Source organism: Barbatula barbatula (genome assembly GCF_947034865.1).
Source record: "Barbatula barbatula genome assembly, chromosome: 11".
NCBI lineage: Eukaryota > Metazoa > Chordata > Actinopteri > Cypriniformes > Nemacheilidae > Barbatula > Barbatula barbatula.
Genome location: NC_136774.1, coordinates 15,015,143 through 15,133,024, shown reverse-complemented (window position 1 = coordinate 15,133,024; position 117,882 = coordinate 15,015,143). Strand labels below are relative to the sequence as shown.

Genomic DNA, 117,882 nt, shown 5'->3' with positions numbered 1-117,882 from the left:
ACCAATATGAACATTCTCTTATTTTGCACAGCATCAGTGGCTGAGTGTGTTATGCTCCAATGTGTTACACAATACACAGGTTACTTTCAATCCAGCATTGGGTCATAAAAGGAACAAACGCGGTTGCTGGGTTAAAATAACTAGGAAAATGTTTATACTTGATGGGTTAAAACAACCCAGCATTGTGAGCTACTCATGTGTACTCCATGGGTTGAGTCTGTCTCACGTTCATTTCCCCATGAAGGAGCGTACCTGTATCTCTCTGAAGTGCTTATCTTTTAATAAGCAGTGCTGCATGCTCTTAATCTTCTGCCATCGTCTTCTCATTCAGACGGCACAAAGACGGATCGTCTTCAGGAAAATACAAGAGCACAATCATACACATTTATAAAGAAGTTAAATAATAAAGCTCTAACATTGGTTATAGCTGATAAAGAGAAGCCTTAATAGAATGAATGAGACCCGTAAAGTTAAGAGTCCCTGGGTGATCACCGTTTTCCAATTAGACTGAATTCAAGTTAATTACAATTTCATTTCAGCTTAATTTAATGAGTTTTAAATGGAGTTAATGAGCAGTGCGGAAGCATCGGCAGAGCAAGCTTCCATCAGAAGATGATTGTGAATGTAAAGTTAGGAACACTTACAATTACGACCCGACAGTAGGGTATCTGCTGGAGCTTTTGCACATTCCCACATCTGATTTTTAATAACAATGGATTAGAATGGATTCAAACATGGTACAGTGTGTTAAAATGAACCGAGAGTATCACAATCTTCACACAAATTATTAGCCGAGCCCAAAATATTTAATAAACAGACATGCAAGGGCTGAGAAATGTTTAGAGCTGTTCATAATGAACACCTCGAACACAAGAAGCAATATCTACACAAAGACAGTAACAAATGTTTTCCAGCATGCAAATAACAGAGAAGTAATTGTTACCCTTACACACATAAACACATGTTAGAGAAGAAGAAATAAATATTTCTCTTTCAAAACCAGTTTAAACAAAACTGCTTCATTCTGAGAAGATCTGTTATTTCTGAGGGTTGCAGACCACTACAGCTCACTACATCAGTTCAAAAAGATGATGATTGATACTTGAATGAAATTAGACCACTCGTCTTCTGAAGTGCTTAATAGATGTATGTTAATTAATGTTAAAATGGTAATGGGAAGAAGACGTGAATGTATTGAAAGCTAGCAACATCAGTGATGTGTAAATAACAGATGATTTAGACCAAAAAGTGTTTAATATTTCTTATAGCAGATTTGTGACATCTAAAGTGAAATAGATGACAGGTTGGACTGAAAATAATCCTCTGGTGCCAATTCTAATTTTGAAACTCATCTCTCATTTTCAATTTCACCAAAATGAATGTGTGTGTGAAACTTAAGCTATACTTGTTAGAGCCAAATTTCTTACAATATGTTAAAACATAGTTGAGTCAAGCTTTTTTCACTTTTGGCAAAATTTATTTTTTAAAAAGATCTCAAGAGAGTTATCCGTGCTTTCTGCTTATACTTTTACAAACTAATTACAATATATGGAAACTTGCACACACAAACACACACACACACACACAAACACACACACTAATAGCGATTGAGAAAAAGTGAATTTGGACTATATTGGAACTGCTTGAAGTTGATTGTAAAATCAATTTGGCCTGTACAAAGAATCAACTTTACTCCATTAACCTTAAATTTAATTACCTGCCTATGTCTGTGATTATAAACAATTGTTAATTGTGTAATTATTGTCAAAAACAATGAATATGGAAATATGCATTGATGTTCTGGAATTTGTGCATAACTGTTCACGGTCTATGTCTGAAGGTTACATCGAGACTGTATAGTGCCATCTAACGGTCACATATCAGAAAACATCTGTTAACGATGTTTTTATATAATAGAATAGAATAGAATAGAATATAACTTACTCTTTCCGATTCTAAATCAATTTACTTGGTGAATAAAACATTTGCATATATCGAAACCTTTTTTTATAATTTATTATACAGGCTTTGTGGATAAAAAAACCTCCCACTTTTAAATGCAGGGTGAGAGACAGAGATACATCACACACACATTACAGCATTGTAAATAGACGTTTTGTCACCTAACCTAACGATGCTGTCAGGGTATGCTTTTTATAGCCTTCAATATAATACCTCCCTTTGCGGAGCTATGCTGGAATGTGTGTGTGTGAGTATCTGTGAGATATGATGAGAACTGACACCGCAGGTCAGAAATTTGTATCAGCTGAATCAAAAATGTCCTGAGTCCTTGAAAGACATGTTTAACCATTCCCCTCAGTTGTTTACAGGCCACACAAGCAGATCTGGACAGACGTGCCTGCCACCACTGCAGTGAAAATGTATCCTAGAGGTGCTGCTGAATGGTTTCTACAGAGCTGAGGGCTGAAAACGCTGGGGGCCAACGAATGGATTGAATGCAGTGAGGCAAAAAACTGTGCTGACACCCAACATCTACTGAAACTGCAGCCTCTGAAAGACAAAGTGTGTGTAGAATAATCTACAGCACTTCATCATTTATAATCACCTTCACAACAGTCAAAGACGTGCACAGAAAAGATTGAAACACTGGGAAATTAACATCCTGCAGTTTATCTTTTGCATGAAAAATCTGGTATCACTTTGTTTCCTCTCCTTTTTACTGTTTTATCGTCTTTCAGAGTAATGTTTGAGGTTAAACTCTCAGAATTTGAGAATCTGAATATCCAGACATCATCTTTAAAGGGAGGATGTAACAGTGTTGCAACAGTCATGCACTCGGACTTATTTACAATGCTAAACATGGTGGCTTCTCATCCTTTTTTGTCAACTTGTCAAAAATCGAGTTGGATGTATGACGTAGTATTTCTGTGCTCTATACACTCCCCCAGCGTTCGTATAGGTTTCAGAAAGTTTTTCAAACATGAAAATCCGTTAGATTTTCAAAAATGATCGTTCTGTACAATTTATAAGCTTTTGTGCCCGTGGGGACCTCAATTTTGGTCCCCACAGTGACACGAGTCCCCATGAGTTGGGGTGCATTCAGGTTTAGGTCGCCACTAACATTTAAAAACCAAGTACACACACACACACACACACACACACACACACATGTCTGGTTTATTCTCTCTGTCGGGACAGTCCATAGGTGTTATGATTTTTATACTGTGCAAACTCTATATTTTACCCCACCCCAAAGATCATCTAAACTTGTATCATTTTTAGATTTAATTTTTTTTATTCTGTACGGTTTATAAGCATATTTGCCACATTTTGGTCCCCAGGGTGACACGGGTATTCAGGTGTAGGTCCCCACCGGGAAATAAAAACAAGGCCACACATACACACAGGCATATGCACATATTTGTAGGGAAAAATATCTGCACTTGGAAACGTGTGTGTGAATCAGTTCTTAGCTTAATTGTTGTTGTTTGTCTTTGTGGCAGGCTTTCTAAAAAGAAATTCCATTGAATAGAGATTTTGTTATGAAGTATGGACAGAACCAAAGCGCAGGCACTAAAGTGAAACACTAAAGGAAAGCTAACAGGAGGATGGCACGAGGCAGGTGAGGGGAATGAAACACTAAGGCAAAGATGGACCAGGGCTGGTGACAAGACTAACACTAATGGGCCGCTAACAGGGAAACAAGGGGGCGGGGCTAAAGGACGCGACACCGGAGTGGGACTGACATGATCATGACAGATTTGGTACCTGATAACAGGGGCGCAACTACACAGTGTTAGGGGGGTATGCAGAAACAGTTTTGGCGCCCCCCCTATATAAAAAAGTGTGCCGGACATCATCATGTATGGGCTTGAAATAATAAAGGTTTATTTTAAAAGTATATCAGACAGCTACTGTAAGCCTACCATAATTATATGGTGGACACAAATATATAAAAATGTATTCATGGAAATTTCTCTGCCATTTCTTTCTTTTTGCCGTATCTAAAACGTACCGATCCGTACCAAAACGTGACACAAGTGTATCGTATCGAACCGAACCCTGAATTTTGTGAACCATTACACCCCTACCTTTTCCATATTAATAATATTAAGAAATTAATCTGTTGGTATCAAGTATGAAGTTGGTATCAAGCTCCCTCTACACTTCCCTACCTAACTTTGCTGTTAAATATAGCAGCCTAAATTCAATTTTTAAATCAGCCTAGGGATGGCATCAGATAAGACAACTATTATGCAGTAAGGTTGTGCTGCTGTTGAAATTACATTAACATTTGGGATTTTAAAAAGTACAAATATGACACACACACATACATATAGAAAAGTAATTACAGGGTCACATCTCTCTCTGTTTAAAGGTCTGTGCTGATATATATACATACACACATACAGTGTACATACATATAGCACAGATCTTTAAAGAAGGAGAAATGTGGCACTTGCAGCTTCCATGTCACCCAGCAGATGTAAAGTAGCCTGTATGTCTGACAGCACAGCTGAGCTAACATGAAGCTAGTGGTAAAATAAAATCCATGATAAACCAGCCTTATTGCATAAGGAATGTTTTCCAGCTTCTAGTCATTTATTGTGCATGCTACCTTATATTTACCAGTTCTTATTTTACTTTAATAAAATTGAGATATGTCATGCATGGCATTGGTAGAATAGGGTTTAACCAAAATATAAATGTAGATATCAGCAGCAACATTATTTTGCATTAAGTTAGCAAACACTTGCCAATCAATATTTATATTTGCAAGCCTCCAAGTTTGGTAGCAAATCTATTCGTGATTCCGACGGTCGGTTGCTCAGCAAGCTCGCTAGCTAACGTTAGTCTGTTTACATGAATATTGTATTTGCAAGAATAGACGTCACATTTTGAATCCTACCTGTTGCCTTTCACCATCCACGTATTTAGCTGCTGTCGCATCCCTTGACAGGCCATATCATTTTTCCATCTTTCTTTTTCTATTTTTAGCCCCCGACAGCTTTTTTGATTTATCCATCTTTTTCAAATTCAAATTTCAACGACAACTCACCAACGTTACTGCGTCCTTAACGTAACTCACGGCGCCCCGCCCACTCGCGATATTACCTTTCTATGTCTAAATAAATTATATGATGGAATCTTATGAGGGCACCGGTGCCGCCTAGCCTGTTAGTCATCTTAAATGTATATAACTTTTTATATATACAATAACTTATATAAATTTTAGAAAAATTTATATAACTTTTATTATTTCACATTTATTAAACCATCGCGTTGGCGCCCCCCATGGTGCGGCGCCCCTATGCGCCGCATATAGCGCATACCCACTTTTTGCGCCACTGCCTGATAAGGTACCATAACTAATCTCTAGTTATGTTTATGTCTTGAAAATGTATTTGGCTGTTAATGTTGAATTAATATCTATCATCATATTTACCTGAATGTTAACAGACCTATAAATACACGTCCAGACGTTTTTTTATTGACTTGTTCTAGCCGCTTTTGAAAGAAACATTGTGTCTCTGCAATTACACTACATTGCCACTAGATGCCAGCATAAAATTGGAGCATTACCTAATAAATCAATCGGCCCTTGCTGAAACCTTGAGAAGTCCAGTCAGTCGACGACTTCACATTCACAGAGGCAACATCTTGGGTTGGCGAATAGGGTTGCCACCTTCAATACAGAAAAATAAGGAGATAAGGGACGCTTGCCGCAGCGGGGGACACCCCTCGGGGCCATGATGACCACAGTCCCGATGGCGTGCCAGTGGTGGTATATCATAAGTTAAAACATGTTTTCATAAAAATATTAAGATTGATACCAATGGACATTATAATAAGACATCTGCTATTGAAATCAGTGTGTGAACAGAGCTCATGTCTCTCACTATCACAACTTAAGTGGTCATATTGAATACACAGCTATGACAATAATAAACATAGACCACAAAAAATAAGCTTTTATAGGAACTTGTGAGATGTCAACCATATTTTATTAAACTTATTAAGTTAACAGATCCATAACTTTGTAATTATAAATTAAACAAATGCTTTGATACTCAAAAACGTATATTGGAACAAAATATATATAGCGCAGAAGACTTGGATCTTCCATAAACATAATAACATCAGTGGACCAGAAGCAGTAGTGTCCAGTTTTGGAGCATGTCAGGCCTACTTACTAATTCTATAGTATTGAATGATGCAATTATTTGAATTGGTTAAGCATAACAAATAGCCTAGTTGTTTATCTTATTCACATAGGTACCATATTTTGATAAAATATGTATTAAATATCTCTCTCTTATATCTTATTAAAGTAATGCTTATGTGTCTGACTGTACAACTTAACTTTAATAAACAAATCATACCCTAACATGATTAATGTACATTATTAACATTATTTCTTAATAGGCAGCATATGAAATAATCAATCCAAAAATGTAGGTGATAAAAAAACATGACACTATCTGCCTCAGTAGATGATGGAGGTATGAAGAAATGTGAGACGGTGCTCTGATTTCGGTGAGGCCACCGTGAGCCACAGATAACACTCGCCGACACATTGTGCAATGGGCTTGATATTCATTGCCGCTGACACTTTCCAGCCAAGTATTCGATTCCTCCCACTCTCGTCTGTATTTTTGCATCCGCTTTCGTTTCAGCTGTGAAACTTTCAGAGCCGGACGTGCTTGGTGTACCTGGACCCGCCTCTGCCATCGTCTCAAGTGGATTCTCTGTTGCCAAAAGAACCGGCGCGGCGGCGTCCCGCCCTCCTCTGACTCTGATTGGCCGTGATTTACCAACAAACCAACGATGGCAGCGAGTATTACCCAATCAGGGGCAGAATAGGACGTGTCTTCACACAATGCGGGTGCGGTGATTTGCATAGGATGCTGCATAATGTGACCAATGTAAAATACGGATACGGGACGATTCCGTATTTCACGGGACGGGTGGCAACCCTATTGGCGAAGGTACTTCGTAAGGAAAATACTACAGAGACTTCCATGTCCTGACTAATAATCTTAAACAAACCTTTCACAAATACAAGTCAGTTTATATTTGACCACAATGCTTATCTCAGTAGAAAAGTCATATATTCACATTAAACTGACCTAAAAAAACACTCCTTCAGTCATATGAAGGGGCATTTTTATTTTTGCCCCAACTTCCGAATTGCATGCACAGGCAGTCAAGGATGCATATGTGCCTTTCCTTTTACATACGTGCCAAATGAAGGCATTCAGTAGACAGGATGTGACAAAAAAAAAACGTTTCCTCTGTGGACTGTGAGGTAGAATATTATGCCCCATTAAACTGAGGAGAAAATAAATTGTATTCCTCAAAATTATAAACGCCTGACTGTATTGGTGCATTAAAAGTTAATTTTATCAAGTATAGGCTACATTTGATACTTTTAAGTAAAAAAAAATGTTCTGGGTCATCACCTCAATGCCACATTTAATCTGACACACACCTACAATTCATTCAATAGTCTTTAAGGGATAGTTCACCCAAAAATGAAAATTCTGTCATCATTTACTCACCATCAGTGTTCCAAACCTGTATATGGTTTTTGTTGTGTTGAATACAAAGGAAAATATTTCAGAACAAAGAAAATGTTACAGATTTGGAATCTAAGTAAATTATAACAGAATTTTCATTTTAGCGTGAACTATCCCTTTAACGTTGTATGTCACTTCTGATTTTACTTGATTGTTCAATGTGCTGTTTACACCGATGTACAATCAACATTCGTGAAGTGAGAAAGAGAGAGATTCTGTTCATTGTATTTTGTTCATTCATCTAGCTTAGATACTTTTTGTTTTATAGCCAGCCATGACGGATCATAATACTTATATATTATTTTAATATAATTTTTCTAGTCTTTACTTTACCACTTACTCTACACATGCGAAAGTGTGTAATACTAATAGAGTTATAATGAATAATAATGAGTCATAATAAGTAGGCATACTTAGTAGGCATAGTAGTGCTTCTTCTAGAACTTAAGAGAGAGCGAGCAGGACAGACAGAGACTTTAAGGCACAAGGGGCAGGACCACCTTACGTCAATGCCCAACCCCCTCACCCTCTGAAGACACACATACTTAACACACACATTTACACTCTCTCACTCTGGCTCTCCGTCCCTCTGTCCAGACAGCTGCTCCAGACCTCCCCTTCCATTCAAACCAACTTCAAGCCACACTTCTGAGTGTGTGAGCCAGCATTTCATCCAGAGCCTGCTGTACATTTCTAGGAGCCTCTTAGTTTGTAAAACATCGGAGGAACAGACCAGTTACCATGACAAGGGTCATACTGCTGCTGCTGGTCGCCCTGACGGGGCCATTCTGTACCTTCACCCGCGCAAGTAAGTCAACATAGAAAGTGTGCTTTATCACACTTTTGTTTTATACTTTGTTAATCCTTTTTTGTTATTTCATTAATGCAATATAATTTTACACTCAGTTTATCCTCACTAAATGAGGTACAAACTCTTTTACTTCACTCTTTGTAGTTTGTGAACATGTACAGCACAACATAACACTTTTATACAAGTTTCTGAACAAAGGTGGGAGGTGGATTCGTCCTTATGGTGTGTGGTTTTGGCTTTGAATCTGAGTATATACAAAGGAAATTTATTTCTGTGTAATTTGAAGAAATACAACATTGTCATCTGTATAGCCATGTTTTTTCCATAGATTAGTTTTATGTTGGTCATACTTATGTCAGAGAGAAGATATTTGTGAGGTTTCAGTATTTTCAGACTATGATGAAAGTTACCTAGACATGTTAGCATGCTAATACAGTGATTCTCTCATTTGAACGCTGGTCTGGGAAAATGATGTAATGGTGCACTTATTCCGGTAAGCGAGCACATATTTCTGTCCCTCAATTTTGAGTTTCAATTTTGGTGTTGTTTATTGCCATGATTGAAACTGTACATATAAAACACCAAAGCATTTGTAAAAAAAATGTTTTTAATGTAAACTAAAGAAAATATTAAGGATGAACAGCACTAATAACATACAAAGAAACATAAAAGCAACTCCCTCATTCACTCTGGGCAGGGTTACACCACGTGTATTAATAGAGCAAACTCTATATTTAAGGGCACCAACATGAGCATTCAGTACACAGGCTGGTTACATCAGAGAGCAGAGCAGACTGAGGAGAGACGCCCGGCCCTCACACGCTTATTTTGTGCTGTTTTTCTCCCTCACCCCCGTCTACTTGTAACCATCTTTGGCGGGGTATCAAGCCCTTTAGAGGTGGGCTGTAGGGTATGTGTGTTATTTTTAAACTGCAGCGTCTCTGATTCATTGCCCAGTGTCGGTTACAGCCCTCTAAACCGTTACATTGAACCATTCAGCAAGTTTGAAACTTGAAAACTGAAAAGCTCAGTCCTCCGGCAATCAGAGGAGTGGCATGGGCGCACACTCTTCCTCTCCAGACTTCGTCTCTCCACTTCTGTCTCTCATTCTTTTTCCTGCTGGTATTTGTCTCCCTCTCTTCCCACTTTCCCAGCCCCGAAGTGCCACTCCCTGTTCTAAAAGTGAGCCTCCATCTGTTTTGTGTCTTACATAAACTTTTCATTTTAACACTTATATACCTGCATCGTACATCAAATTGCTATGTTTGCATGATTCTGTTTGTTATGTGTTGTGAAATGTGCTCTGAAGACGATATTGGCAAACTGATATGTGAGACATTGAGGTATAGGATGTACTGGTTGTTAATTTAGCTGCATGAACCATGAGCCACCCGAAGGCCTTAAATGCAACCACAGACTCGGCCAATTCACAGAGCTGATCTGAATCATCTCCATTTACCTCACAGTAAATTTGTTTTGATTTGTACTGAAAGTGTTGAGCATGAATTAACATCCTTCATTTGCAAATAAATATTCTTTCATTACTTACTATCCATCTTGTCATTTCAAACCTGTATGATTTTCTTTCTTCTGCAGAACACAAAAGAAGATATTTGGAAAAATGTTGGAAACAAAAAAAACGTTGGTCCCCATTGACTTGCATTGGTTTTGTGTCCATACAAAAGAAGTCAACGGGTACCAACGGTTTTTGGTTTCCAAATATTTTCAAAATATCTTCTTTTGTGTTTTGCAGAGGAAAGAAAATAACACAGGTTTAAAATGACAACAGGGTGAGTAAACGATGACAGAATTTTCATTTTGAAGGTAAACTATTACTTGATCAGACGGCATTTAGAATTGTTTGGAACTGTGGACCTCTGGTCTCTGGAGATACAGACTCCTCCAAGTCTGGAACCTTGTGCATTGTACTCAGATTAGGTTGTGTGTGTTAGTCTGTGATACGTGTCCCTAAAGATTGTGAGTGCAAAAGCATGTGGGTGCTGTTCTAGTGATAAGAGTGATTTTCCACTTGCTCTGTCCTCCGCTGCCCACACATAACATGCCATGTAACATGTATGTGTGTGTGTGTGTGTGTGTGTGTGTGTGTGTGTGTGTGTGTGTGTGCGAGGGAGTGAATCTGACTTTATGAGATGTTCTAATCTTCTCTCTTTTTTCCCCATTACTAAAACATTCCAGCACCACACTCCCTCACAACACACAAACAAAAGCATTGCTGAAGTAGTAGATTGCGATAATGATGAATTTGAGTGACGGGGGTCTCAGTTTGTGTAGCCCTGGAAAAGGTGTTTTGGACCTTTTTAAAGTGAGTCTAATACTGAAGCGAAACTTATTTTCACTTCTACATTTGTCTTTCCATTTGCTTTTCCCCGTTTTTCCGTTTTTCTCAGAGAAAAGCTCCAGGCTTGGTCATAGATATAAATTTGATCATCTGATGTGTGGATTTTCATGGATAACCAGAGGAGAATTTTATTGCTCAAAGGCTGCTCTGTTGTCCAGGAGACTTATATTCTTTATTAGTTATGGATCATTTAAAATAACAGTTCAACCAAAAATGAAAATACCATCTTTGTTTACTCATCGCCTGAATTGTTCCATATCTGTATGAATATCTTTGTTCTGATGAACACAGAGAAAGATGTTTGAAAGAATGCTTGTAACCAAACAGTTCTTGGACCCCATTGACTACCATAGCAGGAAAAATGACAATTGTAGTCAAAAGCGCCCCAGAACTGTTTGCTTTCCTACATTCTTCAAAATATCTTCTTTTGTGTGCAACAGCACAAGAAGAAATGTATAAAACAATTTGACCTACAATTTGATGGTAGTCAACATCCTTCCAAATATCTTTCTCTGTGATCATCAGAACAAAGACAACTTGTGTGTGAGTAAATGAAGACTTTTACGATCACTGAAGATTTTTATGTCCAGATTTTAATGTCTTTGCTGATCCAAGCAGAGATGTTGCTAAGATATTGCCCAACGATATTGGAGATTTACAATTGACGTCATTTGTTATGTTGTGTGTCACACCTGCTAGTTTTTCATTCATCCCATACAAACAGAAAGCAACCCTACCATACAGTTACAGATCTGCCCATGCACACACCCTTAAAGTGTGAGAAAAGTGTCGCCTTATTGTGCTCCTCCCATCACATCACATCACATCACATCAATCTCTCTCTCTCTCTCTCTCTCTCTCTCTCTCTCTCTCTCTGTGTGCGGTTGGAGGGGAAGAGAGCCATACTTAGAACTAATTGTTGGGGTCTCAAACATAATGAGTTGATTGTTTGCAGCAGTCAACAAGAACATTAATAGAAACACACACTCTCTCTCACACACAGGACATTCTGATCTCTGACCCCACCTCAGCCTTACATATGTTTGTTAGTTTCTTGACAGTCTTTTTGCTCAGTTTTCCTGTGTGAATGGTCTGAATTCTGTGCGACAGAAAGGATGCTCTTTCCTTGCAATACAACTACAGTTTGGCCTATACTTGTGCATTTGTCCAAGATGATTTCTGGTGCATTTAGGTTTTACAACAGTACATGCTACAGTTAAATAATATAATCCTTACCTAAAAGGTTTGAGCATGTGTTTGGATATTGTGCTTATTCGGGAAATCAAGTTACCTTGGCTATAATTTAAGATTAAAATACCCAACCGGATGAAAATCTTGAATTGAATCCTACTCTTTTCTATAAATGCATGACTCACATAGTAGTCAGCCTCAGATAAAATCTACATTCCTAAATTGTAGAAATAAAAAGGTTTTATAACAAACTGTAATTCAACATTCAGCCTTAGCATGATGTTGTGTGTATGATGTGCTGAGTTTAATCTGGTTTACTTGGGCTCAGTTTGATATTAAAATGTCTAGTTCAGTAGCTGAGGTGATGTTATTGTAAAGGGCGGTTCCTCTAAGATCGCCAAGAGAAAGACTGTCATATGGAGTCCATCTGGTTATAAGCTGACACATAGCACAGGTCTGAGATCAGCTTTTTTTGTGACTTTAAAGGTTGCTGAGGTCTTTGTGACTCTTGAGTGATGCAGAAAGATCCAAGATCAGTGCCTGAGGAAACAAGCCAGTTTTGCCCATTTTAAGAGGGAGAATTTTGTACAGTGCTTCACTGCCTATTGAGCAATGCTGACTCCACCCAGGAAGTGAGACAATTAGTCTAATAGAGGGAATGACGAAGAAAGGAAGTGACCTCATTAGTGGGGCGCTGAGAACTTAGGGTGGGAATTTCAGGAGGGTGGTTGGAAGACTCTTTACATAAATGTCTAAGTGCATGTTAGTTGGGCTGATAGAGAGGCTGGAATGTTCTCCCTATTAATGACAGGCCATGAGAACGTACTGGCTTACCCAACTGAAACCAAGACACAGAGCAAGCAGTGTTTCTGGAATTTCAGAGTTTTCATCCAAATCTGTACTCTTTTATTTTCCGATTTCTCCAAGTCCTTCCTTTAGTAAGTAAACCTAAAAAAATTAAGTCTTAGATTTTTAGGTTAAACAAATTGCCTTCCTTCTCTTTCCTAATTATGTTTATATCAATATAATTAATTAATTTTTGGTTTGATTGTATATAGATTTTATGTGATTTGTGATGTGAAACTGTTTATCTAAAACAAATAAATTCATTAACCAAAGGTACACGGACCCGGTCACCATTCACTTCCATTACTTGAAAAAACTAACAATGCCAACATTCTTTAACAAATGTCATCTCGTTTTGCATGGAAGAAAGTACATTATTCTGGTTTAAAACAACTTTTACAGATGAACAGAATCGTAATTTTTGTATTTGTTATATCTTTGTGCCAGGTACTATAGTGGTGCCCACAGCCTCTCATCTGGATAAACCAGCAGTAACTGAAACAAACCAGCCTTCTGTCACAGAAAAAGAAGAGCAACCAGCTCCACAATCCACAGCAGCACCTCTCCCTGACACTACAGAGGTGCCCGTCAAAGTGACAGATGCACCAGTGGTTTCCACTGAATCACAAGTACCAGCAGAGACGCCAACAGAAAAACAAATCCAAACATATACAACGGCAGAATCTGAAACTGAAAAGCCATTCAACATCACTGCCATCGATGAAGAAGGAACAAAATCAGAGGAATTGAATCAAACTAAAACAGAGGCAGAAACGCCAAAGAATGGGGTCTTGATAGATGAGGAAGGTTAGATTCATTATATCTTTATAGACAAAGAAAACTTCTAGTGTTACAAATCGATTACAAAAATATGATATGTCATACAAAGAGCAAAAGTACAATAGGTGCTAATACAAAGTTACTAAATAATATCTCTTCTCTCTAGCTATGGGCACCGGACAGTTGGCGGGGATTGTAATCGGTGCATTGATCGCAGTGATCGTTGTCATTGCTGTGATCATCTTGGTGGTCAGGAGAATGGGCCAGTACTCGTAAGTAGTTGTTGTAAAGTTATTTTTTATTGGTAAGCATGACACTTGTTTGTGGTACATTAGGGCTGTACTCTCTGTATGACATGGGTAAAATAAATGTTGCATGTTAACAGTACATGATTTTCTATGTTGTAGGACGGCAAAGAAACGAAAGCCTCAAAAACAACAGGGCATCTTGATTTCTGTAAAATTCTTATTTCATAATCCTTATTAATAAAAGTAATCAAATCGCTTATTTTTAATCACAAAAAAAGGAATGCGTTACAGCATGATAAAGCTATGTTGTCTCTCTAAGTTATTATACTCTTGTTCTCTCAACTGTTGAATATACATTTAAGAGAAAATTATGTATATGTATAAGATGAGATGTATATGTATATGAAACAGTATATGATACAGTATATCATTCTCTGGGACCCTTTTTGATTAAGAATGGAGAGACAACATAGTGCTGCATGCTAGATCTCTGTTACTAATGAAGTGTCTCCCAACAAGCAAACAAAAATACATAAATAAATAACCCATTTAATTCATATTACCTTTAAATTGGTAGACAAACTATTTAAAGGTAAGGTGTGTACTTTTTTAAATGTTACAATATTGTATAATTCCAGCTTAATATGCAAAGGCTATTTTAACCCTCTGGAAGTCTTGATTTTCTCATAGGCTACATAAAAAAATATTGGAATGGTATTTTATTTTATAATAATACAACGATTTATATTTTAATAAAATTATATTCAATAGAAAAATATATCATAATTATTGCATACATATGATTTAAAACCATTAAATTCCCTGAACATCTGAAATATTAAAGTAAAAATAGATTTAATACAAAATATAGCTACATTGTACACTCCAAGTATGAGTGTGTACCTATACAAGGAGCCACCAGAGGGTTAAGCTATTTGATTTCCCCCCCAACATGTGTAAGTATGGAGCCCCAAATAAAGCATTAATTTGATTAGTTTGACTGAGCATCCAACATTGAGTTACAAGTGATAGGTCATTCAAAATGAAAATTCTGTCATCATTTATTCACTCTCTTGTCATTTCAAACCTGTAGGCCTATGCCTTTCTTTCTACCACAGAACACAAAAGAAGATACTTTGAAAAATGTTGTTAACTGGACCCCATTCACTTGCATTGTTTTTTTGTGAATGGACTCCAGTGCTGGTCGGTAACCAACTTTGTTCAAAATATCTTCTTTGTGGTCTGCGGAAGAAAGTCATAAAGGTTTGAAATGACACAAGGGTGAGTAAATGATGACAAAAGCTTCATTTTTGGGTGAACTATCACTTTAAGAGTGGGGATATCTGTGTAATGGACAGTGGAAATAAGGGGTATGCTCCAAACTGTATGAAATTAATAATTTCTCCATCATTTGAAAATCTGTTCGGCCTGTTTGTGGTTTAGAAATTCTACACCACTCCCTTACGCATAACGTAAAATGGAATCAAATTTAGTTTTAATATAATGACACATATTGTTGATAATTATCTGTTGTCTTGCGTCTGTTACATGGATAAAAACAACCTTGTGTCGATTGATAATATGTTTTCAATTTTGTCCACAGTCCCTGAAAAGAAAGTCGGCACTAAAGCAAGAGAAGAAGAAGAGATTCTGGTTGTGATGTTCAAAAGCAATAGCTTCTCTCTAATCATCGAGGACTATACGGGCAGCACGAGAGAGTTCCCATCCTCTTTTATTCAGAAGGTTGCCCTCCACAACCTTTCCACAACCTCCTCATTTAACCCCATTTATCTTGCCTAAAACTCCCTAATTTACATAGTTTAGCCTATTTTTACCCCAACACTGGGAGGCCACAAGAATTCAGATGATCTCATTTTGAAAATGCATATTAATGTTGTTAAGAGAATGCATGTGGCACTGTGAACTTGGGAAGGGTGTAAACAAACAACAAACAGTTGAACTGTTTTTATAATACCAATGCGTGTATATATCATACAAAGAAACTGCACATATCTTTACCTTTATCAAAATAATTGAGTATGAAAACACAGAAATAAAGACATGAACCAGGACATGATTTAGATAATTTTATATATTTTCTTGCAAAGGTGTCCTCGGAGTATGAAGCATTATGTACAGTTTGTCGTAAGCAGATACTAAGGACATGTTCTATTCCTGGTCATTGTATGTGTCATTTTCTGGTTTAGCATCCTCAACAATGTTGCCTAAAACTGTAATACATACAGTACATACATATTTTTGAAATATTTGTTTAGGGTAGCAACATGTTAGAGCTCTCATAAGGTTTAGATTGGTTATTTGAAGTGTATTGATACAGAGTGACTTGACTGTGTTAATCATAAATGTCACTCCAAATGTGACATCACTCATAACATGTGTTTCCTCCACACTATTTTAAAATGTAAATTGCCTTTGCATCAAAAAGCTTCCAACATCTCGCATCATATAGTTGTTCGCATTTCTTTGTGCCATTGTTTGGATTTCGTTGTTTACGTTGAGGTTTAATGTGTTTGTTACTGATATTCTAGAGCATGGCTATATCATGAGCTTTTCTTTAAGAGATCAGGAATAAGTGCACTGAATAAAGAAAAGTATTAGAAAGGGCTTTAGACACTGCAACTGTTTGCTACGATTATAATCTGTCCCGTTTTCACTTCAGTGTCTTTTTACAACATACTGTTTGTCTGGGTGTGGGGCATTTTTTGTTGTTGTTGTTATTGTTCATTCTGTTTGAATAAAATTGTTTAAATATATTTTGCATTTCCATTGTGTTGTTGTGCCACAGTGGTTTGGAGATAACATCGACAACTCAACATTCCATGTTTTCACACACCCCCTCATTCTTCCACACAAACATAAATCCCAGACATTGTCTTTCCTAATCCATTAGCATATAAAGATAGTGAAAAACAAATTGGAGATATAATCAAGACAAGAGATAAGGAGAATCAAGCTCTCAAAGCCTCTAACTTGAAAGCCCTAAGCAGGTAAATAATGATGCAGGACATTTAGCCTCGGTCTCACAGACAAGTGAATTTTGAGCTGTCTTAACTGGAAATAACTTGCCCTGACATATGTCAGTGCCATTATTTTGTATCAACTGATAACATCAGTAATGTTTTTTCATAAAATCTAATTAAATAACTAAGGCATAGTCCTATGAAACCGGGCCGTAGTGTTCACTCTTACGTAAGTGTGTGTGTTTGTGTGGAAGTGCATATGGGTAGGTGTTTGAATGTGGTTTTAGGCAGTAGCCCAGCCACCCTCTCTCTCTAGTTGTGAACAATGGACTCTTTTAGTGGGAGACCCTCTCTGACGTCCTGCTTGGAGCCTGAGCTCTGTAACACAAGTGTGAGTAAGTGTGAGTGTGTGTTTGTGATACAATTGATCCGGTACATTCCTAATGAGAGGGACACTTCCTGACCAGCACAGGTCTACAGGCAAACTTGCATGTACACTCATGTGAACCCACCAGAATATACGCTAAAATAAAACCTAATATTGTCTGGATAAGACATACACTGAAATGCAAGTATACATGCCTTGTAAAGAAATAAAAGTGCTAAGTCATAAAAGTACTTCAAATAATTTAGACTAAACACATGAACAAATGCAAATAACACAAACTAGATGGGACACAAAGGCCGTTTAGGGAAACTCTTGATGTTAGCAACAGACTTTTTCTATCAATAACAAGTTTATACCAATCTTTTTGCCCCTGGGCAATCAAACCCGTGACTTTTGTGTGGGTAGCACCATGCGCCACCCATTGAGTTACCCACGCACTTGTAAGATGTAACCCCCGTCTGCATGTGTACCAGAAAAATGTGAGAGTAGGCCTGTACAAGTGTTTAGGAGAGGAAAGTTAATATAGCCAGACGGCAGCCTCATGTTTTCTTCTGACACACATACAGAGTCTCCCAGCTTTCTGGTTACTCCCCATGCCCCTTGAATCACTTGCTCGTGTTGCCCACTTGGTTGACATATTTTTGTGGAGGGTGTGTATGCACTACCAGCGAGAGACTGGACTGATGTGATTTGCTGAGGATTAAACACTCTGCTTGACTCAAACAACATGTAGTATATTCATTTATCATGTGCATTTTATTTGAACTCATTAAATCAATCTCCAACTCATACTCTCGTCTCCTGTTCAGGTTTAGCAAACTCATTCCTCTGTAACTTAAAACTAAAAGAGAGCAAGTTTAGAACTTGTGAGTCATAAATCTGTCTTTGAGGGATGTCAGTTGACATCTTTAATAATTTAATAATACTACTAAGACAATGAGAGTAAAACACTTGGTTTTGTTGCCTGATTGCATGAAAAGATGCATGCAACTCACAAGTGCCACCTCTATAGTTTTAGTTCTCAGATTTGTCATGATACCAAAGTCTGTAACAAAATGCAGACATTTAGATATAAACCAAACTATGCCATCAACATTTTTTTTAGCTCCATACTCTTACTACGTCTTAAAGGTCCAGTGTATATAATTTAGCGGCATTGCGGTGAGGTAGCAAATTGCAACCAACGGTTCACTCCACCCCTCAGGTCACATAGGACACATATTTACAATCAAGATGACTACTCATAAAGATACTAATGATTAGGAAATGTTAATAAACATTTATAATTGATCAATAGTTTCCACTTTAAATTGAGTGCTGCAAAAACATGAAAAAATAACTGCTTAATGATTTGCTAAAATGTAAAAATAGTAGAAGTTTACACAACAAACAAAGAACGAATATATGATCTTTACAGACAGTGACTTTGAATTAATGAATACGTTAAATTAACTGTTTGTGAAGTTATAATTACCAAGCAAGTTTTTAACAACATTTCCAAATGTTCTAAAATATTTTTTCAGTACATAAGTGCATATAAAATAAACTTGTAATAATTTCTGTTAAAATCTTTTTTTTAAAGTGCATGATCAAATGAATTGAACGTTTCATGACATTTGTAAGCATTCCAATTTACATTAAATAATGATCCATTAACCACTAGATAATGCTTAGTAAAACTACATTAGTAAACATTAACAAGCACATTATCTCATATTTCTAGCTATGTGAACATAATTAACTAATGATCTGTTACACATTATATAAGGTTTATTAATGATTTATTAATGAAAGTTATAGTGTTACCGAAGAGAAGCTTCACGACACTGAATAAATCTTTTTTGTGAGGAAACAGTTGTTCCTTTAAGGAATCGACTGCCTGTCCATTGATGTTCAACATGTTTCACACAAAACAATACTTTGGTTGTGAACGGTATGAAGATTTTACTGTGATAACATTTTACTTTTTTAAGAGAAGACAGAGTAGCTAACGTTGTGACAGGCAGGACTCACTTAAGGCATTATCATAGATTAAATATTAATATTGACCAATATTTATAATTCTCAAACAATTCACACTTACATGCAAGGGTCAAAATGTTACAGACTTGACCCTTTCTCAAACACACACACACATTTTAATGCTCATTTGTGTGTGCTTGAAAGTTAGTTTCCCTGCTGAAAAGACCAGTTTAGACCAGTGCAAATTTCAGGTAGGTTTATAAAAGCAGATTTTAATGCTGGGGTCAAGCAATGCTTGTCTTTTTTTTAAAGCATCTAAATTGAAGCATTTGCATTCAAAGGTGTATTTGCATACACATTAGTGAAAGCCAACTTTCAAGATCGGATTATGTTAAAGAAATGTGTGGTTTAGAATTAAAGAAATCACGGCAGTTTAGTCATTTGACTGAAGATAGACTAACCACATATTCCGCTGATCCAGAGAGATGTGACAACACATGATCTCACTCATTAGCATACAAGAGGCACATGGATGGCACATGTTGGCGCCTCACTCTCGTACAAACACACACATTGTAATCTGAAAGAATGTTCAGTATGATGGTGAAATTGTGAGGGCAGATGAGCAGCTGAATAAATAAATACGAGAGAGTATGTGAAGATTAATGTACAGTATAATGTGACAGCTATATAATGGGTGATTGTTGGAAAGAACAGAGGTCTGCTGATAACAGGTCACCAATGTATACATCCCATTGACACCCATGTTCCCAATCGCCCCTGTATTTTCACAACATACATTACAAACAAACGGTCCCACACATCTTTACTCAGAAATGTCACGGTTTCCTACAGACACAGCAATACACACTCAAGCCTACTTCGCAACAACACACATCAAAAGCCAGAGGTAGATAGCGAAACACAGAGACATCTGGTGGTCCTATGTAATAACTACAGGAATGTGTATTTCCAGATTTTGGACGGATAAAGATGTACGCTAATATTGATATTTCTAAAATTATACAAATTATGGATTCAAATATAATATTATATTCCACACGCACATAAACGCTGCCAATAAAGCACATTTTTGTAGCCTTGTTTCTAATTAAGTTATGTTGCATTTCTTAACATTATGATGTAAATGTGGTTTAAATTGCGTTTTAAATGAATCGAGTCTGTAATCTATTGTGAACAAAGCGTGCTTAAATACAACAGCAAATTGCGGAAACGACTAGTTTGTCATGCACTCGATAAGATTTTAGATAAATAGTAAATGCAAATTTTCGGGGCTACCATACAGGTGCATGAAATCTCGCACATGCGCTGTGTCGTCAACAAGCGACTGCAGCAACAACAGTGCTGCGCGTGCCCACCACACTAGAGCAACGAGGCGTCACAACAAAGCTGGTAAGCAATGTACAGGCGATTTAATTCAGGCACCTCAGGGCATAACGTTACCAGATCAACATAATGTTGCATGACCTGGCTTTCCAAACCGCTACTATCTATGTCTTATGTATTTGCTTTTCTTTTATGGTTTTATATTTTATTTATGACAGCTTAAAACACAGCAATGTGCAGTTACAGTATTTAACGTTACGCCACAAACGACTGTTAAAGATCTGTAACATAAAACGCGTTTCACTGATCGTGACCTTCTTGTCTGCGTCCGGCAGCAGCGTCAAACGGGGTTTGTCTTATTTAAAGGAGCTGTCAGACATCCGCAACATTTGCACTCTGCACAGACAAATGATCCTATCTTTTCAATTTTAGGCTTAAAGAGTATACCCAAAACCCGCTTCAAACTATTAAATCTACTCGCTGATTTCATATATTTGTGCATATTAAATGTACCGTTGCATGTGTGTATGCATTTGTTTAAATAGGCCTCTGTGATATTAAAAACGCTCACTGTTAATCGATGCATATAACGGGGCGCATTACGTTGTTTCTTCAGCATCGCATCCAAAAGCTCTGTTCTCTGCGTCTGGTGCCCATGATCTTAATAATTTGTCTATTTCCTCCATTAAAACGTCATGTGACGTGTGATATGAAATTAAGTAATATTAGGTTAGGTTTTCTGATCCCACAATTCTACAGGTTGACATGTGCTACACAATAATGAATGAAACCTATGGAAATTAAATAATGAAACCTCAACAGGTTACTTCCTGTATGTTTATCTTATGAATGTTTTCCCAGCATTGATAGAGCTAATGTCATTCAGTAGGGGGGTTTTGTAACATGGGGTGAGTCATAACACCAGTTAACCTTTTGAGGAGAATTTGCTGTCATGTATCTTACCACCACTATCCCCACAATGTAGTTTATTTTGCTGCCTAAAATTTGAAAGTTAAAATAAACATTTTAATGCATACCCTATATATTGATCTTGGTGGATGGTAAAGTGCATAGCTCTCAGGTGTGCGACTATTAAGCCCTCAATGTATTTTTAGTAGCCAAATGTAACATATTATGCCATATTTAATAAAGCAAAATTAACTTATATAATGTCACAGAGTATATAAACTGTCAGGAATGGGGAGGAGAGAACCCAATTGCAGGCAGCGGTATGTGTAATAGACATTTAAATAATAATCCCAGATGGGAAAACAGGAACTCAAAACATGGATCAAACATAAAACGTGCCACGAGGGGCAAAACAAAGTCCAAAACAGAACACAGGAATAATCCAACAGAAAGACCAGCGACCATCAACAAGGCAAAATGTAAACTGGAATAACACAAAGACTCTTAACACAATGCGACAGGACAGGACAGAGAACAAGGCATAAAATAGGGACCAAATCAAGAAGGGAACAGGTGCAGGGCATGAAATAATTAACAGTCAATAGTGATTGGGCGGGGACAAAGGCGAGACCGGAGAGAGCGCATGGCATGCCAAAACAAACAATGCCATGTCTCTCTCACACTAAACACGTGGGTCTATCATGATCCTGCCACAAGACTAAGAAAACATGATCAAAAAGAGGCAAAATCATGACATATACAGTATATATATATAGTTATATATTCATGAGTACAGCCACACTCCTGAGATCATAATTATCCTAATTCATGATATAATGATATCATAATTCAAAAAGTTTATTCAGTGGATAGAAGCATGTGACAGAGAGGGTCAGAACATTGCTTTCTTACTGAACCAACAAAGACGGTAAGAAATGGGACAGTGCATGAGCCTACATTTGTCACAACTATAAGAATGACTTACGCATTCATACGCATCTTACAGTTTTTTTTCAGAATTTGAGCAGCACTCTTTGAACTTAACTATTATTTAACACAGTTAGGGGTCTTCCCACATCTCTATATGGTCTTCTCTATTTTATGAATGAATGCTGATTTATCTTTTCGTAAGAATATTGGTACTGGTACAAACTTGTAAAAATAAACAATGTAATATTACTGTATCTGTTTATTACTTTTCTATCAATCAACAGGGCGTCTCACCTAAACATAAAGCAAGAATCATCAGACCAGGACATTTTAACAGAGATGTGGAGATCAAAAGACAGTAAGTATATTCAGAATTGTTTACATTTTTAACATTGTACAAGAATGTCTGATTATAAATGCATATGTAAATACAAAATAAGGTTCAAGCATAAAAACAATAAATGTAATACTGATTTAAATTGTTGTTGTTAACATTTTTTTACGTTTTCTCTTTAATTTAATTGCATTTTTGTTTTGTGTTTCTTTGCAAAAAAATAAATATCATAAATTTTCCCTGATTTACAGAAGATACTCACTAAAAATTAATTCAGTGTAACAATCTTGTCAGGCATATTTACAACAAAAATCTATTTATGACAATATTAAAATAACTTTATGACAATATTTAAATCAATTTATGACATATTAAAAGACTATTACTTTCACCCCAAATGCTAATTATTTGTACAAAAAATTATTTAATTAATTTTTTACTAATTTAAAGCACAATAAAATGTAATTTGCTCCCTTATTCCTTTATATATTTTATTATGTAAAAGTCATAATAAGCACATAAATATTGTTTTTCACTGAATGACAATGTAACATAATTTATCCGAATTTTCACATGTTATTCTCTGAAAACCTTTTACATTTACATTTGACATTTACATTTATTGTGCTTTCTATTACATAAAATCATATTTGCACATTTCTTCTGATGGGGATATTTTAAAGTCTCTAACCCATAAACATATATACATACAGTATTTATGTACATACATATTTAGGAATCAAAGTTATGTTATTTTACAATAAACTACGATTTTTAAACACTTCTTTATTGCATTTAAGAATTGCATGTTAAAAGTATTGTGTGTCACGTTTATGTTTTAGTTTTGGTAGAGGAGAGACCAAGTATGTCATCAGCCGATTTTCTCCAGCAACCTGAGCTTCAACACACACATCCTGACGAAGGAGTAGTTTGCAGTGTTATGGAGCAAGAGGAAGAAATGATAGTTGAAGGTATAGAGGAAGAAACAGATGAGAACATGGATTGTAAAGACAAACAGAATGTCCAGTCTATCCAGAGCACCAGCCTACCTGTATCTCAAAGCCTAGCTAATCAAAGTCAAGCAAGTGCTACTGAGTATGCGACAAATAAAAAAAAAATATACAACCCTGTTGTTAAACTCCAGGCTTCCTGTGAATTTCCCTGTCCTCGCTGTGAGAGATGGTTTACAAGTAGTCAAGCCCTAGAACATCACATGCAAACACATGCTCACACACAGCACTTTAAATGCAGTCGCTGTAGAAGGACATTCAGTACGCTATTTAGTCGTCGGAGGCATGAGAAAAGACACGAAAACCGAAACAGAAAGCCGGATCATTGCTCAAACACCACCTACGCTGTCAGTCAGAACACTGTCCATTTGTCTAAAAGAGACAAGGTATTACCAAACCCAGATCCAGTGAAGTGCACTAAATCTGATGGTAAACAGAAGGGTGTCTCTAATAAAAACAATGATGCTAAAGCCTCACACATCTGCAAGTATTGCAAAAAAGCTTTTAGGACTCATACGAGTCTAAGGAGACATCAACGCAGGATCCATGAGCGCCAACTTCTTCCTAAAAGAACGTGTAAGAACGTCATAATCACACAAGAATCTGAGGGAGAAAAGATTGTTGAACCGGCACAGGACTCTCAAACTACAAGTCCACAGTGTATGGAGAACACCAGTCAGGAAACAGAGTACATTGTTGACATCTCTAGCAACATTTCTGAGAATCTCAGCTTCTACATAGATGGCAAAATTGTCTCGACAAGTGCTGTAAGTAACTGTGGAATGATTCAGATGACCTCTGAGGGCTCTGTGATTGGGTTAAATGCTGTCATCATTAGTCCTCCTCAGATCTCACAGACTCTTAACTTAGAAGCTAATACTTGCACCTTTGACCTGTCCGGTCAATCCTCCACCAAACGGAGAACTTCCACCCCACCTTTACTCCCACAAATAAAAACAGAATTGGAATCTGATTCCATCTTAACCGCCTCATCATCTTCCCTGTCTTTGTCACTGACCTCTACATCAGGAACTGCGCTGGTTGCAACTCATCTGCCCCAGTCTACTGAGACCATTGTCTTCCACGGGGAAAGAACTGTCTATCTGTCTCCCAAACTCAAGCAGCTCCTCCAGAATCAAGATGGCAAACCAGCACTTGCTCTAATTGCCGATGGCCAGAAGCTGGGCACTGCATTATCTCTAACTGTTTTACCTCCAACAACTAAATTTAAGAGACGAACAACTTCCCCTCCCAGCTCCCCACAACAAAGCACTGATTTGAGTGTAGAAAGTGTCACTCCAGATCTTGACTCTGCAGAAACCGAGGATTTAAAGTTGGAGAACCATACATCTACGGGGTTGAATTTCCCATGCAATGATGGAGTTGGACATTTGAACCTGACCACAAAGAACTCTGATGCACTTAATATGCAACACGTTTTGCCACTAGACTACTCTGTATCAATAACTGGTGGAAACTCTTGTAATCAACAGCCATTGGACCTCTCCAACTCAATGAGCAACGCGGCCTTAGCAGAGTCCATTTTAGACTTAAGTGTTAGTGGAAAGAGCTTAGATTGTGACTCAGAAGGAGTCTACCTCACTCAACCTGCTTTTAGGAAAAGTAAACCAAATTCTGTCATGCTTCAGAAGGTTCTAATGAGTGAGTGTAGTGGTGTAGATATTCCCTCTGTTGACGTTCCTGCTACCGCAGATATCTTCGATACTCCTGACATAACAAATTTTGCAGTCATGGCACTGCCTGATTCAGGTCCGCCAAACCCTGAAAAACTTGTGTTTGAGTTTACTCTTCCATCACTTGATTCAACAACGTCTTTACTTGCTCCGGTCAATATCCATACAGCTGCTCAAATCCCTCCACCTCGAGTGCTATCATCTTCCTCTCCACCTTTTGTATCGTTTCTACCTACTCATACAGTGGAGCCCAATCAAGTTCAAACCCTTTGCTCCACTCTCTTGGTATCTGACACTGTGTCACCCACAAACACTGTGGAAGATTGCATTGCTAATCCTGTACATTTCACACAAGGTGATTTGAAAGTGACAATCCCTGACTGGGTGAGCTCTGCTCCTGGAGACGTGACCCACACCCTTATACCTGCAGCTCCTTCACTGAATTTACAAGGCCCTCATTGGGTCTCAGATCCAGCTTTATGTGAACTAGCCCAAAGAACATTGGTAGTAGACTCTGTGTTAGCTTCTGATGAGCAGATGTTTCCTACCTCTCTGCCTGTTAACCAAACAGACAACACTCCCTTGACCTTTCCCCCGAACACTGTTGTGATTGAATATACTCTTGCACTGCAATCTACTGAAAACATTCTGCCGTCCCTTCCAGCTAATTATCTTCAGTGTGTCTCTGACAATATATCTGCAGATACAACAATACAGCAAGAGCCTCAACCACAGCCTCCCAGTCTTGAAAACTCCACTCCATTGCGAATCACGCAGTCAACACCAACAGAGCAGTCATCAACATCTACAGATGGCGCACAAACTCTTACTGCTTCCATCAGTGCTGTGAAAGAAGAGAGCAAAGAAGAAGGGATGCTTAACGCAGTCAGCCCTGCCAATGCTTATATTGATACTTCTGACTACTCTGAACAGGACAACAAAGTTGAAGATGAATTATCTCCCTTGCATTCTTTTTGCAAGAACTTCATGTGCAATGTTTGCGAGCAGCCCTTTCAGTCTATGAAGAGTCTCAGTCAACATGTAAGTGAGCACTCCAAGGAGTGGCCTTATAAATGTGAATTTTGTGTGCAGTTGTTTGACAGTGACACAGGTTTGCTGGAGCACCGTTCCAGTTATCACAGCATTGGTAAATTCTACATCTGCAAAACGTGTTCTAAGGAATTCGCTTTCCTCTGCAACTTGGAGCAGCATCAGCAAGATCTTCATCCTGGTCAGGAGTGCTCACACACTGAGGTTGTGCATGGCAAACTAAGACCTGAAAATCATAACAATCCCAAATCTGACATCCATGCAGACCTTCCCCTCAGTAAGGGAAAACGAGAGTCTGACAACACAACCTCAAAAGCAGAGGTGGGTGACTTGGGCTCGAACTCTACCGAAGAGCTGTATACCACACTTAAAATCATGGCATCTGGAGGGGTCAGGCCAAAAGGCCCAGATGTACGACTAGGCATTAATCAACGTTACCCAAGTTTCAAACCGCCTCCGTTCCCGTACCACAACCGGACACCAACTGGGACAACAGCGGCGTCTGCTACGAACTTCACCACCCACAACATCCCTCAGACCTTCAGCACAGCCATTCGGTGCACAAAGTGCGGCAAGAGCTTTGACAACATGCCTGAACTGCACAAGCACATATTAGCATGTGCTAACGCTAGCGACAGAAAGCGCTACACTCCTAAGAAGAACCCCATACCACTAAAGCAGTTTGCGAAAGCGCAAAACGGAGTGTTATCACCTGCAAAGATGGTAAATAGTAGACAGAATTTTACAAAGAAGCTTACCTTCCATGAATCACCAGTCAAAATGATTATCTTGAATAAGAAGAAATCTCAACTGATGCAAAGGGGCAGACCTGCAGGGGGAAGAAAGACCTTTGCTCAAGATGACCTGGGGTTTTATGCATGTCCTCACTGCAGTAGAGAGTTCACGTATAACGCCAGCTTAAAGAAACATGTGGCTTTTAGCTGCCCAATGAGACCTGCCATTGGAAAGTCAAAGAAAAGAAACCTCTGCATCGTTTCAGCCCAAGAGAACAACAGAAGCCTTCGCAGACAGATAGCAAATCCACATGGATCAAACCACCGTCCAAAAATTATTACAAAGAGTCAAATCAACAAGCCAAACACATCAGTCGACACCACTCAGAATATCAGACTTAAAAGATCAACTGTTCTGTCGACATCTGTTGTTCAAGCTAGTAAAAAGGGCAGCTTTATACCGCAGATAGTCCTCTCCTCTTCTGCTCAGGTTAACTCTCAGGAAGCGGCGGTTCGGGTACATGTTTTAGGGAATAAAGTGGAGCAGAAAGTGGAGGATGTAAAGATACAGCCCAGAAGAGAGGAGTGTTTGTCTCTGAGGTTGAGGGAGAGAGCAGGAGGACCTGTTACTCGTAGTGTGCAGCAGTCCACCACCACAACAGCAATCCTTAAACACTCGGACAGTCACAACATCATCATGCGTCCTGTGGTTTTACAAGTCAAGAAATAAAAATTGTGAAATGAACAGAAAATATTGATGTCAGCTATTGTCAAGTGACTGGAAATTGTTTAAAGTTCTATGTGTTTAGGGTTGAAAGACTTAAATTTTAATTCACGTAATTTTTTTATGACTCAACACCTCAAATACAGCAAACTATAGGATCTTCAGTCAAACAATATGAACGTGATCATCTGACCAAGTAGTCTTGTCTAAATATTTTTGCTGTCTGGAACATTTAGTTGTACTGATGTAAAGGGTGCTCATCCCCATATATCTGGATATTTTTTATGCTTCAGAATTTAGTTCCTATACCCTTCTCTACCACACATGCTGTAGTTTTCAACTACCCACGAAAACCTTCATAACATAGCTGTAGGATTGAAACCTTCCATTTTTCTCCATTTCAGTTTTGTCAGAAATTATTGGTTACCCTTCATCTCTTTGTGTGGGCTTTGCAAATATTTAACCAATAAAAAGAGATCATCAACTTTGACAACACAGTGTTTAATTCATAAAAGTGGTGTTTCTTATTTCCTGTAAAGTGGCAGTTTTGGAGGTTCAAGCTTTCAGTCCAACAGCAGCGATAAGCAGGTTTTCGAAAAATACTGTTTAAAGTTAGAGAATCAAGCAGCCCTGTGTTAACGGATTACAAAAAAAGGGTTTTACATTGCTGGGAGAGTGTTGGTCTCTTGCACCTTATACTGTGCATCAAGAACTTAAAGGAATAGTTCCTCTTCAAAAATAAAATACTGTCTTAATTTACTCACCCAGTTGTCATTTTAAACCTGTGTGATTTTCTTCTGCAAAACAAAAAAGAAGATATTTTGAAAAATGTTGGTAACCAAAAACCATTGGTCCCATTGACTTCTATTATACGGACCAAACTAAATTCTATTACCAACATTTTTCAAAATATATTTTATGTACTGAGAAGAAAAAAGCAATACAGGTTTGAAATGACAAGAAATTATTTGTAAATAATTTATAAATGATGACAGAATTTAAATTTGAAGGATTTCTCTTTAAAACTAGGGTTAAAGGGATTCTTCACCCAAAAATGAGAAGTCATCATTTACTCACTCTCGAGTTGTTCCAAATCTGTAAAAATGTCTTTGTTCTGATGAAAACAGAGAAAGATATTCAAAAGAATGCTTATAACCAGACAGATTTTGTCCCCCCATTGACTCCAAGAGTAGGAAAAACTACTATATATTTTTTTTGTTCTGTTGAACACAAAAGAAGACATTTTGAAGAATATAGGAAAGCAAACAGGGCACTTTTGACCACCATTGGTAGTCCATGGTGTGCAACATCTGTCTGGTTATACGCATTCTTCCTAATATCTTTCTCTGTGTTCATCAAAACAAAGACATTTATACCGATTTGGAACAACTCGAGAGTGAGTAAATGATGACAGAATATTACATAAAATACAGTATCCCTTTCAAACTAAACTCTTCAGGAGGGTGGCCCTACAGGAGCGGATTTTATAGCCCTTCTGTAGATCATATTCATCTGTGTCTGATTCACTGCAATAAAATGTATGTATTACTACTAATTATTCATTAATGTAAGTAGTCAGTGTTTAGGGGAAGACAGGTGTGTCTTATTTGCTGAAGTTTATGGTTATCACTGTATTGAAATTGGCTTTTGTGGGTGATGTGTTTTATTTGTTATATAGCATGCCAGAGGTATAATGTATGAATGATAGTGTGAGTGTTGTTGTATCACACTCTGCAATATAGCAGAAAGAAGGCAAGGCACAGAATATGCAGTATACTGAAAACATCTGTGCTCAAATGGCAGGGTTTATGTATGTTCTGTTCACAAAGAATATTTAATTGTTCAAACTTCTCTTTGTCTTTTCTGTCTTTCTTGTGTTTTATTACATTAGCTTCATGATCAACAAAATGATGTTGGACTGATCGGGGGAAGGTGTGAAAACAATATTTAAAATATTATGTTTCTGGTGTGACCCACAGCTGCTGAAAAAAGGGGAGACCGGGTATAACACTTTTTTCTTCAGCATCTGTATCTCACATAGTTTTCAAGCTGGAGGGCTCAAACATTTATACAAAGTACCCACATCTGTTTACAACAAAAGACACCTATTGAAATATCTGCAAGAATAACACATAACTTATAAGGTTATGTCAAATTCATGGGCTATGTTGTAACATACTGGGGTAATTTGTAACAGTTGGTCAAAAGAAGAAAAAGACCACACCATGCAGTATGCTTCACAAACATGTTTATTAAAACACTCCAAAAGAAGAACCCAAAACAATGTCTTTCTTTGAGACCGAACATAACTCAGTTCTGCATAGAGCACATTTACTCACACTTCCTTTGGCTTTGAGTTGGGAATGGGCTCCATACAGACAACACAGATGTTTTCGTCATCTGAGCTCTCTGAATCCTCAACCTTGGCTTTCTACATTTTCTTGGTAGGCTTTCTCTGCTCTTTCTTTTTACCAGCCTTTAGTCTTTCCTAAGATGCTCTTTCTTACATTGTAACACGTTTTAAAGATGCGTTACAACTCACCACTGTCAGCCATGGTTTAGCTAGTTGCAATATATAGCATAATGGTTAGAAATTAGCAAGTGAAAATACATTAAATTTAGCCTGAGAAACTATAATTTAATCTAATTTCATTTAAGCTACTTTGTCAGCAATAGTTTAAGCACTTAACAAAATATAGTTTGGTTGAAAAATACATTCTTACATCAAAACCATTTTCTCTCTTTAAAATGTGTTTATTGGTATTTCCAGCCTTGATAACTACCGGAGGAGATGGGTGCACACTGAAATGATCACATGTCTCATTTCTTATCCCTGAGAGGTGGAACTGGTGGCGTTACAACTCTCCCCATGTCAAAACCATACCCGGTTTCCCCTACTACAGTGCCTCTCGTCTTCACGTGGTTACATTTGGTTTGCCATTGCAAGGAGGATCAGCTGTCTTTCTTGTCTCGGGTATCTTACATTGCATTTTCCTGTCAGGTCGCATCTACCATCCACAAAGCCTATGGGACGTTCAAGCAACAACTCTGGGCAAAATGCTGCTTTGATGTAATTGTGACAATGACTGCTTACTATCAGTAAACTCTAGGCGTGAGCTCCAATCAAAACATTCCTATGCCCTATGTGTTCTCTGAAATGTAGACCCTTTTAAAAGGGCATGTTTCTTTTTGTATTTAATATGAAACCATAAATAGACTAAATATAGAAGTATAACATTCAAAGTATTGTATTAGTATGAGCATAATGCGGAGATTTAAAAGTGTGTATACAACACACTGCCACAGCATCGTCTACTTGCTAGAAGCGTTTGCATTGTATTTACAAGCGTTACCCAGCAGATGTCCTCAGTGTACAATGTTTCGAGGGTTTTGACAATCTCGTTTCAACCCATCACTACTTACCAAACTGAATACAGTGCTTTGCGCCTGAAGTATGGGGGTGGGCAAGGTAATGTTGTGCACAACATGAGGCTTATTAATTAAAATAATATTATACTGTGAGGGATGCAGCTTAGTTTAGATAGATATAGATATATAGAAACTACACTTTTTCAAGAAAAAACTCTAAATATCAGAACTTGGCATACGGAGAGAAAACAGCAATACAATTTTTTTATTCAGGTGTTAAACTAAACATGAGAATTTATATTTCCGATTTAATCAGATTTTACAGGCCTGAACAGCTTAAAGTGGTTTCAGATCCAGAATGCGCAAATATGTCTGTGTACTGGGAAATGGTTCAACAAAAGACAATACGATGTTCAACATTTCCAATGTTAAGTTGCGTCTGTATAGCTCTCCAGACTATATTCATAAACGCTGTTGGAAAATGGTGTGCTGATGCAATACTTATAATATCCACTAAGTTGCAGCGTTGGCGCACTGCATGACCTCACACAGAGAAATTTACATCAAGTCAACGTCGCCCGTTACATCACTTGGGTCTACTAGTTTTTATTGTTTGACGATGTTGCGATTGCTTTAACTAATTCAAAACATTACGTTGTCGTCACATGAAAATATTTCGTTAAAATAATATGGTAACAATTGTTACCTAAATACTCATTCAGATACGATGTATAATGTATGGACAAAGAAATGAGGATCACACCATAAAGGTTCCGCCCTCTAAGCATTTCGAGTAAGCTGATTGGCAAAGAAAGGGGTTGATAGACGTATTGAGTCGAAATTGGGCGCGATGCCAATAGTTCTTAAGGACGAAACGACATTTAAGTGCATCTCTTTATGTACGCGTCAAGTCATTTCTGTGAAATAGATCGAATGAATATCTTCAGCATTCATTTAACACGGCGAATTGTTTACTTATATTTAAAGGTATCGTTTAGTTTCACGTTTAAATAGATAATATTTTAAATGGGTAAAAAAAGCAGCAGTCTGTCTGGGAATTCATCAAATCACATCCTATAGTACTAATACATTTCTCAGTTTCTCTTGCCGTAAACAAAGCCAAAGGGGGTCACTTGCCATGGTATGTTGTTCTCTGCCAATGGTATTGCATCACTGACTCGTCACATGCAGTGCAGCTAAACAATTTTATACAGAAACACATCATGTGTTAAAATGTTGCTTTGAGGCATGGTTGTATATTGACTCGAAATTCTATACTTTATATCCGACATCTGCCTTTCTAAGAACACAATCGACTGTGTTTTGTTGTTATGATGTTGCCACGACAGTAAGAAACCGTCAGTTGAGTTACACAAAGGATGCGCATGCGGGCGCTCTCATCACCACCTCCCCTTGCGCATAAACTCTCTTTCTGAAGGGTGCATGTGGGGGGGGGTCGCTGAACCATTTTTCGACCGCTTCAACGCGTAGCGTGAGCGAGACAGAGGCGTTGGTATCCAAACTAAACCAAACCAAACCTCACCGCGCCCGGTATGAACCGGTTCGGGAGCACTGCGCGCCCTCGTAGACTCCCTCCCCTTTTCTCTTGCTGCAATTCCTGCCACGCGCACACACAAAAAAAAACGCAGCCGGGCACGAGCACGCGCCCAAACGTCACCCCTCCCCCTCTTCCTCCTTCCCCACATTTACAATTGGCTTCTGCAGACCTCTCGAGCCTCCTCTAGTTCTCTCATCGGATTGGCTCCAACAGCTGCCGCGATGAGGACCCTGGTCGGTTATTGGTCGATGTGAGGACGAGTCCTTCCTTCCCATTGGTCCCTGCGAGCCATGCATAAGCGCGAGGGAAATAGTTGTAAACGCGAAGCGCGTGCTGGAAAAGCCGAGGCGTTGGATTGAGAGCGGCGCGAGCAACGGAGACCAGCAGAGGCATCACTCGTCAGAACATCCAGCCTCTCATCCGCCTTTTTTTTTTATCTGGTTACGGTTTTCCGTGTTATCGTTAAAGTCTGAATAGCGGTGAGAGTTAAAAGTCGAGCTCATTAGTGAGGCTTCTGATCTCCCGTGTTGGGGGCAGTTACTATTGCCCCTCGGCGGGGGACCTCGGTATTATCATTTGGGTTGTCTGGGAGGCAAAACCGTAGCCTCTCACCGCGTGTTAGCGAAATTTTTATCTTCGGTGTCTTCAGTCGGATTTTTTTTGAGAGACCTTAGATCTGGTTAGACTGGACCTTTAAAAAGGTGTAACGCTGCTTCAGCTCTTTGTGTGGCTTTAGTTTCGTGTCCTCGTCGCAGCGACCCTAAGTGTAGCACTTCTAGCTCCACAACATGTGCTCCCGGGTGTGGTTTGTCACAGACCGGCGAATCAGCCAGGAATACCCGCAGGTTCAGATCCTGCGAGCCTTGAAGGAGCGCTGCGTCGAGGACGATGTCGAATTCCGCTATCTTCTGATGGATGAGATCGTTCTGACCATCACGGACGGACAGCTCGGTAAATACCAAACACATACGTTCATTAACATGCATACAGATATGTATCACACACACACATATATATCCCCTATTTAACTAACGTTATATGTTTTCTTCCTTCGTCTGGGGTTTTCTAACAGTTTTATTTGTTAAATATCTGATCAGCGTGGTTACTTTGGGCGCTTGCATTGAGCGGATGTGCATCACTGTTGTGTTTGTGTATTTATACGTGTGGGTGACCACCTTACCCACTTTAAGCCATTCCAACAAACACAATCGTTTTTATTCTTTATCGTTGTATAATACAACATATCTGTCCTTAATGCATTACATGGCGGTTTATTGTTGCAGCACATGCGCGCGAAAGGCTGAACAGTCACGAGTGTGCGGGATCGAGCGCGTTCATTATCAACATAAAGCATAGAGAGGGCAGATGGCGCGACGCTCACAAAGAGCAGCTATTCAGCTGTTTATACTTTCACCGGCGATTGTTAAGTGAACATTTCTGTCCGTTTTTGTTTTTATTCTCCTAGTCTATGAGGTTTATTAAAAATAATTAATTAAATTCGTGGTGACGCATTCGCGCGAGACTCCACAAAGGGCTTTAATCGAAATAACCAATTTGTCACGTGCTAACCTCCTCTGAAACACCAGTATCGTCAGAATAGGTTTATTTGATCATGTTTAGGACGAACACTGATGTAATACTGTCACGATCCCGTTGAAGATTGTCGAACGAACTTGATGTTTATGCTCCAATGTGCTCTCATTTAAATACGGGGCCTTGTAGTCATGGATTCATTAATGTTAACAATTAAAACACCGTTTTACCTGAGAAAGTCTGCATGATTACATCAATATCAAGTAACAAACAATGCCAACTTTAAAAATGTGTATGCAAATTCAGATTTGGGAAGGTTCTTAAGAAATTTTGACATTGGGGTGGGTGGGGCAGTTTTGGATCTTGTCTTGGGGGTACAGCCTTTTATTTGGGGAGAGGTGAAGGGGGACAGATGGTGAGCGGGACACTGCATTTCACATGGGCCTGAGGTAAAGGGAGTGGCTATGCACCAGTGCATTTCTGCTTTGAATCAGCAGCTTTAAGTTAAGCCATGTCATGTCTCCAACGTGTTGGACAAGTAGTCCAACTTGAGAACCAGAACAGACAAGATAAGCAAAGGCACACAGATGCACGTTCCTTCAACTGGTCAGCAAAGCCAGACCTAAAGGTTAATGCACAGACTGGTACAATTTACATCTATATGCACGGTAATTTAAAAAGGATAAATGTGCCTGCCACAATTTTGAAATATAATAGTAAAATATTCGATACAGTACACAAATTAAAAAATGTAATGGAAAGGTAGACTGCTGTGTGAAGAACATGAATGACGGCATCACAACTGCAGCAGGTTGTGTGTGAGATCTGCTTGCCTGTATCCAATTAGATGGTGGACAGTAAGTCAGCCCTGGGATTTAACCCCCCCTCCTGAGATCCTAACATTCTGCTGAGTTACTTCATCAATATGAGACACCGAGTGGGTTCAGCACATAGTCATGACATGAGGAGAGAAGTTCTCGCAACACTGCGTTAAGATCCACTCAAGATTTTCATAGACCGTTTGCGTCAGTAAAACACTGTTATTTTGCCTTTGTCATGATTTATTTACAATTCAAACACATTTAATTGTAGACGTGTTGTCAAGTGATGCAATAGAGTACTTTGGGTTGTACCATGTACGGTGTGTGTTTCACCACACACAGGAATCAAATCATCAAGCAATGTTTAGTGTTACTTTTTGACATCTAGCCTAGTGTCCATTCCGCTAAATGATGAGAAATGTAACACCAATTTACCGTCTCACACGTGCACAAATTGCAAACGAGTTTAAAAAAATGAAAGTGCAAATGTCTGCATTCAACTGACCGTTTATGGTATAGTAATGTTTGGACGGTCGTAAATTAAAGAAAATAGAGCTTTGTATGGTGATTACATGCCATTACCTTTCCTTATCTGATGGAATGGGTATAATTCACTTGTTAGGCTGAAGATAATACGACTCCTGTGCTGCTACTGATTCTCTGTTTAATTGACACCACTGTGATTTGTGATAAGTGATAATCTAAGCGTTTGCTGCACAGTGCTGAGCCTAGATCAGAACATTTTACAAGCCTGCAGATAAAAAACACGGGATAGGAGCCAAACACTGCAGTGTGAGTTAATGGGGTTTATTTACCTCATGTTTGATTTGTCTAGTTTGCTACTTGTATCTAAAACCTCAACGTTACAGAATACATCAAAAGTAGGTTTAATCGCATTTAACACAGGACAATAGGTTACCCTAAAGATCTAGCTGGTGTACACGTGTGACGGTCACGTTTCTTAAAACGAAACAGCTGCAGCAGAATTGACACGAAGGAAGTGAGGAAGATGGACTGCATGTGTAGTATTTGTTCTGAGGCTGTAGGTTCATTTACTTGCTTCAGGCAAGTTCAAGCTGAAAATATTCAATGGTTTATTTATTTTTTGCGGTTTTCATGGACTTCAAACGATTGAAATCAAACAAGAATGCACTCTGACACATGCACGTGTGTTAGTAATAAGAGCAGTTTTCAGGCCTGTTCTGTGTACTGTAGTGAATGTATGTATGTCTGTCATTTCCTCAGGAAATCGGTTAGACCTGATTGAATGTCAGACAGTTGGCCCTCAGTCTTATATGAAGCCGTGTACTATTTCCTTAGATTGGAACAATAATAATAATGTTAAACTGTTACCCTTGACTGTAAAAATCATCACTTGAGAGAACATTCGTGTTAACTACAGATTTTGACAGAGTAATTAGTTTACTCATTTCTTTGTAATATTTATGTGAAAAGAGGCTGCTTTGTACAGTGTTAAAAGGACAGTTCACCCAAAAAAAGAAATTTCATCATTTACTCACCCTCATGTCATCCCAAACTTGTATGACTTTCTTCCTTCGGCAGAACACAAAAAAATATATTTTGAAGAACGTTGGTAATGCAACAACTTGGGGCCACATTGACTTATCTTTTGTTTTATTTAATAAAGGTTTCTTGTAGCTCAGTGGTAAGAGCATTGTGTTAACAACTCAAGGCTGTAGCTTCGATCCGAGGGGATTGCAGGTACCTATGTAAAATGTATAGGATAATGCTATGTAAGTCGCTTTGGATAAAAGTGTCTGCCAAATGCTTAAATGTAAAGATACATAAAAAACGGTAAACCATCCCTTTAAGTTCCACAGAAGGTAGCGTCTATGAACAGCTGTGGTCTCTAAATGGTTGGCAACATAAATTATTGTTGTACCCTTTTAGGCAGAATACAATACATTTAGCGCATTTAAAACTATGGTAATTTTAAAATAACATGTAAAATGCTTTAATGTTGTGCTGCGTTAACTGCATGTATTGGAAGCCGCTTCTGGCTTTTCATTTAAAGCTTTCTTTTTGATCCATGAGAGGAAGAGGCAGTGCTGATGAAGCAGTTGCTAGTGAAGATGCTGAGTCGTGGTTTGTGTGTTTTGCTCCATCCTAAGATGGCGGAGAAATAGAGAGAGAGGGAGAGATACATGAGATTCTGTGACGCGTTTTTGTTTTGTCTCTTGTTCTCATGTCTTCTCCCTCTTGCACTTCCTGTTATCTCTTGCCATTCCTTTAAAAATAAAAAAACACGTGCGTCACGTTATGCAATCACCTCGGAAATCCTCTCAATTTCTTCTGTTGTTTGTTCCATTTAAACAAATTTGCTTGCTTATTTACATGTATAAGATAATATGAAATGCGAGAGATCGAACCTTCACCGTGCAAGTAACCCCTCGTGTGTAAATTCACAGTCAAGTCTAGAATTCCAATTCAAACTGGTTTTAGAGTTTACTCATTTACTTTTAAGGCTAGTGTTTAATTGAGCATATATCTTAAGTGAAATCCTGATTCAAAACAGCAGTGCAAACTAGGTTAGTGGGTCAGCATGAACATCGCAGTACAGAGACGAAGCAGGAGACCTTCTGCAGCGATGTGTAACTGCTTGATCTCAGCTATTTAGTATTATGGATATGATGTGTGTTTTGTGAACCAAAGGCCAGTACATCCGTCAAATGCCAAGTTTGTTTTGAGCCAGTCTTTAGTCCAAACAAAAGGCTGACTCTCATTCGTTACTTTGATATTTGGGCGTACTCTACATAATACTGCACTGAATAAAACACACACGCTGTACTGATTACACAATTGTCACAGAACTGACTGAACACTGGGGTCGGCAAGTAAGTTTGTCATCGAGGCAAAAAACAAATTTGGGCCAGAACATAGTCAAAGGATAATTTAATAAATTTACGGATGAAAATTGCAACTAGAATAGCCTATTTTTAAAAACATAGTTATTATATACAATTACAGAAAAGTTTTATAATTATTTAACGCAGCCTATTTTTTACACTCCTCACATACTACTCTCTTTTTGCCTGCTGGTGGTATGCTATTACGTCTTGTACAGAGTGATGTTAACATTTAAGCCAGCTAGATGGTGAGAGAAAATGGCACTATCAAAGAGTCCAAAGAGGAAAGTTGACAGCGAAAATAGTGCACACAAAAAGGAATGGAAAGACAACTATGCATTCAACTTACCTAGTTTTGTGAATGCAAAGCCGGTGTGTCTTATCTGCAAGGAAGTTATCGCTGTTTGCAAAGAATATTATATTAGACAGCACCACGAGACCAATCATGGCACCTTAAAAAAAAGGGAAGCTGAATTTGCTTTGTTACTGGTCTCTTGTTGGTGCTGAGGCCCTGCGTTATAGACAAAAATTTAAATCCTTCACTGTCAGTTTGTTCATACACTTCTAAATTAACCATCATGAAACGTGGGGTGTCTAGCGATCGACAGACTCCTTTGAATATCTTACAGAATGTTTCAAATGAAAAACTGCAAATTGCTTTCTCTTTTATTTTGAAGGCAAATTCACTAAAATCGTGATCGTGACATCCATTTCAGAACCAGCTGCAGGCAAAATAATCAAAATGGTGCTGCTGGCACAGACAAGATATTATTGATGGCGGGCCCTTATTGGCCCTCGAACTGCCTGTTGCGTATCGCTGCTGTATGATATACTCATATTTTTGTTTCTCTCAGGTCTGCGGGTCGGCCAGGAGAACGTGACCTCGTACCCACAAGTTGCTGTGGTGCGTGTTCCGACCCCGTGGGTCCAGTCGGACAGTGACATTACTGTTCTGCGTCACCTGGAGAAGTTGGGCTGCCGTCTGGTCAACCGGTCACAAGCAATCCTTAACTGCGTTAATAAGTTCTGGACCTTCCAGGAGCTCGCCGGCCACGGAGTCCCTTTGCCGGACACGTATTCGTATGGTAAGAACTGAAATCATTAGTCTTTTAATCAAAAACATGTATGTATGTTTAAGTGTACACTCACAGCTTTTATTTAGAGTGTATTCAAATCCAGATTAGCTGAAGGCTTTAGAAATTACAGCTCTTTAATATGTTGCGCTCCCTTTTTTCAAGGGACCAAAAGTAATTGGACAGTCGTTTCAAAAGCTGTTTTATTCACAGGTATGGGCCTTTCCCTAAATAATTTCTTCATAAATCAAGCGTGTTAACGATCTGGAGTTGATTCTACGTGTGGCGTTTGCATTGGGAATGGGAACCTGTTGCTGTGAACCCTCATCCTGTGGTTCAGGGAGATGCAAGTGATACAGACTATAGTTCAGTGTTTCCCATTCATTAATTAGACTGTGGCAGAGTATTGACATTCAGAACTAAATAATGCGAGACATAGCTATTTATTCACATCTGCTCCTGTGAGTTTGTGATGACAGTGCTTCACTAATTAAGACTTCAATCAAAAAACGTTTACGTCATATTTTTTATACATACATCATTTCTATTCATTTTTCATTAATTGATGTTATACGAGTTGATGTTATACGAGCTCCGTTGAGCTTGTTTCTTCTGCTATGAGCGCTGTTATGAGCTGGGTCCTGGGTTCTTAAGTACACCCTATTTCCCAACGTGCTATGACTAATATTAAAGTTATTGATTTAATGTAAACCTAAAAAAGTACAATAACAGGTTAACTCAATATTACATTTGGCTTACATCAGAACTTTTTGGACATCGCGAGTACATGATAATAAAACTACATGTTAATGATGATATTGATAACCGTGATAATGTTTGTCCACTATACCCGTGATCTGAAATGTTCACACTGTTACATCTGTTATTTGTTTTAACTGCACCTCTATGTGAACGTGTGTATATTTCTCATTCATTCAGACTGTTGTTAGTTTAAATGGCTGCTGTTTGGAGAATGAAAGGGAAAGCCCTCATGACTGTCTATAGAAGCTAAACATGATCATTTAGAGAGGGGGTGTGGGATGTATAACAGCAGGTAAAGCTGCTGTAGTGATGTGTTCCTGGCAGAGGCCTCCTTTACATACCCTGCATTCTCTTTTGCTCGCTCACTCTCCCCCACTCTGTGCCCCTCCCATCCAAAGCTACGGCTCAGCTCTGTTGATACTGCATCGATCAAGAGCCATTTTCTTTTGAGAAGCACATACTATTTGTGCTTAAACCTTTTATTTCTCATGCTTTTTCTTTTGGTTTTCTTGGCTGCTATTCGGTTACATGTGGCCATCATGTGTCATCAGAAAAACATTTTCCTAACACATCTTGGAGCCATTAACCTTGAGAATCTGGTCACAAAGTTGGACAGATTGCAGATCAGGAATCGGGAGACGTGCATGGCAACAAAAATTGTCAGCATGGCTGCGCTTCTCATGTGGATATAAAATGTCTCATTGTCGGTTGTTTCATTAGAGCTGTTTTGCATCTCACTTAGGAATCTCACACAAGTAAATTTCACAATTAAGTTCACTGTGACTAAATAGTCGCATTTTGCGGCTATTCTTCCGGCAAATATGTTGCACCGGTGCCACTGCCAAACTGATCTTCAATATACATTTTTTGTTATATAGATTTAATGCACCAGTCATCCTGTCATTCCAATTCGTCTCCCTTTCTTCAGCCAATAACTTATCGGCGGCCCCGCCCCTCTAAGATGTCATATACGTGGGTGCAGAGCCAATGAGAGACGCATTTAATGCTATTGATGATGAAGCGAAAGGGCCGACAGAGCGGAGCCAAAATACATATGTTTTGCCTGCCGAATACAAGAATTTCCCCGACTAAGATACAAAACGGCAACGATAGCAAATTGTTGCGTCTATTGTATGCAGAAAACGTGTTTAAACAAGTGTATTCCAGAGAGTCTCTACTAGAGTAACTACTAAACTGAGTTCTTTCACGTCGTCTTACTCTTAAACGGACACATGAACACAAAATTGCATCAAAATTCCCATATTAGCAAGGAGCCGTGCAGTAGTTTGTTTAATGTGTGCAAAACGCATGTCTCACAATATAGATCCGTAAATTCGTATACTAGCTCTTAAAGACGGTTCACCCAAAAATGAATGTTGTCATTTACTCACCCTCAGGTCGTTCCAAACATTTCTCATCCCCCATTGACTCCCATAGAGATTCGTTTGGTTATTGACATTCTCCAAATATCTTCCTTTATGTTCAACGGAACAAATAAATGTAAATAGGTTTGAAACAATCTTGAGGTTGAGTAAATGACAGAATGTTTCTTTTTGGGTGAACTATCCCTTTAAAGGGGCTACAGCATAATAAAGATCTGTTTTTAATGTTCATCAAAATGAAAGGACAGGCCCACAACACTCACTGAGTGTTTCGTTCCAGTGGATGGCGTTAACGCACCAACAACTCCTTTGCCATCCACCATCAAACTAGAAGTTAGCGTGATGTGGGAGGTGTTTTCGCTGTTGGCCGCATCTACTCCTTGACCAAGGTCTTGTTGTTAGCGCACTTTGTCTGCGTTGTGTAGTGTGCTTGCTGCTACAACAAGATGAAGGATGACACAACTTTTGTGTGGTGTAAGCGCCATAGCAATTCAAGTAGTCTCGCGGTCCCGTAGTGTCAGCTTGGCTTTAGTGTAACCAGTGCCACCTCTCTGAAATGTTAGTCTAGAGCCCTGTATTCACATACTGTTTGTACATCTCCAGGGGGACATGACAACTTCCGCAAGATGATCGATGAAGCTGAGCCGCTGGGTTACCCTGTGGTGGTGAAGAATGCTCGTGGACATAGAGGTAAAGCACTGATCCCAGAACAGCTGGTGTTCATAAGGGGTCCTTTGGGGGGGGAAGATAGCAGCACATTTACCCAAATGTAGAATTTATGTCTACAGGCTCACATGTTGTGCCTCAATAAAGAAGTTACACAGCACGATGAATCTCAGGATAAAGAAACCGAGAAGCTCGGAAACGCTCTCCCCTTTTAACCTCAGAAACAAAGACTGCCGTTCTTTTCCCGCTCAGTGCTTGGGGAGGGCCTTTGTCCTGCGCTCAAGCAATATGTGGTCTGTTTGCTGGCATGCATCAGTTTAAAATACTGTTATTTTAGAGAATTGACAGGTTCTCAAAGTTGCGCAGAGCAGTTGTCGGCTTTGCAAGATTAAGACCAGTGGCAATATCTGATCAAAGTTATGATGCTTTAAATATCATGATTTATGAATTTATCAGTCGTGGATTATTCTGCGGCAGGTGCTCACAGAGACTAAGCTGTTTCAGAATTCTGTTGTGTAGGTTCTTCCTTGTCAAGATCTTTTTCAGGGAATCGTTGTGAGCTGGTTTGTTGAATATGTGAAGATTTTGTACTTACGAAACAACTGAAAAGGTCATTTACCAGCTTTGAAAGGTCAATTAATTTTTTATTTAAATGTTTTGCATGTTATGCCTGACTCTAAAATGTTTAATTAGCTGCCCTTAGAAGACTTGAATTATTTAAAATCCAATCCATTGATGACAAATGAGTGTAACTTATGAAAATATGTTAGTGTGAGAACCCTGGTCGTTTGAGTGAACTTAGGTCTAAAAGGTATGCAATTATTTAAACTATTACATAAGCGGTGTTGACCTTTGGCAGGCTGTGACATATTTGAAATGTCTCCTATGGGGAATAATGTGTGGTAGCAGAATGGCTAAACACCGGTAGGTTTACTCAGATCACGCCCCTGCTTTGTCACCTTAGAGCCCTTGAGCGAGGCACCCAACTCGTTTCTCTAGAAGGTGTCAGGGTTTTTATGCGGTTTCCTTTTATGAAGGATACGCAACAAAAGAAAATCACTGGACTTGCCCGCTCTGACGTTAGAATTGATCCAGATTACATTTTCACCCAGTTTTCCATGAGCAATAAGTACAGCACTTGTATGAAGTTAAAGTTTTGCGCTCTGTTTTGATCTGAACAGGTAAAGCTGTGTTTTTGGCCCGGGACAAGCACCATCTATCAGACCTGTGTCACCTGATTCGTCATGACGCCCCGTACTTGTTTCAGGAGTATGTTAAAGAAAGCCATGGACGAGATGTGCGAGTGGTTCTGGTGGGGGGTAGAGTGATCGGATCCATGTTGCGCTGCTCTACCGACGGGCGCATGCAGAGCAATTGTTCGCTGGGTATGGTTGTATAAAACTAAATAATGTACCAGAATTATATGGAGATCCCACTCAGAGCTGTTGTTTTATTATGACTGAAATTGTTTGGTAATACATAAAATAAACAAAAAAAATAGTTTGTAACTGCCAAACACTAAGCAAGACTTAATCAATTTTGTGATTAAAATAATAAAATATGTCCGTTTGTAATTGTGGCATATCAGACAGAAAAATGTATGTAGGTAACTGACTTTTTTGCTGGCTTCATCCCAGTAAATGAGATGATGGCACTTTCTCTTTTCATAAAAGTATTTACTAATTTGATATAAATTGATGCTAATTATTTGTTTAGCACATTCATGCAAAGTGACTTGCATATCACAAGCTTTCTTTCCTGCGGCATCCTACGGAAACTACCAAAAAAGATTCCCAGCTCAACACTTGTTCTCTTTCTTAAGGTGGCGTGGGAATGATGTGTCCCCTCAGCGAGCAGGGAAAGCAGCTAGCTGTCCAGGTGTGCAATATTTTGGGGATGGATGTATGTGGAATCGACTTACTACAGCTAAACGATGGCTCCTTTGTGATGTGCGAGGCCAATGCCAACGTGGGCTTCATCGCGTTCGACCAGGCGTGCGGAATGGATGTGGCGGGCATCGTGGCCGACTACGCCCTCTCCCTGCTGCCAAACCGGCTCAGCAGGAAGATGTCGCTCCTCTCCGTGGTCTCCAGCACCAGCGAAACCAGCAGCGAGCCAGAGGTGTGCATTCCCACCGAGGTCATAATCCCTACCGAGGTGTGCATCCCCAACGAGATCTGCCCTCCCGGCACCACCTGTGCCATCCCTGACGGGGTCTCCACGATGAGCACAAGCTCCACCTCCAGCGAGAGCGAGGCGGATCTAACCGAAACGGGCCCCGCACCTGTCGCTGCTGACCCAGCCTACAATATCAACTCTCTTCTGGCGAGTGAGATTAAACTGTTGACTGAGTGAGCTGGTATCCCAGCCACGCACATGCATACACATACATTGAAGAGCGCGACACACATACTGAAACGGACATTATACATACAGATGCACACATGTAATCAAACTAACCCTCCCTGTAAACCCCTGAGGCTGCTCCCCTGATGTTTCTCCAACATTGACAGACTATAGAATCATACAGTGCAGTTTGGAAGCACACAAGATCGTGTACACTCCAGCTTGGCTGTAGTCCACCAGCTAAATATGGGGTTGCCACTGTAATATGAGGGTGCATGCAGTGTAGAGCGGTTTAATGGGACCAGAATCCCAAATGTAACTATCTCTCAGTTACCTTCCAACTGGATTCCTTTGGGTTAGGACACACACACACACACACACACACGCTCAAGGACATATTAAAATCTGTATTATAGAGTGAATGAATTTTGTCTGTTACAAACCCTTTGGTGAAGGCCGGCTAAAGGTATAATGCATTATGTATGTGGGCGAGTGAGAAATTGACCCACATTTAACTGCTTGTTGGCATGCAGCACCCCGTATACAGAAATGTAAAAGTATAGCAAAACTGAAACTGGAAAGCTGCATTTATTCTCTCCCGATTGCAATTAGACCCCGTTATCTATTTTAAAGCATGAATGAGTATTTTAGGCTGTTGCAATGGCTACCTGTAGTTAATGAATTACTGCTGATCAGACTAGCGTGAAAACTGATTTAGGGATCGGTTTTGTATGACCTTTTTAATGTATACGTGAGGATGTGGCACCTGATCTATTGTCATTTGCATCTCTTGCTTCGTAATTCTGTAAATGAGGCGGCCATTTTAAAAACCCTGTTGTCCACCATTTTGAACTGGTTAAAGCACTCTGTGTTCTCCCATTAATCTTACTTTAGGCAATGTGATGTACAAATTCATTTTCCAATGTTAGGTATTCAAATCTGCCAATGACCGTCAATCTGCATGTTTGCCTCACCAAAGGCAAATTGCTCCCACATCTTAATCTGAACGGCGAGTTGCATAGCAATAGAGAAAGTAGATTTTAAATACTTAATGTTTTTACCACAAGGGCTGAACATTTGCCAACACTAAACGCTGATTAAGAATAAGCAATTTGTCTTCAAGGATTTGTTTGTACAACAATATTGCAACAATAAAACTAGTGTGAACTCGAATGGGTGCTACAACTTCTCTTAATTCAGCCCAGTGGATTAAAAACCAGTCCTGTTTACTTATTCTTAAAAAGCTTTATCTGTAAGCAACAGATTTATTTTTCTGGAAATTACACCAGAAATCCAAAAATATAGATCAAATCAGTTTTGGCACATTTGCTAGTACATTTGAGATAGCGTTAAGTCTTAACATGGACGGCATATAACGATAAACCTCATGTTCACCATGGACCAAACTCATGATCCACGCCAGCTCAGAATGGTTTAAAATGGTAGTCAAAGTGTTTAGAACAATAACAAGGGGATTCACACTGGTTTTAATTCTGAATCAAAATAGGGTGTGCAACACTGGGTTCACATTGACTCAAATTAGATTTACATTTACAGCTAACTCAGGGAAGCAGCCTTGATCAAATTCCTCACCTTGGAAATGTGACATTCATGCTATCCAGTCCTGCCTATGTGTATCAATAAACAAAAGTACAAAAATTTTAATTAAATGCATCCTGTGGGACCTGATGGTTACATGCACTCTGTTCTTGTTTGTTTTATATTTAAAGTTCAGTTGTCTTTTCCTCATTTATAATTTAGCATTTTTGGAAAAAGTAAAAACTGGTTTGAATGCAAGTTTTATTGAAGAGACGTTTACCACCTGAAATGTGCACACACACAGACACACACTTCTCGCCACCCTCTCAAGTGTTGTGATTTGCTGTTTTGTGTGTGATGTTTCATCATTCCATGCAACCAGAGATGTGCTCCCTTCACCTCATCCCACACAAATACGAGTGTCCCTGTAAATTCTGACACTGCAGTGTTCGGTATAGCACACACTATGGCTGTCAGACTCTTAAACGCTCTGAATCTTTAAGTAGAACTGTTCTTCCCCATGTTTAATATCAAATCTGTGATCACAACATTTTTAAGTGCAAAATGAATTTAGATTGGAGATGAAACTCCTATGAGGACAGAACTGAGTGTTAAAATGTGGTCATAGTTCTACCACAGTAAAGTTTTGATCATTTTTTATCAATAAGGTACCACCATATATGGAGATAACAATTTTACTCATTGGCCATTGACGTGACAAAAGTAAAAACAAACCAAAAGTTGCTCCTTATGACCACTCTGCCCTCTGCTATGAAAAAGGGAAATGTTTTGAGTATCCGTGTGTTCATTTTATCGCTTCCTTGTTTTTTTTGTTGTTTTTTTGTGGAACCTGAATGCCAAAAACCAAGCAATGTTGTATAATTTAAAACAAGAACTTAGTGATAGAACGCTAACATTGATGTTATGTGTTATGACGTAAAAATAACATTAACAACAACAATAAAGACATTTTACAAATGTCCAGAATATGAAAATGTGTTCAGATTTATTTCACATCACAGCTCGCAGACAAGCAGATCTACTGTCAATATCTAACATGAAATGATTTAACATGGCATGATAATACATTAATGTGATATTTCAAGTGTTATGATAGATCTGTGTGGTGTGATTTAGAGGGAAGTTTTATTGCAAATGTTTTTCAACATAATGCAGGAGATTCTGGATGGATTCTCTCATACTGTTCTGCTCACTCGACCCCTGAATCAACACCTCAGCCTTCTTTCCATATTCCAGGGCCTACACAGACCAATACCTATTAATGTATTTTACAAATGCCATTGCACATCTCAAAATATATGAGCTCATATATGTTGTATACATATATATATATATATATAAGCGCAGAAGATTTCAGAGGTTAAGGGAATCCTAAAGGAGAATCCCATTATAATCAGAGGGACAGTCTTGACTGTTCATTTTTTATGGCTTTGGTCATTAAAGGGATAATTCACCCCAAAATGAAAATTCAGTCACCATTTACTTACACTTTTGTCATTCCAAACCTGTATGACTTTCTTCTGCAAACCACAAATGAAGATATTTTGTATTCGAAAGTCGGTAAACAAAAAACGTTGGTCTCCAATCTCTTCTATTGTATGGACACAAAACCAATGCAATTCACTGGGGACCAATGTTTGAAATTACATTAGGGTGAGTAGATGATGAGAATTTTCATTTTGGGGCGAACTATCTCTTGTTTATCTGCATTAAAATAAAAAACCTAAACATATTAATAACAGCTTTTTTGGGATAGTAAAGAGAGGACAGATTATCCTGGGGTGAGAGAGTCAGGAAAGAAGTTAAGACTCGTTTTTGCTATATGTTTTGTATTTTGGTCTGAACTGTTGTTAAGCAACAGTGACTAAAGTTTGGTTACACATGGCTGTCACGAGGTGTGTGTTGAATAAGGTACTCTGCTCTAAATGCGTATTAGCACGTGTATGAATTTAATTAAGTAGACTATCATTAAACTGCTACATCCGTATGGTGTTTTTATTTACCTTGGTGTAGTTGTTGCATAGCAACCACAGCATTGCCAGAGAATGAACCAATAAGGCTGACTGATCAGAGCGTGGTTTCTGATACTGTTCCTCAAACTCTAGAATACATCTCAACATCTGATCTACCTCCACGCACTGGACCTCACCTACACACACACAAACAAAAGTAATCAATTCCTGTTGTAATGGATTCTACAAGTGTCAGAGAGTTCAGATAGTGAAGTCATTTGATCTCTGTTGGCTGTTAAATGTGCACCCTGCAGTCTATGATCTTTTGGAGGAAACCAAAGAAAATTCCTCCTGAAGAGGTTTCCTTCGGTGAATAATACCCTACATGATTTAAAACACTTGTGCGTCGTTCTCCGATGTCCCAAATATTTCATATCATTGCTGTTGGGCAGATACCTTGTATATGTTTAAAGCCCCTACATTTCAGAAAATGGAAAAAAGGTTATTTATAAAATAATCAATTTAGTGGTTTTGGTAAAACTTTAGAATAAGGGTTATGGTAACTCACCCTAAAACGAAAATTCTCTCATTATTTACTCACCCTCTTGTCATTTCAAATCTGTATGACTTCCCGCAGAATACGAAATATATTTGGAATAATGTTGCTAACCGGTACCCATTCACATATGTTTTGTGTCCATATAATGGAAGTGAATGGGTGCTGGCGCTGTTTGGTTACCAACATTCTTCAAAATATCTTCTTTCGTTTTCTGCAGAAGAAAGAAAGTCATACAGGTTTGAAATGACAAGAGGGTGAGGAAATAATGACGGAATAAAAGATTTTGGGTTAACTATCATCTTAACATAAATAAATGCATTTACATAAAACTAAGAATGAGCGATATAGTTTTTCAACATTTGTTAATGCTTTAAATTAGTATGATTCATAATTTAAATGATGTTCGATGTCAGTTCACGGTAGCTGATGATTTATGAAAAAATACACGTCTGACTGTCCTGCAGAGAAAATTAAAATAAAACTTTGGCTTCAGGGCCCTGGATCACATCAGGTCATGCTTGTTTCTGTTTCTCTGTGCAGTCACATACACACACACACACCAGGACATGGAATGAAGGGCTTGCTGAGCTGTTTCCTGCTCTACAGTCATCTGGTCAGGAGTTATAGCATGATGTGGCTGGCCACAGGGTGGAACCCATGTCAGTCTACTGACCTTGGATCAGTAGTTAAAAGGCCAGAGAACCGGAAGGATCAGTGCATTCTCAAGCACACTGACCACTGGACAGCTGGTATGGACACTGAGCTAAGCCAGCCACGTCACTGGAGGACTTAGCCAAAACACAACTTAGGTTAATAGGCTTAGAGAGAGAGAACTAGGGCAGGGGCGCGCACACGTAAACCGGCGGCCATGTCACGCTTGATCTTAGTAAAGTAAAGCAGATTTTGCCCCGGGACACAAACCGGTGACGTGATTTTACATGCACAGAGTACCTGACCTTAGAATAGCAGACACACAATGCACAGACATACACACCCAGTCAAATGGGTACAGGCTGGTTTTAAAGGAACAGTTCACCCAAAAATGAAAATTGGCCACCATTGACTACCACAGTAGGAAACCTTTGGAAAAAAGTAGGAAAAATGTATTTCTTCTGTTAAACACAATTTTTTTTTTTTAAGGATGTATCAAAGTGCACTGGGGCACGTTTGCCTGCCATTTTCATTTGTCCTACTGTGGTGGCACTGTATGGTTACAAGCATTCTTTCAAATATCTTTCTCTGTGTTTATCACACAGAATCTTTGGGTGAACTGTTCCTTAAAAACTGTACAGATGGGACATTTTACATCCAGAAATGATATAAAAAATAAGCAGGAATAAATAATTGTCAGTATTAAGGTAGTTAGACATATTTTAATCAAATTTTATTAGAATACATGACTATCCTCACCTCCCTAACATGGTCACTTTGATCTAGTTGAAATGGAACAACAATTGCAAAGCTGGATGCATGACGGAACCTCTTTTTTAATGTTAGTATTTGTACGTTGTTGATGTATAACTCAGACAGTAAGGTTTACTACCTCTAAGCCACTTACCCAAACAGTCCTCTGCTTGTATGCCACTTTGACTGATCCCTTCCATCAACTTACACAGGTAAGTGTGCCAGAAACATGCCACCTGTACACACACAACCCGATGAGCAGCATTTTACAGAAATGTATATATGCAGATGTAGGTGTGTTTACCTTTTTGTAGAGCGAGCTGGTGACGTCAGGCTTGTTTTGTTTAAGAAACACATCGGCCATGAGGAAATATCCTCCAAATGTCACAATGCTGTCCAACCCAAACACTTCACTGGCATAATACACCTACAGAAAAAAAACTTATAATTCACGGTCCATCATTATACTCATACGATCACACAATATTCCATACACGTGAGGACTTACGTCATTGGAGAAATGAAAGAGAGCAGATGAGTATTTTCCTGTAGCAGCATGCAGGCAGCCCAGGGATCTATGTAGCTGATGAAGGACAATGGGATTGCAGTCTGGTGTGTTCATTACTGCCCACTCAGCCTTAGTGAGATACTCTCGAGCCTGGGACATGGAATCTATACCTAGAAAAATAAACAGACATACACTGTGTGAAGAGAGGGTCCGTGATACCACTTGAAGTTCAGTGAGAGGGTCTGAACTTAATCTATACAACAAGGTATTTGAAGATCATTTGAAAAAGATGTCCAGTGGTCATTTGCTTTAACAATACATGTCCTAATAACCATGAATTTTCAAACTGGTTTATGGCGGTTTAGTGGTAGAATGGCAGATGGACCAGCAATGTTTTTCTTTTTAACAGAGCTGACGGTCCCTTCAAGAACGACTGTAGTCTGACAACCAAAAGTTGTAAACCGTCAACAGCAGGGTTAAATCTCACTAGTCACATAACTTGCGTGCAGTTCTTATTTGTGGAAGTCTGCACATCTGCATCCATCACATCCTGAATTACATAACGCCGTCGCTCCCCTCGGTTCATGTCCAAGCCCCGCCCCTTCAGCGCACCAATGGACCGTCCCGCAGAAAGTAAACAGAGACTGATGCCAGCCTCACTTTTAGCAAAGTTATTGAGAGGAAGTTGATGCCTGTCAGGCTCAGGATATGTTCAGACGGTGAACTATGAAGTCGTTTTGCGGCTGTGTATCTAATGGGTTCTGGAGAGCCTTAAAATGAGTACAGCTAAGACCAATGGGAAAATAAGAGACTCATAAACATTTGCATGCCTGTGCCATACTCCCCAGCTTAAAGTCAAGAAATAACTCCTGTTTCGCGGGCTGTGTGATAATGTCCATCTGTTGGCTGATAGGAGTGTTTGTTTGTGTGTCTCACCTATGTTAGCCTGTGCGAGCAGGAGATAAGCTGGAACCAGTTTGACAGAATGCGATCCGTACAGCCGCATGGCCCAGTTCAAGAACAGAAGTGCAGCTGGTATCGCAGGGTGAAAACTCTTCTTGGACACCCATCTCTGTGCCTCTAAATGTGCAATCTCTATTAGCTGCTCCTAGTGTTGGTTAAGAAATACAAACCAATCACACATCCACGCAGTTAACTTATATAATCGGTCAATTTGTATTGAAATGAGTGAATATGAACCTGTTTCTTCAGGGTCTCTCTGTGGTGACGTTCCCGGTCGGCCTGCAAAGTGTGGCGTGGTGGAGGTGAGTGAATAGACACCAGTAGAGGACACACTTTTTCATGAATACTGGTCCAGTCTGTCTCCTGATGGTCTGGGTCACTATATGCACACACCCAAATAAATGTTGACGTTTTTAACGTCTGAAGTAAAACTTAGAAGTTGTGTGCTCAGTAAAATGCATTTTATTCGTGGAACATTCTTTGGTAAGTGAAATGCGCAGGCATGAAGTAAAGGCTTGGGGAATTGGAATAAGCGTAGCTTGCCCTTTAAGAGCTGCCCGTCAAAGAACATTCTGTTGCTAAAAAGACTTTAAGACAGACATTGCATTGTTGTCAGTGATTCCGCCGATGTACGTTGCGGGGGTTGTGGCGTCTTTAAACAGAAAACGAAAACCCCGCAAACGCACACAAAACATAGGTTTATCCCAGTCATATTATTTAGTTTTCTTGGTTGGTTAAAAGCACGCATGGCTGGCCACTCTTTTCCTTCAGCACACAATTTCTCCTCCAGCTGTTTGAACTCGCTCAACCCTTCCATCACCGCAATAACACGGCCAAGAATGTGTGCGTGTGATTAGCACCACCTGGCGTCTGTATGCGCAACGGCATGACGCATTCAATCTCGTTTAGGAAATTATTCTCAATTTCACTTAAGTGCTAAAGAGCTTTCTAGTTAGTTTCAGAACAAAAACTCCACACTTACCAGTAATACGTGACTCGACAGTTTGTGCACTGTAGTTTTGCAGGTTTCTGGCAAAGTTCGCAAAGCGTCTTTACTCCTTTGGGATTTGCGAGCGGGTTGATGGTTGACGACATACTAAATGCCTTTACAAACCGCAATTTTTAGTCAACGTTGAGACAAAATGGATACAAATACGACCACAGGGAAGCAAAATAACTAGTAACAACACATTTCGAATTTAAAATAAATTGTATGTCGTTTTAAATCGGCAATAAATAAACAGTCTGAAAACGAAGTAGGCTATTATGAGTAGGTCTGAATACGTGTTTGTGTTTATGGTTACCATGGATATGACCTTAGCCCGGACTTCCGGATCTTTAAAAGTATTTTAAATAAATCGTATTTAATTACATTTTCCTTTTCATGTTATGTTTTAATTTTCTACAATGAATTAAAATGTTAAGAAGATTCAATAAATCACCTATAGTCTTGATATTTGACGTAAATATTTGGCGCCACCACGTGGTGAAATCAATTGTCGTTTCATGTTTTTAACCACTTTTAAACAGGGCAGCGTAAATAAATTGACATGTGCATGTACATATGAAGAGTTTGGTTCCAAATGAGATAATTTTTGAATTATTTTAAAACCGAGTTATGTTTTTTATTTTGTTATCGTGCTGGTCAGCTGTATTGTTATAATGGCTTTTATCAAAACAAACCAACTGCACTTTGATTTATATTAATTGGAATGAATTTAGCAAATTAGTTATCTCATTTTGGAAACAAACTCTTCTCATATATATATACTGCAACAATTCATGGTTATTATTTTAATTTATATATTGCAATCACAGTAATAAAACGCATTTGCATTTTTTTTAAGTTTATTGATTTGCTCGTCCAGACAAAACATCAAACATACAAAATATCACTCGAAATTTTAAATGTCTAAAAAATACTATTATTCATACCGTTTACTAGATCCTTTGCCCATATAAGGGCAAGCCAGACCCACTCTCCTAAATCATGAGATCAGTTTGCAAAGAATTTGTGCACAAACACACGCTCGCTTTCTTTGCCTCAGTCAGTTAACAAACCCATGTTAGTATGACTTTTGTGATGTATCTACTAACACGATATCCATTTTCTCAGGATTGTCCGTTTTCTCAATACAGCATAATTTTCCTTCACATAATTAGAAGTTGAAACACTGACACGAGTATGAATTACCCCAGTGTACAACTTACCTAATGCGCTACACAAAAATAGCCACGTGCTATGCTTTCACATTGATCCCAGAAACCCCATATTGTTTGCTATAAAAATACATTTGTTGCTAGATGGCAGTGGCGCAATGTCCTCCAGCCACCAGCAGGGAGTGTTTCCTCCCTTTTGCCAACCTAGTCACTCCATATTAAAAATGGCGAGTTTGGTTCCAAAGTGAGATAACCTCGTTTTTAAAAAAAAATAACAAAATCCAGTTTTTATTGTGCAGTTAGATTAATATAAATCAAACTGCAGTTGGTTAGTTTTGAGCCATAATGACTCAAGAAATATAGCTTATAAATAAAAACATGTTTTTTTTAATCTTTTAAAAATGGAGTCATCTCATTTTGGAAGCAAACTCATCAAATGCAGCCCTTTAGTAAAACAGAGCAACCTATCGGATCTTAAAACAACAATTATTTCAATTTTCTTTTGTAGCTTGTTCTAGTACGCATGTACTTTTTAAAACACAGAAGTAAATTCTGCTTTGGTATTGCATTCACCTGTTTAGATTTTTTGAATATGCTTCATTGTGCAAATAAATGTGACATAAAGAGCGAATTACTATCAGGACACAAAATTAATAAATGTTCGCGCTCTTATCATTCGAACATTTGTTAAAGAGTGTTTTGAGGTTAGTCTTGTTAGGTTTAAATACAAATACTTGTGTGTAAATCAAAAGGCGCACATTCCAAGGCACAAGAGCTTTTGGCAGCTATAATGAAACAATTACAATGTGGGCAAAGGTTGAGATGGAAATACACACAGCATGATCTCCTATATGCATGTTCCCTAGTGGCATTTTTCCTAGTGCATAAAAGACAAAAAAACATTTTTGACTGCAAATGAAATACACAAGCAAAAATACAACTTGATAAGCAAATTCTTCTAAAGTGAGAATTGCACAGAGCAGTACACAAGTATGCTGACTGCCGGTTTCTAAAACCGTTACCGTGGAAATCTCCATGGTGAAAGAGAAACACAGTTGGGCGATGAGACGGAGTAACATGCTTGAGAACCAATGCGACATCATGACATCAGAACAAGGTGAAGGCGACGCTCGGCTGAGGTGTACAGAAAGAAGCAACCTGCCAAACAATAGATCATATTTAACAGGACACACAAAAAACACTATGACGTAAAATCTAGACTACACAAAGCTGTGTAGTATTCACAACTAGCCAATCAGAACCGCAGACAATACACACATACACAAAAACATTCCATAAACATTTGTGTATCTTAGTCTGATATACATCTGACCTGATCTTATATGAAGAACACAAACTAAATATAGTACTGTTACCATGGCGATGCTGACACTGATGAAAACCGACTTTGTTTATTTGTGTGCCATCTCTATAATGATATAGAAATCAACCTAGGAATGCGCTTTATAGCCATAACATACCAGACAAAGGTGTGTACAGAAACTTCAGTTTAAACGTAGCTCAAGTCGTTACAATAGAAAAATGTGTTTGTGTGACCGTATTAGTTGGTTTGTCCATGAAAGCAGTAAAGAGAAAAAAAAATTGGCACCCGAATGTCTTTTGTGCTGTTAAAAGGCTCAATAGAGGTGAACTCTCATGTTTGTGTTGTTTTGGATGGCAGGAACTGGAAGACGTGGATTGTTAGTGTGTTCACGTTATATAGTGTTCGTATACATTTTGGAAATGAAGGCTCACGCCTCCGACATTTCTCCGTCAGCCTCCCTCGCCTTCTCGTTCAAGGCATTGTCTACATTTGTCTCTTCGTCTCGTCCTTCTAGCTTGGCTTTTCTCTCCTCCCTCTTCTCTTTGTCCAGTAGCCTGTAGTTGATTCCCATTCCCACAAACAGGAACAAACTGGCCACTATCAGGACTACGCCACATGCGTAATATGTGTATTTATAATCGTGGTATATATCATTGAGTTTTCCTGTAGGGGCCAAACAGAAAAACAGCGTTGTAAATTTATAGAAATATTTTTAAGTAAACATATTCGTTTTTATTGCAGAATTAATTATAATTAACAATTCTTAAATCCTACAAAACATGAAGCCTTACCCAGTAATGGAGGTCCCAGCAGCACAGGCCCACATTCCACAATAGTGACCAACCCGACCGCGCTGGAGAATCTCTGAGCCCCCACGAGATCCATCAGAGTCTCGAACAACACAGAACTGAGCCACCCGAACGCCACACCGAAAAACACAGCATAAATGCAGAAGCCGACGTAATCGGTGGAAAATGGCGCGAACACATGACAGATTCCGTTATACAGTACAGATGCGGCAAAGAAGTACTGTATACGTGGACGGACCCAGCGTGTGTTGGCCACCAAACCCATGGATGGCCGAGCTATCATATCCGTAAAGGCCAGGATTGACAACAGGAATGCAGCTTTGTCCTTGGAAATGTCTTTACTCTTCGCATAATTGCTGAGAAAGACGAGGGGTGCGAAGAGGCCAAAAAACATGATGCAGTTTCCGAGCAGGTACAGCAGGAAGCCCCTGTGAGTGAATAACGTCAGATCCAGGAAGCTGTTTATGGTTTGCAAGACAGTCTTTTTCTCTTGGTGGTTCATTCCCTCATTGTCTTTTGAACTAGCGGGTTGGGCTTTTGGTCCAATGGGGCGCATCAATGATCCTGCTACGCAGCAGTTTAGCAAAGCTCCGCCCAGGATGAGAAAACTGCCCCTCCACCCGAACTGATCAAACAGCCAGCTGTTCAGCGGAGCCAGTGTGGACAAGAACACCGGGCTGCCCGCCATCGCGATGCCATTGGCTATGGGCCGCCGCATGTAGAAGTATTTGCCGATCATGGTCAATGATGGGTTCAGATTGAAAGCTAAGCCCAGACCTAAAAAAAAGGTAAGAGAATGAACGCTTGCATGGCACGATTTTAAAACTAATACAGTTTAAAATCAGTTTGATAGTCTGAGTCCAACTCACAGAGAAAAAGAAAAGATGTTTCAGAAGAATCTCCATCACTAAACTAAAAACATTTCTGGTAAATTAAATCCAAATCTGACTAAATATTATTTGAACACTAAAATTATTAATAAATAAAACAATATTAAGTAAAAATAGATACAAACTGAAATTAAAATAAATTCTACTTGGATAGCAATATTAAAAATAAACACATAAATGACAAAAAATTGACATTGCAAAATTACAAAAAATTCAATTAAAATGAACACGAGAACTACAATTTAATAATTCAACAAAGATAATTCAAAATAATAAATAAAACTACAATAAAACTAAATTCAAAACTATAATAACTGGTGATATTACAGGTTCACTCTTGGCTGCATGTTGACTTTGTGGTGTTTTTAAAAAGCGTCTTTCCTTGACTTTACAATAAATGTTATATGATACAGTGTTTTTCAATGTGTTTACCTCCTATGACTCCCACACAGAAGTAAAGACCCTCAACTGAGTTACAGAAGGATGCGGCAATCAATCCTGTGCTAGAGAGACAGCCTCCGGCAATCATGATTGGCCGACTACCAAACCTATTCACCAGAATACTGCTGATTGGTCCTGTTAAGAGAAAAAAGTGATGTTAAAAAATACATAAAATAAAAAAGCTTAATATAGAACAATTATTGAGTGATTTTACGATTGTCCATTAAAAATCCTAAAAATGTTATGCAAGTTGACTGAGATCATTTTGATTAAAGACCAAATTCTTCTAAACGTCCATTCATGCTAATAAAAATGCTAATAAAGACATTGTATTGCACTGTGTTGTTTCACCACTAGATGGAGCTATAACAGAAGCCATCCGTTCATTGGTATTAAGGACACAGGAGACAATTTAGAGGATGAGACACACAGACAGACACATTTGCACATGTGATGCGTCGACCCGAAGTGGAGAAAACCTTGATCAGCAGAAGATAAGCCTGAACCAGCACACAACAGGAACTGACTCTCTCTCTGTGAGTGTGTGTGTGTGTGTGGCAACCACATTTCAAACTTACTGTCCCAACATGATTTTTTAGCAATTACTACCATGTTTCAAACTAAAATGCATTAGCAGGGTAACAGGCTACTTTTTAATTTAAACATGTTATTTTCATAGGCTGTAGTGTACATGACATTGCAAGACAACTCCAACAAAAATCATCTGGAAGGAAAATATGTTTGGTTTCTGAAAGGTGAAATAGCCAAAGTGTTGTTGGTGAATAAAGTCTGCTTCATTGCTGCTGTGCTATGCTTATGAAAGGGCCCATTCGGAGCCCTTAAACTTTGGCAGTGAGCTGAATAACTTTACTTACAAGGTAAGACACCACAGCATTTTAAAATGTACGAACAAACTAAGAATTTTAAACATAAACACATGTGACGTAGTAGAGTTTGACACAATATAATAATATTAGCAATCCGTCACTGCTGTTTCGTAATCTAACATGAAGTGGACCATGAACATGAACTTTCCCATAAATGTATTGCATCCAGTCGGAGTTCAACGCAATCTGCTCTTCCCTGTCAAATGCCTCGCTTTAATTCATTCTGACAGGCTTTGTGTAGCACCAGAGCTTCCAGACAAAGACACCAGTCATTCAGATACACAAGCAGTATTACAGAGAGATGGAGACTCAGAAGTGGCTTTCAGATTTGTAGTCTGTGAGCAGCTAGAAGGTATTTTTACAGAGAATTTGAAATGTAAAACTACTGCAGTCACACTAATAATAAAGTATTCTTTGAAGGCAGAGCTGGAAACAGTCCAGTGAGATCACAGAGAAATATTATATAGCACCAGTGCTACCATCAGCCAATAGGAACAAGTGAGAATGACGTGCGCACACGCACAGCCCTGCAGGAAATAACCAGACCCAATGTGACTCTGGATTTGACCTTCCAGCAGAAGTAAATGATGTGGGTGACCAAACTAGATTTTGTTTTCCACTCACGTGTTAATTCTCACCTGAACAGTGAAGAGCAGACATACACGTGTGTGCAGATTGACAATTATATGTATTTTTACACTTTTACGATATATAAACTAGAAAATATACATTTTTAAACACTTTTTTTATTACTCACAGTTCCTGTTTTTTGAGCTCGTCCAAAGGTGTATGTAAAAAACGCATAGGCTTTCGGTCGAGGAACCAGTGCGCCACTAAAATACATAGTCTGCACCAGTCCATTAAGCATGCTTTCAAGCAAAAACCTGCACCTTTTGTTTCGTTTGCACCATCTTCATTAGACGTTTCTATGCACAGATGAATAGCCCATGGGTTGCCAAATCTGCTTAAAAAATAACCAGTACAGTGGCCATTCAAAACGGGCAACAGTCTGAAAGCCGGCTCCGATGCCAACCACACCCATTCAAGGCGACCTGACATTTCCCGCAAGATCCACCCGAGCACTTAAATTATGAATCATTACTATAAGCATTGTGAATTTGGGAAAGGTGAGACACACATTTTTTGAAGTCTATAAGATGATTTACAGACTACAACTTAAACCTAGTGTGACAAGAACCACATAAAGCAAACACAGTAACAAATAGATTCACAATATACGTGCAGTGGTACATGCATACTATTCTTAGTGTGTGTGGGAAACTACAGACCCAGTTCAACTCCAGGAAGTGACATCAATGATCAATCCCGCCCTCACCCACGCACCTTTTGTGACGTGGTGGTTTTTAACTATCATTCCTTTTCGCATGCTTACAAACAAAACAACGTAGTGCATTTACAATCCAACATCACGTGATGGAAGCGCTTTAAAAATGAAGACTCCTAACTGCCTGAAGGAATATCAGCAAGTTCACTCCTACCTCTTCTTTACAATTTCACCAACAGTGTAAAAACCAGGTAAACTACATGCAGACGTGTCGGTACAGTCCTCATTAGGAGCGAAGACACAGTGAACATCAGCTCAGAGCTTGATCAAACAACTGGGTTTAGGTTCTAAGGTTATTTTACCAGACAAAAAAGCGATGAGTAAGTTGTAAGAGTAGTAAATGACACTGACCTCCTGCATACATGACAGCCAGCATGATTGAGGAGATCCATGATACCTGACTGCTGGTGGCATTGAAGATCACCTCGATCTCTTTGAAGAAGACCGTGATGGACTTGGGGAAGGCATAGGAAAACCCGATGCTGATAAAGGCCCCCACGACCACCGCCCAGCCCCATCCGCCCTCCGGAGGCGTGTACCCAATCGGCCCTCCTGTCGCTGGAGGCATCTTAACACACACACACAGTGATGATGATGATGATGAGGAAAATTATCAGATGAGCTTCAAGCACCAAGAGTCAGTCTGTGGGGAGAGAAAAAGAGAGATGAGGAGATCCATTAAAGAAAAACAGATTCACAATAGTTCCTCAAAACTGATAAACTGGCATCTGGCCTCAAGTCTCTCAGGGTCACCACTGCAGTCCTGACTGGGAACTTATCCACGCAAACAGGGCAACATGAGAAAGAGTACAGCATGTAAAGGTGAAGCATGCACAAATACATTGCGTAAATGCTTTGAAGTTTCAACGGATCAGCTATATTCCGTTACACTTTAACTGATGTGATGTCAAAACACACAAACATACAAGATAATACTACTACAAACTTCTGACGTAAGGTCAAACAAATCCAATGTCCTTTCCATGCCGCTAATTCAACAAAGTAAGTAAGAGAGTAAGTAAGGTTTATTTATATTCACCTTTCACAGACCACGAGGGGCCACAGAGTGCTTTTCAATAAAATAATAGCAATAAAATACTTTATTGCTATTTATTGCTTTATTGCTACATACAGAATTGCTTTTTATACTATAGTAATATTTATTATAATCTAACATTTTCCCACATTTGACACAGGTTTTCAACATGATGTTTCAGATCTGCAAGTTAGTTGATGTGTTATTTAAAAATAAAAAATCCTATAACTTTCGAGTCCTTTTCGGGTGTGTTGAGATGCCGCTCTTAGGGCGGCATGCATTTAGGGGTCAAAGCTAAATCCCTCACAGGGCCGCAGTGAAAGCAGGGTCATGTATCCGAGGAAAGAGACAGTGGGTCAACAATTTCTCTCTGTTGGCTAAGGTTTCATTTTGTCATGTAATGTTTGTTATGATACTATGTCTAGGGCTGCACAATTAATCGAATTTTAATCACGATCACGATTTTGGCTTCCCACGATCAAATTCGCGTGATCGAGCGATATTTAAAATGCGTCATTCATTTACGCTTTGTATTAAAGTTTTTTTTTTTTTAAAGCCAGTCTAGCGCGCTGTAAAGCCGCTGTCTGATCACGTGCGTCCATGCACCAATAAGAGTTGTTCCCTGCAGCGCGCAGCAGCTCAGTCAGTTTCCAGATGTAGACAGTCACAGACAGAAGACAGAGTAGCGTGAGGAAAATACCACAACAGATAGCAGGCTATAATCTATCTTAACAAAGAAAAAATGTCTAACGTAGCAGAGGGAGCGGCCGAGGGGCTTGTCCCGAGAATCGGATCGTCATCCATTGTGTGGAAACATTTTGGGTTTCAGGCAAGTGACACAAAACAAGAACAGGTCATATGCAAAGAGTGCCATAAAGTTGTTTTGGCACCACAAAGCAACACAACGAACCTCTTTAACCACTTAAAAAAACACCATAAAGTTCAATACGATTAATGTATGAGGGCGAAGAAATGCGTTGCAAAGACTAATCATCCCACAACATCAACTCAGACATCCATCGAAGCGAGCCTCTTTAGCGCATCACCATACCCATCCACCTCCCAAAGACACAGTGAAATAACGAATGCAGTCGCATTTCATTTGGCTAAAGACATGTGCTCAATAAACACGGTGACAAACGAAGGCTTCAAATTCTTGGTCAACACTCTGGATAAACGATACGTGATCCCCTCGCGTAATTATTTTTCAAAGGTGGCACTACCTGCGATGTACAGAAAACGCAGAGGGGAAATAGAGCGTTTAAAATAGCGACCTATTTTATTTTGATGCACATATCTGTACATTAGCAGGAATGTTGCACAATATGGATGTGAAGGCAGTAAATGTAATTAGCTTGTGTGACAATAAAAAATTGTTTTGGTTAAAATCAACAAATAATCGTGCTAATTAATCGTGATCTCAATATTGATCAAAATAATCGTGATTGTCATTTTGGCCCTTATCGTGCAGCCCTAACTATGTCATTTGTATATGTGGAACCATAGTATTAAACAGACAACTGTCACATACTAGTCATTCCTGCCATTCAAAGTGTATATAAGGTGTGTCCAGAACTTAGTGCACCATTATTAATGAGAATGCAAACCCATGACTTCTACGTTGCTAGCTCCATGCTCTACCAGTTGAGCTACAGCGTCAAATGCCGTTTTCAAAAGCGACATTGGTACAGATGTGAACAGTGAGGGGCAGTTGTTTATCAAGGTTATTAATCAAGCTTACTGTTAGTGTTAACCAGTGTGTTGAGATTTAACTGCTAAAAGGTCAATAGCTTCTAGTGTAAGTGGCACAAACCTGCTACTGCAGAAAAACTGCTTAGCTAAGGCATGGACCCATTTTAAGCTGGTTTAAAATTTCGTTCTACTGTGGCACTGAAGTAATGCTTCCATCATGCCTCAACACAATGCCTGATAAACATGTGAAGCGGTCAACCCTAAACGCATGTATTCAAATAATGTGTGTACGTTTTGTAATCGGAATAACTTGAGGGTGAATAAATGAATCCTTTCTTGTGAATTGTTCCTGTAAGTGCCTAAAGATTGTTTTGCTATCGAAGGTTCACCCAAAAATAGAAATTGTGTCATCATTTACTCATCACCTAAAAAAACATATGAACACAGATTACATTAAAGAGTCTGTGCAACGGTGTTTCATGCATTCTGACTTCTTTACAATGTTAAACGTTCTCTTTAAAACGAGCTGGATGTATAAGGTATTATCTTTGTACTTCTGAAGTTTTTTTTATCATGAAAATCAGATTCCTAACAACTTTTTTAGTCCCCTATTGGACATTATAAAATCAACTTGTACATTATGAAACACAACTTCTAATTTAATGAATATATCATGCAGTAATAAACAATATGTAAACACTGCTAAATATTTTCAAATGACGACAAAAAATGTATGCTTTGTTTTCTTAATAGGCGTAGCTTTTGCATAGTGCTCGTGTTAGCAGAGGTGGCGATCATTTCACACTGTCAAGCCTCCTTCCTCCATTGACTGAACCCTCATAGCTGGGGTGGGAATCACATGGCACCTCACGATCAGTACCAATAGTGGTACATGGCTCACGATACCCAAAATATCATGATGCGGCAATACTATGATAATCCATATATTGTTTGGCAAATCTTTGCAATATATCACAATATCTGCCTGACTATGAAAAAAATGCCCATGAAAAGGTTAAGTGCAACATTCGTCTCTTTGTTCAAGTCCACAAAACCTTTCCCCTTAAATCAAAGCACATGTACATTCACAAATATGCATCAAGCTATAGGCGGGAGGAATGACCAAAAAATCTTGAGTTTTATTTCACGGAAACTATATATTTCATTGTAACAATCTCCCATTTTAATTCTATATCTTATACCTCATATGCGTGTTAAGCGGCACTCAGTGGACCCACAAAGTAATAACCTGTGGAAATATTTTTAGAGTGTCTTGTTTTATTAATCAATAAAAATATTTATATTTGCCACAGCGTATCTATTCTCATATTGCACGGATAAGGACTGCGATACATCGCAATATCGAGATATTAGTGCTTATGTGCGCGAACGTTGAAACATGTCCGTCTAACACATTTTCGTGTTTACATAGAAAAACAGTTGGAAAGTAGTACCGCAGGATGGAAAATCGTGCTGTCTAGGAATGGGCAGGCCGGTCACTGTAGCTCACAGCACGCACATACTTTGTGCAGTTATTAGCGTGTCCTGTGTTTATGGTAAATCTGTCTAATATTGCTTGGATTGTTGGTTACCATCATTTATTGATTTTCTTTATTTAATAATAAGACCGCAAGACCAGTCGGATCTCTTATAAATATGACCAAACTAAAGAATCTACGGGTATGTGAAGGGTGCACCACTTTAAAAGACCAAAGATAGAATTTAATACTGTTAAAAATACAGTGTCACCAGACATTAAACATAACCTTTATTTGTCTAATTTGTCACGTAGTAAACACTACGGCAAACCCTCTATTCTCCCGTTGTAGACAGTTACAGTACAACGCCACGGAGTACTTCAATACAATGACGGAACGCCGTTGCCGTTCCATCCGCAGCTGTTCCTTAAAGTCCCTACTGTTCTTAGAACAGCATCAACATGATGTTGAGTCATACTAGGCCAAACCGTTAAACAGATGATAATGATTTAAAGTTCTAGACAGCTGCATGTTCTTGACCTCTGGTCTCTAATCAAGTATTGAGAAAGCTTATCACGTATAATACTGAAATCTGTAAGGAAATAACTACTACTGACACACAAAGTTCCTGGCAACAATCCTACCACATCCCACTTCCAAAGTGACACATGGAATAAACAATATTTTTAGCCTTTTCAAATCCTAAAATACATTCCAAAAACTAGCACATGAAAAAACATCTGAACACGGAAAAGCTCATACACACACTAGCTGAACTTTTCAGAAAGAAATCAGGGAGGGGTTTAAACAGATCAATCACAGCACTTGCGACCCGTGTTTTTGGAGAAGTGCATGTCTGGCTACGCACAGCTACGGCGTAGGTCCTATGCATGAACATAAATTACGCGTTATCCCTGACTGGATGTGTAATCTGTCAATTCAATAGTCTGTGTCGAGCAGCTTCCTGTGAGAAATATCAGACAAATCACTGAAGGTGAAACCATATTAAAAGCTTGAGGAACATTTAGAAAAGCCCAGCCAGTGAAATGAAGAAGTGAGTTATTTAATTTTGATGCTAGTGTTTGTGACAGAACCTTTGGGTATTAAAATATTAACTCTAGCACATTAAAGCAATGACCTCTTTCCTTATCCACTCAAAAAGGGCCTATAGGGCAGGTACTAAACCCCAGAACAAGATCAACTGGGGCCATATATGCATTGCTCCCTGCTGCCTTTTTAATAAAGTAGAAATGTGTACATTTAATCTAACTGAAATCGGTGACAGGAAAAACTATTGAATGGGTGACTGACCTCAAGATATCTAAATAAGCGCTTTTGTTTTCCACTGACTTTGACTTAAGCCACGTAAGAACAGTGTCGATTAACTGGTATACATTCTTTAGTGAATCATTTCTTAAGTGTATGAAAAGCTTGCAAAAACATATTACTAAAGATTAATCCATCGGGTTATTGAAGAACTTGTGTTGAAACATTAAGGGTTCAAAAATGATTTTGAAACGCAAATGACAATATTATTGTGTCAAGAAGTCACCAATGTTCACAAAAGGCCCCACTCATTTGTTAAATTACGAGATGCAAACTTTAGAATAGCTAGTGGACCAAGCTCTTCAAATGTCAGGAATGCAAATGGCAATATAATCCATGCAGTTTTCGCAGTGGCACTATTAATATTAGGGGTGTGTCAATATCCGACTGGTCTCGCGAGCACAAAATATCCTCAGGCCATTGGCAACCATTCTAGTTGCATATTCTCCCAAATTTAACTTGTGTGACCTCAAAATATATTTGGGAGAATTTCTGCAAGTGCACAATTTGTTGTGAAGCCATCCGTTTTCATTACTGTACAGAACACGCTAATAACTGCGCAAAGTATGTACGTGCCGCTGGCCCAGCCATTCATAGACAACGTGATTTTCCATCCCTCGGCGCTTCGTTCCCACTGTTTTTTTATGTAGACACGCACAGGTCTCAACATTCGCGCGCATCTCTCAGGTCTGCAGCTCCTAGTACTAGTGTTTATGGCGGTTCGAGCTGCCAGCAGCTGGGGGAGGCGCGCAGCACGCGTTTACGTACCACAAGTATAGCAATTGTAAGTTCTCATTACATTATTTTAAATACATTCACAGGCAACCTATTCAAAAACAGATCATCTGTCTCTTACATATGTGCAATGTAAGCATAAAACATGATATGTTTATGTAGTTTTAACTGTTTCTCTGACGGCTATGAGGGTTCGATCAGTGGTGGAAGGAGGGTTGACAGTGTGATATAATCGCCACTCTTTACTACAAGCTACGCCTGATAAGAAAACAAAGCAACATTTTTGGCGTGACCTTAAGTCTCTAGCGCTCCGCCTTCCCCCATTCTGCTCCACGTGAGGCTTGTTTTCAAAGAAAAGACTAATTTTTCTTCGGAGTGATGTGACGTGCCTGCATTTACACTACAGTGCATTTTCACTACTGTGGTGTACCGTATTACTGAACACCGGCACATATCTACTTCCAGCATGCTTTAGTAAGTATTTTCTTTTGACGAAAAGTGTGAATTACAATAGCAACTGATGCAACTACAAGCCAAAATGACTGGAATCAAACATTGCTAAAGTTATCTGATGACAGGATGACACACCCTCAGATCTTTCTGGATATCCACTGATGCTTTATTCATTATGGCACTTGCGATGCAATTTTATTGCCCAACTAACTAGAGCACCCTTTACAACCTCCCCTTTAAAGATGGTGTCAGCCAAAGTACACAAGTAATGACAGTAAATCAGTAAATCAAATTTACTACACTGTCTCTGATCTGGAATCTTCACGCAGATCACTTTTAGCTACCATCCAAATGACTAAAAGGTTCACATAATTTTGCAGAACAGGACCTTCCGTTAACTTCAGTCTCCTAATAGATTCATCCTGTACAACGTTAGGAAAATTAGACCTTTCCTATCAGAACACTCTACGCAAGTCCTAGTCCGGGCTCTTATCTTGTCCAAACTGGATTATTGCAATGCGCTTCTGGCTGGACTTCCTGCTTGCACAATCAAACCTTTCCAGATGATCCAGAATGCGGCGGCAAGAGTGGTCTTCAATGAACCGAAGAGAGCGCATGTAACTCCGCTCTTCAACAGGTTACACTGGCTCCCTGTTGCCGCCCGCATAAAGTTCAAAGCTATGCTCCTGGCCTACAAGACCAACACCGGATCCGCACCATCGTTTCTCCACTCGCTAATGCAGACCTATGTTCCTGCCAGATCCCTGCGATCTGAAAAGGAACAACGACTACCATCCCAAAAAGGAAAAAAGTCACTCTCCCGTACCTTCTCTGGATCTGTTCCACATTGGTGGAATGATCTGCCTGCTGCTACAAGATCAGCAGACTGTTGCCATCTTTAAAAACAAAACCTGAAAATGCATCTCTTCCGTCAACACGTCGCTGATTGATAAGCCAATTATTTTCCCTTTCTTTCTTCTTATTAAAAAAGTTAAATATACTAACCTCACTGTTCTTAGCTTTGTATACTGTGCTAGGCTTTAATGGACTAGTTTTGATGCACTTATGTAATTTGTTTCCTATGTTGTTATAATTGCTTTGGATAAAAGCTAAATGACAATTTAAAATGTAAATGTGATGGTGACTATAACAGACTATACAATTTAGTACGAAAACTATTAGCATTTATGTACGCAGTAAATTTTATAACCCTGTCAATCCACAATAATTATTCAAAAATTGTAAATGCCATTTGTATTTTTCATTAGAATAAAAAACTGCGTCACAACAGGGTTAGAATTGTCTTGTCTTATTTAACGCTTCTTCGCATCATCTGTAATTACTTTACAATATACAGAAAATATACAAAATAATTTGTATGTGTTCCTAAATCTTTGTTCAGTCAGATCGCAAGCTAGTTTAAATATTTTAAGTTCACACATGGCGGCCTGACGGATCGCTGTTATGCTCTGCTAACATCACCATATTGTAATGTTTTGAAAACGTGAGTCACAGAATCCGTTAACATTACTTGTATATAAGTTGGTATAAAAATACCAATGTAATATTAAATGATTAGATGATTGATTCATTTATTCCTTTATTACCAAAACCTGTTCGGAGCGGTTGTTCGGTTATTAGAAAAAGATTATGCTAACTTATGCTGATTTCACTAACTTGAAACATTTAACCGTACATTTCCCTGCAACTAATGTCAATAAGTTTGGCCTTAGCATAAGACTGGTACATTTTCCACACCTAAAGCCAGTATTTTCCTTCTACGAACTTCAAATAGGGTCGTCGCCTGTAAATAAAAATTAGGGTCCCGTAATAAACAGGACAACAAGCACTACAATGGCTCCGTCTTTGTTTTTATTATCCGTCGGCATGGAGGTATCAAGCCTGTTTGTTATTATCAACATTATAAACAAAAAAGCCAGGTATTGTCAGATCTGGGTTTTGTTATGGGGAGTTAGAGAACAGCAGTGCGTTTTCTCCGCTGTCGGCTTGTTAACCGTCGGCTTGAGAATAGACTTTCACTAGAGTAAATTAGACCTATATGCTTGTGTTTCGAATCAAGAAAATGTAGAACAAAATAAACAACATAAACCATATATCACAGACTGTATACGTTGCGTTTTGTATGTTTGGTTTTTGTTTGATTTCATGTCGCCCAGGTTTAAAAGCAGTTTTTATTTATTTTTCTTTTTTCCCCAACCTTACTAATCTTTTCAACATTGAAAAACCTATACGGGGTATAATATTAGTGAGTTATGAACATTTAATGATAAATTATAAGCTTGACGTGAAATGTCATATGAAATACTAAGTCATATGTCGTTTTTAACAAGTTGACCATGTTAAGCATGAGAAGCCAGCACCAACGGTGTAAAGTCAGAATGCATGACAAACCGTGTTATCCTGCCTTTAAGGTTTTGCTGACTTGCATTTTCAAATCTGTGCGCTATAACGTTTTTTTTGTTTAATGAAGCATAAAGCAAATCTGTGGCATTCCTTCCCTCCCAGCACGAACCCTGGTACTACCATGCTTGCAAACACGTGATATAAAAGTACACAGACCCACCAAGTGATTTGCGAGCGCAAAACATCTTTACAAAGTCTTAAGCCCTAAGAGTCAAACACACCCATCCATAGAACATTCCTACTGCAAAATATTTTTATAGTCCATGCCCACTGTATTATATTCTCTCATATTGTATTCTGTATTTATTCTAACTGTATATCCTGCACTTGCTAACTGCACTTCTGGTTAGACCTAAACTACATTTCGTTACACTGTACTTGTATATGTGTAATGACAATAAAGTTGAATCTAATCTAAAAAAATCCCTCATTGGTCTCTCAATGATGCATCACAGCGCTTTCCTCTGGGTTCTGAGGACAAAACGGTTGACTAATGTGCGCTAAACACTTACATGTGAGCAACGACTTTAGTGAAAGACTTCTCTTCAGCTCAATGTTAAGAATGTCTTTAATTTGCGTTTAAATAAAAGAGATGTATACAACTAAATGAAGAGCCAGACAGACGGGCCCCAGGCCAGTTCACACTCCATTCTTATTCAGATTTTCTGAAAAAATCCCCCGGTCTATCTTTTTAAAGGGTCATGAATTTGAACCCCCCTTTCAGCGACAGTCTACCTCACTGTCGTTTTGAAAAATGCAACTAAAATGGGCGCGAATGCTGTGTGAGAAGAAGAGAGGGGGAGTGGGCAAAACCGAGAGAAAACAGGTAAAGGCGTTTTACATACAGTGCAAAATCGGATTAATGGGCAAAAGATGACCTCTTCCGAGCGGGTTCTGCTTATGCTATTTATGAGCTTTCCCTGATAAAAGAAAACCGTTTACATGACTTACACGTTATCAGCTTATTGAGCATAATCAGAGTAAGACTCCAGTGGAGCTGTTAACAACATGACAAGATAATTCAGCGAGCGCTTGATCTGGTTCTCACATTCTGTGCGACTGCTGAATCATTAATAACACTTCTACCAAATATATTATTGACTGAAAATATCTCACATGAAAGAATCAGATATTATGAACCTTAGAGTGGGTATCGGGCAGTGACGAAATGACAGATTTAGTCTGCGTGTCCCTCAAAGCTATCATCATGACTTACCTACACCTACAATTTAGCATAATTGGCCTTCAGACCTTAAATGGTACCATTGTTCTTCTATTTCAAGCTTGAATACTGGAGCACCCATTCATTGTATACATTGTGCTGAGTCATGCCAACTTCAATTTCCAAAACTACCATTCATTGTAACTGCATTAAAAAGAGTGTCTAGTACAAAGTCAGTCTTCCTTTTCTTCAAGAAGTCAACATAAAGGTCTGTACACGATGACATATGTTATATCCTTGTCTGAAATGTGTGAGTTTTGTATGTTTTTACATTTTAACACAAGTTTTGAAGTATCTTCACGTTTCAAGCTTCGGTAAATATAATCAGTATTACCCAACTCGCACTATGGCAAACACTTTACATCATCGCCATTTGAACAGACTGAAGCATCCAATGAGCGAGTGCAGTCGAACATGCAACAATGAACTTTTGGCATTTATACAAAGCCAACAATAGAATGACCTCGCTAGAATTCAACCTCCACCTCATACATGGAAACATAGCACACAACATAACTGCCATGGCTACCGGGTACTCAACATGCAGGTATACATATAAACCTCCCAAATCATATTTGGTGTAAATGTTACAATATATATACCCTTTCACAGTGTAATAAAAAACAATGAACTAGATGGTGCCAATTTGGCAAGATCACAAAATGAATTAATGCATACATTCATACACAAAATAAATAACTTCAGCCCTGTACTATGATTGGCCTCACGTGACCTCAGCCGCAGCGGACGTTAGAATTGCTGACCCCAATACTACTCCACAAACTCACCATTTGTTCTTTTTTAAAGCTTTAATCTGTTTCAAACCAGTTTTGATCACGCAATTCAGCCACAAACTCACTTCTAGCAAAGAACAACTCGCACAATATTAAATACAAATGAAGAACGAGAAACAAAGACGGACGATGGGAGATCATTAACTTGTAAACGGGAGCATGAGTAAAAGATGAAATTGCACCAGAGGAACTCTGGAATTCACACTACTGATATGATTAAGAGGGACACACGGAAATAACACGATAATAAAACCATGTTATATGCTTGGATACGCAATCCAGTTATCTTCTAAAACGTCTCACGCCAGCACAAACAGGTATGGGGCCGTTTAGTTTAACGAGAGCGCGGACTTTGCGACCTACATATAACCTCGGTATAAAATAAAAGCTCATAACGCCTCTACCTGATATATTTAGTCAGATGTTTATCAGACCCCAACAACAATGGACCACTCAGAAAGTGTCTTAATCTTCAGTAGAGAGAATCTTGGTGAGACGCCGAATAAGACCACGTTCATCTTGCCCTAAAAGACCGCGGTCAAGCCAGCCGCAGTTCGAAAATACACGGTCAAGCCAGCCGCAGTTTGATTAATTATGCGCGCATACTTCGTAAACTACGGTAATTTCTAGAAACACCGCTTTTAAAGCTTTATTTAAATGCGGATCGTCTGTGTGTCTCCTCAATATTATACATTGCGTTTTACGTTTAGAATATGTCGTTTTTGTAGTAATTTATGTATTTTTTTCCGAATGTTTGCATTATAATTTCTGTAAGCTAAAGTACTTTATTGCAAAAACAATGTCTCCGTCTAAAACTAGCCTATTATTATAGACCTTTGTCCTGCATATAAAACAGTTTATCCAATTCAATTATTTGTCTAATATCTATACTCCTACGACAATTAACATGATTTTTATTTGTTCAAAACAAGTTTAGTGGTTTTAATACACGATTTCTAATAAGTTTCACAAACGGATGGTCTCTTCCTGTAGGTGGCATCCCACACTATATGCACACCATATATGGACTAATTTTACTGTAGCATTTCAGAGAAATTGTCATTTTTCCTCTTTAAATGCCTATAAAAACATGATTTCCAATAAGTTTCACAAACGGATGGTCGGTTCCTCTAAGGGGCATCCCATACTATATGCACACCATATATGGACTCATTTTACTGTAGCATATGGGAGAAATTGTCATTTTTCCTCTTTAAATGCCTATAGAAACATGATTTCCAATAAGTTTCACAAACGGATGGTCTCTTCCTCTAGGGGGCATGCCACACTATATATACACCATAAATGGACTAATTTTACTGTAGCATTTCAGAGAAATTGTCATTTTTCCTCTTTAAATGCCTATAGAAACATGATTTCTAATAAGTTTCACAAACGGATGGTCGGACTCTGTTGGGGGGCATCCCACACTATATGCACACCATATATGGTCTCATTTTACTGTAGCATTTGAGAGAAATTGTAATTTTTCCACTTTAAATGCCTATAGAAAGATGATTTCCAATAAGTTTCAGAAACGGATGGTCGGATCCTGTAGGGGGCATCCCACACTATATGCACACCATATATGGACTCATTTTACTGTAGCATTTGGGAGAAATTGCGATTTCCCCAATTTAAATGCCTATAGCAACATGATTTCTAATAAGTTTCACAAACGGATGGTCGGGACTCTGTAGGGGGCATCCCACACTATATACACAACATATATGGACTCATTTTACTGTAGCATATGGGAGAAATTGCGATTTCCCCAATTTAAATGCCTATAGAAACATGATTTCTAATAAGTTTCACAAACAGATGGTCTCTTCCTGTAGGGGGCATCCCACACTATATACACAACATATATGGACTCATTTTACTGTAGCATATGGGAGAAATTGTCATTTTTCCTCTTTAAATGCCTATAGAAACATGATTTCCAATAAGTTTCACAAACGGATGGTCGGATCCTGTAGGGGGCATCCCACACTATATATACACCATAAATGGACTAATTTTACTGTAGCATTTCAGAGAAATTGTCATTTTTCCTCTTTAAATGCCTATAGAAACATGATTTCCAATAAGTTTCACAAACGGATGGTCGGATCCTGTAGGGGGCATCCCACACTATATATACACCATATATGGACTCATTTTACTGTAGCATTTGGGAGAAATTGTCATTTTTCCTCTTTAAATGCCTATAGAAACATGATAGTGGCAGGGGCTCTAGCCTGTAGAACAGTCTCCCGGACCGCTACCGACAAGCCCCCTAGGGTCTCCTCGTCCCGTCCAGGGGCCAGGCATGGAGTCTCCAGAGGCCTGGGTTGGGGTGCCAAACCGTGCCCTTCCCCTGCGACAACAGGTCCTTCGACAGGGGAATGGGCCAGGGGGGGGCCGTCGTCAGATCTACCAGATCCGAGAGCCAGGTCTGGGTGGGCCAGTATGGCGCCACTACCAGAACCTGATGCCCCTCTTCCCTGACCTTGCACAGGACCTGTGCAAGGAGGCTCACTGGGGGGAAGGCGTACTTCCGCTTGTCTCGCGGCCAGCTGTGTGCTAAGGCATCCGTGCCGAGGGGACCCTCGGTCAGGGAGTACCAGAGCGGGCAATGGGTGGAGTACGGGCAGGCAAACAGGTCCACCTGTGCTTGACCGAACCGCTCCCATATGAGCTGGACTGCGCGGGGATGGAGCCGCCATTCTCCGCGGGGAATGCCCTGACGATAGAGCGCATCGGCTGCCTGGTTTAGGTATCCCGGGAGAAACGTGGCCCGCAGGGACTTCGTCACCTGCTGACTCCAGAGGAGGAGGCGTCGGGCGAGTTGCGACAACTGCCGTGAGCGTATGCCGCCCTGATGATTGATGTACGCCACAGCAGTCGTGCTGTCCGACCGGACTAACACGTGTTTGTCCTGCACGAGGGGCTGGAGCCTCCTCAGTGCCAGATGGACTGCTAGCAACTCTAGGCAGTTGATATGCCACCGCAGTCGGGGACCCGTCCAGTGACCCGATACTGCGTGCCCGTTGCACACCGCACCCCACCCTTGCAGGGAGGCGTCTGTCGTTACTACGACACGCCTCGAAACCTGTCCGAGCGGGACCCCCGCCCGGAGAAAGGTCAAGTCTGACCAGGGTAAGAGAGTGCGAAGGCACTGCGGCGTTACCGTAATCCGCCTGGTGCCGGCGTGCCACGCCGTCCAGGGAACCCGACTCTGTAGCCAGTGCTGAAGCGGCCGCATGTGCATCAACCCGAGAGGGATTACCCCCGTCGAGGACGCCATGTGCCCCAGGAGCCTCTGAAAAATCTTCAGCGATGTCGAGGGATGCTGACTGATCAACCTCAGACAGCGCAGCACTGACTGTGCACGCTCGTTGGTGAGACGTGCTGTCATACGGACAGAGTCTAGTTCCATACCGAGGTAAGAGGTGCTCTGCGCGGGGGAGAGCTTGCTCTTCTCCTGGTTGACCCGGAGGCCTAGACGGTCTAGGTGCCGAAGCACAAGGTCCCTGTGCGTGCACAACACATCTCGCGAGTTTGCCAAGATAAGCCAGTCGTCGAGATAGTTTAGCACTCGCACGCCTTGCTCCCTGACAGGAGCTAAGGCAGCCTCCACTAGTTTGGAAAAAACCCGTGGAGACAGGGCCAGACCGAATGGCAGGACCCTGTACTGATACGCCCTTCCCTCGAACGCGAACCGTAGGAACGGTCGGTGTCGGGGAAGAATAGAGACGTGAAAGTACGCGTCCTTCAGGTCGATTGCCACGAACCAATCCTGGTGACGTACCGAACCCAGGATGCGTCTCTGCGTCAGCATTCTGAACGGCAGCCTGTGCAGGTGTTTGTTCAGGCGACGCAGATCCAATATGGGCCGCAGCCCCCCGCCCTTTTTGGGCACGATGAAGTACAGGCTGTAAAACCCGGACGACATCTCGGTTATAGGGACGGGTTCGACCGCACCCTTCGCCAGAAGGGCGGCAACCTCCTCCCGAAGCACGGAAGCATTCTCTCCTCGCACCGAGGTGTACAGAATGCCCCGAAACTTGGGGGGGCGCCTGGCGAATTGGATCGAGTAACCGAGACGGACTGTCCTCTCTATCCAGTGTGACGGGCTGGTGCGCTGCCAAGCGTCCAAGAACCGCGACAGTGGGACCAGAGGGACAATCTGCTTCACCGTGCCGGGGAAGGCTGGTTCGGTGGCTGACAGTGCGGTCACCTCGCAAAGGGGGGACCCCCTGGGAGGCTGACGGCTCTGTAGTTTTACCTGCTTCCGGCGGCCTGACGCAACATCCGGGGGAGATTGCAGTCGGCGGCCCGATCCATCCAAGACACCGTCCGGACGAGAGTGCTGTGGAGGAAAACCCAGGGGAAATATCTCTCTTTGTGAGTAAGTGGGTGCCGGGCCCTGAAAAGGGCCCGGACTTGATGGAGACGCGGCAGGCAGCGTCCTTCCCCGATCCAGCGTTGGAAAGGCCGGGATTGGACCCAATGAAACTTCCCCTAGGTTCGTCCCGTCAGGGCCGCTTAGCAGCGCTCTTGGCGGACTGCTGACGGGGGACAGATGCCTTCTTCCGCGGGGCTCGACGTCTCTGGCGGGTCGTCCTATGGGAGGGTCCTGGAACCGGAGGTGCCACCGTTGGAGGGCGGGGCTGTTGGGAAGCAGACTGCGGCCGAGAACGTGACGACCTGCTGGTGGCCACGTCGCGGCGCGGCAGGATCTGCTTAATCGCCTCGGTCTGCTTCTGAACCGTGGAGAACTGCTGCGCTACGTCCTCCACGGTATCACCAAACAGCCCGGCTTGCGAGATGGGCGCGTCTAGAAGGCGAGCCTTCTGGGCGTCGCTCATCTGCGCAAGGTTAAGCCACAGATGCCTTTCCTGGACCACCATTGTGGACATCGACCGACCCAGGGCGCCCGCCGTGGCCTTCGTCGCCCGTAGCGCGAGGTCTGTGGCAGTGCGCAATTCACTCATGCGAGTTGGGTCGGGCTTCCCGCCGTCCAAGTCCTTCAGGACTTTCGCCTGAAAGACCTGGAGGACTGCCATAGCGTGGAGTGCAGAAGCGGCTTGTCCAGCAGCACTGTAAGCCTTCGACACGAGTGTCGAAGAGAGCTTACATGCTCTGGACGGGAGTCTAGGTCGACCCCTCCAGGTGGCAGCCGTCTGCGGGCACAAGTGGCCCGCGACCGCACACTCCACCCGGGGAACGTCGACATAGCCTCTAGCCGCTCCTCCGTCCAGGGAAGCCACAGCCGCCGAACCCTCCTGCCTGATACGCGCCGAAAAGGGCGCATTCCAGGACTTGGAGAGTTCTTCATGCACTTCCGGGAAGAACGGCACCGGGGCGGGGCGCGGCTTTTGACCACGCCCCGATCCCAGAAACCATGCATCCAGCCGCGAGCGTTTCGGGGAGGGTGGAGCCACACACTGCAACCCGATGCACGCGGCTGCCCGAGAGAGCATGGCCGACATCTCTGCGTCCGTCTCCTCTGGTACTCGACTGCCCGACGACAGGAGGTCAGAGGAATCTTCCGCATCAGATGCCAGCAGGCAGCTGTCCGATGCAGCGACAGAAATGGAGTCATCATCCCTATACGTAGTCTTTCCGCTATGAGACGGCTGTCTGCCGCTCATAGGGGACAAACCTGGTGAGCGTGCAGGGGTATGGATGGTCCGCGAGCATGTTGCTGACGGAGCGACATCCATAGGAATCCCCAAATCACCCCCGCCGCTCGCCAAAGCGATCAACCGCGCCGAAACAGCGGCTGAAGACGCCTGGGAAGCAGACGGGGTGGTGGCAGCGCTCGAAAAGAACGTAGCCAACCGTGACCGCAACACCCTGATTGCCATGTCCGCACACACGGAACATGCCGAATCAGTGAAACCTGCCTCAGCATGCTTGAGCCCCAAGCTAGTGACGCAGGTGTCATGGCCGTCAGACTCCGGGATGAGTCTGTCGCATCCGAGGACACAGCTACGAGACATACTCGTAGCCGGAGGGACTTACCTCTAAGGTCTGTAGCCTTCTGCCGAAACGCCCAGGGGAAGTCCACGAAAGGAGAAGTCCGCTGCTCCGCGTCGTAAATCCAGCAGGAAAAGTTTTCTCGAAGTCGAGTAAAAGTGCGTTGCATAAAGAAACACACAGGTTCCGAAGAACAAAGGATAAGTGAATGACCGCCGCCATCTTCCTTTATACCCGTATGCACGGGGCGGAGACTGGCGTGCGCGTGCCATTCGCCAAGCCCATTGGCGTTTTTTAATTAATTATCTCGGAGAGGGTAGGTTCTCAGGATCAAACCCCAGTCAGTCTCTCACAACGTCGAGAGACCGACTGAAGGGGAACGGATGTTCTCTTCCTGTAGGGGGCATCCCACAGTATATGCACACCATATATGGACTCATTCTACTGTAGCATTTGGGAGAAATGGTCATTTTTCCACCTTAAATGCCTATAGAAACATGATTTCTAAGTTTCACAAACGGATGGTCGGACTCTGTTGGGGGCATCCCACACAAAATGCCCACCATATATGGACTCATTTTACTGTAGCATTTCGGAGAAATTGTCATTTTTCCTCTTTAAATGCCTATAGAAACATGATTTCTAATAAGTTTCACAAACGGATGGTCGGACTCTGTTGGGGGGATCCCACACTATATGCACACCATATATGGTCTCATTTTACTGTAGCATTTGAGAGAAATTGTAATTTTTCCACTTTAAATGCCTATAGAAAGATGATTTCCAATAAGTTTCACAAACGGATGGTCGGATCCTGTAGGGGGCATCCCACACTATATGCACACCATATATGGACTCATTTTACTGTAGCATTTGGGAGAAATTGCGATTTCCCCAATTTAAATGCCTATAGAAACATGATTTCTAATAAGTTTCACAAACGGATGGTCGGACTCTGTAGGGGGCATCCCACACTATATATACACCATATATGGACTCATTTTACTGTAGCATATGGGAGAAATTGCGATTTCCCCAATTTAAATGCCTATAGAAACATGATTTCTAATAAGTTTCACAAACAGATGGTCTCTTCCTGTAGGGGGCATCCCACACTATATACACAACATATATGGACTCATTTTACTGTAGCATATGGGAGAAATTGCGATTTCCCCAATTTAAATGCCTATAGAAACATGATTTCTAATAAGTTTCACAAACAGATGGTCTCTTCCTGTAGGGGGCATTCCACACTATATGCACAAATAATTATTATTGTGACATTTTTTTTCAGCCCGTAACTAGTCGTAACGAATCGTCTAGCTTATTGAGGAATGGTGAGCTATGACTTTTATAAGCGATCAGGCGTAGGGGGTATGATAGGGGGGCAAAAACTCGCCCCAAAAATCCCATTGACTTAACGTTACGACAAATTTCGGCGGGTCGTAGCTCCGAGTGAGAATTTCGTTGAGATACATGCTGGTAACGACATTTGAAGAGGCTGGCAGGCCCTTTAAGAACATACCTCACAATGGGGTGTAAGTTGCACCCCTGGGGTGTAGGAGCCCCCCCAAAAAGCCCCACTGACTATAATGGATGCCCATATAAGGAGTTAAAATGTCCCGCATGATATAACTTAGCAGTACCAGGCAACGAATCAGCATCCCAGGAACTTCAAAAAGATATGACGCCACGCCCATAGTAACCATTTACATGGACTTAGCAACCGATCCTATAGACTTCCATTATAAATGGCCCACATTGATATCTTGTCCACACAGTGTCGTAGAGACAAGGGGGTGGTCTCATTTGACTCAGGCATTCAATTGGTCTGTCACAGGATCATTGTGGAGCTTTTAAGCCACGCCCATTGCAACCAAATAGGTTTACTTATTTTACAAGATGTATATCTCTGCATCAGAACATCGTAGAGACATGGGAGTTGGTTAATTTCACTTATACCTCAGAGTTTTATAAATTGTTTAATGCCAAGCCACGCCCATGGCAACCAAACAGCTTAGCTTAGCAACTGTTAGGGCCAATAGCAAAACCTTCATCTTTGCATCAGAACATCGTAGAGACATGGGGGTTGGCTGTTTCACTAGTGGTTTGAATGGTCATCCCCCTAGCCCAACACCAGCATTTTGCCACATTAGCACCACTTTACAATTTCTTCAGAGAATGTACCTTTCAGTTTATAATTAATGTGTCTATAACTTTTGAAGCAGAAAAATGACAATTTTGGCCATCCGTTTTTGAAACTTATTAGAAATCGTGTTTCTATAGGCATTTAAAGTGGAAAAATGACCATTTCTCCCAAATGTTACAGTAAAATGAGTCCATATATGGTGTGCATATAGTATGGGATGCCCCCTACAGGATCCGACCATCCGTTTGTGAAACTTATTAGAAATCATGTTTCTATAGGCATTTAAAGTGGAAAAATGACAATTTCTCCGAAATGCTACAGTAAAATGAGTCCATATATGGTGTGCATATAGTGTGGCATGCCCCCTACAGGATCCGACCATCCGTTTGTGAAACTTATTGGAAATCATGTTTCTATAGGCATTTAAAGTGGAAAAATGACAATTTCTCCCAAATGCCACAGTAAAATAAATCCATATATGGTGTGCATATAGTGTGGGATGCCCCCTAGAGGAAGAGACCATCCGTTTGTGAAACTTATTGGAAATCATGTTTCTATAGGCATTTAAAGTGGAAAAATGACAATTTCTCCCAAATGCCACAGTAAAATTAGTCCATATATGGTGTGCATATAGTGTGGGATGCCCCCTACAGAGTCCGACCATCCGTTTGTGAAACTTATTAGAAATCATGTTTCTATAGGCATTTAAAGTGGAAAAATGACAATTTCTCCCAAATGCTACAGTAAAATTAGTCCATATATGGTGTGCATATAGTGTGGGATGCCCCCTACAGGATCCGACCATCCGTTTGTGAAACTTATTGGAAATCATGTTTCTATAGGCATTTAAAGTGGAAAAATTACAATTTCTCCCAAATGCTACAGTAAAATTAGTACATATATGGTGTATATATAGTGTGGGATGCCCCCTACAGGATCCGACCATCCGTTTGTGAAACTTATTAGAAATCATGTTTCTATAGGCATTTAAAGTGGAAAAATGACAATTTCTCCCAAATGCCACAGTAAAATAAGTCCATATATGGTGTATATATAGTGTGGGATGCCCCCTAGAGGAAGAGACCATCCGTTTGTGAAACTTATTAGAAATCATGTTTCTATAGGCATTTAAAGTGGAAAAATGACAATTTCTCCCAAATGCCACAGTAAAATTAGTCCATATATGGTGTGCATATAGTGTGGCATGCCCCCTACAGGATCCGACCATCCGTTTGTGAAACTTATTGGAAATCATGTTTCTATAGGCATTTAAAGAGGAAAAATGACAATTTCTCCCAAATGCTACAGTAAAATTAGTCCATATATGGTGTATATATAGTGTGGGATGCCCCCTAGAGGAAGAGACCATCCGTTTGTGAAACTTATTAGAAATCATGTTTCTATAGGCATTTAAAGTGGAAAAATTACAATTTCTCCCAAATGCCACAGTAAAATTAGTCCATATATGGTGTGCATATAGTGTGGCATGCCCCCTACAGGATCCGACCATCCGTTTGTGAAACTTATTGGAAATCATGTTTCTATAGGCATTTAAAGTGGAAAAATGACAATTTCTCCCAAATGCTACAGTAAAATTAGTCCATATATGGTGTGCATATAGTGTGGGATGCCCCCTACAGGATCCGACCATCCGTTTGTGAAACTTATTGGAAATCATGTTTCTATAGGCATTTAAAGTGGAAAAATTACAATTTCTCCCAAATGCTACAGTAAAATTAGTACATATATGGTGTATATATAGTGTGGGATGCCCCCTACAGGATCCGACCATCCGTTTGTGAAACTTATTAGAAATCATGTTTCTATAGGCATTTAAAGTGGAAAAATGACAATTTCTCCCAAATGCCACAGTAAAATAAGTCCATATATGGTGTATATATAGTGTGGGATGCCCCCTAGAGGAAGAGACCATCCGTTTGTGAAACTTATTAGAAATCATGTTTCTATAGGCATTTAAAGTGGAAAAATGACAATTTCTCCCAAATGCCACAGTAAAATTAGTCCATATATGGTGTGCATATAGTGTGGCATGCCCCCTACAGGATCCGACCATCCGTTTGTGAAACTTATTGGAAATCATGTTTCTATAGGCATTTAAAGAGGAAAAATGACAATTTCTCCCAAATGCTACAGTAAAATTAGTCCATATATGGTGTATATATAGTGTGGGATGCCCCCTAGAGGAAGAGACCATCCGTTTGTGAAACTTATTAGAAATCATGTTTCTATAGGCATTTAAAGTGGAAAAATTACAATTTCTCCCAAATGCCACAGTAAAATTAGTCCATATATGGTGTGCATATAGTGTGGGATGCCCCCTACAGGATCCGACCATCCGTTTGTGAAACTTATTGGAAATCATGTTTCTATAGGCATTTAAAGTGGAAAAATGACAATTTCTCCCAAATGCCACAGTAAAATAAGTCCATATATGGTGTGCATATAGTGTGGGATGCCCCCTAGAGGAAGAGACCATCCGTTTGTGAAACTTATTGGAAATCATGTTTCTATAGGCATTTAAAGAGGAAAAATGACAATTTCTCCCATATGCTACAGTAAAATTAGTCCATATATGGTGTGCATATAGTGTGGGATGCCCCCTACAGGATCCGACCATCCGTTTGTGAAACTTATTGGAAATCATGTTTCTATAGGCATTTAAGGTGGAAAAATGACAATTTCTCCCATATGCTACAGTAAAATTAGTCCATATATGGTGTGCATATAGTGTGGCATGCCCCCTACAGGATCCGACCATCCGTTTGTGAAACTTATTGGAAATCATGTTTCTATAGGCATTTAAAGTGGAAAAATGACCATTTCTCTGAAATGCTACAGTAAAATTAGTCCATTTATGGTGTATATATAGTGTGGGATGCCCCCTAGAGGAAGAGACCATCCGTTTGTGAAACTTATTGGAAATCATTTTTCTATAGGCATTTAAAGTGGAAAAATGACAATTTCTCCCAAATGCCACAGTAAAATTAGTCCATATATGGTGTGCATATAGTGTGGCATGCCCCCTACAGGATCCGACCATCCGTTTGTGAAACTTATTGGAAATCATGTTTCTATAGGCATTTAAAGTGGAAAAATGACAATTTCTCCCAAATGCCACAGTAAAATAAGTCCATATATGGTGTGCATATAGTGTGGGATGCCCCCTAGAGGAAGAGACCATCCGTTTGTGAAACTTATTGGAAATCATGTTTCTATAGGCATTTAAAGAGGAAAAATGACAATTTCTCCCATATGCTACAGTAAAATTAGTCCATATATGGTGTGCATATAGTGTGGGATGCCCCCTACAGGATCCGACCATCCGTTTGTGAAACTTATTGGAAATCATGTTTCTATAGGCATTTAAGGTGGAAAAATGACAATTTCTCCCATATGCTACAGTAAAATTAGTCCATATATGGTGTGCATATAGTGTGGCATGCCCCCTACAGGATCCGACCATCCGTTTGTGAAACTTATTGGAAATCATGTTTCTATAGGCATTTAAAGTGGAAAAATGACCATTTCTCTGAAATGCTACAGTAAAATTAGTCCATTTATGGTGTATATATAGTGTGGGATGCCCCCTAGAGGAAGAGACCATCCGTTTGTGAAACTTATTGGAAATCATGTTTCTATAGGCATTTAAAGTGGAAAAATGACCATTTCTCTGAAATGCTACAGTAAAATTAGTCCATTTATGGTGTATATATAGTGTGGGATGCCCCCTAGAGGAAGAGACCATCCGTTTGTGAAACTTATTGGAAATCATTTTTCTATAGGCATTTAAAGTGGAAAAATGACAATTTCTCCCAAATGGCACAGTAAAATTAGTCCATATATGGTGTGCATATAGTGTGGGATGCCCCCTACAGGATCCGACCATCCGTTTGTGAAACTTATAGGAAATCATGTTTCTATAGGCATTTAAATTGGATAAATGACAATTTCTCCCAAATGCTACAGTAAACCATTACCATTAGTTATAAGTCATTATAGTATGAAAGCATGGTTTTTCAAAACGCTATAATACGCTTTCAAAAGCCATTACACAGTTAAACTTGTACAAATTCATGTTACTGTATTAAAATAATGTATTTGCATTTTGTAGCTAATCATTTAGACACTAACAACACATTTACTATAGGATACACATTAAAAAAATAATTTCACAGGAGTAGGCTACAGGTAAAACAATTTTAACCCGTTTTATTTGATGGAAATATCAGTAACAGTAACTGTTAAACAAAAGTTGCAGACGGAGACATTGCTTTCACAACATGCATAAGCAAACATTCTGATAAAAATGTTCTTCAATTACGGAAATTCTAAACGTAAAACGCAATATATAATATTGAGGAGACACACAGACGATCCGCATTTAAATAAAGCTTTAAAAGCGGTGTTTCTAGAAATTACCGTAGTTTACGAAGTATGCGCGCATAATTTATCAAACTGCGGCTGGCTTGACCGTGTATTTTCGAACTGCGGCTGGCTTGACCGCGGTCCTAAAAGCGCACTCACATCCTACCATGCTGTCTAGAAAGGGGTTTTGAGACCCTGTGATGATAATAATAACGTCCGATTACAAAATAATCGTTTCCTAGCTATTTAAATGATCGTGAAGAACTACTGAACACACCAATACGATTTGAACACACGTTTTACACTAAATCATGATAGCGAGATGCCCAGCAAAATGGACCACTCTCTCTCCAGCGGTACCATGTGGTTCACACAAGACCCCTGTGTGCGTCCTTTCGACACTTAACGTACCTTCACATTTCATTCAGCTCTCCTCTGGTCTTAAAAATGCTCTTCCCGTTTGTGATTTGCGGTCCCGGTTCGGTTAGCAGCATCGAGGGCACTGACCGAATGGCTCCGTGGACTCGTGGTGGCTAGACTGTGAGTTTTGCATCATACAGCGCGATTGCGATAGTGAAAGCCACGGCGCATGCGCAGTACTGCGTGGCGCTGTCGTAATACTCTCTCCAGTTACAAGGGCATCATGACTCTAAGCACGTAGGACGTGATGTTAAGACCTTCAAAAAATATTAACAATTTAATTTTAATCAACGGAAGACGATTCGTTAACTAAAGCAGCACTGTCTATGTACGAAGGTGGTGTCCAATACTGAAACATTGTTCATTTTACAACCCAATTTCTCTAAAAACAATACAGATGTTACCTTAAATCCTCAGTTGACAACTGTGGCAGCAGAAAATGTTATTATCTTTTTTTAACAAGAATTAGCTTTACATAAAAGAGCATGGAGGAACAAATTCCTTCAAATTGAATCAGCAGTAGAACAAAAATGAAAGAAGGATATGACAAATTATTCTTGCTAAACCACTTCTCATGTTTGTGTGAATTGCACTAGGCACGCAAACATGCAAATACACTGAAGCCTCTGGCTAAAATCCTCATCCAGCTAAACCTGAAATATAAAAAATAAATTCTAGTCACAGAATATCTCAAGATTTAGTTGGTGATTGTTGGTGAACCACCTGGTGATTGTATTCTATAATCAGGCTCGCAGATGGGACGGGGGGCATGACCCCCGCAGATTCACAGTGAAACGATCCGTCCCCCTCAATGTCCCTAAGAAAGGCGACAAACATCTGTAAAATTGAGGATTAATCAGGGTTTCCGCTATGTCCATTAGCCTAAGTAGTGGCGTAAAGGCCTGTGACGGGGCAGACACAGGATGACGCACAATAGTAATCTACCTACTCACTGCACGCTGTTCTGCTGTCAATAAACACACATGATGGTGCTGCTGCTAGCCTGCTACGACTTCTGACCCCGGAGCTACCTCAATTGTGCCTGTAGGAGCGGTAACCTTAGTGATCAAATGACCGAGCTGGCGATTTTTCTGTACTGAAAAAAATTGACTGGAGAACTGCCACATAAAGGCAATGAGGAGACAAAAATCCAACCCCTTCGTTTTTTTCAAAAACCAAACAATGTAAGTATCCTATGCCTGTTGACTTTTCCCAGATGTGGAAGATTACTTTTGTTATTTATTTGAATAGCGGTAGTCTTTTGCACTTAACAAACACAGCAAAATGTGGAGAGCATGACTTTGCTTTTAGGTGAGTTGATAGAGGCAAATAGCGAACAATTTATCGTCAGGAAATAATGTTTTAATTGGACTTAAAAGACTAAATTAGGGTCCTGGCATAACTTTTTCATCTAACCCAATGTACTGTAAATTTACTGACTTATGTTTTAATGTTTAAATAAAACATATTTTGCAGGTCAAAGGTATGAAGTTTTCGTAGGTGATTGGAATACTAGACAAATAACAGTTTGATCATGCATTTCTAGTGTTGATCAGGTAGGACTTTGTTCATTGTTGTTTATCAATGACTTCAAATAAGAATCCTCCAGCGGCTTTTAAGTGCAAACCCTTAGCCCAAATTACACAACTACTTGAGCACTAGTTAAAGCCTAAATTAAACAAAATACCTAACTGAGTTGAAATCATTTGCTGACATCTTGGTCCCCCCAGGTTAAAAAAAATCCCATCTGCGTCTAGGAAACACCCCTCATAGGCATTCCATCTTTAAACAGAGCGGTTATCAATATAGGTGGGATCTCTGCTCATGCGCTTCTCATATGTGTTCGAAAACACTGTATAAGGATCATTGTATTTTTCTCCTTGGATTCAAAGGTGAAAAAATTACTCTTCAATAATACTTTTATGCTTACGTTTACATCAATGCATGGAATATTAATATGCAAATGTATTTGAAAGAATACTGGCATTCAGTATCCTGATTTGATCATATTACAGTGTTCAATGGTTGTGAACAGAGAAGATACTCCTACCAGCATCATCTTTAAAAGCTCAGAAAATAGTGTACCCATCACCCCATCATATTGTTTCAGTCCAAGTCACCAAAACATTTATACTAACATGAACTTGATGGACACCTGTTACGGATATGGCTAGAAAGTAAACACATTTACTGTGATGGCAAACAACAAGTAATGAGTCAAAGTGTCAAAGCTCAGATGTGCCAACAAAGTGAAGAAAGTTGTTAATAAGTTTTAAATTTGCTTTGAAAACAGTACATGTTCATATTGTCTGTATGGACTGATTTAAAAAGGAATGTTCCAAGGCAGTATCAAATAGAGATATAAATACACAGATGCAAATAATGAGTTTAGGGCTGTGTTTTGAGATTTGTTCATAATTCATAGGTGACAGAGCGCTCCTTTATATAAATTTATGAAACTACAAGAATCCATTGGACTTACTAAAGAAATTGTATGCACGTAAAAAGCCATACAGAAAATGCAGGTGGAGCAGTGTCGAGTTGATCAAGTCGAGAGATTATTAACCCTAAAGCTGTATTATTCATACACTACAGAACCAGCATTCTCTATTGTTGATTCTTCTCCTCTGCATATGTAGAATGACCTGTCTCTGTTTGACCAGATCAGAGTTTAGGACTTTAACCCACAACAAAAGCAAACTGAAAACATTCCCCACAGCTCCCACAACGAGGAAAGCTGCCTGCATCTGCTCCTGTTTCTCTGACCATTATGATCAACAGAAGATAATATTTCTGCACTCAAACCAAATATTTATTTGAGCGCTAAAATGAGGGTGGAGCACTATTTTTACAGGATAATATGATTTCAAATGAACAACATTACCCGGTAAAGCTACTTATTAGTCCAAGAGACCCACCCATAAAAACGTTGTTGTGGGTCTCCTATAAGCAATTGCCACGGGCATGGTCATACATCTGAATAAACTCTCTCTCTTTCTTTTTTTCTTGTTTCATATGTCATGGATACATTTGTTTTTGTAAACACTAGCTTCTCTTTTTGAGTTTTTATTCCAAATGTTGAATTGGTTACAATTCAAAAGTCTCTTATGTGGTTGCACTAGAGATTTGTTTTCATCAACACTTAGTTCTGGTCAAATCACACATTGACAGGAGTGATTAAACAGATTCATGTGGACCACGAGAACTTCATTACAGCAACACTATTATGTGCTTTACACTGAGTATGTACGACAAGAATTTACAGCAACTCACAGGCAGGACAAGAAACACATAGACGGTCAACCGTCACCATGATGAAAGTTAAATGTAAAGTGCGATCACTCTATCACCTCTCTGTCATTTGAGTTGTGAATCCTCATACTGTATAGACTAGAGAGAGGATGTGCTCCTTTTTCCGTTACTAAAGGAAGGCATGCAGAGTGAGAAGCATGTGACCACGATGTTCCTCTCTAGATAGAACAGAATGCACTATAATACATGTACATACAAACGCGCATACACGCATTCAATGCCTAATTCATTGCGCTCACACTTTCCTCCATGATAAGTCATGAATGTGTGGTTTGTCCTTCATGACTTTCAAACAACCATGACCACATGCTATCAAACACTGAACACTTATTAAGGTTGTGTTTACATTAGCCCATTATTGTACAAAAACGGAGTTTAAACTAAAACAATCCTTGTTTATACAACCGTTTCACATGTCACATGACCATTCAGACACGTTGCGCACATAAATGTAAACAGTTGTATGGGCATACATAAATTGGTTATTCCGATACCAATACTTGTATCAGGAATGCAACCGATACCACATCAAATTCTGGTATCGGAGAGTACATGAATTCGTATACAGATCCGATATAATTTTCTTAAACAAGATCTAGTTATGCCTGCTAGCATTGCTTAATGCTGCAAACGGAAAATCATCTCTTTGCTGCTCAGAATGCAAACACAGGAAGTTTTGCTGTGTCGTCACAAGCAACCACTGTTAAGAGAAGAAGAAATGAAAACGTGCTAGCAGTAGGTCTGCTGTTTGGCAGTATTCCAGAGTCAACCAACCCGCCAGTAAAACTGCGACTTAAGAAAAAGAAATAATATTACTGTCAAATATCTGTCAGATAATACAAATACTCTAGTTTACTGTATGTATTGTTAATGTTTTATTAAGGGATAAGTCTAAAGCACACCATAAAATAATTATATCAATTCATACAGTGCTAGTAGTATATAGAGTTGTATAAAGATAAACACCCAGGTATCGGAACAGTAGGCCTACACTGTATTGGCCGATACCCTGAGCTTAGGTAACAGAATAGGTATCGGGAAGAGAGAATGGGTATCGGAACATCTCCAATTTTAGGTTTAAAAACAAACAAACAACTTTTTTCTCCACACATCATGAGATAAGTGTGTGTGTCTGTTAAAACTGAATGGACGATTTACATCCAGTCTTTATAGGCAAGGCAAGGCAAGTTTATTTATATAGCACATTTCATACACAATGGAAATTCAAAGTGCTTTACATAGAATAAATTAAAATATCCATTTGATAGAACAGTGACGAAATAAGAAAAAATAACATTCAACCAGTTAAGAATAAAAAATAAAATAAAATACAGTTTTGAAATAGAAAATAAATAAAATAAGGTACAGCACAAACAGTCGGACGGTCAGAGGCACAGTGCACATTATAGGTGTGTATGTTTGTGATAACCATATTGCTAACCTCTCTCATGTGTGTATAGGTGTGTATGTTTGTTATAACTGTCATGCGTGCCACATTTACAGCACAGAGGAGCTGTTTCATCTCCACGTGCACCCTGTCACCCTTTAGCATTCTCTGCCCACCAGGAGGTGGAGGCTCCAACCACCTCTCGTGTGATTGGTGCAAAGGTGGTGGGCGTGAGACCATCTGGATTAGATTTCAGAAGGGGGTTTAAAAGCAAGGATAAGGGGTGTTCTTTATTCAGAATGCATGTGAAGGAAATTAGAGAGCTTAGTTCCTTAGTTTGACGTACAGTGTTTTAAAGTGAGTGTGTATGTGTGACTATGTGTAGTTGTCTTTAACTTGGGGAGATATCAGGGGTTTTTAAATTCTTGGATGGAAATCACATGCTTTTCATTATTGGAGCAGGGTGTAGTACAAAAAAACATTATCATTGAGGGTTTATGCTCTGTCACAATATGTAGACATGGTCTGAGAGAACCTGGAATTTGAAGGCGATAGCCTACTTCAGATGGGAGATCTCAACGAGCAAGGATTTTGCTCCCTAAAGACTGTCATACTCAGAATGGTTATACATCACCTCTAATAATTTCCATCAACCTCTATATATACACGTGTGTATACTGTTTATATGTATATATACACACAAGTCATTAGTCCATAATGAATTTGCATGTTTATGTGTATGTCCTCTTTCACTGGGTCGAATGAAGTTCAAACCAGACCCAACAGGCTGGAGTCATGATAGGAAAAGGTCAAGTGTGTGTGTAACATTTGCTAATAGTTGCTAATATGCTAATTGTAGCAGAGGTTCCATATGTATCCACTGTCCAGCATGACGACAAGCACAACCAGCCAGAGCACAAGTTGGAAACATTATGTCTACTATCTCTTTTTCACTAAAATGATAACACAGCTGGGGTGGTACCCTGCTGGGCGAACTGGCTTGAGTTTACATTTAGATGAAATTGCAAACACAAACCAACATAAGTCGTTTTGTGTCTGTACAATAAAAGTCAAGACATTTTTTGGTTACCAAAGTTCTTCAAAATATCTAATTTTGTGTTCTGCAGAAGAAAGAAAGTCATACAGGTTTGGAATGATATGAGGTTGGGTACATGTAAAAATATTTGGGTGAACATTCCCTTTAGAAAATCCTAAAATGCATTGCACTTCATTGTGTTCTAGGCCAAAACCAAATAGCTGAGTGGACCAATGCATGGATGGACAGAAAAAAGGCGATGACAGATGATGGTGAGCAGGTTGCCGTGAATCAGAGTTTCCAAAACAACAGGAATATATTCAATGCACTGTAGTGCCAAGACGATTTTGAGGTCACAACACAGGAGCCTAGACTACACCGATGAGGTTTGTTACAATGGCGACATCTGGTGGAGATGAAGAGTTACGCAGGCAGAGATTTGATTGTAGACAAGAATAAGTAACTCGACATTAAAATATGATATAAAACTAATTTGATTGTTGAAATAAATATTAAACTCATCGTGTCATTTTCCAAAATGCAGCGTAAACGGTGAGCATAACACTATTTCGTGAAAGATTTCGTCGAGGAACTGCTTGTGATATAGCAGACACGGTTACTTCCTTCAAGCGTTGAAATAAAATATATATTCATGTTGTTTTCTCTCACCAGGAGAAGAATGACAGCAAGTAAACAGATGCCAAAGCCATCGTGCATTTTGGCCCAGACAGAATATTAAAGCATGAAACGTCTGTAGATGCTGTTTCTTTCTGAATGATTCACACTCATTAGTCAGCGTCAGGTGTTCACTCCAGGTGCAAAACATGATGATTCATATTCCCCCTAAACAACAGTGACAGTCACACCTTCCCTCTCTTTAATTTGGTATCAAGCAGGTATCATTTTCACGTTTTTTGTTTTGATTCGATTTGTTTGCGATCTCAGATTTATTTAAATAATTTGATGTATAAACTGTATACTGAAATCTGTGAAATCAAACAAAAACATTGGCTATATCAGGATCATTTCTACACCTGAATAATTGACTCGATAGTCAAACCAGTTTTGTAGAATAGGAGCCCCCTCTAGCGGTCAAAGTGAGTCATGGAGGCTGCCAAGAAATTTGTGTAAATACATTCATTTACATTTATGCATTTGGCAGACGCTTTTATCCAAAGCTACTTACATTGCATTATTCTATACATTTGTTTCTAAGTAACCTAACATTTGTTTGTAAGTACGTGCAATCCCTTGGGATCGAATCCAAGACATTGGTGTTGTTTACACCATGCTCTTAGCACTGAGCTACGGCATTCAGGGTCAGACCGTAAGGACAAGCAACACAACACACTACAATATTTTCAAAATAAAATACTTTTCACACACACTGCATTTTTCTTCTTTGATTAGGAAAGGAAGTACAATGAAAGCCTATCCACAAACAAACACGGGCAGGGTTAAGGGCCTAGTCTCAGACTAACTTAATATTAGAGGTGTCTTGATTAAAAACAACCTGCACTGACATATCTTAAAATATATCAGTGCGATTGTTTTATCTCAAGATTCACAATGTAATGTTTTTTTGTGTTTTTTAAAAACTTGAATATCCTAATTTAATTTATGCCTGGATCCCTTTCCAGGAAACTGCACCTTCAAAAATTCTGTCATCATTTACTCTTACTCTTGTCATTTCAAACCTGTATGACTTCATTTTTTCAGCAGAATACAAAAGAAGATGTGTAGAAAAATGTTGGTAACAGAACAGAACAGCACAGCCCCCAATCACTTACCAATGCAAGTGAATGGAGGGCTGTTAACAACATTCTTCAAAATATATATATATTCGGAAGAAAGAAAGTCATACAGGTTTGAAATTACAAGAGGTTCAACGATGACAACATTTTCATTCAACTACTCCTGTACGGTGTTAAACATTATTATTATCATCCTTAAAATCAATATCACATTTTTGTTAGATTGGAGTATTTGTAATAATAATCACTTATTGTTTTTTAACCACCACCACAACATAAAAACACACAAAAAAACGTAGTCACGCAGAGTTTTGAATTTAGATTTGATGATAGATTAGATTAGAATACATTAGATTAGACAAGATTATTAGGATCAGTGCAGAGAGTACTCTCACAGATGCTAAAAGCAATAATTCATCATCATTTTCAGTCTCTCCGACTATGAGATCAAAAAGGATTAAGCATTTAATATACTGATAATTTATGGCCAATCTTGTCTCTTGAAATAAATCTGTCTCTGTTGCAATTTTGAAAGGAAAACACACTGAGATAGTTCTCATTGCACAAATAATCATCTATTTAATATTTTTCTCTCACAACTGTGTTTTTTTTCAATTGTTGTTTCCTATTTTCTACTTCTTCCTCAATTTCAGCGTATTTGGAGACTCTTTAGACTACATCTTCCTCTACACGTCTATTGCATGTACAAAATTCCAGATGGGGGCAAATACATTTACGCCACATAATAACAGATATGTTACATATGAAATTAAGATTTCCTTATTTCCATGACTGTCTGTCGGCTCCTCTGGATATTATAAAAGGAGCTGGTCAGTTGCATGGCCAGGCAATATTACAAAACTGGTCAACATGTGCGGTATAAAAATCTTCAAGTAAAGAAGCAATCTGCATATTTGACAGTGGTAAAATCTCACTTGGTTATATTATGAAGGCCTGAATACATCGGGTCTGAAGCACCCGTATATAGTGCCTGTAGGACAAGTTGGCCTTGAGCTTATCATGAGCTTATGACATCATGAGTTTAACAATAATATTTCTGTACCCCTAAAAGGTGCCGTATATGTAGTTTAGTTTTAAACCACCAAACAAAAATATGTAAAAGTAAGTAGGACTGACATTTAGGGCAGGGGTGAGCAAACGTTTAAGCTCAAGGGCCACAATGAGTTATAAAATTTGACATGCGGGCCGGGCCAGTGTAAAAATGGATGGAGAACATTTATATTTTACATTAGTTTTTATTGTTTGACGATTGCTACACTTTAGGGGTAGTAATGGGGTAAAATAATATTAGTATTATTAGAAAAACATAGTCCCCACCTTGATAGAAAAAACGTGTGGGTGTGTGTTTGAACAGAACGGTCTTTTCTTCCACAATGTTCCTAACAGACTCTCAGTCCATCCTGATGAGGAGATTAAAGGTCCCAAATTCAATAAATGCACACACATTGCACACAAGCGCAGACACACAGACTCACAAACACACTCTTCACTGTCACACAGATTCGCTCACTGACACGTAATTAAGATAAGTGGACAAGGGCATTATTGCAGCCCCACAGAGACGGACAGGTGAGAGTAGGAAATTAACCCCGTGTGTGTCTGTGTGTGGAACAGAGAGAAGGAGAGGAGATCACAGGACTAAAAAGAGACAGGTTCAAATTGACCTTTGAAAGGAAGAGAGTGTGTGTGTGTAATTGAATAAAAAAAACAGGCAAGAGGGTTTCTGTCTGACATTGATAAAATGGCTCCTCGTGACTCAAAAACATATTTCAGAGATAATGAATAATAATGAATGACATTTTATTTAAGAGAAACTCTCAGCAGGGATGTTCTGCTCAGCTGCCCAGTGTCTACATTAATCTCCATAATTCCCCATTGTAATCTGATTAAGGCTGTGTGTGGCAGGGGGAAACGTGCATTGTTGCTATAAACGCTCATTGTTACAGGAGCAATGCGTTAAAATACAACCACAAACATTACATACATGTTGTGAAAGACTAGTGAAAAGCAGTGATTTCGTAATCTGTATTTCAGTTTTTTCTTGATTTTCTACACTTTTTTTATGTAAAATACTTTTTTCAACATATTTTTCACTTCAGATTTTCACGTCAAATTACAGAAAAGACTGCAATGTTTTGATAATAATAAAAATTAAAATATATTTTTTGACGTATAGTTATATATATATTATAAACATTTTGACAAAACCAAATAAATAAACTGATTATTAAATAAAAATAGATTAATAAATTTATTAATGTGCATTGCAAGTATGTGACTGTTTAAGTGACTTATTAGTGTGGCACACAGAAGAGAACCCACCTGTATCCTAACGGTCATCTCATCGCATCTCTTTTCATTACTGCCTTCAATCTCTCATCTTCAGTCTGTGTCTAACTGTCCTGTGACCTGTCTTCACATCATCAGTGTGTGTGTGTTGGTGGGGTGGATCTCGGATATCAGGTCGTTGTTTAAAGTGCTATCTGTGGCCTCAGAGTTCTACAATATTAACCACCACTCACTCTCTTCCATCCATTTTTGTCTCTGAAACTTAATGATCAGAGAAAAATTTAAGGCGTCATTAATCATTAATCCAACCAATCGTAATGCTCGAATGAGCATGTTAAACTAATTGCTTCCCCATTCTTAAAAAGAGTGTCAGTAGTCAAATCATATTTTAACATTGGGCAATTTGTGTACTTTTGTATGTAATAGACTGTGGCAACTTTAAAATAAAAAAGATTTCCAGACATACTTTAGAAGCTCATGGACGGATAGACAGACAGACAGTCAGTGTTTTATACACTCAAACAGATGCACTAACAGACTGTCTACAGTATATTAGATGAAGAATCATTCATAGCAGCTCAGAACCAAAATAGACGTGTCGGGTGTGTGTGTTTTTTAAAACTCCTCTGTGACTGAGTAAACGTCTGCTTCTAAACTGTTCACAATCTGTTTCTTCTTTAGTGAGTTTGCATGACAACAAGACAACTCAAATTCTGCATTACAACACAAAAGAAGAGATTTTGAAAATACAAACTTGTTTCAACGAATACAACTCAAAAGGTTCAGAGGGATTTTATGGAAACTCTGGAAACTTTCTCTCACACATATATACAGTAGTAGGTGAGTGTGGATTAGAGGGATATCTTAAAGCTACAGTCTCTAAATCAACACTAGATGCCAAGATGTAAAACCAAAGTTCTGGTTCGAAAACAAGTCAGCTATCTAAATAGGCAAGTTTAATTTTGTGTGACCATTTTTCAACGCGTTACATATGTAGCAACCCTACAGTTAGCACATTGGCTTGGATAAAAAAATGCAAAACAACCAGTGTGATAGGCCTACTCTAATGTGTATACAATTACATAAATATTGAGGAAAATAATACATTTGACTTACAATATCTTATAATGTTCATTATTAAAGCTAGTATTAAGGCAGGCAACGCTTTTATTACGTATTTCTTTTAGTAATAGTGGCTCACAACTCTTTACATTCTCAATTTTACAATAATTAAAGTGGATGTTCTGTGGAAGTTTTAGGACCATAATAGAACGAGAATGGAAATTGTGACAAAGTCGTCAAAAGGGGAATCTTTCGTCTGATTGTGAAAACTGAGGCCTTGTTAGCAAACGGGGGTTAACACAGGCTTATTAGCTAATGGAGGTTAGTAAGGGCTACTTAGCTTACTCTATAGGGGGTCTCTCAAGTCTGCTGGCTAATTACTCCCCATTCATCTCTCCTTAACAGTCAATTAAATAATTAATGTTTGATAAAGGTGCAATGTCAGACTGATCTCACCCGTGAAATATTAATTAGATCAGGAAAGTAATTTATGGCTGCAGATTAGAAAAGTAATTTTCATCGCCCATGAGAGAAAGATACAGAGCACTGGACAAAAATAGAGATGGAGGAAAAAACTAAATGGGACAAGACTTGCACTGTCAATAATCAATATCAATATCAATATCAATATCAAGAGAATCAATAGTCAATCAATAATAAAGCTCTTCCTGGGAAGCTGAAACTTAAACTTTTTTCCAATTTGGCTTGTTGCCATGCATGATGTGGCCAATTTCAATGAATGAGCTCACGGTCTCTCACGCCAAGAACCTGGAAAGATGGGCGAGTACACAAGTGAGGAAATGGCTTGGGTTTCCAAGATACCTCACCAACATAGAGCTGTGTGGTAATGGAGCGCTCTCTCTTGCCATGTCAACCCTTGTGTAGGAATATAAATGCACCAAAACAAGGTTGGAGATGATGCTCAAAGAATCCTGTGATCCCTCTGTAAGAGATGCTGCCCAACAGTAGCGACAGGGAGGAAATGGAACCCAACGACAGTCGGAGCAGATGCGGAGGCAGCCCTCAGCCATAGGGACATCGTGGGACAAGTTGAACATGGCAGAGGGGGACTTGGTTTGGTATCACCCAAAAATGACACCAAATGAACAGCGTCACCGGGTTGTGGAGGAGGTTAGGCCTCAAGAGGAAGCAAGTGGATGTGACAGAGTGGTCTCTCAAGCCCAACCAGGGCGCTGGATGAGGTGGGAAGGAAATGAACGGCGCAAAATCAATTGGAGTGAGCTGTGGAGTCTGGAAACAAACAGGCTAAGTTTTATCATAAGAGCTACATGTGATGTGCTGCCCTCACCAACACATCTGCATGTTTGATGTGGACTGGATCCAGCCTGCCACCTATGTGCAGCTCCAGCAAACCTTACATTTAAATATATTCTTGTGGGTTGTCAGAAGAGCTTGAAAGAGGATACACATGGTGCCACAATCAAGTACTAAAGTGCTTGGCTGCAGCAATAGAGACCAAGAGAGTCCCCCAAAACGCCCAGACTAACTCACTAAAAAGGCAACAATTTATTTGGGAGGGGCAGAAAACGCAGGCCAAATCCTTATTCCCAGATTCGGGTCTGCTGAGTATAGCCAGGGATTGGGAAATGCGAGTTGATTTAAACCAAATAATTATTTCCCCTTGGAAATCGCACGACCAACCTTAGGCCGAACATGGTTCTGTGGTCTAGATCCAGTAGGACAGTCATCATAGTTGAGTTTACTGTACTTTGGGTGGATGCCAATAACGAAGCATTTGAAAGACAGAATCTCCGGTATGTCAACTCGGCAGCGAAGGCTGAAGGTCGAGGATTGACAACAAAAGTGTTCCCGGTGGAAGTGGGCTGCAGGGGCTTTGTTTTCAATTCCGCTACAAGGCTGCTTAAGGAAGTGGGGATCAGGGGACGGATGGTAGTCAAAGAACTTGCCAGTGTTGCTGAGAGAAGCAGCCACTGGCTGTGATTGAGATTGAAAGACACAACAAAGGCTGCCAAATGACTACGTAATCAATTTATGTTGTGTGTTGTAATGTTATGCCATACGGAACCGGGGGCACTGAGCATGCATTAATGGTGCCAGTGGGGCTACAACAGCCTTAGCCAATGGAGCGGCGCATATGGTTACGTTGAAGTTATGGTAATGTGTTTTAATGTTATGCCATACAGGACCGTGGGCACTGAGCATGCATTAACGGTGCCAGGGAGGCTAGAACAGCCTTAGCCAACGGGTTGATGCGTATGGTTGTGTTGAGTTGTGATGCCAACGAGCCAAAGCAAGTGATCTGGATGATTTAGTGATACAGGAATTGGGGTTCAGAGGACAGGTCCAGTGGAGGATATTCAAGAACTGGTCAGTGGTGCGGAAAGAAGAAGCCAATGGCTGTGGTTGAGGCGGATGGACACCGCATGGGCTCCCAGGCGACCTTGTAACAATGCGACACACACCCAGGTTGGCTCAACCACCCAATGTGCCAGGTGCACAACTGACGATGTGTCACATTGAAAGGGCATTATCAGCAGCACCTCACCAAAAGGCATCTTTCACCCAGGACAATGGATGTGATGAAAGTGGGATCGGATACAAAACTCATGAGATGTCCTATTGGGTAATTAAACTGTGCAGAAATAGTGGGATTAAAACACATTTAGGTTTTAAAGTGGGTTCCACCATATAGGATTAGACTTAAATCAAGGTTTATTTAGTAATTCTGTTGCAACAAACTGTAAACCTTGTTTAAAAATAATCAGGTTTATATTTAAGATGTCATTTGATCCAGGTTTTAATTTGACATTAAATCTAGATTTATTATTTATTATTTTAAACTCTGAGTTAGGGATTAACTTGAAACTTGCTACTGAGGAGGTTTAAATAATAAAAAAACCCACATATCTTTAATACAATGTGCAGAAAATGATCAGAAACAGACACAGAAGCGTCATGTCATGCTTCAGTGATGTGTTTATTTGAAAGAAAATAAATGGAAATACGTAAATTAAACACATCAGCCTAGTCAGGGCACCACGTGTGATGGGTGGTCGTCTGTGAAGCGTCAAGTTCGGGGACACCGGTTTGTGGGCGCCCTGTCTAAATTGTGGTCTGGTCCCGAACAGTCCAAACAGACCCAGAACACTGCCGACGGCATGTCCCTAAAGGCTTGTTAAATGTGTTTATGGATGATCAGACTGATCAACGAATTATCCAGAGAGAGGTTTTAAATAGCAAAATTACATTTCTTTGACATGCACATGCTGTATATTTCCTTTTTACATGACAGTGCAACACTGTTGCTGTTTAGTTACACCGGCAAATCCATCATGACGGACAAAATTAATCGCATAGGATGGTTTAAATACAGGTTAAAGTTTTAATCCACAATTTGTTAAACTCTATTTAAAATAAAAGTTGCAACGCAAATTTGACTTCATACAAAACTAGGATCAACAAACCCTAGTTGGCTCTTAACTCTGTTTACTTATTGGTGCAACCAATGCAACGTGTGGTATTGACCCATTATTTTTAACATGGTGATATTCACATATACACTAGAGAAATACCCTACACATTAGACGAAACAGTCAGGACTATGAGATTCGATTTTGTTTATGGTTTAATAACATACATTTAAATGGAAATGTTTCTTAGTATTTCTGCAGATTGATAAAGAATAAGAAATTCTCTTGGTGACAGTACCACTTTGAAGCTCTCCAGTGAGCATTACTGATCTCTAAATATAACTAAAGTAGAATGTGCTGAACTTTTCTTTCTTTGTTCACGGTATTTAGCTGTCTTTCCTTTCTTATTAAGTGGTTTACTTAAGAAAGTAAAGTAGGCTACAGTTCCATTGTTTGCTTGATCATATGCTTGACGTATAAAGATGTATAATCATATGTATAATCATATTTTTATCCCTTAACCCTAAACCTAACTCTACCCTTTTGACATTATTAGTTTTAAAGTAAGGCATATTTGGTCAATTTATACGTTTATACATTTTTCTAGTCAGGATAATGTCAGCAGGAAGCAGTGGCAAGGGCTGAGATCAATGTTCTCTTAATAACAGCACAGATCAGGACAAAGCTCTTCCTCTGAGCACAGCCAGTTTATCCACACACATAAACACACACACACGCACGCAAGCACGCACACACACACGCACACACGCACGCACACGCACACCCACACACGCACCCGCACACACGCACACACACACACACACACACACACACACACACAAACACTTTTGAGAATCAAGAGAGAGAGGACTTCTGGCAGGAGCTCAGTTCTAATGATTGGGGTAGTTTATATTATGTGTTGATTCACAGTAAGTTTGGGACCAACTTGCTCCAGGCTGCGAGTTGAGGAGAAAACCAAGGCAACAAATGTCTGCATGTGAATGCATTTCATTGCTATGGAAACGCATCTTCATACTCCCATCTCCGTGGGCAACAGACATCCTAGGAGGGATATTAGATTAGCATAAAAGCTTCTTTCACTATAAAAAGCACTTCTATTGCTCTGATCTTTTTATTTACTTAATGAAGTGACGGCCAGTGGGAATCTCCTTTCTGACCCGGGACCATCCCTTGCTCCTTCTGTCAAGAAGTTTATTGTTTTAATGAATGCTTTTGAAAAATCCTCAAACTGCAATTAATCATTCATGCTGCTTTATTTTCACATTTACATTTAATAATTTAGCAGACGCTTTTATCCAAAGCGACTAACAAAGAGTTCAGGGAGCAATAAGCAATGTCATATAAGAGCAATAGTACAATAGCTGCTATTACAAAGTTACTAGTTTCAACAAAAGCTAGACCCCTACCTTTTGAGAGAAGAGAGAGGGTTAGTGTACTTTATTTATTTTGGCATTTATTTATTTTTTAGTGTACTTTATTTATTTTTGCCACCAACGGCTCCCTCCACCCCTCATTTTCAAAGCACTATGGTGGCTGACACAGGACTAAGATGTCCTTATGTTTTCGCTTCTTCAATGAAGGAGATAACGTATTTACGAAACGTGCCCTCTACAGCAGTTTGTCCCTTAAGGTCTACTGTAGAAACAACATGGCGAGTACCAAGCAAGGGCATCCTCCAAAAAATCACACATTGGACCTTTAAGGACACAAATCGTTCATGCTTGATTTTTGTGTCATGACTGAATTCAGCAACCACTCGGACAAAACCACTCTGACAAAACCAATGGGTCAAATTGGGTCATAAAAACAGTTAAGTCATTTGTTAACCACACTACACTATTGCAGCAATGTCTTTCCAAACACAGTCAGCGAAGATCAAAGAATTACACCATTCAGCAGACATCATTTTTGCCATGTTTGCGTAGATATCACATTTGCATAATTCCTTCAGGGGCTGAAGCCATGCAGACAGTGCATACAAATTTATGCTATCAGCAGACACAAACAATACTTAGTGATCCCCCCGAATCCAAAAGCTGTGGCCTAGCAATTTTAACACATTCTCCAGACACATTGAGCTATTATGCTAACACACGTTTAATCAAGACACCTTTTTATCTCCAAAAAGAAAAAAGGATGATAAGCAGACACAGCTGATGTCAACATACCAAACACATACAGTGGGGCAGCACTATAAAGAGACTATAGAGAGATCTCTGTCAAACTAACCTCACATAGAAAAATAAATAAATAAATAAAACGATTTAAATAAAAAGATTCATCTCTCTTCTATAGAAAGTTCCACCTGCCTGAGAAGCCGGTCCGTTCACTCACAATTATTAAACCAACCTCAAATCTTTTATACGTGGATGAATGGATTAAAATGAAATTATAGGTTTCAGATTGTGATATTTATGGGGGAGGGATCTTTGTGTTTAAGGTCTCGGTTTCAGAATGATGCTGCATCTCATGTCATATGTTGCTTATATGTAGCTGGGACTGTGTATACGTGCGTTCGTGTGTGGAGAGAGTCACGCTACAGTGTATTTGCTGTTTGCTGTCACACAATGATGTTCCAAGCTGGATCAATATCCAATCAGACCTGCATTTCTCACCTACCCAGAATTCTATTTTGCAGTTGAAGAGCAGCGTTCTGAAGATGTGGAGACACAGAGTAAAAGAGAACAGCTTTGTACGGACCAAAGTCGCTACTAAGACAGAGATCGTCTGCTACAGACCAGAAACCATTTTCCTATTAAGGTACATTATGTTAGATTTCACCTTTTCTAAGACTCACATCCAGACAGACAGAGCCACATCCAGGCACCCAGATTATTTATTTGTTGACGTTTGTGCTCGTATAAGTGTAAAAGCACGCACCTCACAAACTCTATTTCATATCTGGTGACATTAAAAGCTCATTTCTAATAAAATGAATCAGTTTTAGTCAACACTGATGCTCCAGAGACACACCGATCACTGCAATGGAATCGGCAATGAATCACGGGCTGAATCAGACACACACCACTCAATATCCTGCTTACTGCAGCCGAACATTACATCTCATTTCAAACACAAAAGACACACTGATTATCTCATTTTCTTCTCTTTCTCTCTCCATTCCTCCTCCTCTACGGGGTCGAGCACCAGGCGTCAGATCTGACCTCCTTTGTAGAAGGTTTTTTAGGGGGGCCGTGATCGATTAATGAGGAATTCTCCACAGAATAATGAACGATGACAGGAACACTAATCACTCTCGCAGTGATTGATCTGTATGCTAGCGTGATAAATTAGTAGCTTCATCCTCTTTCTCGCTCGGACGTATTCTAATCACTCTCACTAATTAAAGGCTATTGACGAACACAGTGCAGGGCGTAACCGGGCCGTGACGACAGAGATGAACTCTCTGTGACATCGCAATACTGTAGCGTGTCTTGTGCTCGCGTGTTAAGTGTGCTTTGATTGTTCATCTTCATTTTGCTCCTTTTTCTAATAGCAGTGTCAATTGGGCTTTGAAACATGGAGAAATTGAGAATTATAAATATCGTGACTGTCACGATTAAAGGTTAAAATTATTGATCTTGTGTTTTTGTTTTTGCAGTGATAGCCTTAGTTCATTTTCTTCCTTTTAAAGAAATGAAGTAAAAGGATTACAATTAATGTCTGTTGTCAATGAGGGCACACCTCTGTTATAAACACTTCTAACCCTGAAAGTATTTTAAAGGGAAAGTTCACCAAAAAAGGAAAATTATATCATGAATTACACTTCCTCAAGTTGTTCCATAATATGTTTCTGTTGAACACAAGATATTTGGAGGAATGTTGGGGGACCGATGTGTACTTTGTTCTGCTGTCCACAAAAGAAGACATTTTGAAGAATGTAGGAAATCAAACAGTTCTGGGGCACCAGTGAATACCATTGTACTTTTTCCTAATAGTCATTGGTGCCCCAGAACTGCTTACATTCTTTCAAATATCTTGTGTTCAACAGAAACAGATTTGGAACAACTTGAGGGAGAATAATTCATGGCAGAATTTTCATTTTGTGTTCCCCTTTAACAGTGACATACAGTACTTTTCATAATCTATACTTTCCTTTTTGCACATTGTTATAGATACTGCTACACTTTAGTACAAACTGTTATGTCACCAAGTCACTTGTTGATATTTTTATTTTTCTGTGACTAGCTGTCTCAGTATTTTACCAAATTCTCTGTGTGAATATACTTGATCTACTTGAATAAAGCTGTTTCTGATGGGGCTGTGAGATACATACGACGAAAGAGTCTGTTCTGCATAATCAACCATAAAATAAAAGTGGCAATACAGTGGAAATACAGTGACATCATTTACACTCATCTATAATCTCTTGGCTTTGAAGCAGGGTGGAAAATGAGAATCGCACAACCTCATCTAATCACTGTGCTTGTGAAATCTACTGTTCTGTTGAACGTCTCGCCCACTCGACTTACTTGCGCTCTCACTGGGGAATTTCTGTTAATTAATGCTGGATTGGAAAAATTAATTTAGCTGCAGGGTGGTTAATCAATAATCATGTCCCAAGTCCATTAAATGTCTCTTTTACTCGTTCTCTCCCTCTCTTTTTCTAGCTTCACAAGGTGATTTTCTCTCTAATTAATCATAAAACTTCCAACTTCGTAACATCCAGTAGCGCAGGTCAATTAAATCAATAGGCTCATTATTGGACGACACACTCTAAAGACACACCCATTATATACGTGCATCTTTTCTGATTCAGGAGCATCATGGGTATGAAGTAAGAAAGTCCTCAAAAGGATAGTTCACCCAGAAATGAAGTTTTTGTCGCTACAATCACCCTCTTGTCATTTAAAACCTGTACGACAGTACACAAAAGAAGATATTTTTAAGAAAGCTGGTAACCGAACAGCGGTTGATGCAAGTGAGATGTCAGTAAATTAATTTCATTTAATTTTTATATATTATCTATAATTGTGCCTTCATTGTAACCTTTCCTGAAATCTTTATTTGTTAGTGTAGTGTTACACATTACAAATCATTAAACAGCAATTTGAACAATTTAATGAATTTTAAATGAGCCGTTTTAGCTATGTTGAAATCAGCATACACATTCTTAATAAAGGTGATTCATGATATCATAGGAGAATAATTTTTGTCTTAATGCTTCCATGAAGAATCCTTATCATTAGAAGAACCTTTCTGTTTCACAAAAGTAGTAGAACAAGGTTCTTTACTATTAAAAAGAAAGACAATTAAAGTTAAAGGTTCTTTGGGGAATGAACATGATTCCTAAATGACATTTTTTCTAAGAGTGCAGATAACAACTTCTAGAGAAAATGCATTTATGTTGAATTTAAGATTTAGTGCTTTTCATATAGCTTCTTTCCTTCACAGCTTACACCAAACTCATGGAACTATTTTAAAGAGCTTTCATACCCCAAATGTGTTTTGGAAACGTTACAGGTTTCTATGATTTTTTTGCGACTACCAAGTCTTTATTGGTTTGGGAGCATTATAGGTAATCTTACATTAACTTACAGTTACCATTTCCTTTGACTCTTTCAGTATTAAATATAGAACTACTTATATTGATAAAGAGCATTTCCCTCAAGTCTTTACACTACATACTGTAGGTGTATATTTTTTTTCTGCTGACACTTTAGGATGATCTTATCCACAAAGGAGTCACATGATGCTGCATCAAATTTTGGCAGAAATGAGGTATCCTATGAAGCAGAATAATATACTGCCTCCAGTTTGAAGCAGCTGTCATATGCTTACATACGGTGGCTTAAAAATTCTCTGAAAAGTTTAAAGGCAAGTTTCACGCGCATTTCAACATCCCTGAGGATGTCATTTCTCAAGGGAACTGCTACTCAGTTTGAGATGGCAAAGAGTTGCTGGTGTTTTTTTTAACCTCACACTATTACCATCACAGACAAGTTGAACTAAACATATATTGTGTACATAAGTGTGTCATAATGAGAACCCAAATTTCAATTATATAAACTTGTTTTAGCAGATTAAGTGCATTTAGTGAAGAAAGTATTGGTGAATCTCACTCTGAAATTCTCTCTTAGATTATTAGGAGGCGTCTCCAATCTATACTAAAATATGGATTATGAAGTTTTATGTAGTTTCCATTTACATAATGTAGGCCTCTGTACAACAAGCTATTAGATATAATGATGTATATTTCCACGGCAACAAGGAATAATCCTGATGTTTGGACTAGGCCTGTATGCTTTCTGTTTTCTTGAGCTCACTGAAAAGTTTTGTTTTTACAAGTCAACTGAGTTAAAAAAGGACCATAATCTGTGTTTATTGCCTTTCCCTGCGCTATGGTATCTTGTGGTAGCTTTTGTGTTTCTCTTATTGGAATTTAGAGGATTATTAAGTCGTTAATATCGTTCAGAGTCTAAATAATCAATGTAGTCACTTAAACAGGCAATGCACTAATGCAATCACACAAAGCTTTATATTAATTACAGTTACATTATCCACACCTGCATCGATTCTGTCTCACACACTCTCATCACCCAGGCGAATCATCGATCAAACCCATTAGGTAATTTAGAATTTCTGGAACACCTTTAAGCTTTTAGTATTTGCCAAAATACGAAAGTCAGTGTTTTCTTCCAAGAAAGTTTTCTAAGGACAAATATCTGAAGCATAAATACTAAAAATATTCGAAAATATTACTAAAATATTTGAATTTAGAACATTAGGTTCGGGAATATGCCTCAGTTGAATGAACATTCATATTAGTCGCTTTTATAAAAATGCATAAGAAGAATACATTATTGATGTGCATCTTGAGACAAAACAATCTATAAGCACTTATACAGTGGGTACGGAAAGTATTCAGACCCCCTTACATTTTTCACTCTTTGTTATATTGCAAGGTCATTTTTTTTCTCATTAATGTACACACAGATATATGAGTGTCACAGCAAAGGGTCTGAATACTTAGGACCATGTGATATTTCAGTTTCTTTTTTAATAAATCTGCAAAAATTTCAAATTCTCTGTCAATATGGGGTGCTGTGTGTACATTAATGAGAAAAAATTTACTTAAATGATTTTAGCAAATTGCTGCAATATAACGAAGAGTGAAAAATAAGGGTCTGAATACTTTCCGTACCCACTGTATATTTTAAAATAATTCTGTGGAAGCTATATTCAGTTAAGACCGCTCACACATTCATTTTAGTCAGGGACTAGCCTTAAGCCTGGTCTGTGAAACCGGCCTAGGTCTACTGTGCTTTGAAAAAGCAACCTCTGAGAAATACCATTGAAAGAAATCCATTATTTTATCTTCAGTCATGCTAGAGTCCCTCATACTAATAATGTTACTAAATAATCCAGTTTCTGCTTTAGGAAAACAACCGTGGGATGGTACACTCAAGCGCAGAGGCTCTTGTTAAGCTTGTTGACTTTCTAAAGCTGCTAATGATTTACTTTGTGCAGCACTTGCTTCTAGGATGAGACAGGAATTAATACCTAACAGGGTCTTGTTGTTCCTAAAGAAATTATAATTTTTGTCCTCTTTTCAAAATTATATTTATTTAGTTAAGAGAAATTGTGCTTTCACATCCTTAAGTCAAAATAATTAAGGCGTGCAGCCAGACTGTAAAGTTTTGGACATTATAAAGCGGATGTTTGGCTTTACATTTTAATTGGATGTTTTACTTTTTAAGAAACAAGCACAAAGGATGTCAATTATTAACAATTCAGAGCTCATTACCCAAAATATATGACAACAAAACCAGCGATTGACCAATCAGAACTGTATGGTTGAAAAAAAAACTCAGTCACTCAAATATGAGTTCTCAATTTGAGTCTCATTATGTAACAGCAAATGAGAGATTTATTATTCAGATGAATCATGTCACTCTGAATTCGTTGATGCCAACGGGAGCTAAATAACTGCAATAACTGGAAAAAAATGTTAAGTCCTCCACACCAGCGCTGCTTAATAATGTGACGCTTAGAAAAGTGATTCTTTCTCATTTGGCACCGAGGATCAGCAGCCGTGCCCTATCCGCAATAAAAAATTTGCTGTTAAATTAACCATAGAAATAACCTCAGGTTCACCTCTCACACTCTTTCTCCAAATGATGAAAAAAGAATGTGAAAAGTGACATCTTAAAGCTCATTTCAATATCTGTACAAGCGATTTCAAATGTGTGATATTTATGTAGGGTCATTACTATCATCATCACCACGCCATAATCCAGAGAGTTATTTAAAGTCTCCGAGGCTGGACCAATAAAACAAATTGACTTGGTGATTTTTTTATTCAAATAAGATAAAATCAAATTGCCAATCATTGAATAATTTAAATCAGTCAAATTCATGGAAATATCGAAAATATTATGTAGTAGAATATAGATTTAAACATGATTCTTTCTATTTAGGTAAAGAGAAAAGAGTTTAGAAAAGCACACACGCACACGCACACGCACACGCACACGCACACGCACACGCACACGCACACGCACACGCACACGCACACGCACACGCACACACACACACACACACACACACACACACACACACACACACACACATTGAATTTCACATCTCTATTACAGACAATAACAATGAGCATTGAATCAATCAGCTGGCAACAGGTCACACATGTTTGACACATTCATATCCAAACTGTAATTAGGAGTGAAATACACCATTGGCTTCATAAATAGATGTTAAAGAGTTCATTAGTTTTGCTCAAAAGCTTTAACCTTCAAGGATGGAAATTTACATATTTACAAATTAACAGATTTTCTCTACAATTAATTGTTCATCTTGGCTGTTCATTTAAAAAAATGATACTGGTACTGTATGATTATTAAAAAAGATTTACACATACTCTATTTCTGTTATTTTGAATCCATAGCTGGGTCAAACTCAACAGCGGCACTCTTAATCCCATTGTTGGTTCCACAAAGACCATTTGGTCAAAGGATCTTTAAAGAACCATCTCTTTCTTACCTTTTCATAATCAAGATCTTTTATGAAACAGAAAGGTTCTTCGGATGTTAAAGGTTCTTTATGGAACCATTTAGACAATACAGGTTCTTCTATGGCATCGAAGAACCTTTTGAAGCACCTTTATTTTTAAGAAGGGCTTTTCACACTTGAAATCGTTAACCCCAGATTATTCTAAACCCCAGGAAAACTCTTTGTAAATCGCTTTGGATAAAAGCGTCTGCTAAATGACGGAAAACAGAATCCTGGGTTATATGTTTCACACTGTTTATAATTTACCAGGGGTTAAGAGATAACTCTTGGTATTTATAACACGATGTTTCACACTGTACATCACTAAACCTTGGGTTAACATTCATACAACCATGATTGGATAAATACTGCAATATAAATACTGAATAAAATAGTGACTGAATAAAAATTGTGTGTGGTCACTTTAAATAACCGCATCAGGGATAAAATGATGCCTCGCAAATGCTTTTTGGCTGTTTGAAGCCTCCTAAGACATTACTTACTCAAATATAAAAAAACTCAAAGGTTTGTGTACACAGAACTTCTGTGAATGCGCACAGCTTGTGAAATGAGGAAAGCGCTGTTCGGTTTTTGATTGGGTGTCCGTTGGTAAGCATCTGGTCGTATAATTCTACACCCGCTTCGTTTCACACTGCACACATTTGACACCGCAATGCAGAGTTAATCCTGCAAAACTGGTGCCAACCCTGCTTCGGAGCAGGGTTTCATTACCCGGGGTAAAATACAGGAATAATCACGCTTCAAAATTACAAGTATGAAACGTTCGTTTACCCGGGGTTAAAAGCGGGGTTTGCAATAAAGATAAATTTCCCCAGAAAATGTAAATCTTTGAATAACATTGTATAATCTTTGTTCCCCTTCAGTCTGTCTCTCGACGTTGTGAGAGACTGACTGGGGTTTGATCTTGAGAACCTACCTTCTCCGAGATAATTAATTATAAAACGCCAATGGGCTTGACGAATGGCACGCGCACGCCAGTCTCCGCCCCATACATACGGGTATAAAGGAAGATGGCGGTGGTCATTCACTTATCCTTTGTTCTTCGGAACCTGTGTGTTTGATGATGCTACACGCGATACTCGACTTCGAGAAAACTTTTAACCTGCTGGATTTATGACACGGAGCAGCGGACTTCTCCCTTCGGTGGACTTCCCCTGGGCGTTTCGGCAGAAGGCTACAGACCTTAAGAGGTAAGTCCCTCCGGCTACGAGCGTAGCTGTATCCTTGGGTGCGACAGACTCGTTCCGGAGTCTGACAGCCATGATGCCTGTGTCACTTGCTTGGGGCTCAAGCATGCTGAGGCAAGTTTCACTGATTCGACATGTCCCGTGTGTGCGGACATGGCAATCAGGGTGTTGCGGTCACGGTTGGCTACGTTCTTTTTGAGCGCTGCCACCACCCCGTCTGTTTCCCAGGCGTGTTCAACTGCTGTTTCGGCGAGGTTGACTGCTTTGGCAAGCCGGCGGGGGTGATTTGGGGACTCCGATAGATGTTGCTCCGTCAGCTCACGCTCGCGGACCATCCATACCATCCGGACCATCCATACCCGTGTGAATCGGGTGGCAGGGTGTAGCACCACCCTCCCCGGAACGCTTGCGGATAGATTCGCGGTTTCTAGGGTCGAGGCGTGGTCAAAAACCGCGCCCCACTCCGGTACCATACTTCCCGGAGGTGCATGACGGGCTTGCCAAGTCCTGGAATGGGACGGAGGGCTCGGTGGCTGTGACTTCCCTGGTTGGTGGGGCGGCTAGAGGCTATGTTGACGTCCCCCAGGTGGAGCGTGCAGTCGCGGGCCACTTGTGCCCGCAGACAGCTGCAACTTGGGGGGGTCGACCTAGACTCCCGTCCAGAGCATGTAAGCTATCTTCGACACTCGTGTTGAAGGCTTGCAGTGCTGCTGGACGAGCCGCCTCCGCTCTCCACGCCATGGCGGTCCTCCAAGTTCTTCAGGCGAAAGTACTGCCACAGACCTCGCGCTACGAGCGACAAAGGCCTCGGCACGTGCCCTGGGTCGGTCAATGTCCACAATGGTGGTCCAAGAGAGGCATCTGTGGCTTAGTCTTGCACAGATGAGCAGCGCCCAGAAGGCCCGCCTTCTGGATGCGCCCATCTCGCAAGCAGGGCTGCTTGGTGATACCGTGGAGGACGGCAGTTCTCCGTGGTCTGGAAGCAGACTGAGGCGATCGAACAGATCCTGCCACGCCGCAATGTGCCCGCCAACAGGCCCGGGCCTCTGGAACCTCCGTGCCTGGCCCCTGGATGGGACGATGAGACCCTAAGGTCCGGGAGACCGTCTTGCAGGCTAGAGACCCTGCCACTAGGCGGCTGTACGCCTATAAGTGGCGCCTCTTTTTCGTCCTGGTGTTCTCCCCGGGAGGAGAACCCGCAGAGTTGCCCGATCGGAGTTGACCCGCAGGTAAGTATCTCCGTCAGCACGACCTGGTCACCAGGTTCCTCAGGAGCATGAGAAGGGTGTATCCACCTTGACCGTGCTCCGTACCCTCTTGGGACCCTAATGTGGTCCTACAGGGCCTTGGTACGGCCCTGGTGAGCCCATAAGAGTTGCCAATCTTCCTCAGTTGTTGATGAGAAATGCACTCTTGGTGGCGCTCACCTCCATCAAGAGGGTGGGGGACCTACAGGCATTCTCTGTGTCCTAAGGGTGCCTGGAACTCGGGCTCTGTAATTCTCACGTCGTCCTGAGATCCTGTTCTGGCTACGTGCCCAAGCTTCCCACTACTCCCTTCCGGGACCAGGTGGTGAACCTGCAGGCGCTCCCCTCCGGGGAAGAAGACCCAACCTTTAAGGTGTTGTGTCCAGTACGCGCGCTGCGCCTCGGTCTGGACCGCACACGGAGCCTCAGAAGCTCTGAGCAGCTCTTTGTCTGTTCTGGGAGACAGCCCCCAGGAGGGCTGTCTCCAAACAGAGGTGGCGCACTGGGTACCAATCCCAGGATCGCCGTGCCCGCTCGCAGTGAGAGCCCACTCCACTTGTGGGCACTGGCACAGGGCGCCTCTCTGGCAGACATTATAGAACTGCGGGTTGGGCTACGCCCAGTACCTTTGAGGTTTTACAATCTCCACATGGAACCAGTTGCAGCCCATGTCCTTAACGCCGAACGTTTAAGTTGGGCTCCTGGTTTGGGAGTACGCCTGCGAAAGCGCCTTCTCCCCTCCTCAGGTGAGACTAGTGCGCTATTTTTAGCCTCCCTACTTTCCCCTCTCGCGGCGAAGTTTAGGCATTGCATCCATCACTAAGCATTGGCACTTGGTAACAGACTGAGCGGAGCCGTCTGTTGGAACCAGGTCCGGTATAGGTAGAGTCATCCCTACTCAGGTAGACCCCTGTACTAGGGCTAGTGCCCCATACGTAGTGACTCCCCTCTGGGTCGTCCCGTGTGTTGAATTCCTCACTCATGATTTCCCGATTGGTGAATCTGTGACCTCCCCGCCGGTGGTAATCCCACCTGGATTTGTCCCCCTACTCGGGCTGACACCTTTTTTGCGCATGTTGTTCTCCCCGCCGGTGAGACCATGTTAGTGTCTCCACATGTAACCTCCCCTCCGGGTAGGATTTGGCCTCCGTAACACACTCTTCTAAGAGGAGAGCAGTGTTTCCCCAGTGTTCGGCTCCGGACAGCTCCTCGCTACTAGAGGCATACGCCACTGTCCGTGAGGCCGTCAGTACAGGCTTCTCAGTATGACCAATACTATGTGACTGGAAGATTACATCTCGCGGTAGCACTCTTGTGACTCACAACGTCGAGAGACCGACTGAAGGGGAACGTCTCGGTTACGTCTGTAACCTCCGTTCCCTGATGGAGGGAACGAGACGTTGTGACTTCATGCCACAACGCTGCGCCGAATCACTGCAGTGAACGGGAGTGCCCTCTCAGGTTCCTCAGTACAAAGGGTAAGTGAATGACCGCCGCCATCTTCCTTTATACCCGTATGTATGGGGCAGAGACTGGCGTGTGCGTGCCATTCGCCAAGCCCATTGCCGTTTTATAATTAATTATCTCGGAGAAGGTAGGTTCTCAAGATCAAACCCCAGTCAGTCTCTCACAAAGTCTCGTTCCCTCCATCAGGGAACGGAGGTTACAGACGTAACCGACGTAAACACAGAGTGCCCTTTTAACTCGTGTTCCTTATAACAAAATGTTTACAGGATATTATACATATTAATATGTTTAAATACAGTTTATATGCACATAAATTAAATGTACATCCACACAAATTACACATCTTTTTTTCCTTAAAAGGAACTTAATATAATATACAATTACAATAACAATAGCAACAATAATAATACAAATATTATTTAATTACACTCAAGGCACTACAACATGATAAAATATCAAATAACAATTAAACAATAAAATACCATTACCTAGAAAATAATCACAATAATAATACAATAACAAACAATAACCATAACAAGTTAATTCCACAACATTGGAGCAAGAAAATAGCCTCCCTCCCATAGTTTTAAGTTTACAATGAGGTTGTCAGAAACCAATATAGAGAGACCTGGTCCTTTTTCTGTAATTGTGATATTACTAACAATTTTAATATTTACATGGTATAAAACACTGATAACATATCATTTCAAGTTTAACACGTTGTTTTACAGCATTATACTATGTATACTGTATATCTTGTACATGGCTGTTTTGTTCCTAATTTCCCCTTATAGAGCTCAAAAAGCAGTCTGTCTTCTATGTAAACATTTCACCAGCTGTGGAGTTTTGTAACAATGTATAAAATGCTTTACTGGGATGTTACAATTCTATCTGCCTTGGAGGAAATGATAAGTGAAAGAAGAAAACACATCCCAGAATCCCAGAGCATGAAGAGGTCAACATACCAGACAAAAGTCTGACCTCAAGGCTACACAGACAAAGAAAGAGAGGTCGGAGCATCAAATATATAAAGGTAATCCATGCTCACCATGAAACCATTCTGCTTGCTTCATTTCCTCTCATTCCACCCAATTTCATCCTCCCTTCACGGATATTAAAAAGAGACTTTCAGTCACTAACATAAAACTCTCAAGACTCCCACACAAACTCTAAGACGCAGAAAGAAACTCTTGTCCTTGGGGGGCAACTATCTTATTTCTACTGCACTCACAAAAGAGAATGGCAGTAGATTAATCCTCATAAAAGGCCATGTGTTTGTGCGAGAGACGGCAAGTTAAACATGTACGCTTGAGTGTGCATGAGAGACAAAGGGAGACCCATAGGAAAGAAAATTCACAAATGACACCCCTTTAATGTCTCAGTTGTTTCTTCTAAACAGCACAGAGATTACATGGAGAGCAAATCAAAAACGTTTGCCAAAGAGATTGTTTACCTAAGAAAAAGACTCCAGTAATGTCATTTATCTCATCTAGACAAAATCTCAAACTGAGTTTAAAGATTATGTCAAGGTCAATACTTTATGTATTATGTATGTAAATTTCTTTACATACTGTTACTGTTTTTATTTCCTATATGGAAAGATGAGCTTCACTGGGTGTCTCAAGTAATTGAAGAAAACTCTCAATATTAGTTTTTTTTTCTGGAAAGGAAAGACAATTGGAATCTCTGCATGTTAACGCAAATGAGAATATGAATGCTTCATTCCTAGTGTACTAGGTTAACTGTACATACCATATCTGTGACAAATGAAGCCTAATCCCATGGGAATTCGAAACAACTTTATAAATTCACATGAATTTGTCTGTATGTTTTTTTTATGATTGTACGATTTTACGAGCCTCGTAAAATAGCGTTTGCAGTAAGATTGTGCTGGATAAATGGTCTGTGCATGTGTGTGTACCTGATATTTGTGATATTTTCCTGAAATATGTGTATGTAGCTTCATGCATATCTGTAACAAATGATGTGTGGTGGCTGAGGTTTTATTGAGCCTAATCTTTCCCCTTTTTGTCCACGGTGAGTGGGAAATGTGATGAACTTTTATCATTTAAAGGAAAAGATGTTTTATGCTGTGAATTTTCTGGGAATATCAAGAGATTTAGTCTCAATCAATAAGAGCACAGTCAAACAGAAAAAGTCAATAACACTGAATTTTAGGAAGAAAATGGCCAATATAAGATATAAAATAACTATATCAGAAAATAGTTTGAAATGATAAAATTAGCTGTAAATGAACTGCAGGTTTAAAGAAAAAGAGATTTAATTCCAGTGCCAAAATGACCACAGTTTATTCACGAACGGCTAATATGAGGCCATAACATTAATGAAAAAATTTGCATGTTATTGTTATAAGATGTCATTAATGTGGGTTGAATAAAAAGACTCACAGCCAGTCTGTGATACAAACGCAAACACATTAGAGTTTTTATTTAATAGACTTAATAAAATGGGCATATGATGCAAATAAGGGTAGTCAATATAGATGTGTACAGGAAACGCTCTGGTATGCGGGTTGTGAGTAGAAGCAGCACCGGATAAATGTCTTCTAGTGTTTTCATAAAAGCAGACTGCCTTCCCCGCTCAAAGCCCAATATATCTCTTCCAACTATGCGGCAGCCAATGGCACATCACTCAGAAAAAGTGACAGATGCCCCCGCGCTGAGTTCAGGAACGTTCTCCTGAGTTCTGCATTTCACCTCAGGTCAATCTTCTAAATGTGATTATCGCTCAGGATAACCGAGCGTGCCAGAGCGCCTCCACGGCCAACACATCTACTGATAACCCATGAGAGCGTTATTTTCATCTGCTTTCTCATTCGCTTTCTGATCTGACATCTACAGAAAAGGGAAGTGTTTTCTGCGACTAAACTAATCTCCTCAATTAACAGTGTTAGACAGATTCCTCCTATACTTGCGATCCATTTACTTTTGCCGCTATAGAAAAAAACATTGAGTTAAGCTCGAGTTTTGTGGTTGGTTTGGCTCACAGTTTAAGAGGACACGGAACCAAATCTAAAGGAGGCAAAACAAGATGACTGCTGGGAAATAGCCTGGATCTCTAAAATAAGGATGAAGACAGCGAAACAAAAGAAGGAGAGATGAGATAGATGAGTGGACCGTGGGATTGGGCTGTACGCAGCGAGAGCCAATTTCCAGCCCAGTGAGAGAAGCCCATCTCTATTTCACACCTCTGAACCCTGCATTCGCCTCAGTTCAGCTCTAAAACCTGTCTACTGGTCCCAGAACAGCGTACCATTTCCTCCTACTGTAGGTTGGAAAAGTGTGCTAGCGTGGGATGCTGATCCCGGATTCACGTTTATGTTAGCGCAGGGAATGGAACAGCCGGGAAATCAACACGGCGGAGGGGAGCAAAGTGTGTCTAAAGTCCCGGCCCGGCATCATTTTATACTCAAACTGCAATACATGACAATTATACCATAGAAAACTTGTCTCACTCCGCCCACCTGTTTACATTCAGTTTGTAAACTGGCTCAGGTTGTATAAATGGGGCTGTTTTATTATTTGACAGATGTGTTTTTTACTCGAAGAATGTGCTGACCTAATTGTTTTGGAGAACTACACAACCATATATACCAAACGATGAGGAGTCCACAGCGACTACTGTTACTGTATTTCGTTGTTTGCTCTTTCTATTAAACTAAAAACAGGGCACCAGTGTAGAGGTTTAAACAAGAAATGCGGGATTAATGCTGAATGCCGAGCAATCAATCATGCCACACAGCTGATGTTCAACTGATTCAGGCACAAACATCCTAATGCTAATATCTGTGAAGAATTACACCTCCCAGGTCTGACACGTCATGCATTTTTCAGCGCTTTTACCCCAAACATTTTTCACCAGCTTTGCATGTGAAATTGTGTATTATTATGAAAGTTGAGCCATTCATCGCTACAGTGGGGTGAAGATTTTCAATATTCTTCCCACACACTGAAACTCGGCATCACTCTCTCAACAGATCCCCAGAGAAAATTCAGCTGATATCCGGTTATGTATGGGCTTTAATGCGATCTCCCTGCTGTCTGCCTTTACTCTGAACAGAAGGTATATTATGGGGTGTGTTACAGCGTATTATGTTTTCACACAAGCTTAATGACTGCAATGGTCTTTAGTAGTATTATGATAAGAAAACGTCTTGGTTACGGATGTAACCTAGGTTCCCTGATGGAGGGAACGAGATGTTGTGTCGAGACTAACAGAATGGTGTTTGACTTGAGAACCTTTCATCTCCGTTTATACTTTTGAAAGGGCCAATGAACTTGGCAAATGGGACGCCCATTCATTCACCCTTTGGGCTGAGGAACCTGAGAGGCACTCTCGTTTGCTGTAGCGGGCCGGTGCAGCGCTTGCGGCATGATGAGCACAACGTCTTGTTCCCTCCATCATGGAACCGAGGTTACATCCGTAACCAAGACGTTCACTTTCTGTCGGTCTCTCGACGTTGTGACAAGACTGACAGAATGGGGTTACTGTACCAAAACGCCACGGTGCTGCACTGCGTCACAATTTCCAGCAGAACGACACTGACCAGCCGGGGCGAGTCACAAGTGAGCGTCCCTGCAAAAAAGTAATCATCTAGTTGTGTAGTAAGGCATCAATTTGTGTGATCACGACAACAGCCCTTACTACCGGCCATACAGGGTAAGGAGCACTGGGAAGGGCGACGCTACGGAGTACACATCTGCCGAAGGGAGATAATATGTGAAATACCTACACGGTCTCACCAGTGGGGAGATCTCATGGGAGTAGTAGTGCAGGGTCCCAACCAGGGGTGCACAGAGCGGTGGAGTCCACCGAGGGGAGGTCACAGGTTCACCGACAGGGGTACCAAGAGTAAGAAAGCAGGACGGGACTACCCAGGGAGGGGAATCACTACGTGTGGAGCAGTAGCTCAGATACAAGGGTCCGCCTCGTGAGGGAAACTCATGTATACTGGGATTTAAAATGTGCCATTCCGCCGGGCTCATAAGCCTGAAGTGCTTGGTGATGGATGGAATGCCTATACTTCGGCCGTGTAGGAAGTAGGGAGGCTGCAGTAGCGCGCTTACTCACCTGAAGAGGGGAGAAGGCACTTCGCAGGCGTACGCCCAACTGACCGTCAGTCTTACTCAAGACCCGGTCCAACAACAGTTCTACGCCGTGCGAAAATGCTGGGTTTAGCCCAACCCTCAGCTCTGCAGATGTCTGCCAGAGAGGTGCCCTGAGCCAATGCCCATGAGGAAGCTACAACCCGTGGAGTGAGCCTTCACTGCCAGTGGGCAGGGGCCTGATATCGGTAAGCCAAAGTGATGGCATCCACGATCCAGTATTCCAGTCTCTGTTTGCAGACATCCTCCCGTGTACTGGACACGACACAGTGAGATATTAACAATAATGTTAATAATGCCATTGATTAATAGTGCTATCAGTCAAATATCTTTTTTTATTTAGTACATTTTGTGTTTTCTCTTTTTTTTGTCCAATGAATCGTTCAAAATATGAACTATTGTGGCTCATAAAGGAACAGTCACCCAAAAACCAAAATGAAATTCTGAAATTCATTTTTGTACACACCCTCGAGTTGTTCCAAATCAGTATAAATATCTTTGTTCCGATGAACACAGAGAAAGATATTTGGAAGAATGCATGTAACCAAAAAGTTCTTGGTCACCATTGACTACCATAGTAGGAAAAGTACAATAGTTGTCAAAAGCACAAAAGCGTTTGATATCTTCAAAATATCCTCTTTTGGGTTCAACAGAACAACGAAATTCATCGAGCAATTTTTCCTACTGGTGTATATTAGGGACGATGACAGAATTTATATTTTGGGGTGAACTGTCCGTTTAATGCAAAATGTTTATTGGGAGCAACACCACCACCAACTATGTTGAACTACCAACTAGACATTGGCATTGCATAATTTACAATATTTTCATATGTGAATAATCACAATAATTAATATCATGATAACTGTCAATAAACATTCCATAAATGCTTGTTACTCAAAAACTGTCTCAATAATTTACACTTTTAAAGGTTTCATGGAAAAATAATGCAAAAATGCTTAAGTAAACATATGTTTAAATGATGCCTTTAGTAATTAAATAGGGAATTTCAACTATTCAAAACTAGTAGTCAGTTTTAAGCTTGTATTTTCACTCTATTTCTATTACAGCGCATTTCTGGCAACCACAGCTGCCATTTTTAAAATGAACAATTAACAGGATTTATATACAGCGTGTCCAACATTGTGAGGCCTGGTTTCAGGCATCATTTTGTGCAGGACTACACAAACAACTAAAGGAAGGGTACGAGCAAGATAAAAAGAGAGAAATAGAGAAAAAAAAACATGACTAATGAATATGTTCTTTTTCTAAATGCTGTAAAATCGTTTACCCAATTGAGTCGTTCCTTCTCTCTGTCTCTTTCTCTTTCTCTCTCTCTCTCTCTCTCTCTTGCTCCCCCATAACTACTCCGATTCAGTTATTGCATTAGCCACCGCTTTCTTCCTGTGTGTTTTGTGGGTAAAAACAAATCCGGCCTTTGATAGAGCGTTGCTGTGATGTAGATTACCCACACACACAGCAGATAGGAAATCCAGTGGCCTGATTACGGCTCTTACTAATGGTGCATTACTGAAATGGTGCTTTTAAAATAGAATGTGTTTTATGAGTGAGCTGTTTATGGGATTTGGAAGCTGGTTCCCTTTAGTACCTCCATGGGAATTTGCGCGCTATCCGCAGCCCAGTGCTGAGCTTTATAGAGATGAATATAATGCGCTCTGATGCAGTGGGCCGATATTAGATTTTTCCATAGACAGTTATGGAGTAAAATGCACAGCAGATGCTACAGTACACTGCTGTCTTCTCCTCCACACACCATCCTCTCCTTCTTGCCTCCTTTCTCCTCCTCCCTGATGACCTCTAAACGGCAAATGCAATAAAGTAAAATGGCAGCTACTGCGATACAATAAATCTAGTTGGTTATTATTAAAGCTAAACCTGTTTCTTCACTATAAACCTTCCGAACTGCACGATCACTTATGGCGTATTGTTTCAAGCACACGGACCACATTACAATTCAATAGAAATCTGTCGCCAATTCACGGCCTACGCAATCCCTTGAAATAGAGGTTTGCCAAGCGTAGATTTCAGAACTATCTGGAGACTAAATTAGATCACACATTTGCGTTTTTTCTCAATAGCCTTGCCCTCTGAAAACTTTTGGCCTTCTTGGTTTGTGCTTTCTGCTGTGGGTTAAATGAGGTGCTAAGGGTGTTTAGCAAATGTGTCTGTAATGCTATAGCTCACGTGCCCGGCTAATCCCTGCATCAACACTGACTTGACCTGTCATAGCTCAAATGACTGATGTATTTGACACCCAGTTAAAGGCATTTCTAACTGAACACGTAACACATCTGATTGTCTGCACTCACACACACAGGTTCGGGTTGTCTTGAAAAATGCAATGGACTAATATAACACTATAAATTAGACTTACAGAAATGACAGATACCATCATTTGCTCTGACATACAGGTGCACTTGATTTCAA

General features: G+C 39.9%; 5 protein-coding genes across 6 annotated transcripts; 3 read left to right on the top strand and 2 right to left on the bottom strand.

Annotated features, from left to right (window-relative positions):
- Nucleotides 1-8,107: 8,107 nt before the first annotated feature.
- Nucleotides 8,108-16,544, top strand: pdpn (podoplanin; the record flags this gene model as incomplete). Of its 2 annotated transcripts, XM_079468532.1 has the most annotated exons (4): nucleotides 8,108-8,349; nucleotides 13,196-13,555; nucleotides 13,695-13,800; nucleotides 15,380-16,544. In XM_079468532.1, the coding sequence occupies exons 1-4, from the start codon at nucleotides 8,283-8,285 to the stop codon at nucleotides 15,384-15,386; spliced, it is 540 nt and encodes a 179-aa protein (XP_079324658.1). In that variant the 5' UTR covers nucleotides 8,108-8,282. The 2 variants fall into 2 exon arrangements, with proteins under 2 accessions (XP_079324658.1, XP_079324659.1); XM_079468533.1 differs by lacking the exon at nucleotides 15,380-16,544 and having other exon boundaries at nucleotides 8,115-8,349; nucleotides 13,695-13,804.
- A 3,860-nt stretch (nucleotides 16,545-20,404) lies between these two features.
- On the top strand, nucleotides 20,405-28,330 carry prdm2a (PR domain containing 2, with ZNF domain a). Its single transcript, XM_079466935.1, has 3 exons — nucleotides 20,405-20,520; nucleotides 22,578-22,651; nucleotides 23,470-28,330. Exons 2-3 carry the CDS (start codon nucleotides 22,633-22,635, stop codon nucleotides 27,843-27,845), a joined length of 4,395 nt encoding a protein of 1,464 aa, XP_079323061.1. The 5' UTR covers nucleotides 20,405-20,520; nucleotides 22,578-22,632; the 3' UTR covers nucleotides 27,846-28,330.
- A 4,539-nt stretch (nucleotides 28,331-32,869) lies between these two features.
- On the top strand, nucleotides 32,870-46,746 carry rimkla (ribosomal modification protein rimK-like family member A). The gene is made up of 5 exons (XM_079466711.1): nucleotides 32,870-33,717; nucleotides 38,842-39,072; nucleotides 41,808-41,894; nucleotides 43,052-43,255; nucleotides 43,693-46,746. Exons 1-5 carry the CDS (start codon nucleotides 33,555-33,557, stop codon nucleotides 44,223-44,225), a joined length of 1,218 nt encoding a protein of 405 aa, XP_079322837.1. The 5' UTR covers nucleotides 32,870-33,554; the 3' UTR covers nucleotides 44,226-46,746.
- On the bottom strand, nucleotides 46,738-52,464 carry zmynd12 (zinc finger, MYND-type containing 12). Its single transcript, XM_079466712.1, has 8 exons — nucleotides 52,145-52,464; nucleotides 51,400-51,541; nucleotides 51,136-51,307; nucleotides 50,200-50,369; nucleotides 49,996-50,118; nucleotides 49,846-49,927; nucleotides 47,780-47,925; nucleotides 46,738-47,015 (listed from the first exon to the last, which is right to left on the bottom strand). The coding sequence occupies exons 1-8, from the start codon at nucleotides 52,255-52,257 to the stop codon at nucleotides 46,902-46,904; spliced, it is 1,062 nt and encodes a 353-aa protein (XP_079322838.1). The 5' UTR covers nucleotides 52,258-52,464; the 3' UTR covers nucleotides 46,738-46,901.
- A 542-nt stretch (nucleotides 52,465-53,006) lies between these two features.
- Nucleotides 53,007-83,347, bottom strand: slc16a1b (solute carrier family 16 member 1b). The gene is made up of 5 exons (XM_079467163.1): nucleotides 83,098-83,347; nucleotides 59,370-59,661; nucleotides 56,778-56,921; nucleotides 55,438-56,232; nucleotides 53,007-55,309 (listed from the first exon to the last, which is right to left on the bottom strand). Exons 2-5 carry the CDS (start codon nucleotides 59,584-59,586, stop codon nucleotides 55,074-55,076), a joined length of 1,392 nt encoding a protein of 463 aa, XP_079323289.1. The 5' UTR covers nucleotides 59,587-59,661; nucleotides 83,098-83,347; the 3' UTR covers nucleotides 53,007-55,073.
- Between the last annotated feature and the right edge of the window lie 34,535 nt (nucleotides 83,348-117,882).

Coding starts and splice junctions, on each gene's coding strand:
- rimkla (XM_079466711.1), top strand. CDS start 33,555: ATGTGCTCCCGGGTGTGGTTTGTCACAGACCGGCGAATCAGCCAGGAA. Junction 41,895..43,051: donor GAATGCTCGTGGACATAGAG/GTAAAGCACTGA, acceptor TGATCTGAACAG/GTAAAGCTGTGTTTTTGGCC. Junction 43,256..43,692: donor GCAGAGCAATTGTTCGCTGG/GTATGGTTGTAT, acceptor CTCTTTCTTAAG/GTGGCGTGGGAATGATGTGT.
- slc16a1b (XM_079467163.1), bottom strand. CDS start 59,586: ATGCCTCCAGCGACAGGAGGGCCGATTGGGTACACGCCTCCGGAGGGC. Junction 56,922..59,369: donor GGCTGTCATGTATGCAGGAG/GTCAGTGTCATT, acceptor TTCTCTTAACAG/GACCAATCAGCAGTATTCTG. Junction 56,233..56,777: donor CTGTGTGGGAGTCATAGGAG/GTAAACACATTG, acceptor CCTTTTTTTTAG/GTCTGGGCTTAGCTTTCAAT.
- zmynd12 (XM_079466712.1), bottom strand. CDS start 52,257: ATGTCGTCAACCATCAACCCGCTCGCAAATCCCAAAGGAGTAAAGACG. Junction 51,308..51,399: donor GAGAGACCCTGAAGAAACAG/GTTCATATTCAC, acceptor AACCAACACTAG/GAGCAGCTAATAGAGATTGC. Junction 50,370..51,135: donor GCTCGCACAGGCTAACATAG/GTGAGACACACA, acceptor TTATTTTTCTAG/GTATAGATTCCATGTCCCAG.